Source organism: Lissotriton helveticus, chromosome 11 (assembly GCF_964261635.1).
Source record: "Lissotriton helveticus chromosome 11, aLisHel1.1, whole genome shotgun sequence".
Taxonomy (NCBI): domain Eukaryota; kingdom Metazoa; phylum Chordata; class Amphibia; order Caudata; family Salamandridae; genus Lissotriton; species Lissotriton helveticus.
Window position 1 is genome coordinate 1,188,817,846 of NC_136072.1, and position 144,179 is coordinate 1,188,962,024.

Consider the following 144,179-nt stretch of genomic DNA (forward strand, 5'->3'; position numbering starts at 1 on the left):
TAATTTCTTTTATAGTGTTACTCATCCCAAGTATGTAAGGCAGGGTGTCTGTGTGCGTTACATCACACACACATCATATAGAGACAATGACTCATATAAATGTGAAAGTCATTGTATAGGAAATATTACTTAAGATAATGGGTGCTACAAGGTGTAATCATTCTTTTATCTATCATTCAGTCTTTCGCCAATCATTCTGTCCTTCCATCTATGTGCCCATCTATATCTAAACATATTCAACCATCTGCAAACCTATCCACCATGTATCCTTTCATCCATCATTTCACTCATTCATCCCTCCATCCAACCTTTCACTCATCCACCCACTCTTCCACCCATCCATCTATTCACTGATCCATCCAGCCATTTACCCTTTTACCCATCCAGGCATCCTTTCACTTACTCATCCATCCACCCAGTCATTTATCCTTCCATTGATTCACCCATCCTCCCTCTCTCTCTCCATTCCCCTTTCACTTATCCATCCATCCTTCCACCCACCCATCTACTCATCCATCCATGAAACCATCCATTGCCCCTATTACTCATCCATCCTTTCACTCATCCATCCATCCGTTCTCTCATCCATCCAACCTTTCATTTCTTCACTCATCTATCCATCCTTTTGTCCATCTAACCCCCTTTCACTCACTCATCAATCCTTGCATCCACCCTTTCACTCATCCATCCATTCACCCTTTCACTTATCAATTCATCAATCCATCCATCCTTTCACTCATCCATCCACCAATACACTCATCCATCCACACTTTTACCTATCCATCTACCCCTCCACTCATACATCCACCTATATACCTTTCTCTCATCATCCTTCCACTCACTCACTCATCTATCCTTTCTTTTATCTATCAATTCACCCTTTCATTCATCCATTCATCCTTTCACTAATCCATCCAGCCATTCACACATTCCATCACTTATTTAGTCACCCACCTCTTCACATTATGAGCTGAGCCTTTGTCTGCAGAGTTGCAGATAGAAGAGGCCCATCAAGAACTTCACCTCGTTGTAGTTCCTAAAGCAAGGGGTGGGGGAGGGTTCACTATGCCCCTGCACATAGGCAATCTGAAAACTTAGAAGTCATGCATGATGCACTGTGCCAGGATGTGAGGTGATGGTGACATGGTGTTTTTTTCCAGGGCCTTAAGCGGGTTAAAAATACTGGGGGGTCTCTTCAAAGGGGGTCTTCGATGTAATTAAGGGCGTGGCTTAAAACACCTAGGCTAAAAATCTGTGCTTAGCATAGTGTTCTGCCCAACTGGTATTATGTTGTTTATGTCATTGCATCCAGATATTTAATACAGCAAGTATCATCACACCAACAACAAGCCAAGGACTATTGGCTTTGTCAATGGTTGTTAGTTGCTTAAAATAAAAAAGCAGCAACCATGGCTTTGTTGAATATAATATTGAAAATGTGTCAGTTCTAAAATGGTGAGACAGTGAAAGAACTATAACCCGTTCTTTTTAACTTGTTTCACAGGCTTCTTTATATAAACTGTTTTCTCACGTTGCAGCTTGGGCGCTTTACCTTTCATCCATCTAACAGAATGCCCTGCTGTACACTGAACAAGAGGGATAAGTAGCTGACCATCTAGATATGCTGTCTTCAGTTAAACAGACTCGACCAAAATCCTTATTAATTTGACCCAATCATTTAATCATTGAATTTTTATTTTTATTTTCGATTAGCTTCAATATATTTAGTACAAAAGAAGGACAACACTTAACAAATTACACAACTTCCTTCACAAATTACAAAAATTCACATGACCAAATTCACATTAAACGCAATAATACGATACAAAGTTCACACTGAGAGACAACTTGTTAAATTATAAACATCCAGACTGTAACACATATGTGCAAACTAAAATTGCTACCAGTCAGCAATAGTACATCGCAAAGGAAATCCTACAGAGCAAACTCAGGGTACCATCCAACAGGGATATTTTAGTTTTAGCAATAGAATATCATCAGATTTAGAATACATTTTGTCACTTGCTACTTAGATTAAAAACGTAATCCCCTCTTGGTTAAATTAGTGCCAACGCGTTCCAAAGCCCATCTGAATCAAAGGGCTTCTCTTCAGGGCTGTGAACGGGTTCTGTAATTGCATTCGGGAGGCTCATAAACTTTGTTGGGAGCCCAATTTTTGACGTGATTGCTTATTCCTTAGATTGATGGAAGCATTCAGGTGTTGCGAAAGTTGCTGTTTGGTAGCCAAATTCGCCCAATGGGCAACCTGCTTCGAGAGGTGGAAATAATTCAAACCTCCGCGTTCAAAGTTCTTCAAGCGTAGGGAGCGCGTACAACAAAGATAGTTCAAGAAGTGTACGGGGCGGTGAAATCGACTTCACATCAAAGGTCGGTCTCAAAGACGAATTACACTTGAAACGCCGAGTTCAAGAGTTCCTCAAACACTGTAGGGACGTTACAAACCTATTAGCAAGGTTAAACACGAGTTATTTTGTTCCGTGGTACACTGAGGCTGGAGGAGGCCACCACATGCTTTTACAGCCCGAGACTGCTCCATTGTCATCCTGTACGTGACAATCAGCGGCATACAGAATGACAATGGGCGGGCGGGGCTGCTCTTGTGCTCCAGGAGGAGTGCTAGGCGCCCCATCAGGGGGCAGAGGCCTCTCACAGGGGAACAGCTCTGCTCCCTGCATCTCCCAAAATTACGGACAAAAGGCATCTGTAAAAGGGATGGAGAACAGCGGTTACAACGCAACTTTTACCACGCAGTACCTTTACAACGCAACTTTTACAACGCAAGTTGTTACAATGACTTGCGCTGGGGGGCGCTGTAGGATAGGGAATAGTTTAATTTACTATCCAAAACCTTCCCTACTATCCACGGGGACTGGAGTTGGAATAGTAAATTAAACTATTCACTATCCAGCGCCCCCCAACGCAAGTCGTTGTAACGACTTGCGTTGTAAAACCTGCGTGGTAAAGGCATGCGTTTGTAAATGCATGCGTGGTAACGACAAACATCCAAAGGGATCCTCATGGACAACAAATGTGAGGTCCAAATTACGGACAGTCCGTGAACTTTACGGACGGTTGGTCACCCTACTCCGAGCTGCACCGAGGATCCGATCATTACTTGCTAGGAAGTGGTCCAGGCCATTAGGAAGATTGTCCCGCACAAGGCCCCTGGTCTAGAAAGAATTCCAGCTGACCTGTTCCTAGCTGAGTCTGATGTATGGGGTGCCATCTTTAATGCCGTAATGCGTGGCCTACCATTCTCCCACTCTTGGGCGGGGACAGAAATGAACCAAATATACAACAAGCATTGGCATAGCCAATAGGTCTCGTTTTTTGGACCCTATAAGTATTTAGTTATGCAGCACAATATCCTTGGTGCAACAACATCAACTGTTGCATGGCTAAACACTTATAAAATCCCAAAGGCGCGACCTATTGACTATGCCAATGCTTGTTTTTAATGTCCTCACTAGTAGTTTGCAAAGCAGACTGTTAAGCGGTTAAAAAGCCATGTTTTAATCATGTGAAATGCTCAATGCTGTCAGTCAGGGACTCTCCGTGACACGCACAATTTTGCCGAATGGCGGTAAAACGATTGTCTGGAGCGTTGAAAAAGTGCAACGAGGTACTGCGTCAAGACCTGTGGTAGTAGTAGATTCCATTCTTTTCTTTCAGAAAAACCTATAAAGCCTATTCTGGTGTGCCTAACGCCCAAGACATATTATTATGGGTCAAGGGTAACATGCCTGCACGTTTATTTTGTCTTCCAGCGAAACCCTTTAGCAGTCAGTTAACATCCATATGTATAAGATATTCAAAATGGTATGTATTACTCATTAACGCAAAGCGTTCACGGTTATGGCAGGGAACTACCTTGCAGTGTAATCTCAGCTTGCATTAATAACAGTGATTCCAATATATTAAAAGAACAAGCAGAGGCAAAGTAAAGTAAGTCTGACATTCACTGCAAGCCTTTTGGCTTTGCCAGTGCTTTTTTGGTTTTGGTATTTATTTTTGCAAAAATTTCGGGGAAGCTCTGTACGCACATTGATCTAAAAACAATAACAACACAATTAGCTAAAAGCCAAAAAATGCTTTTGCTCTCAGAAAAGCACAGATTGCTTTCGTAGTCCCTGGCACTGAAGGGAACTACTTTGTGAGTGGTTGTGGTCTTTGTGAAAGGGGAGAAGACTGTGACCCGCAGCGAAGTCAGCCAATGGCTGAAGTGGGTGACCCATTGCGCTATGCCCCTATTACCATATGCCCATTGCAATATGCTGTAAATGCAAAGGCCACAATAAGATTAATGGATGAAAAAGGCTAATGCTGTACCTAAAAAAATGAGCTCATGTTTACAAAATATAACATTTTGGGCCATATGTATCAAGCTAATTAGCATTCGCAAAGGCCGAAATTCACAGAATTTTGGCCTTTGCGAATGCTAATTTGATAAATGGTATGTATGTAACATTTTTGCTGCAAAATAAGGAATCGCAAAAATTACTATTCCTTATTTTGCGATTGCCCTTAAGGAATCGCAAATTTTGCGATTCCTTAAATGCAATGTATCAAAGATAAAATAATAAAAAAATGCCCATAAGGACTCGCAAATTACCACCAACTTCTAGTTGGTGGTAAGTTGCGAATTCTTATAAAAAAACAATTCCCAACAAAACCGAACGTGCCATATGACGCTCATACATGCCCTTAGGGCATGTATGTGCGCCTTATGCCCCCACATGTCATTTTCAGGGGTGCAGTAGGGTGTTCGTGAGACACCCTGCACCCTTGAAAATATTCCTAATTTGCGATTAGCAAATTGCTAATCGCAAATTTCCCCTTCATTCCTATGGGCTTCCTGGCCCATAGAAATGAATGGGTAATTTGCGATTAGCAATTTGCTAATCGCAAATTAGGAATGGTAAGGAATCGCTAAAAAGAAGCGATTTTTTACATACATACCGTTTTGCGAATTCTAAATAGCGATTCCTTAAAAATCGCTATTTAGAATTCGCAAAACGGAACTATGATACATATGGCCTTTTGTGCCATTTAGAATGCTCCTTTAAAATAGGAAAATATATACATACGAATGGATGCAAGATTGGAGATTTCATTTTGAAAGCAAAATATGTCCCTGAAAATATTTGTAAACTCAAAAAAAAAAAATTTAAAGACAGGTTTGCCAAACCATTGCACTATTTGTTCGCTCTCAAAATAAAAGGTACCCAAGAATATTTGCACCATGAAAGAAAGGCTGTTTTACTAAATTATAGAGCATTTTTAAGGACAACTTGAAATATAATTTATCTAAAACGTTACTTAATTCAACCAATTTAATACATACCACTATTTAAGAAAAAAAACGGTGAATCATGGTCAAATCAATATTCGTACTTTTAATTCAATAATGGCCCTATTCTTAAAAATAAGTCACAAAAACTGCACCCACAGGTATATGACGTCGTGTCACTGTAGCTTGACAACTTTAAGTAATTCGCAGGAATTTTAAAAAGTGGGCCTGGAAAGTGAAAATACGATCTAGAAAGATCAACGTAGTCAGGTTGATTACATAACACTGGCATTATGAACCTTACATTAGTACTATGAGTTCCACAGTAGATGTTTAGTGGCTAGCGTCCAGCACTGAGCAACCTGCCATTGTCCGAACTGTTTACTAGTACAGTGTTGCAGACATACATCTGAATCATAGTCACATTTGGGCTCAGAAGTATCACCACTGCTCGCGGAGCTCGAGTCTGAGGTGCCTTTCCTATAACCATAGGTCAGAGATCAATGGGACCCACCTTAGGTTGAACATCCCTGTGTATAGACATAAAGCACAGGGACAGGTCCTGAGCAACGATCAGATGAGCCAGCGCCCCCAACAGATGCTTCTGATTACTTTTATTTTAATTTTATTTATTTTAAAACTTTTATATAGCGCTAGCTTGACCCGTAGGTATCAGAGCGCTTTACAAACACGCAGTAAACAGCAGAAGGATATTGCATTACAAAGTAGGAAGTAAGGAAGCAAACCACAGAACAAAAATACAGCATGGTAGATAAATATGCAGTGGAGAGAAGGGGGAGAGAGCAATAAAAGAAAAAGGTAAGAGTGACATAGTCCGGACACCACTATTCTTGAATGTCCAGAAAGAGAGGAGACAACTCAGATAAGGAGGACTATGTTAGTTGACGTTGGTCATGAAAGTATTTGTTAAGGAGAGGGAGTTTCAGGTCCCTTTTGAGGTTCCGTGGTTCACGGGACCGGACTCCATTTTGTTTGCGTTTCTCGAGACGCCATTTTATGTTGCCCTCACGTAGGCCTAGGTGGTAAACGAACGAACGAAGTGGATGTATGACGTTACAACGCATACTTTTACATCGCATGCCTTTACAACGCGGTTTTTACATCGCATACCTTTACAACGCATAGCGCTTTGGGGTGCTGGATAGTGAATAGTTTAATTTACTATTCCAACTCCAGTCCTCGTGGACACTAGGGAAGGTGTTGTACAGTAAATTAAACTTATTCCCTATCCTAGAGCGCCCCCCAGCACAATGCGTTGTAATGGTTTGCGTTGTAAAAGTTGCGTCGTAAAGGCACTGCGTGGTAAAAGTTGCGTTGTAAAGGATGTTTCCCGAAAGAAGTTGTATGGGCCTCGTTGTCCATGTACATATTAACAGGCCCCTTTTCGATTTGCGAGTGAGCTGCAAAGATGCTGACCCCGTCACCTGAAACTGACCCTTTACGAAGCCAGTTTTCTCTAGCTGATCGTTGTCTGAGTTTCCAATCAATGTTCAGGATATCGTTAGTTTTTAGTGTTCTTGCACATATCTTATCCTACTCAACATCTGAATTCCTTCTTTCTATTACGACTTTTCATTACATGGGTAGTGCTTTCAATTATGGGTTTGTCCGGCTTGTGGTAATCGAATTTGGCACAGTCCTAATAATTAACTTGTGGGTTGGTACGATGTAAAGTGAGCTTTTTGGAATGTAATAATGTATGTGAAATGTATTCTATTGGTTAGACTTTGCCGCAGTGGGTGTGCATTTGTAATTAACTGAAAACAGCATAAAAAGTGATGTCTTGCTCTACAAAAATTGAGCAGTTTCCTGAGTCGTACACTGTGTTGTATTGCTTGGTTCACTGTTACTAGCTGCAGCTAATAAATTGATCTCTGACGCCAACCAGAAGTTTTCCGTGTCTCTGTAGTCTAAGACAGGTGAATCCGAAGACTTCGGGTGTGTCCCTGGCACCGCTGGGTTCTAAGAAAACCCGGTTCTTCACTTTTGAAACAGGAGAAGGAGGGGTTGCATCTGAGGACTCCAGGCAGAGCATTCCAAATCCTGGGAATAAATAAATAAATAAAATAAATCAGGAAGAACTGAGGAAAGAGAGGGAACGAGGGGTTGACGGACAATTAGCGAAAGCCTACCATAGGAAAGTATAGACAGACAGGCGGGGCGGAGGGTCAAACCTCACTGCAGTAAGCAGATGGAGAAAGTGATATGGATAACAGCCACAGTAAAATCAAATTCCAGGCTACTTTAGCTAAGACGGTGTCGCTGTAGTAACCACTTACGATTATACGTTTAAAACACAGCAGATAAGTGTCGCTGTGTCTTCCTTAATGCACTCTCCGAGCACCAATGCCTACATCTACCATGCGCCCTGTGGTCTCCAACATGTTTATATGCCCACAAGTATACAGACTGTGTCATGGGTTAGTGGGGCGCTCAGAAATGCCAAATATAGGTGTTCACTGTAAAGGTGACCATCTCCCTCAATCTCCTGACCCACAATCCCGGATGTAAAAAAACGAGTGGGGCTGTTAGGTTGCCCGCGAGATGGCGCCTGTGCTCGAAAGACAGATGGCGGCTGTGCGCAAGCTCGCGCGAGTAACTTCAATCTTGTCACCACACAGCTGTGGTAGCACTTTGAAATCTCCACTCCTAAATGTCTCGCCAGAGCAGCGCATGCGCTGGCTCAGGCAAGACCTAAAAAGGGTGGTGCCAGTAAACTATAGGTCTATCAACCTAATTGATAGTACACCAAAACTCTTTAACATAACACTTGTATTTGTAAAGCAAACTTATTACCCAGGGGTCTCAAGGCGCTGAATAACATATGTCTATTGTTACCCAACACAATGATACTCATTTCATCGACCTCAAATGGATGAAAGGCTGAGTGGACCCACCAGGATTTGAACCTGTGACCATGAGGTCAAACACAGGCCCCTGCAGTGGTTGCATTAGTCCACTAAGCCACCAGACCCTGAGGTTCTGTAATTCTCGAGTCTGACTCCATTTTGTTCTGTGCCACCATTTTGTGTTGCCCTCACGTAGGTTTGTAAAGGTAACCTGGCGTACAAAGGGGCCTGGCCTTCTTAGTTCATGTATACATTAACTAAGTTTCTTTTTGACTCTGAAATGAACTGTAAGAAACTGACGTCTTCACCTGAAACTGACCTCGCAAAGCCAATTTCCCTGATCGATCTTTGTCTGAGATTGCCAATCAATTTTCAGGACATCGTTAACTTTTTAGTTTCCTTGCACATGCCTTATCTTGTTCAGCATCTCTTACTGTTCCTTTTTTATGTTTCTTCATTACATGGGTTATGCTTTCAATTATAGGTTTGTCCGGCTTGTGGAGATTGCATTTGGGACATTCCTAATAATTAACTTTTGGGTTGGGATAGTGTAAATTGAGTTTTTGCTATGTGATACTTTGTATCTTATTGGCTAGAATCTTGTGCAATGGGTGTACATTTATAATGTGAATATTGGGTATAAAAGGAGACGTCTCGCCTCAGTAAAATGAGCAGCCGCCTGAGAATTTACACCGTGATGTATTTCTAGGATCACTGTTACTAGCTGCAGCTAATAAACTGGTCTCTGACGCCATGCAGAAGTATTCCGTGTCTTTGAATACCAAGACAGGTGAACTCGAAGATCTTAGGCGTGCCCCTGGGTTAAACCCCGGTTCTTCAACTGGCGCCCAACGTGGGGCGACTTCAGCGGTACTGGTCCAAGCCCGAAGATTGTGAAGAGCCCCGTGAGGAAATTCTGGAGGACGGCCGCCACTTCATTGACCCCTGCATGTCGACGTGGACCGAAGGTTTTTTTCTGCGAGGCTTTCCCTTTCCGACGGCTGTGAAGGACTGCTGCCCTGACTGTTGCCCTGTCTTGGACCCTCTTGTGATGATTTGTAAGGCGAGACGTTAGACGGTCTTCTGGTGGCGTGACAGACATTTTGGTTAAGTATAAGTGGGTTGCTCCCACGACTTTGTTTTGTTTCTTGGTTTTCATTCGACCATTGCAATAGTCGAAGCCGAGGGGATCGTATATTTACGAGTGTATCATTTTTGATAACCCCTTGAAGTTTGAAGCAAGACTAGTGAGCTAAAGATGCCTGGTCTTGGCAAAATTAGGAAATGGTTTTGTTGTAGTTGTAATAAGGATTCCCGATTGGAGGACTCGTGTCCGATACCTCCGGTTGGAACTCCAACTTATGAGCTCTATTCAAAACATGGTGTGGGTCCCATTACCTTTAATGAAGTATGGGTCCGTTATACAAGGAAAGATGGTGTTTTACGATGGCCCCAACATGGTAGTTTTGAATCAGATGTTTTAGATAACCTAGAAGTTGCGCTATTTAAGAAGAAAGCCCGGCCGGGGATGTTTGACTCTTTCCGCCTTTGGCGTAAGGAAGCCAAACAGCGAGAAATTAAGCAAGCTAAGAGAGATAGGAAGGAAAGGAATATGTCGGTAATGCAAGCTGCTAGGCAGTTTAAGGAAGATGAAGAAGATCGTGCGATTGAAGTGTCAGATAGACAACATTGTATGGCCATTGACAAATGTTACCCGGCTTTGCCACCTCCCCTTTCAAATGTGACTGAAGACCCTGAAAAGGATCCTTTGATGTCACATTTACTGAGATTACCACCCCCTTATGTGCAGGGTGCTACTGGTCAGAACACAGTGTCTTACCCCTTTTTTAATATACCTAACCTAGGAGCAGTATTAAATTTGTTGAGGCCCACTAGCACGGTATTTTTATTTCACTCACACCCAATCCACTACACTTTGCACCACACATAGTCCTTCACTAAACAAGTGCTCCTACGTAATTTGCAAGTCGCAGCACGCCCCTTTTCGTAGAGAACTGGGATGGCCCCAATGATGAAGCATGTCACCGTGGGGCAACCCCAGTGAGTGAGGGGACTCTAGAAAGAATCTTTTCTTTCTTCTTTGGCTCTACCTGACCATATTGGTCATTAGGCCACAACACAAGCTAGGTCCCGGAACCCAATATCTTGGGTCCCTTTTATTTGCAGTAAATTTATCAACATGGAATGCAAGTGGTTGTGACAGTGGGCTAAGGGAAGGCGTTTCATCGAAACCTATTGATGTAATGGTTAAGCCAGACAGGAGAGCCCTCAGAACCAAGTGTTTAGATAAGGCGCTACGAGTAGCTCCTGTATCAACCAGAAACTGATCAGTAGAACCCAAAACATGTGCTGTAACATAGGGACCCTTCTGCTCTACTGGAACTTCAACTGATTCCTTACCCCATCCTAGGCAATCCTATGCATTAGCAGAATCTTTAAAATCAGAGGGCACATAGTCGGTCATTTGATATTGGTTCCGTCTATCAAAAGTGCTAAACCCATCCTGTCCACATGTATTAGAATCAAACCTAGCATGATCATCCGTGCTTCCTCTAGGCCCTGAATATCCTGAGCGATTTCTCATTTGTCCCCATCCACGTGGATACTGCTGAGCACGCAATGCCGGACAATCGGCAGCCCAATGTCCAAATTTCTTGCTGTAAGCACACTGATCAACAGACAAATTCGAACGAGTATAAGAAGAAAAAGACAAACCATAAGATCCACGTCCACCTCTATCAGCACCTCTATCATTACCTCTAGAAGGCGGACCATAAGCCTGAGCCAACATAACCTTCGTTTTTAACTCCTTAGTCTTCTTATCCTCATTACCCTTCGCTTCTAATTCCTGCCATTCATAATACTGAGCCATAGTCAAAAGAGAAACCGGAAAAGAGGTAGTCCATAAACTCTCACTGGCCTTCAGGCTACTAGCTATTCCTGGTAACAGGTTTGCGACATATTTATCAACGAACACATGCCTGCCTGTGTCATCCGTTAATGACTTTCCCCTAAAATCTTGGAATGCCTCCTCAAAACGCGTAAAGAAATCTGACACTGACTCATCTGCCTTTTGCTTACAAGACGCTAATAGAGTCCAATCTATCTTTTTAGGGGGAATAATTGTTTTTAACTTAACTAATATGGCTGCGTGAAGATCTAAAATTAACTGACATGGTTTCTGTGCAGGTTCCCTCTCTACATCCAGTCATTCTAAATCTTTCCATAATGCCCCAAAAGTCGCATGATCATCAACCTTACGTACAGTTCTCCACATATCAGGGGGTAATATCAATCCGAAAAACAGGTCAATATCAGGCAGAGTCATAGTACAAGAACTAATGGCACCCTCAACTTCCTCATAAAAAGCTGCTGGATTTTTCCGCGGATCAGGCAATGCAGTTTTAAGAGCCATAACATCCACTCTATTCCAAGGAGAGTAAACCCAATTATAAATAAAATAACCCTTTGCATCAGAGGAAGCCTTATCATCACTCGTACCCGCTCCTTTAGGAGGAACATACAAAGGTGCGGCTTCCCGCATAGGTTTCGCATGAACTATCATAGTCTTATCTGTTCCGAAAATAGAAGCTTGTGACACGCCGGTCTGAGGTGTTTGTGCAGCTGCGTCTGCTGCCTTTTTCTCCTCTCGCAAATGGACTGTCTCAACACGTAATTTAACAAAACATCTGATCATGCCAGCCACCTGAGAAAAGACAAAAAGACCATCACACATTTGCTTACAAGCATTTGCTATATCAACAGCTCCAATTCCTCAGAATGTTTCCTAAACTGTTCAACAACTTCTGCAGCAAACACCTCTGTAAAGTATACTTGCTCCCTTTCCTGCCAATCCTTCATGTCATCTAAAAGTTCAGAAGCAGAAGCAGTATTACGGGCGGCTTTGCGAGCAGCAGACCTAAGCTTAGCAGAACGTGCAGTGGTCCACATAGAATGAGTAGCTCGTGCTTTATCCTGATGTGTAGGAGAATCCTCATCTGAATCATAAGGAGCAGAAGAAAAAATATACTGAGGCGGAGAACGATCTAATAACTAAAAATCATCTTGAGGTTTATTTAGAATAGGATAGAGAGGGTCGCCGAACAGCGTATTGGCCAGTTACCTGTAAATGGCACTCCCTATCTTCTCTCTCTTTTAATTCTTTTATTTCTTTATTTTTCATTTCTAATGCTTTCGCATGGATGTTCTTTCGCTGTTCTTTTTCAAGCAAGGCTTGTTCACGCTTCATTCGTTCACGCACTTCTTTCTCCCACATTCGTACACAGTCAAACATATCTTGCCTTGTCTTTTGCTCAAACATATATTGTTCCACATACTGAATCTTTCGTAAATCAAATGACCCATGCATAGGTCAACGCAACTCAGGATCCTTACGAGTATATTTATTCCTTAACGTGCTGTTATAGAAGAAATACCATATTTAATATACATATCCCTATTAGGCGTCCCCTCCGGGGGGGCGGTTGTGCTTCATCAAGTCTCAAACTGGTACCACTACAAAAGCAACACATCCTACGAAGTGTGCTAGAAACACGCATGCCAAAAATAGTGCAGAATATGCAGTATTATAACCAAAGTAGCACTTAAGGTACCTTTAGTACAATGTGCCGTTCAAATCAATTCAAAATAGAGAAAATTCTCCTCATTACCTGCCTATATAAATTGCAATTCATATATTAATCCCATACAAATCCAAGTTGGCCAACACAAATTCCAAAATTCCAAAGCCACAGTAAGCGCTACCAAACTGTCAGGTTTACCTCCACGGGATCCAGTCGTTGCAATAATGGTTCCACCTCCAAATGTCACCAACACCCTGAAAGGTATACACAGGGTGTTCGAGCCATTAGGCGAGGGAGAAAAATAACAAAGTAAAATAAAAAACAAGGGGAGGGAAAAGGAAAGGGTCTGCAGGGAAAGGATGCCTGTAATAGAAAACAAGACACGTTCAAATGTATGCTGCTTTCTACACAATTCTACACTCATAAAGTCTCGCTAAATATGCACATATATACCTGCAGATAAATGAAGAAAAGACCTTTGATAATGAACCAATATAGCCACTCTAACACAGCCTTTTGGAACTTCCACAAGCTGCTCAGAGGACACGATGTATTTGGGGTCCATGAGGTCAAATGAAAACAAATCAGTTCCATATAAGGTACATAGGACACGGAAGTGTGTAGGAGGCAATAACCACAACACTCCGCCCCTCCAATCTTCAGAGTATTGATAACCATAAACAAAAGAAAAGGCCTTACAACAGAAAAACGTAGTTGCGACCACCACTGAGTTCTGTTTCATTCCATACACAGAATCCAACTGAAATTCACGGTAACGCGTAGTTATTCCCACTACCGTGCTCCGCTAAATAGTTCAAGTTTATACCTGCCAGAGATGTACGGTAACACGTGGTTTCGACCGCCACCGTGTTCCGCACATCAATACCCAAAAACAAGGAGCCTTAGAATAGCAAAGGATTGTACGATACAGATACGGACAATGCTAGTCAACCGACATGAGTTAAGTGCACCACACACCTGTTGCCGCGAGACGCGGCTGAAATGTCTTAGTCAAGCATTACCTGCAGAGGAAGCAAACTGACTGCATAGGGAGAAAAGGAGTCAGAGCGAAGGGCAAAGGAGACTCTCCGGACCGCGCGGCGATCCAAGACTCACCAATACCGCACGAAGAAGCTGGAACCTGGAACTGGCGTGCAGAGCAGCCGCTCTCACGCCGGGGACGGGAAAATTCTGAATAACACGCACCCAGAAGCGTCTCTCGCCCACAGATGTACTTCCTGGCCGGAAGAGTGGAGGATCATGGGGAATGTAGTTTCTGCATCTTGGCAGGCGCATAACGGCAGAACCTGACAGTACATCCTCCCCCCCTAGCGCCTCCTAGGCCCAGGCCGCAAGGGGCATCTACGATGGAAGGCACGGATCGCAGCTGGTGCATGCACATTCCCCACAGGCTCCCAAGAATCGTCCTCAACCGAGTAGCCTTTCCAGGACACCAGGTACCACAAAACACCCCTACACCACTTCGAGTCCTTGATGCACCTGACCTCATATTCGACCCCAACATCCCCGATCACCGGAGGTGGGGCCCGCCTTCTTGCAGAGTGAGCCGGTTTCAAAAGGTTGCAGTGGAACACCGGATGTATTTGCAAGGAACCAGGCAGTTTTAGTTTATACGCCACCGAATTGATCCTTTTCACGATAGCGTAGGGCCCAATGTACCGGGGATGGAACACACTGCGCAGCTTGAACCTGATATTGCGAGTGGATAACCACACCTTATCACCCACCTGGTAAGAGGGACCCTCCGTACGGTGTTAATCTTCCCATTTCTTGTAGTCTGCCTTAGCCCTCACCAAATGCACCCGTATCTTCTTGTGTATGGCCCGGATCTTTCGCATCTGTCCCATAACCATAGGCTGCCGAGACACCTCCTCCGGGATGTGCACCGGAAGGATACGTGCATCGAAACCATATGTAGCAAGAAACGGAGAGACCCCCACTGAGCTATGCCAGGCGTTGTTGTACGCTACTTCAGCCATCCACAACAGTGAAACCCATGACTCCTGAGCGTCAGCTGCGAAGCAACGAAGATATTTTTTCAGCGTTTGATTCAGCTGCTCTGTTTGTCCGTCGGCCTGCGGGTGAAAACTGGTGGATAGCGAGGATTGAATGTGCAACGCCTGACACCATGCCTTTCAGAACCTTGCAATGAATTGAGGGCCCCTATCAGACACTATGACCTCTGGTACACCATGTAATCGGATGACATTGGTTAGCAGTATTTGAGCCGTTTGGCCAGCAGTAGGGAGGTTCACGCATGGAATGAAATGTCCCAACTTAGTTAGACTGTCTATGACCACTAGTATGGCCGATTTACCCTGGTCAAGAGGTAGTCCCGTGACAAAATCTAGGCTGGCGTTCTGCCACGGTCTTCTGGGCGAAGGCAAAGGCATCAGTAGGCCTTTCTTTTTTCCAGTTATGGTTTTAGCCCGAGCACAGGTCTCACACTGTCTTATCCAGATGGGTATATCTGTCTTTTCAGTCTCCCACCAAAAATGCCGTTTCATGAGTAGTACAGTCTTTTGTACACCCTGATGACCAGCCAATGGAGAATCATGACACCAGATAAAAGCCTTCTTTCGCAATTCTGGAGTGGGGAGGTACAACCTATTGTCCTGAAAGGGTAGACCATTCTTTAGTGTTCGATTGGCACCCTTTGTGGCCCAAAGAACCCATGCATTTTGATCCTTGGTTTTACGGAAATCATCCAAAAAGGTATTAGCCTGGATTGCACAGATCACCTTATCAGGACTCACAATTGCCATCTTTATGTCTTTACTCCCGTTTTCCTCCACCTGGTCTCGACGGGAGAGGGAGTCTGCTTTCAGGTTCTCTGCCCCAGGTCTGACAGTGATGGTGAAATCGTACTCCGCGAAAAACAACATCCATTGCATCTGTCTTTGCGTGAGATGTTTGGCTGTCTTCATGTACTGAAGATTTCTGTGATCTGTAAAGACGGTGACAGGGTATTTGGCCCCCCAAAGGTACTGTCGCCATTCTTGAAATGCTCTTTTTATCGCTAGCAATTCTTTCTCAGCGATGGTGTAGTTCTGTTCGGGTAGGCTCAATTTTTTGGATAGATATGCCACAGGGTGGAGTTGTCCTGTATCCTTATCTCTCTGAGACAGTACCGCTCCTATCGCCTCATCAGAAGCATCGGCTTCTACGACGTAGGGATATTCCGGCTTAGGATGAGCTAGAATCGGGGCAGTTGTGAACCCTTTCTTTAAGTAAGCGAAAGCCTCCGCGGCTTCAGTGGACCACATGAACTTGACTCCTTTCCTAAGCAGTTTTGTCAAAGGAACAGCCACCTTAGAGAACCGCAGAATAAACCGACGGTAGTAATTCGCAAAGCCTAAAAAGCTTTGCACTTCTTTCACGCATGTGGGTGTTGACCATTCCTGTACTGCCTGTATCTTCCTTTCTGACATTTGTAGTCCCTCATGACTTAACATGACACCTAAGAACTCTACCGTGCCCACACCGAATTCGCATTTGCTAATTTTGCAAAACAGCCTATGTTCTCGTAACTTTTGTAGTACTTCCACCACATGACGTGTATGTGCAGTGGTGTCTTCTGAGTAAATCAGGATATCATCTATGTACACCACGGCACTGATGTCCACCACCTCTTTCAAAACGTCATTAAGGAAATATTGAAACGCCTCAGGGGCGTTACACAGTCCAAACGGCATTACAGTATATTCATACAGACCGTATCTCGTTTTGAATGCGGTCTTCCATTCGTCCCCCTCTCGGATGCAGACCAAGTGGTACGCCCCCCTGAGATCTAGTCTAGTGAACACCTTGGCGTATCGTACCTGGTCCAGCAAAACAGGAATAAGAGGCAGTGGATACCGGTTTCTGATGGTGTTCTTATTTAGCATCCGGTAATCGACACATGCCCTCAAATCCCCATTAGCTTTCTTGATGAAAAACAGGGGGGATGCTGCAGGAGATCTGGAAGGTCGGATAAAACCTATATCAACGTAATGATCCAAATACTCCTTCAAGTGTGTCGTTTCAGGGTCTGACAGTGCGTAAACCCTACAGGACGGAATCGTGGCTCCCTCCACCAGATCTATTCTACAATCGTACAGTCTATGCGGGGGAAGTTGCTCAGCCTTACTTTCACTGAAGACGTCCCTGTAACTCTGATATTCCAATGGCAAACACACTGCCTTTTCAGCTGCCGTAGCCACCAACAGGGGAATAAGAGTAGGTGAAAAACAAGCAATATTATGCCCTTCCATATGTGTCTTACATTCCTCGGATGTGAACTGTACCGATTTCTCCTTCCAGTTGATGAAGGGATTATGATGGCTGAGCCAGGGCATCCCTAGGATCACCTCATACTGAGGGGCTTCAATGATGTTAAGAATCAGCTCCTCCCTGTGCCTGCCTTCTTTCACTTCTACAGACAGAGTTACTCTCTCTGTTTGTTCAGTTATGAGGCCTGATATTAAAGGTTTCCCATCTACCGCTAGGACTTCTTCAGGTGTGTCTCGGGGTACTCTGTCCAACGACAGGGATGTTACTAGACCGCTGTTGATAAAGTTCCCAGTAGCCCCCGAGTCGATCATAACCATTACCGAGTGTACCTGCAATTGACACTCCAACCTCATGGGCAACAAGATATGGGATTCTGATTCAAGCAGTGCTAGCACCGTTAATGATGGTACTTTCCAGGGTTGAGGCTCCCTTTTGTTTCCTTCCGCCATCCCACTTGGCTCCTCCTGAGCGCTTACTGCTGTGATGGCTACTCTCTTGTTTCTGTTCCATCCCCTGATGTTTTGGGTTTGGAGGGACATTCCCTTACATATTTGGCCTTTCTTGCCACAGTATAGGCATAGGCCGGATACCCTACGACTTTCTTTTTCCTCTCTGGTTAATGGGGCCCGAACTGCCCCGATTTCCATAGGTTCGGGGTTAGAATCAGTAGAAGGCAAAACCCTGTGGGGAGTCCATTCTGATCTGGGAGGGCCCCTATCCCATCTTCTCCTGTCCCTTCCTCTATCGGTCATTCTACCATCTAGTCTCAGGGTTAAGTTCACCATGTCAACACATGTGACAGGTTGGGGATCTATTTGGGCAATTACATCCTTAAGTCCATCCCTTAACCCTTGATAGTATAAGGACATTCTTTTTTCCTCAGGCCACGAGGTTTCAGCCACCAGCCTGTTGAACCTGGTTAGATATGTTATTAGATCCGATCTACCTTGTCTCAATTCCAAAAGTTCCCTATCCGCACTTAGAGTGGTGGCCCTTCTATCGAACACCTTCTCGAACTCTGTGCGGAAAGCCGACCAATCTGAGAGAATAGGGTCATTATTCCTTACCAAGGGCACAGCCCAGTTTGCTGCATCACCTATCAAATAAGATATAGCAAATGCCACTCTTGAATGGTTGTTCGGAAAGGATGCAGGCTTGCACGAAAAATGGAGCATAATCTGTGTTAAGAATACCTGGGTTTTTGCCGGATCCCCCGAATACCTCTCCGGACTGGCCAGAGGGATAGGGGGGGGAACCGTCACCTGTACCTGAGGTGCAGAAGCATCAAAGGGATTCCTAGACAACCTGTCTACCTTTTCCCTTAAGGCAGTGGCTTCCGTTTTTGAGGAGGCAAGCTCCTGTTGAACCAAAAGCAGAGCCTGCATAACGTCATCCATGGTAGCCATTATGCAACAACTGGACCAGGCAGAGTAACTTTCGTGGACGTGTTATTCTGTCAGGTTTACCTCCACGGGATCCAGTCATTGCAATAATGGTTCCACCTCCAAATGTCACCAACACCCTGAAAGGTATACACAGGGTGTTCGAGCCATTAGGCGAGGGAGAAAAATAACAAACTAAAATAAAAAACAAGGGGAGGGAAAAAGGAAAGGGTCTGTGGAAAAGTGAATTTTGCCTTGTCATGTGTGCCTACGTGTTCCCCATCCTATGTTATATGTGCATGATCGATATGCATATATCCCCCTATGATCGATTAAAGATGCAATTATAGATGTGTCCAACTCTAGTATGCTAGTATCCAGTTCTCGTGAAAGCAACGAGTATTAGGCCTATGTTGCCACGTTTTACAGTGTGCACGTTAATTCACCGCATTGTCCCCGTTTCTAGGCCTCAAAGGGCCCGGACACCAGATTCATGCTCCAGTCTCCTGAACCCACTCCGAGGAGCGATGCAGCCCCCACCTGCATCCCTGACCCTTCACTTACTTCCTGCCGCGCAGCGCGGTGCCCGGCCTGGCTCTGCCTGCCTGTCTGCCAAGAATATGTTATGCTTCTAGTTATCAGTCCAGCTTTCCTTCTTCGCATTCCTAAGCTACTGAACCGCATAAACAGTTTCAGCTATAGTCTAGTCTTTCTGTCTCCATGTAAGAAAGTTACTGTATTAATATTCATAGAAGATTCATAGCACACGCAATACATGTAGAATATATGCATGCACCAGCCTTAGTGTCAAGTAGCCTTTGCCCTGATAACTTTTGGATTCTAACAGCATGTACTCCAAACACCAGATACCAGATATGCTACAGGTACATGTCGTCCTGACACCGCAGACTTTAGTCTCCTCTTCTAGTGTAGAAGTCATAGCCCCCAGTTCTCCCCGGCAACACGTCATTGCCCGTTTGCGCGCACCACTAGGTTAAAGGTCCCAGCTGCTCAGGTAGCCCCCTCCATGTTTCCGCCCATTCATGACACTTCTGTGACGTTTCTCATCACATGTCTACGTGCACGCCCTGTGCACGCCTTCTTTTCACGCCCATGTGTTCTTATCTTACGCTTGTCACTAGTTACGCCTACTGTATGCAATGTAATGGAAATGTTTTACTATATATATGTATCTTGTATTGTTGATGTAGCGAGCGCTGCAGCTGCCTCTCCATTTTATTTCAGGCTGTCCCGATTCTGTCCCTTCCCTTTTGCCTGAATAAAACCCTTTCGACTCGGATACATCGGATCCTGCCTCTTATTTATTGAGCTATCTGTTATTGTTAATGCATTCAAAAATAGTACCGGTATTTAATTATTTATTTACCACATAATGGCGCCCGAATAGGGACGAGCCCCTTCCTCAGGCCCCCTGACCCTCTGCAGCCGTGACGGAACAATACCGTGCACGTGCAGATATTTCTGCTTCAAGTCTCCCTCAGGCCCACGGAGGAGACGGAGACTGCAGTCCGACATCCAGACGAAGCGGTGTGGAATGCGGTTCGTCCCGACCAGAGCCCAAGCCGAGAGTGCAAGGTCCGAGGTATCTGGAGGCCCACCTGTTTCTGAAGTCCGAAGTTCGTAGTCCGACGTCGTAGCAGTCCAGTCCAGTCCGAGGCCTTCCAGTTTCTGCTTCCCGGTGAGTACAGTTGCGGGGGAAGTATCTAGACAGGATCATTAGTTTGTTCCTGGTCCGTTGGGTTTGGGTACGCAGATCCATTACGAAGTATTCACCTAGGTGGATACGGTAGGACGTGTCTCTTTATGGGACCGGTATGTTCTGTACTGTTTTAGCAGTGCATCCAGTAATTCTAGTAAGTCTGTTCTCGAGAAATTCATGTGTTCTGTTTTCAGTGTATCAGGTAGTATTCTGTTCGAACTGTTATTTATGTATTTTTATGTCGTGGTATGAGTGATTTGTTTGCCATTTTATTACTGTGATTATTGTGTATTGTATTCGCAAGTAAATTTCCGAAATGCCTCTGTTCTCGAAATTACGTCAGATAAAGACCAGAAAAGGGTTACTCGAAGAAGCAGTTCCTGTCCCCCCTAGGGACAGTCCTGGACATTTTATGTATCACAAGCATGGCTTAGATGCCATATTATATCTAGACTTATGGGCGGACTATACCAAAGACCTTGAAGAGAAATATAGATGGCCAGTATCAGGTACATGGGATGCCGAGTGCATCATGCGAGTAGAAGAAGCATTATGGAAAAAGAAAGCCAGACAGTCCCAGAAAGATGCCATCGAGTTATGGCGCAAAGAATCTCATAAAAGAACAGAAAAAGAATTCAGAAGAACAGAATTAAGTAGGGAATCCTCAGAGAAAGCCCAAGAAAAGGAATTAATCGAAGAAGGTGAACGAGTTAGAGCAGAACAGTCAGACAGACAGAGAAATGCCCTTATTAAAGGTATGTATCCTCTTCTTGCCGAGGGCTTGCCAAAGGCAACCCCGGAAGCACCCTGTCATTTACCGCCGCCATTGGTCCCGATTAAGCTACGTCATAAACCGACCGCAGCTGAAATTTTTCTTTCGTCCTATTTGGACGACACAGTCCCAGAATATGCAAATCCTATTCCGCCTGCTCACCCACAGCCTCCCGTTAATAATGTAATTCCTGTTCCTCCAGCCACTGGTCCCGTGGGTCCAGTTAATGTTACAGTACCCCCGGACCAGCCCACAGTAAATGTACCCGTGTTGCCAGTTACGTTACCAGCACGTACAGTATTCACCGACGATTCTAGTTTAGGAGCAGCGGGGGGAAATGCTCCCAGCACCCCGCCCCAAGCAAGACGACTGACGCTGCATGATGTAGCGTTACAGCGTACGCCAAAAGTGCCTACATACACAGATCTCAAGCGACTTCTTACTGACTGTATATATGATCCAGTCCCAGGCGAAGATCACATGATCTTATATTCAGTACGTTTAAGACGGGTTGCCAGCTTTTTGATCACCCTGCCCGATATGAAGGAACATCTAAACAGAATATATCGTTTTATCCGTACAGGAGAGAATCCAGGAAGTATTCACGAAGCTATGTCACAGAGGAAAGCCGAGGTTCAACTTATGATTTTAAAGTTCTTGATTAATTGTTTAATAAGAGAGCAAGATTATCCAGATAAAGATCAAGACGAGATGAAAGCCCTGACCAGGTGGAGTGACAATATAGCCGAGGGAAAACACAAGACACAAGGTAGTGTAGAGAGTATGTACAAGAAAATTCGTAAGGAAATAATACGTATACACCAGAAGGAGGAAGAAAAACGAGCAACCAAGAAAGAGAATGACTCTTCAAGTGAAGAGGTAGACAGCGAGGATCCCTCCAGAATAGCGTATGTAGGTAGAACTAGACTTTCCGACCGACATTCACGCCTAGATTACAAGAAAGTTTTTCCTCCTCCAGCACCAGAACAGTGTGTGGTGTTGGGTTCAAATCAGGCCTACATACTCTGCTAAGCTCTCGAACACCTTAGTATAGAAGTTGGCACGGACACTGGAAAAGGTAAAAGACAAGTTTATTAAGACCCCATGGGGTGGTGATACATTCCTACCGCACCCTTCGGCAATGTAAGAAGTAGCACACCGAACATTGGTGCGCGACCTCTTTTATACAGTTTAATAGCAATAAAAAGATAGGCGGTCACAAGTTACACATTTTAGGTACATATAAGGTCATTTTTGGAACACAGCCAGCATGTGGGAGGAGTTAAATAGCACTGGTCAGTTAGTACCAACATTCCTAAAGAGTGACCAGTAAATGCATGATGCGCATGTGCGCTTGACCAGTACTAAAAATAGCCTGTTGCCGAGCAGAATAAGGGACCATGGGTATCAAGAAAGGACAAAAGGGCACACTGACCACGAGGCAGCGTGTTCATAGAAAACGGAAGTCAGAGGGATTCAAAATGGCCCCCGTTCGTTTTGGTCAAGTTAACAGAAAAGACCGTGTAGCTGTGCTAAACGCTAACTCAGGAGCTGCCAAAACACGACAGACGGCCCTTTTAGCGTTTAGCAAAAGCTACCTCATACTGAACATAATCAGAATGTTCATCATCAATGTTAATAGCCATTATTTTCAATACTTCGTCGTTGATCAGTTTCTCTTGCTTAACAACAGCTCGTTTGGACGGAATACAGGCTGTGATACATACAGAACATAATGTAGGGCCACATTAAGTACATAGACAAAGGGTAAATAGTACTCCAAGAAAAACACAGAGAATCGTTAATAATTTCCAACCCCAAGTAGTAAGCAGAGTCCAGAACCACCCAGAAAAAGTCCATGCTCCATTTTCTGGATGGATCTCAGCAGCTATCTTATGTAATTTCGTAATTGAATCATACACAGAAGGTGAGTTATCTGGCACATACACACAACAACTACTCCCGATGACGCGGCATGCTCCACCCCTATCAGCTAGTATCACATCTAAAACCATTCGATTCTGGAGCGCTACAATTCTGGTAATTTGCAATTCCTCAGTAATATTCCCTAAAGCAGAGGCAGTTTCATTGGCGACAGCTTCCACCACACGTGTAAGCCGCCTTATCTTCCTGCTATTCAGTGCAGCTCCTACAAATGAAAATAACCCCAAGTTGAAATCTACATATTGTTGTAAAGTGGTATCAGTCTGATCAATTTCATCAAGATCTAATGTTCGTTTAACTCTGTTCAGCACGAAATCATGGTACAGAACGTAATCATTGTGATACATGGGAGGAGCAATAAACACAGGTGGTAATACAAAAGCTATATAACATGTTCCCAACCATCCCAATGGTAGACGATGGTATCCCTTATTTCCACAAATGAAATATGTGTTACGTGAAGCTACAAATGCAATTCCAATCGGTGTATCAAAGGTAAGTGTAATATTACATTCACTGCGACCTACAGGGATTGCACCTTTATTTCTAATACAGAAATCTGCTTTTGTATCAATGACTGTTATCATATGCAAATTCGTCACATTTATAAATCTTTGATTCGTATATACACGAGGTGTAGAAACATTGTCCGGACGATACTCTTCCCATTCAAATTTAGTTCCTTCAGCGTGTGGATAGCCATCTTTATCGTTATAGCATATTTTATTCAGTCGAAAAAGTAGTCCACCTTTCGTTGGCCATCTCAAGGTGAAGAGAGGAGTGTACCAAGCATGACAAGAACCATTATGAGAAAACGGGAGAGGAATGAGTGGTGTTCCTCCCTTCTTCTGATGTCCGGGCAACATTCCACATACCCAACAATTGGACATGTTGGTCATGTTGTGAGTATGATGCAAAATCTGAATAAAGCTGTTATTCAAGTAAGTCTGCCTATGTCTTTCCTCGTGAAAAGGCAAAGTAAAATGAAAATGTTCAGATGGACTCGGAGTGGTGGGCAGCAAATGTTCTCGTACAGGAAACAATAGTTCTATAGTCCAAGCTAATACTGCAATCACCACTACGGTCAAGACAAAAAAAACAGCACCAAGAATTCTCCCTTTTCGTGTCGAAGGAGATGCCATAGTTCACAAAACAATATTCTTCAAAAGCAACACTAAGCGGAAAAATAAAAACGATGGTTCTGGACCGAGGCTGCCGTTGATTTGTTCTCCGGGATTCAAGACGGGTGTCGCTACACTGGGTAGAACTGATCCCCCCCCCTTGATATTCCCGGCTTCCGTTTCACAAACCTCAGAGCGGTTACCAACCAGTTTCAAAAACACAAAAGGGAATCTTATTTCCTGGGACGTAGATTGTACTTCACTTTATCAGAAGCAACGTGGTCCGGGAAGGCTCCCTCCAATTCATCAGGCGTGACAGCTGGGCTCTTTTCTGTATCCAAAATCTTTCTGTAGTCGGATAGCACCACAGGGCTCACCAGATCCGGAGAGACACGTCGGCAGTGCGTTGAATGTATCCACCGCTTCTTGTTGGTGACTCTCACAGCAGTTCGCGTAGCCAGCAGCACTTGTTCAGGGCCATGCCATCTCGGTTCCAAACTGCTGGATCGCTCAAATACTTTGACCATCACGTGGTCCCCAGGGCGGAGATCGTGAGCCTCACCAGTGGAGTTATCAGGGAGCGCCTCTCGAACCTGTTGATGAATAGAAAGTAAATCATTTGTTAATCGTGCCAAATAATCGTTCAACATTATACAAGGCACATCATGTATTAAACGAGGTTTTGGAACTCCCCAAATATTCATCGGCCTTCCAAACACCACTTCATAGGGTGTGAGGCCAGATCGAGAATGTGGGACTGATCGAATGGACAGCAATGCCAGAGGCAAAGCATCCGGCCATTTCAGAGATGTGGATGCCACTATCTTTGCTAGCTTCAGTTTCAGAGTTGCATTGTATCTCTCGACCAAACCTGCTGATTGTGGGTGAAAAACTGCGTGGAATCGTTGTCTGATTCCCAATCCTTTCAGGATGTACTCCATTACTTTCCCAATGAAATGAGGACCATTATCACTCCACATAAATTTACAAACACCATAGCGCGGGAAGTACTCTTTGAGTAACACCTTAGCTGTTGTCAATGCTGTATTGTCTTTCGTAGGGTAAGCCTCAATCCATTTGCTGAAGGCACACACCACCACTAGGACATACCTGAGATTATTACAGCGCTCCAGCTGGATGTAATCCATTTGCAGTACTTCGAATGGTGCAGTAGGTGGAACAAACCCTCCTTTGGGAGTAAGAGTCCCTTGTCCAGGATTGTGCTGTAAACATATCAGACAGGTCTGCACTACTCTCTTAGCCGTGCTTGCAATATCAGCATTTTCCCAAACTCGTGTAAGCAATTTAGTAATTGCGAGAGCTCCAATGTGTGCCAGCCCGTGTGTCATTTGCACCATTGTTTGTAAATAGGCCATGGGTAGTTTCCATCTCTCCATATCTTTACTACGCCAGCAACCCTCATCATCCAATACTCCTTCAGTGGCCCATTTCATAAGTTCTGCCTCAGATGCAGACTTCTGTATATCTAATATTTCTTCTCTAGCATCATGCCACCGCTCGGCTTGTGACTTCACCACATACATGGGGAAATTATTTTGCAGCATAGCGGTCTCTCTCGCAATGCGATCTGCGAAAGCATTGCCTTGTCCTATTTTGTCCGTCACCTTTTTGTGTGCACTGCATTTCACTATTGCTACTTTCTTTGGACATAACAGTGCATTCAGGAGATCGCGTACCAATTCTCCATGCATGATGTGTACTCCGTGTGAAGTCAAAAATCCTCGTTCCTTCCAGAGTAGGCCAAAATCATGCACTACTCCTAAAGCGTAACGACTATCCGTGTAAATGTTCACACATAGTCCAGCACTTAACTCACATGCTTTCGTTAAGGCTATCAGTTCAGCTGCTTGAGCCGATTTCTGGGGTATTCGTGCTGCTTCTACAACTGTCTTAAGTGTCGTGATCGCGTAGGCTGCAGAAGTCGTACCATCTGGTAACCTCACGCACGATCCATCAACCCACAGTTCCCCATCTACATCTGGAAATGGTGTATCCTGTAAATCGATACGACCCTTTGTCTGTTCCTCAGTCAGAAAAACACAATCATGTTGTTCTTCCTTCTGAGTTTCAGCAACAGGATCCGGCAGTAAAGTAGCAGGATTCAGTGTCATACATCGTTTTAGTGTGATTTGCGGCGCCAACAATGTTAGCTCATATCCTGTCAAACGGGCGCTGGTTAGATGCTGTGTTTTCGTTTGATTCAGTAACGCATCTACCGCATGGGGAACTAACACCAACAATTTGTGTGACAAAACTATTCCCTCACTTTGTCGTATCGCAACTGCTGTTGCTGCAACTGCTCGAAAACATCCAGGCAATCCTCGAGCCACAGGGTCGAGTACCGCCGAGAAGTATGCACAAGGCCTCTGTTTGTCTCCGTGTGTCTGCACTAACACTGACAATGCGCACCCATCCTTCTCGTGTACATACAATGTGAAAATCTTCGTGTAATCAGGTGTACCTAACACTGGTGCAGAACAAAGAACTTGTCTTAATTGTTCAAAAGCATTCTGACATTCATCCGTACATTCAATGGGGATCGGTGTATCTTTAGACAACAATACCAACAATGGTTTACCGATATGTGAAAAACCTAATATCCATTGCCTACAAAAAGACGTCAAACCTATAAAGGCACGAACATCCTTCTGGGTGCGAGGAACTGGAGTGTCTAGGATTGCTTGAATTCGATCTGGTGTCAATGCACGGCCCTCCTTAGACAAAAGATGACCGAGGTAGGTCACCTTTGGTCTACAATATTGCAGCTTTTTCTTCGAAACTTTATGATTATGTTTGGCCAGGAAGGAAAGCAAGGAAAAGGTACTCTTCTCACATTGTTCTGGCATGTCTGCAGCAAGTAAGATATCATCTACATATTGAATAAGAGCCACTCCATCTTGTAATTCAAAGGAATCAAGCTGTCTTTTTAATGCCTGACTATAAATGCTAGGACTTTCAGTATAGCCTTGAGGAACTCGACAGAATCTGTACGATTTATTGTTTAATGTAAAGCCGAATAGATATCGACTATCAGAATGTACAGGGATCGAAAAGAAAGCATTCTTCAGATCGATGACTGTAAAAGTAGTTGCCGTCGATGGAACCAACGTAAGCAACGTGGTGATGTCAGACACCACCGGGTATTGAGGCACTACTATCTTGTTTATTTCCCTCAAATCAATAATGAAACGGTAAACCTTAGCATCTGTATCTCTTTTAAGGATCGGTAAAATGGGGCTATTGCAAACATTGTAGGGGACTTCCTCAACTACTCCTGCCGAAATCAAATCATTTACAATGTGTATCAAAGCAAGTTCACCCTCTCGGGAAATCTTATATTGTGGGACACGTGGTAGAGATACTCCCTCCTTTACAGTAATACGTACTGGAGGAATTATCATCTGCCCTACATCCGTATCGGAAGTGGCCCACAACGTTTTCGGTAAGGAGGCCAGTACTTCAGATTCATGGAGAAAACACACTCGCTCTAATTCTGGGTAATTCTCATTCAACACAACTCGCACTCCTTCTGGGGCACAGCGAATAGTGGCTCGAAAGTGTTTTAACATATCGAGTCCCATAATATTATCTGGTGTATTTGGAGACAACAAAAAGGGACAAGGGGCAGCAAATTTATCAACATGAAATGCAACTGGTTGAGACAGTGGGCTAGAAGTAGGTGTTCCATCGAACCCTATAGCTGTAATTACCTCGCCAGACAGGGGAGCGCTTGGAACCAAGTATTTGGACAAGGCGCTACGAGTAGCTCCTGTATCGACCAGAAATTGATCAGTAGAACCCAGAACATGTGCTTCTATATATGGACCCCTTTGATCAACTGGTACCTCAACCGATTCCACACCCCATCCTACGCAATCCTATGCATAGTGCTCATCCCGTGGCTCAGCAGAACCACCCTCATTTATCTGATATTGATTACGATTATCAAACGTATTATAATCTGTCTGACCACGACCCCTTGCTCCATATCCTCCGCGATCATTCGTGCCATAACCTCCTCGATCATTCGTTCCATAGCCTCCTCTTGACCCCCCATAATTATTTCTAGACCTCCCACTTCCTCGTCCCCTCAAATTACGCTGCTCTCGAAACACCGGACAGTCTGCAATCCAATGCCCAAACTGTTTGCAGTATGCACATTGATTCACAGAAATGTCAGAACGAGGGGGAGGAGCATTACTGTACGATCCTCGCCCTCCTCTATTGTTTCCTCTCGTAGCCTGAACCTGAGCTAACATTACCTTCGTCTTCAAATCCTTCGCCTTCTTTTCACTACTTTCTTTTGCCTCCAATTCCTGTCGTTCATAATATTGAGCCATAGTCAATAAAGAAGCAGGGGTTGCTGTGGTCCATGAACTTTCACTCGCTTTTAATCGTTTCGCAATCTCCGTTAGGAGATTAGCCACATACTTATCAACGAATAAGTGCCTGCCTGTATCTTCTGTCAATGATTGACCACTGTAATCATGGAACGCTTCCTCGAAGCGAGAGAAAAAATCAGAAACCGATTCATCCATTTTTTGTGTACAAGACGCTAACATAGTCCAATCAATCTTTTTAGCGGGAGCAAGAGTCTTTAATTTTGTTAGTATGGCCTGTGGAAGGTCTAATATTAATTGACACGGCTTACATGCTGGTTCTCTATCTAAATCAGCCTGAACAAGATCTTTCCAAGTGGACCCGAGAGTCGTGAGGTCATCAAACTTACGAATCGCTCTCCACATATCAGGAGGCAATATCAACCCGAAAAACAGGTCAATATCAACTAACGTCATAATACACGAAGAAATCGCGCTTTCAACATTTTCATAAAAAGCCGCAGGATTTTTACGGGGATCAGGTAAAGCATTCTTAAGTGCCATAACATCTGCTCTATTCCAAGGCGTATAAACCCAGTTATATACAAAATACCCTTTCGCATCTTTGGATCTTTTATCATCATCTGTGCCATCCCCTTTATGAGGGACATATAAAGGCGCAGCTTCTCGCATAGGTCTAACATTAATCGCAGCGATCTTATCTGTTTCAAAGATAGGGCATTCTTTGGATATCCCCGTCGCTCCGGACGCAGACGAATTCTTCGACTTTTCCAACTCCCGTAGTCGTGTCGCCTCATTTCGCAGTTGAATCAAACGCTTGAAGAAGTCGTCCGCATCTGAAAGAACAAAAAGACCTTTACGAAAATTCTCACGACCCTCGGATATCTCCTTTGGTTCTAACTCGAGAGAATATTTTCTGTACCGCTCAACAACCTCATCTCCAAAATGATCTAAAAAATACAGTCGCTCCTGATCAGACCACTGTTCCATTTTCGCAGTAATGTCAGAAACAGTAACAGTATTAATATTTAGCTTTCGTGCAAACGAACGTAATTCCGCAGTTCGCTCTGCATGTAACCTGGTACGCTGTGTTCGATCACTATCCTCGTCTGATTCCTTGTTCGGAGCCGTAGGTGTGACGTACGGAGGCGGACAACGATCTAGTAATGAAAAATCATCTGTTTCATTAGTAAGGACTGGATAAAGAGGACGCCTGATAGGGAATTGACCATTAACCTGTAAATTGCGTTCTCTTCTCTCCCTCTCTTTCTTTTCCTGTAATTCCTTCTCCTGTAGCTGTAAAGCTTTGTCATGTGCAGCCTTCCGCTGCACTTTCTCCGCCAAGGCTTCCTCACGCTTCGCTCGTTCACGCACCTCTTTCTCCCACATACGCACACAATCAAACATATCTTGTCTAGACCTTCGCTGAAACAAATACTGCTCTACATATTGTACCTTTCGAAGGTCAAACGATCCATATAGTGGCCACTGTAATTCACGATCAGTCTTAGTATACTTATGCCATAATGTACTATACATTATTGGTGGAATACCGAATTTGACATACATTTCACGATTTGGAGTCCCCTCTGGGGGAGCCGGCTGTTTTTTACTTAATCGATAATTGGTACCATTTTCAGAACAGCACATCCTGCGGAGTGTGCTAAAAACAGGCATGTTTCAAAAAGTACCACGAGAACGCGATACTACAAAAATGACACCTAACGCGGTGTACCGTTCAAATCAAATAAATCAGAGAAATATCCCTACATGCCTGCCTATGTGAGGTGCACTTCACATATTCAAATTCAAATGCAAAGATTCAAACGTTAGCTAACTTCAAACAAATTCAAATTCAAATTCAAAATTCAAAAAGCCACAGTAAGTGTCAGTAGACTACCTCACCAATCAAAAGCTTACCAAATATTTTCAAACGTCCAAAGTCCAACTGCCAAGTTCTGTGGTCAAATCAGCCAAAACGGCACATCACGACAATCCAAGATCAGAATCTCAGTCGGAGACCGGCGCCACCTGGAAGGTCAGATCGGAAGGAAGGAAAAACACACCGTGGGTGCCAAGACTCGGGTCACTCAGTGGCAGCGTACGCGTCCATGGCGAGTTTCCTAACCTTCGTCACGACCTCTCCTTCGGGCATCCGAGTCGCCGATGAGTCCCTTCGTGGTCGCCAATTGTGGTGTTGGGTTCAAATCAGGCCTACATACTCTGCTAAGCTCTCGAACACCTTAGTATAGAAGTTGGCACGGACACTGGAAAAGGTAAAAGACAAGTTTATTAAGACCCCATGGGGTGGTGATACATTCCTACCGCACCCTTCGGCAATGTAAGAAGTAGCACACCGAACATTGGTGCGCGACCTCTTTTATACAGTTTAATAGCAATAAAAAGATAGGCGGTCACAAGTTACACATTTTAGGTACATATAAGGTCATTTTTGGAACACAGCCAGCATGTGGGAGGAGTTAAATAGCACTGGTCAGTTAGTACCAACATTCCTAAAGAGTGACCAGTAAATGCATGATGCGCATGTGCGCTTGACCAGTACTAAAAATAGCCTGTTGCCGAGCAGAATAAGGGACCATGGGTATCAAGAAAGGACAAAAGGGCACACTGACCACGAGGCAGCGTGTTCATAGAAAACGGAAGTCAGAGGGATTCAAAATGGCCCCCGTTCGTTTTGGTCAAGTTAACAGAAAAGACCGTGTAGCTGTGCTAAACGCTAACTCAGGAGCTGCCAAAACACGACAAGTGTTCTCTTGAGCAAGTATTCCAGGCCACCGATCAAATCCTGAAATCACGAATAGGTTATAACGAGCTTAGTACCATGCATGAACAAGAACTAGCCCGATCAGCAGTCCGATGGACTAGGGATTCTACCACGTTTCCAGATGAAATAGTGGCCCAAACATTTCTGAAACTGCCCCAGCCGAGCAACGTCTGGTGGGTACGTATATGATCCAGCACCTCATTACACTGTATGAGGAACAGCATTCTGATCCAGGTCCTCTACATGATGTATTAAACGAGTTACTCCAAAACAGATGGAAAGGTCTAGGTACCGATTTAATTAGTGTCATATTAGAACAGCGCCACAAGTACCGAACATTTCTGAATCCACATTATGTTTCCGTCTCACCCCCAGAAAGAAAATCATTCTACATAGACAGACAGAATCCGTTACGAGAAGTGCATCCAGTTAAGGGAGAAGATGGTGGTCTAGAACGAGTGTTTGTTTACACCCCTATCACGAAGATAGAACTCTTGGAAATGAAAAAGTTAATTCCCTGTCACGATAAAGATCCAGCAGGGTTTCACCGTGAATTAAAGGACATGCTCCGTATGGGAGAATACACGTATCCTGATATCATTAAAATGTTAAAAGTCTTGTTGCCTGCGGGCATATATGAAAAACTCAAAGAAAAAGAATGGGAGGTGGGAGAGAAAAAGATAGATTGGACCGCATTAGAAACTGAAGATAATACACGAGTACCAGGTACCGGTCTTGGGGATAAAGCTAAAGCTTTGCCCGAATTGTTAATACAAGTTTTGCCAAGATTACTAGCCACGAAAAAGGAAGATTGGGATGCCATTTCAGCCTGTAAACAGAAACAAGACGAAGATACTAGTGATTTTTATTCTAGATTTGAGAAATGTTTCATTATTAATAGTGGTCTGAAAACAAGTAGTGAATCGTATCCCCATCTTTTTGTTACCAAACTAGTCGAGAATTCAAGTCCACAAGTTAAAAATCGAGTACTGAAAGTCGAAAGTACCTGGCAAGCTAACACTCCGTCACAGATGCTCCAGATGCTCCAGTATCACCAGAACAGAATCAGGGAAGAGCAGGAACACGAAAGGAGACGTATGAAAGACACGAAAATGAAAGTACTAGTTGCACAGTCTGTTCCTCAAGACAGTCAGAAGAGGGGTCCGAATCAAGCCAGTCATCCTGCAGCTCCCGTTAAAGGGACATGCAATTACTGTAAACAACCAGGTCATTATATAAACGAATGTGCAGTTCTGAAACACAACATAGCTACTGGTAAAACTAAAGAAAGGCCACGTCCGCCTAGACAAGAACAAGTTTCACAGAATTCCCAGCCACCACAGAATGCACAACAGACAGTTACAGTACCGCAGCCTATAGCTGCCACGCAACACGTTACACAGCAGATGTACCAGTATGCACAGTCAGAGTATCCAGATTATCAGCCGTATTCATGAAACAGCCTAGAGAGGGAGGTAGGCTTGCCTCTCATCGAGATTCCTGTAGATCAAGAGGGTCCCTATGTACACAGTCAAGTATTAGGGAAAGACAGAAAGTTTCTGATTGATACAGGGGCAAGTAGGACTACCATCAGTCATGACGAGGTTCCAGGGGCTCCACTCTCAGGCTCTAGAAATGTTTCCCTTGGATTTTCAGGAAAGCCTATTGTTAATGAAATATCGAAACCAGTTACTCTAGAAGATGGTCCATTGTCCCGAACTACAGACTTGTTACTCACGAAATCATGTCCAGAAAATTTATTAGGCATTAAAACTCTGAAAGAATTAGGAGCAGTAATATGCTGCTCCCCAGAAGGGGTACGACTGTTCCTGCGAGATTTTAAAGGTCATTATGTATTACGTGATTTTGATCCAAGATTATTGAATGTACCACAGCATTTATGGGCGCAAGGTCCAACTGATGTAGGTTGTATGCATATCACACCCCATCGTGTCACTCTGAAGCAAGGTGTTGTATTACCACGAATCCGACAGTACAAATTGCCACCTGAGGCTGTAGCAGCCTTATCCAAAATTATTGACGAGCTTATTGTTCAAGGAGTGGTTGTAGAAACTGACTCCAATGTATGTAATTCTCCTATCATTCCGATTCTGAAACACACTGATCCAAATGCACCTCCAGTTTATCGATTAGTGATTGATCTTCGAGAACTTAATAAATGTATTATACCACAGTACCCAGTGGTCCCAGATATTTCTTCTCTATTGACAGCCATTGATTCCGAAGCCACATTCTTTACAGTTATCGATCTCAAGAACGCATTCTTTAGTGCCCCATTCATCCAGACAGCCAGTTCCTTTTCGGATTCTGTTTAAATGGAAGAAGCTATAAATTCACACGAGCTCCTCAAGGTTTCACAGAAAGTCCTAGTATTTACAGTCAAGCACTGAAGAGACAACTAGACAATATTCACATGCCAACTGACACTGCCCTGCTCCAGTATGTCGATGATCTATTGATCACAGCCCGTTCTGAATGTGACTGCGAACGTGCGTCACTTACAGTCTTGTATTTCCTGGCCGAGATGGGGCACAAGGTGTCCCCTTCCAAATTGCAATTCTGTGTCCAGCAAGTGGTCTACTTAGGACACTTACTGTCCAAGAGGGGTAGGCAGTTGACACCTGACCGTATCCAGTTAATAGCACATCTTCCACAGCCCAAGACACAGAAGGAGGTACGAGCTTTTATCGGCCTCACTTCCTACTGCAGACAATGGATTCCTCAGTACGCATTTCTAGCCAAGCCACTGATACAGTTAACGACACAGGAGGCAGCCGTATCGACTGTCCTCCCTTGGACCCAGGAACATACACTTGTTTTTAATGAGTTAAAGAAAGCTTTATGCCAAGCACCTGTTCTAGCAACACCGAACTACAGTAAGCCTTTTACACTGCTTGTTACAGAACGTGATGGTACTGCATTATCTGTTCTTACACAAGATCAAGCAGGACAATACAAGCCCTGTGCTTATTTTTCTAGCACATTAGATCCAGTGGCCCAGGCTCTGCCTGCGTGCCTCAAGTCAGTTGCAGCCACAGCTCTAGCTATCAGACAAAGTGATTCCATAGTGTTAGGACACTCCCTGACAGTACAAGTTCCACACTCCGTGGAAGTTCTTTTAAACCGAACCTAGACTCAGCACTTGACGATTGCACGTTTAACAGGTTATGAACTGACACTGTTTCAGCCACACATAGAAATCAGACGCTGCAACATTTTAAATCCAGCTACACTGTTACCGTCAGTTACTTCAAATCCTGCCACACATGACTGTGTGGAAGTTGTTAACACCATGACAAAGCCAAGACAAGACTTGACAGACATTGCATTACCTGATCCCGACCTGACACTTTATGTGGATGGTTCATGTATGAGAACAAGTACAGGAGAACTAGTAGCCGCGTATGCAGTGACTACTGAAACTGAAGTTATAGACACACATCGTATTGACACCCTGTCTGCTCAAGCAGCAGAGCTTGTCGCTCTGACCCAAGCCTGCATACGTGCCAAGAACCTGAAAGTAAACATATACACAGATTCACGTTATGCATTCGGAGTCATACACGACTTTGGAGTGCTCTGGCAAGAAAGAGGTTTTATGACTTCTCATGGAACCAAGATTCAGCATGGCCCCCTCATTCAAGCTCTGTTAGATGCAATACATTTACCGACAGCTATTGCCATCATGAAGTGCAAGGCACATACGAAAGCCACTGATATCATTTCCCAGGGTAACGATCTAGCAGATCGAACAGCCAAGCTCACAGCTCAGACTCCAGACATTCCAGTTAACACAACACAGACACTCACTCCAGATCAGACTACTTGTATGACAGTTAAGGACCCTACACAAGATGTAATAGATATACAGTTACATGCTACTCCCGATGAAATAAAGAAATGGTCCGAACAAGGAGGGGACCAGACAGATCAAGGATGGTGAACGAAGGGAAAAGCCACATGGTTTCTCCCCGACTCTATGGTTCAAGTTATTTTTAACACCGCACATAGTCCAGCACACTTAGGAGAAAAAGCCATGTTAGACAGTATTCAGAACCTCTGGTTCAACAAGCATTTACGAGGAGCAGCCAAGCAGAAACTGCGTACCTGCATGATCTGTTGTCAGTTCAATCCAGGTAAAAGTGTCCCGGTGGAACAAGGTGGATTCCATCCTCCTGACCACCCTTTTGAGGTCCTCCAGATGGATTATATTCAGATGGAGCGATGTCAAGGTTTCAAGTATGTCCTCGTAGTCGTATGCGCTTTGTCCAGGTGGACAGAAGCATATCCAGTTCCAGATTACACAGCTGCGACCACTGCCAGGCAGTTGGTTCGTGAGTATTTTCCCCGCTATGGATTACCTAGGGTCGTGTATTCAGATAACGGCCAGCCATTCTCATCCGAGCTCATGAAACAAGTTTCCCTTCTGTTAGGGTACCAGTGGAAGTTCCATTGTGTACGCCATCCTGAAGCAGCCGGTCTCGTAGAGAGACATAACCAGACTCTGAAAATCCGAATCGCAAAAGTATGCGCAGAGAAAGGCGTAGATTGGATGGTAGCACTGCCAGTCGCCCTTTTTTATATGAGAATGGTTGCTCATTCCCGTTCAGGTCTATCCCCGTATGAGGTAGTGTTTGGTCGTCCCCCAAATATGTGGGGTCCACCTAGACCACGTACCATTACAGATGTTGACAGTAATATGCTGACAGATTACCTTGCCTCCTTGATGTCTGCACTACAATCTTGTCGTTCACAGGTTGCCGCTGCTTTTCCAGACAACACTGAAGTGAAACCGCATGAAGTCGTTCCAGGAGATTTTGTTTTGGTTCGCAATTTTGATCGTTCAAATCCGCTGGAGCCCCGCTGGAAGGAGCCCCGCCTTGTTCTCCTCACCACCCGGACAGCAGTGAAAGTAGAAAACAGAAAAGGATGGCTACACTCCAGCCATGTGAAGAAGTTTCATGGACTCAAACCAAAGACTTTTCTTAAAGACTGCCCCGTTCTCAAGGACTGCCCAGACACTGAATCTAAACTTCCCCTGTTAGAGAAAACTCCGCAGCAGGAGTATAAATCCAAGTTGAGGTCTAGTAAGTCAGCCAGTTTAATTGTCTCGGGTGAAACGGTTAGACAGGTTCCTGACATGTATGAGACAGACCCACACAGTGAGAGAGTTAGTCAAAACTCTAAGAGATGTATCATTACTCTGTTTTTTCTATTGTTTCTGAGCCTTATGGTTACTTGCATAAGTTATGCCTTACATTTATGTCTTCCTATTTCACATGTACATATGTTTTCTAATGTTACAGTAGAGCACACTTTTAGTGACCTGCCTCCTCACGAGTTATCCTATCGTCTTGCTATGCGTAATAATACTTTTATCCGAATGCTGCACTATTCACACCAGACCAGCAATGCCACTAATTGTTGGGTGTGTGGTCGACTCCCCCCTTTCCAGACACCGAAGGGAGTTCTGCCACTCTTTCCCTATCCGTTTTCACATAATGGTTCGTGTGGAGCATGGTCCACGTTAACGTCATCCTCAACTGATATGTCCCTTCTGAACAGAACATGTTTCCCAGACAAGGAAGGACTTTCCCATAGAACAGGATTAGATCTAGAAAATGAAGTGTATGATTTAGGTAATTATTCCTCGAATTTCATGGTTTTGAATGTTCAGTCCGAGACTACTCCAGATTGGCCTGCTATTTCAGTTCTACCAGTTAAAGGCGAATTATGTGTCAGAAAGAATGGTTCCGCACATGTAGGTCATAGTGATTGTACCACTGTGGTCGAGTATAGTGACAGTGGGAAATCTATTTTCAAAGCCTCACGTCATTCTTATTTTGTGTGTGGTCAGACCGCATATGTTCGTCTGCCCCTCGATTGGGATGGAACATGTTATATTGCCTTCCTACTGCCACCAGTTTTTCTAGCCCCTTCTGATTATCACAGGAACACACATCTAGTACACGTTAGACTTAGAAGGGAGACTGAGTCCCCAATTGTCGATCAAACTGAAACTGCCCTAGAACAATATCAAGACTTCAATAAAGGTTTCTTTTTCTTTATAGGTCCTGTCCAGAATAGTAAGTTAATACGTAGGCTAACCAGAACCCTTGAAGCAGTAGTGAATGAGACTACTTCCGCTCTAGGTAACTTAACCGAAGAGCAATCTGCTATGAGATTTGTTGTGCTCCAAAATCGTCTCGTTCTTGACGTCATACTGGCCGATAGAGGAGGAGCTTGTAGAGTCATCGGATCTAGTTGCTGCATTTTCATTCCTAATAATGCGCCGTCTGTTTATTCAGCTATAACCAGACTTCATAAAATTGCCCATCAGTTACACCAGAATCCAGGCACCTGGACATGGTCCGGTTGGCTCTGGAGTATCATATCTGCCTGGGGATGGAAAGTATTGTCATTCCTAGGTATAGCAGTAATGATCATATTCAGTTGCTGCCTCTGTTTACAATGTGGCCCTGCGATTTGCGGCTTGTGTGCTACCTCTTGTATTCCTAGTCCTAAGTCCCGTTCCAAGACAATTTGAGACGAGCAAATTATGCTATATGAACAGAGAGATGGTATCATGAATATTGATGTTTCCTGAAGGAAACGTAGGGCACAAGGAGGGAATGTGGAAAAGTGAATTTTGCCTTGTCATGTGTGCCTACGTGTTCCCCATCCTATGTTATATGTGCATGATCGATATGCATATATCCCCCTATGATCGATTAAAGACGCAATTATAGATGTGTCCAACTCTAGTATGCTAGTATCCATTTCTCGTGAAAGCAACGAGTATTAGGCCTATGTTGCCACGTTTTACAGTGTGCAAGTTAATTCACCGCATTGTCCCCGTTTCTAGGCCTCAAAGGGCCCGGACACCAGATTCATGCTCCAGTCTCCTGAACCCACTCCGAGGAGGGATGCAGCCCCCACCTGCATCCCTGACCCTTCACTTACTTCCTGCCGCGCAGCGCGGTGCCCGGCCTGGCTCTGCCTGCCTGTCTGCCAAGAATATGTTATGCTTCTAGTTATCAGTCCAGCTTTCCTTCTTTGCATTCCTAAGCTACTGAACCGCATAAACAGTTTCAGCTATAGTCTAGTCTTTCTGTCTCCATGTAAGAAAGTTACTGTATTAATATTCATAGAAGATTCATAGCACACGCAATACATGTAGAATATATGCATGCACCAGCCTTAGTGTCAAGTAGCCTTTGCCCTGATAACTTTTGGATTCTAACAACATGTACTCCAAACACCAGATACCAGATATGCTACAGGTACATGTCGTCCTGACACCGCAGACTTTAGTCTCCTCTTCTAGTGTATAAGTCATAGCCCCCAGTTCTCCCCGGTAACACGTCATTGCCCGTTTGCGCGCACCACTAGGTTAAAGGTCCCAGCTGCTCAGGTAGCCCCCTCCATGTTTCCGCCCATTCATGACACTTCTGTGACGTTTCTCATCACATGTCTACGTGCACGCCCTGTGCACGCCTTCTTTTCACGCCCATGTGTTCTTATCTTACGCTTGTCACTAGTTACGCCTACTGTATGCAATGTAATGGAAATGTTTTACTATATATATGTATCTTGTATTGTTGATGTAGCGAGCGCTGCAGCTGCCTCTCCATTTTATTTCAGGCTGTCCCAATTCTGTCCCTTCCCTTTTGCCTGAATAAAACCCTTTCGACTCGGATACATCGGATCCTGCCTCTTATTTATTGAGCTATCTGTTATTGTTAATGCATTCAAAAATAGTACCGGTATTTAATTATTTATTTACCACAGGTCTGCAGGGAAAGGATGCCTGTAATAGAAAACAAGATAGAGGACCAGCTAGTGATTTTATTCTGTTATTATTTACCAGCGTAAAAGGACTCTGTTATAAGAAATCAGAATACCTAAGACTGTTATTAATCAGTAGCTGTAATGCATTAATAAATTCAGAAAATTAGTCACATTGGATCTAGTAAATACAATGTTACCACACTAACACAGTAAATAATACGAAGAAACCAGGGTTTTATGTTGTCTGAGGATTATTATTTTTTCAAGACAAACAAATTTTGATATACAAAATCAAACTTTTACTAAATAGGGTACATACAGTAATTGTAATTAGATATACAAGGTACAAGTTATTTTCACCTTTAATATATCTAAAGAAAAGTCCAGACTGCTAAACACAAAATAACACTATGATTTCAACTCAAAACAGAAGAAAATCAAAAGATGATACGATGGATTACATGCAGACTTGGACTGAATAGTCGACGTTTCGGTCTTGTAAGGAATTGATCATAAGACCATCATCAGGACAAAGAATTTCTACATACAGTAGATGACCCTCTGTTGAAAAAACAAAATTATATTAACATATATTTATACCTGGTTAAAACGATTTTTATAAAATTTCATTCCCAAAACTGAACATTAGGTTTTCAGAAGGAACATTATATTGCACTTTTATGTAGTCGGTGTGGCGGCTACACAAAGCATATTCTTTAAATTTTAATCAAAACATGTGTCATTCAATGTCGACAACCGTAGATAACTCACTTTTACATGAATAGAGATAAATCCTTTCTCTATGAACACAGCTAACCGCAATTCCAATTGTTTTGGCGTTGTGGGACACAGAAATTGATTCTTTTGTATCCAAATTACTGCAAAAATAGAGAGGGTGCTGCTAGTTACATTTTTATACAAACGGCGTAACCATTATTCACCTCCAAGGAAGTGCCCAATTATATTTACCTCGTGTTATACACTGTAGGTATTTCTGTTATTCAACCAGTTGCCTTATAGTTGTTAGTTGATGAGGGAATACCCGTTCAGTTCTATTTAAAAGAATTAAAAGAAAGCCATCATATCCAATCATTGTATTAGGTTTTAGTTAAACATGCAGATTTTATGAAAGTCATTGTGTTATCAACTCCATTTCTAATGGGTTGGAACGCATATTTGTAGGTATTTAAACATGGCTTACAAAATGCATACCCAGAGAGTGATCTAATCTCGTAACTTTATAATTGGGAGGAAGCATGTCTACCCATTGTAAGGAAGATATTTAACAAACCTCAGGCACTTTTTGTTTTGACATGTACAAGCTAATTCAAGGATTTAGATGTATCCAAATTTTAAAAATACTTCATGTAATTAAAAGATTGTAATCACCCTGGTCATGTGTCAAGTTTACTCTATGTACTGAGTCTACTTAGCATCACTTGCAAGCATATATTTGGGACTTGGTGGAAAAGTGGGTTCTTGTTACATTATTCTATGTTCCACAATTAATAAAGCAAAACAGGGAAGAGGTTTCTTTTTAAGAGGCTTCCCTATCAAAATCCATCTAGCCTACTACTTACTTTCCAAAAGGTGAGAGGAACGGCAGCAATCTCGTTCTAGCGCTCGTCGGACCACAACGTAGCAAAGGTTCCGGCTTGCAACAATGTTACTGCGCTCGAGTTGGGTTTAAATAGGGTAATTATCCGCCACGTTATCACGTGATGTAGCGCGATTACGTGTTTGTTGTTTAGAGATATCGCGGTATGTTTATGAGTCGCGTTGTCGGCTTATACCATCCCACGGGCACGCCGCAAAGACGGCGGCCATCTTTGACCATGTAGCTTATGAATTAACAGTGATCCCGTTTTCAAAGGGCGATTAAACTACCAGACTTGCCCGAGCTTGTTCGCAAGTTAATACGATTTCTAAACATGGACAAATAATTGCACAATTCAACGAATCTATTTTCTACTAAAAATCAGATTATGTCATAATTCGGCATTTTGATGTTAATTCTCATGGTTAAATATGTATTTCAAGGCGTGATACATTAAGGAACCTGTATTGATTTTAAAAGTTAAAGTATTGGCAGCGATCTATACATAGTCTCCACTGTAACCCCTTAACACAGTACCTGTCACCAAAGCTAAGGCGCTCACAGTCTAAGTCGTACATATACAAAACTATGCAAAACATGATGTATTTAATACATAGAAACCAAAAACACACAAAACACACTTAACCATCATGGCAGTGTACAAGTTCATTGGCTAATATAAACCACTTGGAGGAATATGCATATTGATATTTAGCATTTCGAATACGTCAATGTCATAGTTTTTTAGAAAGACTCAAAACCTCAGAGATCAACCAGACATAGAGCCTAGGGGACCAAGTTAGAAAGATATTATGTTAGACATGCTAGTGTGTGCCATTCTGTGCAGGAGTTCATTCCATTTTTTACACTATCTGCAGTTTCCATCCAGCGGTTTTCTTTGATAGTTAGAATTCTGTCGCCATTTTTATGTCTGATGGAGGGTTTTACAACATCAATGACCCACCAGATCATATCTCTGTCAGAATGTTGGGCAAGAGAGTAATGCTCAACCAATGGGGCATTTTCGACCCTACGACGAATGCGAGATTGATGTTGAAGAATTCTCTGCTTGATCATTTGAGTGGTTTTGCCAGTGTAAAATTGTCCACATGGACATTTTATACAGTAGATTACATTGCTCGTTCTGCAATTCGAAAAGTGTTTGATGGTAATAGTCCGGCCATTAATCTCAAAACTTTTCATGTTTATTGTGGTGTTGCACGCGATACAATTGTTGCACTTGTAGTGACCTTGTACTGGCGACAGTTGTTTCATATTGTCCACCATATTTACATCTGGTCGCTCATACGCATGCACCAAACGGTCTCTCAAATTGGGGCCTCGTTTGAATGCAAACATTGGTCTTTCTATGAGTTCAGGTAATTCTTTTAAAAGAGGCCAGCTCTTTGTTACAATTCTTTTGACTTGTTGGCTATATGTTCCAAAGGTCGTTACACATACCAATGGTACCTGGTTATTCCTTGGTTTTGTTTGGAGTAATGCTTCTCGGTTATTATACCATGCACGTTTCATGGAGTTCTTGAGGAGCTTATTGGGGTATCCTCTGTCTCGTAACTTTACTTGTAGGATTTTAGCTTCATGAAAATAATCCGTACGTTTGAAACAGTTTCTGCGCAGTCTCAGAAACTGTCCAAAAGGTAACCCGTCACGTAAAGATTTTGGATGGTGACTGTTGTATTTCAACAACGTATTGCGTGTGGTTGGTTTCGTGTACAGGGTTGTGTAAATAGTATTGTCATCAGATATATAGATGACATTTTCCTCATATGGAAGGGAAATAAAGATCTATTGATACAATTTCACAAATGGTTGAACAATAGAAATCCGCATCTACAATTCACCCTTGAATACAATGCACATGAAATTAATTTTTTAGATCTAACCATTAAAGCCAATGATGACAATACTATTTACACAACCCTGTACACGAAACCAACCACACGCAATACGTTGTTGAAATACAACAGTCACCATCCAAAATCTTTACGTGACGGGTTACCTTTTGGACAGTTTCTGAGACTGCGCAGAAACTGTTTCAAACGTACGGATTATTTTCATGAAGCTAAAATCCTACAAGTAAAGTTACGAGACAGAGGATACCCCAATAAGCTCCTCAAGAACTCCATGAAACGTGCATGGTATAATAACCGAGAAGCATTACTCCAAACAAAACCAAGGAATAACCAGGTACCATTGGTATGTGTAACGACCTTTGGAACATATAGCCAACAAGTCAAAAGAATTGTAACAAAGAGCTGGCCTCTTTTAAAAGAATTACCTGAACTCATAGAAAGACCAATGTTTGCATTCAAACGAGGCCCCAATTTGAGAGACCGTTTGGTGCATGCGTATGAGCGACCAGATGTAAATATGGTGGACAATATGAAACAACTGTCGCCAGTACAAGGTCACTACAAGTGCAACAATTGTATCGCGTGCAACACCACAATAAACATGAAAAGTTTTGAGATTAATGGCCGGACTATTACCATCAAACACTTTTCGAATTGCAGAACGAGCAATGTAATCTACTGTATAAAATGTCCATGTGGACAATTTTACATTGGCAAAACCACTCAAATGATCAAGCAGAGAATTCTTCAACATCAATCTCGCATTCGTCGTAGGGTCGAAAATGCCCCATTGGTTGAGCATTACTCTCTTGCCCAACATTCTGACAGAGATATGATCTGGTGGGTCATTGATGTTGTAAAACCCTCCATCAGACATAAAAATGGCGACAGAATTCTAACTATCAAAGAAAACCGCTGGATGGAAACTGCAGATAGTGTCAAAAATGGAATGAACTCCTGCACAGAATGGCACACACTAGCATGTCTAACATAATATCTTTCTAACTTGGTCCCCTAGGCTCTATGTCTGGTTGATCTCTGAGGTTTTGAGTCTTTCTAAAAAACGATGACATTGACGTATTCGAAATGCTAAATATCAATATGCATATTCCTCCAAGTGGTTTATATTAGCCAATGAACTTGTACACTGCCATGATGGTTAAGTGTGTTTTGTGTGTTTTTGGTTTCTATGTATTAAATACATCATGTTTTGCATATTTTTGTATATGTACGACTTAGACTGTGAGCGCCTTAGCTTTGGTGACAGGTACTGTGTTAAGGGGTTACAGTGGAGACTATGTATAGATCGCTGCCAATACTTTAACTTTTAAAATCAATACAGGTTCCTTAATGTATCACGCCTTGAAATACATATTTAACCATGAGAATTAACATCAAAATGCCGAATTATGACATAATCTGATTTTTAGTAGAAAATAGATTCGTTGAATTGTGCAATTATTTGTCCATGTTTAGAAATCGTATTAACTTGCGAACAAGCTCGGGCAAGTCTGGTAGTTTAATCGCCCTTTGAAAACGGGATCACTGTTAATTCATAAGCTACATGGTCAAAGATGGCCGCCGTCTTTGCGGCGTGCCCGTGGGATGGTATAAGCCGACAACGCGACTCATAAACATACCGCGATATCTCTAAACAACAAACACGTAATCGCGCTACATCACGTGATAACGTGGCGGATAATTACCCTATTTAAACCCAACTCGAGCGCAGTAACATTGTTGCAAGCCGGAACCTTTGCTACGTTGTGGTCCGACGAGCGCTAGAACGAGATTGCTGCCGTTCCTCTCACCTTTTGGAAAGTAAGTAGTAGGCTAGATGGATTTTGATAGGGAAGCCTCTTAAAAAGAAACCTCTTCCCTGTTTTGCTTTATTAATTGTGGAACATAGAATAATGTAACAAGAACCCACTTTTCCACCAAGTCCCAAATATATGCTTGCAAGTGATGCTAAGTAGACTCAGTACATAGAGTAAACTTGACACATGACCAGGGTGATTACAATCTTTTAATTACATGAAGTATTTTTAAAATTTGGATACATCTAAATCCTTGAATTAGCTTGTACATGTCAAAACAAAAAGTGCCTGAGGTTTGTTAAATATCTTCCTTACAATGGGTAGACATGCTTCCTCCCAATTATAAAGTTACGAGATTAGATCACTCTCTGGGTATGCATTTTGTAAGCCATGTTTAAATACCTACAAATATGCGTTCCAACCCATTAGAAATGGAGTTGATAACACAATGACTTTCATAAAATCTGCATGTTTAACTAAAACCTAATACAATGATTGGATATGATGGCTTTCTTTTAATTCTTTTAAATAGAACTGAACGGGTATTCCCTCATCAACTAACAACTATAAGGCAACTGGTTGAATAACAGAAATACCTACAGTGTATAACACGAGGTAAATATAATTGGGCACTTCCTTGGAGGTGAATAATGGTTACGCCGTTTGTATAAAAATGTAACTAGCAGCACCCTCTCTATTTTTGCAGTAATTTGGATACAAAAGAATCAATTTCTGTGTCCCACAACGCCAAAACAATTGGAATTGCGGTTAGCTGTGTTCATAGAGAAAGGATTTATCTCTATTCATGTAAAAGTGAGTTATCTACGGTTGTCGACATTGAATGACACATGTTTTGATTAAAATTTAAAGAATATGCTTTGTGTAGCCGCCACACCGACTACATAAAAGTGCAATATAATTTTCCTTCTGAAAACCTAATGTTCAGTTTTGGGAATGAAATTTTATAAAAATCGTTTTAACCAGGTATAAATATATGTTAATATAATTTTGTTTTTTCAACAGAGGGTCATCTACTGTATGTAGAAATTCTTTGTCCTGATGATGGTCTTATGATCAATTCCTTACAAGACCGAAACGTCGACTATTCAGTCCAAGTCTGCATGTAATCCATCGTATCATCTTTTGATTTTCTTCTGTTTTGAGTTGAAATCATAGTGTTATTTTGTGTTTAGCAGTCTGGACTTTTCTTTAGATATATTAAAGGTGAAAATAACTTGTACCTTGTATATCTAATTACAATTACTGTATGTACCCTATTTAGTAAAAGTTTGATTTTGTATATAAAAATTTGTTTGTCTTGAAAAAATAATAATCCTCAGACAAAATAAAACCCTGGTTTCTTCGTATTATTTACTGTGTTAGTGTGGTAACATTGTATTTACTAGATCCTATGTGACTAATTTTCTGAATTTATTAATGCATTACAGCTACTGATTAATAACAGTCTTAGGTATTCTGATTTCTTATAACAGAGTCATTTTACGCTGGTAAATAATAACAGAATAAAATCCCTAGCTGGTCCTCTATCTTGTATAACAAGTATTGCCCGAGCCCGCAAGGGTATATTGGGTCGCTCACCATAATACTTTGTAATAGAAAACAAGACACGTTCAAATGTATGCTGCTTTCTACACAATTCTACACTCATAAAGTCTTGCTAAATATGCACATATATACCTGCAGATAAATGAAGAAAAGACCTTTGATAATGAACCAATATAGCCACTCCAACACAGCCTTTTGGAACTTCCACAAGCTGCTCAGAGGACACGATGTATTTGGGGTCCATGAGGTCAAATGAAAACAAATCAGTTCCATACAAGGTAAATAGGACACGGAAGTGTGTAGGAGGCAATAACCACAACACTCCGCCCCTCCACTCTTCAGAGTATTGATAACCATAAACAAAAGAAAAGGCCTTACAACAGAAAAACGTAGTTGCGACCACCACTGAGTTCTGTTTCATTCCATACACAGAATCCAACTGAAATTCACGGTAACGCGTAGTTATTCCCACTACCGCGCTCCGCTAAATAGTTCAAGTTTATACCTGCCAGAGATGTACAGTAACACGTGGTTTCGACCGCCACCGTATTCCGCACATCAATACCTAAAAACAAGGAGCCTTAGAATAGCAAAGGATTGTACGATACGGATACGGACAATGCTAGTCAACCGACATGAGTTAAGTGCACCACACACCTGTTGCCGCGAGACGCTGCTGAAATGTCTTAGTCAAGCATTACCTGCAGAGGAAGCAAACTGACTGCATAGGGAGAAAAGGAGTCAGAGCGAAGGGCAAAGGAGACTCTCCGGACAGCGCGGCGATCCAAGACTCACCAATACCGCACGAAGAAGCTGGAACCTGGAACTGGCGTGCAGAGCAGCCGCTCTCACGCCGGGGACGGGAAAATTCTGAATAACACGCACCCGGAAGCGTCTCTCGCCCACAGATGTACTTCCTGGCCGGAAGAGTGGAGGAGCATGGGGAATGTAGTTTCTGCATCTTGGCAGGCGCATAACGGCGGAACCTGACATAAACTACCTTACCAGTCCCAGGCTTCAAAAACCAACAGCAAGTGCCTCATAGCGACTCTTACCAATCACTTGGTGTCCAGGTTCCAACTGCCAAGTTCTCAAAATCAGCCAAATGGTCACTGCACGGCGAATCAACAGAAGAGATCTCAGTCGAGGACCGGCACCACCTGGAACCTGGATGGTCAGATCAGAAAGAGAGGAAAAACGCTGTGGTTGCCAAGACGCGGGTCTCCTCGGGCAGTGATCGTCCAAGCGAGATTCCAATCCTCCGTTTCGACCACTCCTTCGGGCAGCCGAGTCGTCGATGAGCCCTACATTGGGCGCCAATTTGTAGTGGTGGGTCTCAGCAAGACCTACCAGTGCTAGAGGTTCGCCCTTCTCTGCACAAGTACTCAGACCAATAGAATAGGAGTTGGCACAGAAACTGGAATAGAAAACAAAGTGTTTATTAACCTCATGAGGTGGAACTACACTCACACAACACCCTTCGGTAGTGTATGAAGTAGCACACTGAATGGAAGGAGCTTGGTCCTTTTATACCCACACAGGGGATCAAAAGAAGGCGGTACAAATACAACAAGAAGGTTTTAGTTACATATAAGGTCATACAGAAAATGCAAAGTCAACAAGTGGGAGGAGCTAACAGTTGCTAATTCTGGTGAACACCTCCTGACAGTTACAGACTGACAGCAGCTGCATGGACAGCTGCAAGCTCAACTGAGCATGTGCGAAGCAGAAGAAGCTAAATATAACCTGTCTCTAGGCAGATTCCAAGAGCAGACAACAGCAAGGTAGGACAGAGCACATGGCACGCACGTGGTAGCACATGGCAGACAAGATGGCTGCCAGAAATACAAAATAGATTCCACAAAACGGATAAGATAACTTCTAAATACAGGATGGCTTCTGCTAATGCTAACCCAATCGCTGCCAATTTACAACAGACTGAACCCTTGGCCTCAGCGTCCCCACCTGGAATATGGGTCACTGGCACTGCATGCACTCCTCCTCACACAACCCATCTGGTTGATCAGCAGAAAAGGTTTGGGGTCTCAAAGTCCACTACTTTTCCAAACACAAAATTTAATTTCGCGTCTGAGTCTTTGAAGTTGTGTGTTTCGGTTCTGTTTCTTTGAAATAGACACCTTTCCCCTCTCTTCCTTCTCCTGAAGGATGTCTGTCACAGCAGGCAAGACTCTGCAGCTGATTAACCCACAACAAGATTCACGGGAGTGACGAGAGTGCGCACCTGGATGCCAGCCACAGTGCATCAAAAGGTTAATCCTGGGCTCCCTGCACTACTGTTTATGATTCTCTGTTCAGCTCCATCTCTCTTCCCGAGAGGTGTCCAGGCCCCATCCTCGTGATCTATCATTGAATCAAAGATCATCCTTTTGAAATTCAGAGAGAGAGCCTGCCTCTCACATCCTCCAGTGCATGTCGTCGCAGCATGCAGAAATGCAGCAAAACACAAATCTGTCTGGAGTGGGGGGGGGGGGTTCCTCTACTCCTCATGTTTCCACAGGCAGGCCTGGGCTTCCCAAAATGGAACCCAAAGTACTCCACATAATGTACCACTACAGGCACTCTTGCACTCAGTGTTCACCCACAGCACACTTACCACACAGCACTGTTATCATCATGTGTTATGCCGCCACAAGCATAACTACATGCAGCACATGCATGCAGTCTGTGCACACTGTTCAGTGCTGCAGCCCTTCTGTGTTGTACCAGTGTGTTATTTTAAAAACACACACTGTCAGCATACACACAGTTACCATGCGTACTCCGTACCACACTTCACCCCTTGTGTAGTGTCCTTCTTGGGAGCACCCATGCACTCAGGACGTTTCCGTCACCCACGCCCTTGCACATCCACCTGATGTAGGCCAGGAGTGAGTTCAGCAAACAGCTGCAGAACTTTCAAACAGTGAGCGAGCCTGCAGGCCTCACTCCAGTGACACGGGTTCAAAGGGCCCTGTTCACTACCACTGGTCACTACACTGTGCGCTGCCACCAGCGCGCTTGTGCTGTTCAACTCCTGGTGAAGGCGGTAGCCTTCTACCACTATGAGGCAGCTCGTTAGTCCCGCTCCTGGTCTGACAAGACCGCAATCCGTGAGACAGGCTTATGTCAATGCACACACGTGTGATCCGTGTTCGCCTATAACAAAAAATAAGCATGAGGGACCCAGACCGCAGTACGTTTGGGCACTCAGGGCAGGACTACACGTCCATTACCATGCAGAGGACTTTTCCATCTCACAATTTGGTACTTTGTTGTAATCATTACATTATTTTGCTAATATATGATTATACATTTTTCCCATTTTATTTACTTATCTACACTTTTCGAGAGTCCATACATCAATGTGCCAAAGCTCCAGAACTACGCTGACATCTATACAAAATTGATAAATTTTCACCTGCACTTTCAAAAATATTTTGAAAAGAGTGAGCGCTCACAAACGTGTCATGCATTTCACTAACACGTATATAACAGTGTCTCATACAGGGTTGTAGTTACTTTTCACATCAGGCTTTGTGTACTTAATGCAGGGGCGGCTTCACTGCTCACCTGGTAATTTTGACATTGCAGTGCAGGCCTTTAACAATGCCAGAAACCGGTCCCAGGATGCTTGTTTCCGGTCCAGGGAAGACATGGTTTGGCAGTTCGGGCTGGACTGTTCCCATGAGGCACAGGGTCAGACTGATTTGCATATAGCTGTGTCTGAACTGGGGTGGCTGAGTGGGCTAAAGAATGGTGATGGATTAAACCCAGATCAGTTGGCTGGGGGTGAGTGTTTGATTTGCCCAAACGCTCCGTCCATCATCCCCTTTTGTATCGCTTTGTTCGCCCTAAGTGTGGCAGGGTATGCTCAGACGTGAGTCCCTTGCTCACTTGGCCACTGGATTCAAGATAGCCTGGCTGATGAGGATTATGAATCCGAAACCAGTCCTCGGAAGCTTGTTTCCGGTCCATGGAAGACATGGCTTGGCAGTTCGGGCTGGACTGGTCCCATGAGGCACAGGGTCAGACTGATTTGCATATGGCCATGTCTGAACTGGGGTGGCAGAGTGGGCTAAAGAATGGTGATGGATTAAACCCAGATCAGTTGGCTGGGGGTGAGTGTTTGTATTGTCAACGCTCCGTCCATCATTTCCTTTGGCCGTTAACATTAGCCAGGGCCACTGTAATAATGCAATTTTGTGGCAATTTGTGCTTAAGTATAGGTTTACTCATCTGCTGCATCATCTGTTATTTTAACAAAAATACATTTTAGCTTCGATCTCAAACGGATCAAGAGTTACTAAAAGACAGCAACACATGTTGAAGTCCAGTGGAAGACCCTTCACAGAAGCTGACTGGTCACTTTTCATTTGCTTATTCCTGGATTTGAATTTTAAACTGGTACTAGTGGGTGAATCCTCTGCTTGGACAGTAGTAACATGCAAAAACTGCAAATATTGTAATAAGTAATTCTATCACAAAATGTGCCACAATATTCTACATAATTTACTTTTTTCTTGCACCATATTTTTGTGAACCCTGCTGCGTAACGTGACCCTCTCCTGCTGCATAATTCCAGTGACTCTAACATGAGCTTGCATGATGAACATATTAAGAGGTCAAGATAGTGTTAAAATGAGCAACTATTTTGTGTATAAAAAAATAAAACCTCTAGTCTGCTGCCAGTTGAATTTAGTGGAGTCAAGAATTATTGGGGGGGTCCCTGGCACTGTCAGGCCACCCCTCTGGTCACTAAGGTCTTAAGACTCCAAAGCACCTCTAAAGACCCAGCCTTGTCCATTTTCAGTTTCCACTACAAAGACCACATTACTCCTGACACCACATAGGCTCCAACCAAGCACATCAGGCCTGATTCACAAAAGTAATCTGAGACAAAATCCTAACTTCACGACTTTTTGGTATTCACAACTTTACTACTCCTAAATGACCTTTGTGAATACCGAAAGTCGTAAAGTTAGGATTTTGTCTCAGATTACTTTTGTGAATCGGGTCCATTTACAGTGCAGGAAAGTGCACTGTTCACAAGCCTCTGCACAACTGCTCCCCTTGTGTGCACTGTTCACAAGCCCTTGCACGATGGATCGCCTTGTGCACTGTTGACAAGCCCCTGCACAACTGTCCCCCGGGTATCTCGCCAAGTTATTCAGACCATACAAACTCCGCTGCCTTCGATAGATGAACCTTATCCTCCTCTCGGTCTGGCCACTCAGAAAGAAGTGGCTGAAGATGGTGACTTCATGTAAAAGGCTCCGCGCTCTGGAACACACCCCTTCCTCGGCAAGAAGGCGCCCGTAAAACACTTGTATACTGAAAAGCAGTAGCGGCTCGTAGTGGGTGTGTTGCGGGTGGTGGGGTAGGGCGGGGAGGGGCAGGGTGGAGGGTAGTAAACTCTGGCATAGGGCCGACCAGAGGTAAGTACATAAATAAATAAAACAAATTACATTGCACGTGCTGCAACGCAAATGGCGTTGCAGCGCGCGCAATGTAATTCATTGTATTTCTTTATTTATGTACATACCTCCAGTCCGCCGTATGCCAGAGTTTACTACCCTGCCCCTACCCACCGCCCGCAACACTCCCACTACGAGCTGCTACTGCTGAAAAGTGCCTAGACTCACAGTCCAGCTCTGTTTCTAAAGTGCCGTGAAGCGCTTCACTACATCATGTTATGTTATGTTAAAACAACTTATAAAGCGCTCAAATACCCATAGGTGTCATCAGCGCAATACCCTGCTTCAGCGGCTTCTCCGACCCGCCTGGCCAGGACAGCGCTGAGAGGCCACCCTCTGCCGTAGGAGCTGAAGGGACACACTATGATGGTGAACCCCCCACTGCGCGCCCCACAGACAAGGCTCCCCATCACCATCACGAGGGCCACGCCAGGCCTCTTTCAGTAATTGGACCAATGACCAGCAGGAGAAGCCACAGCAGCCCCCCTGCCAAACCCCCCTCACCAAGCGCTTTGAACACAACTGCAAGCGAGCGGCAGATAGCGCTTTATGAAAACCTCAAAGCGAGCACCAGAAATGAAATGGCGCCTTAAGGCCTTGTTTACTTCAGAGCGCCGTGAACTCTCCGTGGGTGGAAGTCTGGGGCCTCGGGAGCAGCGCGTGCACCAGTCTGGTAATGCATTGCCCCCCCCCCCTCCCCCTCTCTATTCTCGGTCGTTTTCCCCTCCAGGCGCTTTAATTCATCTAAGTGCGGCGCACCTGGGCCGGGATGGTGAGTCACGGCAGGGCCCCTCGCAGCCTTTATTGTGAGGTTTTGGGCCCCGGGGCTGGTGACGGTGTCTGCCGAGCCTTTGTCTGGTGGGTGCGGCGCACAGACCCACAGCTCCGGTCTGTGGAGAGCAGACATGAGGAGAGAGCACAGCTTAGCGCCCCTGCCAGCCGGGGCCTGGGGTCCGTGCATCCTGACGCACCGAGAGCACTTTCGAATGGTGCCCCTCGGTGCCAGGCTGTGCCCCCCTCGGTGCCAGGCTGTGCCCCCTGGTACCAGACTGTGCCCCCTGGTGCCAGGCTGTGCCCCTCGGTGCCAGGCTGTGCCCCCCTCGGTGCCAGGCTGTGCCCCCTGGTACCAGACTGTGCCCCCTGGTGCCAGGCTTTGCACCTCGGTGCCAGGCTGTGCCCCCTGGTACCAGACTGTGCCCCCTGATGCCAGGCTGTGCCCCTCGGTGCCAAGCTGTGCCCCCTGGTACCAGACTGTGCCCCTTGGTGCCAGGCTGTGCCCCCTGGTGCAAGGCTGTGCCACCCCCCGGTGCCAGGCTGCCCCCTTGGTCCCAGGCTGTGCTCCCTGGTGCCAGGCTGTGCCCCTTGATGCCAGGCTGTGCCCCCTGGTGCCAGGCTGTGCCCCTCGGTGCCAGGCTGTGCCTCTCGGTGCCAGGGTGTGCCCCCTGGTGTCAGGCTGTGCCCCTCGGTGCCAGGCTGTGCCCCTCGGTGCCAGGCTGTGCCTCTCGGTGTCAGGGTGTGCCCCCTGGTGTCAGGCTGTGCCCCTTGGTGCCAGGCTGTGACCCCTGGTGCCAGGCTGTGACCCCTGGTGCCAGGCTGCCCCCTCTGTGCTAGGCTGTGCCCCCTGGTGCCAGGCTGTGCCCCTCGGTGCCAGGCTGTCTGAACATTCATGTAGTGAATCATAAGTTACCTTCCAGAAACGGGGTGTCTTCAGATCTGTGTGTGTCTGGCAGTGCCCTGCCCTGTATTGTATCTGTTTTCGAGTTAGGTAGCATTCCAGATACAAAGTATCTTTACATCTACCTTCCACCCTCCCATCCTCATCAGCGCGGCCTTTGCTGAATCTGTTGTCTTGTTATATTGTATTCCAGTTAGAAAATATCTTTACAACTACCTTCCCTTCCCCCACCCCCAGTGTGTCAGTGTGGCCTTTAGTGTATCTGTGGTCAAGTTGTCTTCCAGATACAAAGGGGCATATTTACACGCCCCTTGCGCCACTTTTGCGTCTCTTTCCCCGTGTTAAAAGTGACGCAAAAGTGGTACAAGGGCCTTGTAAATCTGCCCCAAAGTATTTTTACATCTTGCCGCCCCCCATCACTGCAGCCATTCAAGTCGTCTTCCAGCTACAAATTATCTTTGCACCTAGCTCACCCCCTCTCTGTCAGTGATACCATTAATGTATTTATGTCCAGTTGTCTTACAGATAAAAAGTATGTTTACATCTTGCACTCCACCCCAGTGTGGCCATTAAATGTATCTGTTGTCTAGCTGTCTTCCAGACACACGGGCAGATTCACAGAACTAACTTAAGACAAAATCCTAAACTCACTACTTTTGGTATTCACAGAAGTTAGGATTTTGTCTTAAGTTTGTCTTAAAACAGACTGAAGAAAGACTTAAGACAATATCCTAACTTCTGTGAATGCCAAAAGTAGTAAGTTTAGGATTTTGTCTTAAGTTAGTTCTGTGAATCGGCCCCCACATATCGTTAAATCTAGCTCTCCCGGTCAGTGTGGCCATTATTCTATCTGTTGCCTAGTTGTATTACAGCTTCAAGATATTTTTATTTCTAGCTCTCCCATCAGCCCCCCTTTCCCCTGTCAACCAATATGGCCATTAATATGTCTGTTGTCTAGTTGTCTTCCAGATACAAAGTATATTTACATCAAGATTCTCCTCGTCCCTTGTGCCATTAATATATTGGTTGTTTTGTTGTCTTCCAGCTACAAAGTATCTGTGAATCTAGCTCTCCCCCTCGCCGTCGCTGTTGACATTAATGTATCTGTTGTCGAGCTGTCTTCCAGATGCAAAGTATCTCTACATCTAGCTTCCATCTGTCCCATCTAGATTCCCTCTGTCATGAATGTATCTGTTCTCTAGTTGTCTTCCATATTCAAAGTATAATTTGTACATCATGTGCCCCATCTGTGTGGCCTTTAATCTGTTGTCTTCCAGATACAAAGTTTCTCTACATCGAGTTCTTCCTCTTGCCGTCATTGTTGCCATTAATGTATCTGTTGTCTTCTCAATACAAAGTATTTTTTTTATATCTTACTCCCGTCAGTGTGGCCATACATTTTTCTGTTTTGAAGTTGTCTTCCAGATACAAAGTATCTCTATATCTAGATCTCCCCTTCAGTGTGCCCATTCATATATCTATTGTTTAGTTGTACTACAGATACAAAGTATCTTTATATCTAGTTCTACGATCAGCCCCCTCCCCCTCGCCTACAGTGATGACTTTAACGTATCTGTTGTCTAGTTGTCTTCTCGATTTAAAGCATTTTTACATCTTGCCACTTCACCATCAGTGTGGCCATTAATGTATCTGTTGTATCGTTGTGTTCCAGACACAAAGTATTTGACATCTTTCTCCCCCCCACCCCCCGTGAGCCTGGCATTAATATATCTGCCGCCTATTTCTCTTCCAGATAAGAAGTATTTTTGCATTGTGCCCCCCTTCACTGCAGCCATTAATGTATCTGTTGTCGAAATGTCTTCCAGATACAAACTATCTTTGCATCTTGCCCCCCCCCTCCCATTGTCAGTATATCTGTTGTCTAGTTGTCTTCTAGATACAAAGTATAGTTACATCTATTTCTCCCATCAGGCCCCTCCCTCATCTCCCCTTCAGTGTGGCCATTAATGTATATGTTGTCTAGTTGTATTTCTAAACCATAAGTACCCCCCATGTGCACCCCCCACCCCCTGGAGTCCCTGGGGGCCCGCAACGGGCCCCCGCTGGGGGACTCCTCATGCCTTTCCGGCATTTACAAATACCTATCCTAATATGGCTGGCGGTGTCTAATAGACACCGCCACCATATAAACCCTTTTCCGCCCCGGCCGCAAGGCGACTGGGGCGGAAAAGCGGTGGACGGTCTTTCCGTTCCCCGCAGTACCCCCCGCCATGCTAATATGGCGGGGGGTCATTCAGGGTAGGATGGCGGGCGGGGGCGATCCGCCCGCCATCCTAATAGGCCCCAAAGTATTTTTACACCTTGCCCCCATCAGTCTAGCCATTTGTGTATCTGTTGTTTAGTTGTCTTGCAGATACAAACTATCTTTACATTTTGCTCTCCCTGCCCCGTCAGTGTTGCCATTAATGTATCTCGTGTCTGGTTGTCCTCCAGATACAAAGTCATTTTAAATCTTGCCCACCCCTGTCATTGTGGCCACTAATGTATCTGTTGTCTAGTTGACTTCCAGATACAAAGTATCTGTAAATCTAGGTCTCCCACTTGCTTTCAGTTTTGACCTTAATGTATATGTTGTGCAGTTGTCTTCTGATACAAAGTATTTTCAAATATTGCTCCCTCCCACATCGGTGTGGCCATTATGCGTCTGTTGTATAGTTGTCTCCCAGAGAGAAAGTATCTTTATATCTAGCCCTGCACCCCCATCTGTGTGGTCATTAAGATATCTGTTGCCTAGTTGTCTTCTTGATACAAAGTGTCTTTACATGTTGCACCCCCATCAGTGTGGCCATTAATGTATCTGTTGCCTAGTTGTCTACTTGATACTTAGGGGGTCATTAGGATGGCGGGCTGACGGGGATTCGGACCGCCCGCCATAAGGGCGGGGGTCCCGTGGGTGGTATTAGGATGCGACCGCCACAGTGGGGCCACATCCTGCATTTATAACATTGTGGCGGGCGGTGCTCTCTGCACCGCCCGCCACAATGCCATAAATGCATGTATGCATTTGCATACACAATGCGGCAGGCACCGCGCAGTGTCTACCGCATTATATATGCAAATGCAGGAGGGTACCACAGGTACCCCCCGTGTGCATCCCCCAACCCTCCTTCACTTTGGGGGCCCACAGGGGGCCCCCAAAGTGAAGACCGCATGCCTTTACGTTGTAAAATGCCCATCATAATATGGCTGGCGGTGTCTGATAGACACCGCCACCATATTATTCACTTTTCGCCCCGGCCGCAAGGCGACCGGGGCGGAAAAGCGGCGGACGGTCTTCCCGTCCGCCGAGGTCCCCCCGCCATACTAATATGGCGGGGGGGGGGGGAAACGAGTGAGGATGTCGGGCGGATTGCCCCCGCCCGACATCCTAATGGGCCCCAAAGTGTCTTTACATCTTGCACCCCCGTCAGTATGGCCATTAATGTATCTGTAGTCTAGTAGTCTTACAGATACAAAGTATCTCTACATCTAGCTCCCCTCCTCCCACTCACTATGTCCATTAGTGTATCTGTTGTCTTCCAGAGACAAGGTGTTTTTACAACTTATCCACCATGTAAATTATTTTCCAGATACTCGGAGGCCTGTTCAAAAATATAAATTTGCATATGTAGCTTCACTCATGTGTAAACGTACAACTTGTAGTAGCTTTACACTTTTTTGTTATTTACCATTTTTGAGTGTAAATGTACCACTAGGTTTAAACGTACATGTATTCACCACCTCAAAACAGGGGGTGGAGCCTTTTAGAAATGGGTTTACGAGTGTAAAGTTACTACTAGTAACGTTTTAAACATGGGCAGAGGTCTCTGGCACTGAAGCAGAGATATAGCGAACAATACTAAAGTTTAATAATTAATAAAAACGCATATTGCACATATTTTAGAGTAAAATAAAAATCAATTTAAAATAATGACTATTAACCTAGACCAAAAAAAATTGTTATCACACACCAAATGGAAACTAGATGAATTAAATGTATGATTATTTTTTACATTTCTTTTAAAATATTTTCACCCTCGGCTATCATTTTTGTATTCAATGATTATTTATGCATTTTATGAATTTATATTTGTTCAATCATTTTTAATTTTTAATGGCTTACACTTTTTATTTCATTATGTTTAAAGGAAAAGTTAAATATTTATTTAATATCAATATATTTTGCATTGAGTATAACTTTTAACACTTGCCTCCATATTTTTATGGGAGGGCAGCCACTCCCCCAGGTACCTCCCACATTCACTACTAAACGCATACCTATGCGTGTGGACACCTCCGACACTGGGCCAGAGTCTCCACCTGGAAGAGACAGGAGTGAGGGAGCCATAGACGTCCACACTTAGGTTAGTGATTCGTGTTTTGTAGGAGGATGGCAGTACTATTGTAGTACTACTTATCGTACTACAAAGTGCAGTTTGGGAATAACCCCCAAAGTATCTGTACATCTACCCCCTTAATGACAGTGGGGCCAATAATGTATCTGTTGTCTTTTAACCCCTTCGCCGCACTCAGGACGGCTCCCGGCCATCATAAATCACAGTGGGCGTGTGCTCATGACGGCCGGGAGCCTTCCGAACTCCGCCCACTGATTAATTCTTCCGCACAGGCGGGGAATTAACACCACCTGGGCGGAGCGGCAATGTTCGGACGGCTCCCGGCCGCCATGAGCACACGCCTACTGTGACTCTTGACGGCCGGGAGCTGTCATGAGCACGGAAGGAGTTAATATTCTATTCCCTGCTTCATTTAAAAGCATGAGTGCCAGTGCCCAAGGTGCTGCTTAGAAACCCGCGGACGGCGCAATTAAATCTCCCCTTGATCAACACCAAGGCTGCATAGTTCTGAATCCTCCTCAGGCCTCTTTAATCCACTACCAGACACTCCCTGGCCCTTTATTTCACTCTTGGAGGTTCTTGCTTCCTCCGTTTGTGACTCAGGTACCATCTTTCACTTCCTCCTTCTTTCCCCTTTGTGTGCTTTTCTCTCTCTTGATGATGTAAAATGTCTGATGAGGAAAATAAATGTGGGCCCCAAAAATCGGTGCCGGTGGTTCTGCCACCAGCCACTGGCTTCAAATTAAGCACTGATTCTAATCCAGAAACAACATATCTATAAATGTATGCATCAATGGCTGTCTTCTCATTAACATATCTGTACAGATTTATAGCTGGAACCTAGCCAGAAGGCAGCGGAGCACTGCACCTGGTCAAAAACAAGCTTAAAGTTGGCCAGTAATAGGTGAGGAAGCTGAGGTGAGGATGGTTAATACATCCTGATATAGTGTTCTTTAAAGAGGTTCAGCCTCAACTCTTTCCTAAGTTGGAGCAGCGTTGGGGCAGTCTTGAGGGATGTTGCTCCAGATCCTGGGCTCAGAGATGGAAAAGGCCTGCTGCCTTCTTTCTTCTGTTTTTTGCACTTCTCACACTGTAGTCTGATGGTGTCCTGGGTGTGGGTGTGTCCTTAACCACAAGAGCTGCTGAGCTGCATTACTCACATACCTAGCATAGTTGACAAGTTCTTGAATAGTTTGCTGAGGTTCAAAACTTACACTTTCCTATCAGTTTAAAGGCCCAATGTGCACTCACATTTTCTGTGTTGCACCTTCACTGCACTTTAGTTTCAGTTTTGTCACAAGATGTCTAATGGAGCCCTATGTGTGAAAACATGCAGACTTTCTTTCTGTACTTGTCAGTCAAGTGACTGACAGTTTACTGAAACAGCACTATTGGTGGCTAGGGTTAATTAAACAAATGAAGAATTTTGTCCTCAATTGCGACATCTGCCAGCAGACGAAGGGTTCCACTGTGGCGCGTACAGCACAGACACCATTTCTTGAATCAGACAGACCACTTGCTTGTGTCTATTTGGACCACTGAGGCTCCCTACAATCAGATGGGGCTTACAAGTACATCTTGGTGGCAGTGAATTCATGCTTCAGATTCCTATGGGTATGGCCTCAGCGCTCGGCTGACGCTCGAACTGTTATAAAAAATGTGTGAGTCTTTATAGACACATACGTAGTAGGCACATTACATTCTGACCTTGGTCCCGCATTTAGTTTTAGGGCTTACAAGGAAGCCGTGGGAAGTTTGGGTGAAGCATTTCGGTACTCCTCTTTGTACCATTCCAAGGGAAATTCAATCATGGAGAGGAAAAACCGAGACTTAAAGCACTCTTTAACAGTGAGAGTATTAGTTTCGGGTGGTAGTTGGGTTAATCATTTATACGGGGTCCAACGAGCCCTCAATAATATGCCAAGAAGTTCCCTATGAGGTGTCATTCCATACGAAGTCCTATTTGGGACAAGAATGTGGGTACCTGATCTCGATTATGAAAGCACAATGGCGGATGAAAAACCATTTGACATCAATACATTTTTGGTTGTTTTACAGGATCTGAATGAATCCCGGGCACTACTAAGCCATTATCTATCAGGCCTCTATTCAAGGGTCCTTTCAGCCTATGGTTCTTAAAACATGTGAAGCCATGGGATTTAAGCTCCAGCTATCTAACCATCAGTCCATTAAAGGTTGTCTTCTCTACAGTCCTCCGGGGGCAAGGGCCCGGTTCCTCGAAGAGATGAGTAACATCCTTGAGGAAGCCCTGTGTGCAAACTCTTTTATAGCCCTGGGTGATTTTAATTTCTACCTAGAGGACAGTAATGACCCTGACACGCTCACACTATCTGAGGCAATGCACGGGGCAGGACTTACTCAGTTGGTTAAGGGAGTGACACACCTGGCGGGACACACGCTAGATGGAATCTTTGCGAACAATCCTGACCTAAGATCTGTAAAGGTCGAACCCATGGCCTGGACAGACCATGCTGCGGTGCTGTTTAACGTCTTCAGCCCTCCCGTGCGTAAGCTTACACATGGTGGGAACACCGCAATGACTTGTAGGCCCTGGAAAAAACTGGAGGGCACTGCTCTTGAGGAGCTTCTGGTGTCTTCTAGGACAGTGTTGCCAATAGATGTGAACAAAGCGGCTGCCAGGTACACGGAATGGATCAATCAGGCCTGTCGTACCTTAGCCCCGCCGAAAGTATGCCGCTCGACGAGATCGGCCCCGTCAGCCCCATGGTTTACAGATGAGCTTAGAGATGGCAAAATTGTCTGTAAGAAGCTGGAGCGCATTTGGCACTCCAACTATAATGACACAGACAAGGTCAGATTGAAAGCTTCACTAAGGATGTATAAGGATCTTATAAGGCAGGCTAAGACTTCCTATTTTACAGATCAGATTGAGAGGGCAAAGAATTCATCTAGAGAACTCTTTGATACCGTTGCTGGCCTGGCCACTCCCAAGCCAGTGACCGTTCCTCCTAGCCTAGAACTCTGTGAGTCTCTAGCTGAATTCTTTCTTAACAAAGTGCAGGCCATCTTCACCACTCTTGAGCCACAGGTTGCCTTGAGTGTATTAGAGGACTTTCACAGGTCTCCCGCGAGTATTCCTCAGGAAGAGAAATTTCTGGTGTTTGAACCAGTACATACCACAGACATCCTCAGACTACTGCAAGCTACTAACTCGGGTTCCCCTCTTGACCCCTGTCCACTGTCAGTAGCAAAGCTGGCAGCCCTCCCAATTGCAGATACTCTAGCTGGGCTGTTTAATCAATCCAAATCTTTATTTCGATCACAAGATCATAAAAGATATACAAAATAGCTGCATTTGGTTAAAATCAAATTACAAGTAATCATTAATGTTAAAAGCATTAGGATTTGGCAATAAGTCAAAGAGTGGCGGTTATCAAAGTTCTCCAGCCATCTTGATCAGTCGATTTCGAGTGTACCACATCGCAGTTAAAAATATTGCCACGGCAAAAACAATTGGCGGAGATAAGTCTGTCTTTAAGATTCTGTACGCTGGTAAAAGTGTTCTAAAACCCAGGTTTTTGAGAAGGGGAACCAGACAGAATGTCCTGCTTCTCTGGTAGGCTCGGCAAAAGAAAATCAAATGGGCCTCATTCTCCTTTGTATGGTCGCATGCCGGGCACTTTTCCGTGGACGGCCGACGCGACCATGCTTTGGTGAAGGACATTAAAGGAAGGGTCCCGTATCTCCATTGCAGGAATAATTTCCTCGTTAGGGCAGGGGTCATGCCATCCAAGACACTTTCCAGGTTGTAGGAGTCTTTAATTTTGATGAAACAGAGTGACAAAGAACCCTCGCGCGCACCGTCGAGAGCTCGAGAAAGCCTTTTATCATAATATACCCTGGACAGCGCTTTAATTTAATTTAATTTAAAAAAGAACTTATAAAGCGCACGTACACTGAGTCAGTTTCATGGCGCTGGTGAGGTCCCTAAAGAAAAAAAAATAAAGAAAAATAAAAGAGCTAGAGATGATAGGATAGCTAAGTGCCAAAAGCCTGCTGGAATAAAAATGTTTTTAGTGACCTCCGGAACTCCATGTAGGAGGAAGAGAGTCTTAAGGACAGTGGGAGGCCATTCCAGAAGGTGGGAGCGAGCACAGCAAACTTCTGCCCTCCTGCCCGCTTCTTTTTGAACCGGGGCGTTGTTAGTAAGGCTAAGCTAGAGGAGCGGAGGTCTCTAGAAGGAACATAGAGAGAAATAGCCGAATTAATGAAGGCTGGGGCTGTACCCGCTCGTGCTTGAAAAGTCAAACACCCCAACTTAAACCTGGCTCGTTCTTTTATAGGGAGCCAATGTAAGCTCTTGAGTAGGGGAGTCGAGTGATGGGACTTAGACAGGCCAAAAACCAGGCGGGCCGCCTGGTTTTGTATTAACTGTAGGCGCTGCAAGGCATATGCAGGGGCTCCATTGTAAATGATGTTTCCATAGTCAATCTTTGACAGGACCATGGCCATCAGAATTAGCTTTAGAGCAGAAGTGGAAAAAAACCTGGCAATTTTCCGGATGAGTCGAAGTGTAAAGAAACAAGAAGAAACCACCGAATTAATGTGTGAATGAAGGGTTAATTGGTTGTTGAGAATGATCCCAAGGGTTTTAACTGAACAAGAAGGGGAAGGAGGGGGTCCAAGTGAGGAGGGCCAGAAAGAAGAGGACCAGGGATTGGCAGCGCCGCCCGTCGCCACAAGTTCCGTTTTATCCGGATTAAGTTTTAACTGGTTGGTGTTCATCCAGTCTCGGATAAATAGCATGACGGACTGGAAACTGCCAACCCCTGAGGGGGAGGAAAGGTCAAAAATAAGTTGGAGATCATCTGCATAGTTATATACAGTGACCTCCATATTCTGTAAAGCAAAAACCAGGGGGAAAATGTAAAGATTAAAAAGTAAAGGGGAGAGAGCAGAACCCTGAGGAACACCACAGGTGACAGTACGTGGAGAGCGCTTTCCTTGGAATCCTGATGGATGTACTTCCCGAGTCTAACCATAGGTCCGGTAGTCCGAGGATCTCACAGGTTATCTTAATGTATTTTAGCCAAGGAATCTTAGTTGCGTTGGGTAGGGATGGAAATTCCTGCAGCTCCGATCTATAGTGGAGAAGATCTTGACTACTCCAAATGCGACGCCAAAATGTTAGTGGCCTGAGCCCTAGTTCCTCCGTAAAGGGCCTCACGCCCAGGTCCAGTCTCAAGGGCAGCAGTGGGGTACTTGGTGGAAGAGCAGTCAGCTGCCTCAAAAATGTGTTCTCTGTGATTAACAGAGAGGATGATGGAATGTGGCCCCACATCTCTCCCCCGTGGGTGACCCCCCCCGTGCCTGTGCTTTGTAGATTTGAATAGCGGGGCTGAGAGGGCGATGTGGTGACTTGGTCGCAATTCTCATGATACCACCTGCCTTCTGGGCCAATTTTATGTTTGCCTTTGTCTGATGTTCCGCCCACGTGAGATTCTGGTTAAGTGTTATTCCCAAATACTCTATAGTGTTAACCCTTTCCAAGCGCACTGTGCCGAGCAGGGGGTTTGGGCACTTGAAGGGCATGGGGTTTAGGATCATGAATTTGGTTTTCTGCGGGTTGATTTCAAGTCCTCTTTCCGTGCAGAATTCCAAGAAGCCGTCTAACACCCGCTGTATACCCATCGGGGATTTGGACAGCAGCAGGGTGTCATCCGCAAACATAATTGCGGGCACCCTGCTGCCTGTCAATTTTGGGGCGTCGGTGTTTGCAATTCCCGCCAGGTGCGCAATTACCCCGTTCACAAAGAGGCAAAACAGGGTCGGTGCAAGCACACAGCCCTGTCTCACCCCTCTGCGAACGGGGAATCTTTCAGTTAGATTGCCACTTCTCCCGCACCTGACGCGTGCAAAGTTGTTGTGATGTAGTCTCATCAAGATTGCAAGAATGTCATTGGGAACACCTAGCTCTTCCATTACCCTCCACAGTTTTGTTCTTGGAACCAGATCGAAGGCGGCACGAAGGTCCACGAAAACCGTGTACAGGGTGCCGCCCTCGATCAATGCAGTCTTCCAGTACATGAGGTTTAATCTGAACAATTGATCAATTGTAGAGACCCCACTCCTGAAACCTGCCTGATATAGGCTCAGGGTGTCCGTTTCCTCAAGCCAATTCTGCAATCGGTCCAAAATCAGCCTACCGAACAACTTCTGAGACACGTCGATAAGGCTTATTGGACGATAGTTGGCTGGGAGGAAAGGGGAACCCTTTTTATATATTGGGACCACCTCTGCGCCCAGCCAAGTATCCAGGACGTCCATTCCCCTAAGGATTGCGTTGAATATTAGCAGGAGATAGGGAGCCCATATCCCTGGCTCCTGCTTATAGAGGTCTCTAGGCACTCCGTCGAGCCCCGGTGCTTTACCTGCTGCCAGGCCCGCAATTGCTGCCCGGACTTCCTTTCCTGTAAAGGGTTCGCCCTCCTCGCCACTAACTAGAGTGCGGTAGGGTGTAGACACAGCCGCGTCCTCTATTGCGTATAGGGACTGGAATTTATTTTGCCAAACGCTCGGAGCGATGTTGGATTCAATAGCCGACAACAGGTCTTCTGACCCGTTGTTGACTAACTGCCAAAATTTACAAGAATCTTTGGTGGCTAATGCTCCAGAGAGTTCCTCCCAGTATTGTTGGTCCCACTCGGCCTTGGCATTTACCAGTAGTGTATTATATGCTCGTCTTCTGGCTTGTATCTCCTCCCTGCAACTACGCGCCTTGATAGCGAGTAGTAGTGTACGTTTCGAGTCCCGGCATGTGGCATTATACCAGGACTTTTTATGCGTCCCACTGGATCTAACAGTACCCTTTAGAAAGAGATCAAACTCCATGGTGCTAATTAATTCTCCATGTGTTCGCCATAGCTGGTCTCTATTTTCCACATTCCCCAGATCTGCACCGAGATCAAAAACTTTTTCCAGCACAGGGGTAATTCTAGCGTAAAGCCTGCGTAACTTATCGCCACTTGTAACCAGTTTCCCCCACCTGACTCTTCTCCTGTTGTTCTCCAGGAGTAACCCTGTCTTTGGACTTTCTTTGTCCTGACCCAAGTCCTCGATACCTGGTGTGGCGTATTCGAGTTTGAGGGCGTTGTGATCGCTATCCCCTCTGTCCAGTACCCTGAAATCGATGATTCGTTGCCAGCAGGACAATTGGACTAGAACGTAATCTAATCTAGATTCCCTGCCTATCTTGTTGTAGGTGCATTTACTTGGGGTATCTGATTTAGCACACCCATTACAAGCCCTTAGACCATGGTTAAGGGTGAGTGCGGTGATCTGCAATGCGAGAGAGGTCCAGGCTCTTGGGGGGGGGGGTGCCACCGTAGCAGGTATCAGCCATCTTAAATCCTCCTCTAGGGAGGGTCCATCAAGAAGGCCGGGCAATGGCTCATAGTGCGAGTTCAAATCTCCTCCAACCACATATGGGAGGTCTCTTGGAATTTCACTCAGGAAGGCCGAGAGTTCCTCAATGGTATTAGATTCGCGTTGCGAAACTACAGGTCGCGAATAGACATTTATTGTCATCAACTTGGTAGAATTTGGCCATTCTAGAAGAACCGGTAGTATGTCATCTGAGTCAACTGGTAATTTTCTAGCCTGGCAACCTAGATGAGAGGCCACCCAAGTAGCCAACCCTCCTGATGGATGTCCCCTACCCCCCCATTTAGCAGGTTTTGAAAACACTGCAAACCCCGGGTGTGTATGTTCCTCTCTTGCCCAAGTTTCCTGAAAGAGGCAAATGCCTTTTAAATTGACAAAAGAAGCCCACTCCGGACTATTCGTTTTTTTTCCCAGCCCGGCTATATTCCATGAAATCAAGTTAAGGAATGGAGGTCTTGGGGGTGGTAAAACTTTTGTGGCGAGGTTTGCCGTTGGATCTTGAGGCAAATCCTCGTGACCGGGCCCTGATTTCCTACCATTCCCCAGTATCTCATTTGTGGGGAGACCAGGATCTCGAGACAGCGTAAGGTCATTAGAAGCAGTTATCCCCTCTCGTGAAACTTGGGGTTGTTCACAGAGGGTGATTCCAACCTCGAAGTCGTCTGGTTGATGCAGGTCCCTAACTGTCGGCTTAAGCAGTCAATCAAACATTTCGAGGCTGCTATACCTATTTGAGGTCTAGAGGTAAGCTGGCTGGTGGATTCTGTAGGGTCCCGGGACTCCTCTGGCTCTTCCCCCCCTTCCACCCCTCCTCCTGGTGCTAATCTCCCATCCCTCTTCGTCGCCATATTGAGGTAAATATTCGGGGGCCGTGTTCCAATGGGAGTAGGTATCCCTCTTCCCATCACGATCTCTCTCCCACTCTTCTAATAATTCTTGGTGGTATCCCCATCTTTGATCTTCTGAGTGGTACATGTTCGATGGGTAGAAGAATGAGAGAGGGAGAGACTGGATTTGGCTCACTTGGTCTTCAAGGGCCCAGCTACAGATGTAAGAGGCTGTCCTGTGTTCTCTAAAACTAACCACCACACAGTCACCTCTAATTGTTTTCCTCGTGTTTCCAACCCAGGTGGTTCGTCTCACCATAAGAACATCGCTAGTTGTACCTTGCGGAAGAGGTCTATATATGGACAACCAGTTAATGACTTTGTTCCTAAGGGAGTTGATCGTCTCTATGGCAGTGGATTTTAGCTCGGGTACTCCCACCAAGATGACTGTGTAGGGGGAGGCTTCTGGTGGTAGGTTCATGGGTTTAATTTTACGAGGATTGTTTGGAATGTTATCTCTGGGTTTAGGGTCACTATGCGGTTTATCTGATGAGGGAGCAGCAATAACTTTGGGATCTGTGGTTGTAATTGGGAGGGAATGCGATGATGGCTGGGTTAGTGTAGGCGAGGTTGTTTTCTTTGTTGTAGCCTGGGGTTGCGGGGTCATGGTTTTATTGGATTTGTGTTGTGTATTTTGGGAATTAACTGTGTCTTTTTTCGTAGTGCCCTAGTTGTGGTTTGGTTCCAACCCCCTTTTAGCTCCCTTGGTTTCTATTTTCAGACTATCTGCCAGCTGGACTGTAGATTTTTCGATGTTGACTAGCCTGGCTTCGATCTTAATCAGCCGAGCTTCAAGGGGGGCTAGAAGGGACCTAAAAAGTGCACCTATGTCTGTGAGTGTTATGTCCTCACTAGAAGAGTCCAATCAAATAATAATGGGGTGAGAGGAAGTACCCTTTGGTGCAATGAGTACTGGGGGAGCCTCCGCACTAGTCTTGGAGAGTTGGCCAAGGGTGTTACTACCAGAAGTGACAACATCATTTACGGGGGTAGCCTTAGGTGTTTTTGCCCTAAAGCCCCTTTGTTTGCCCTCCTTTCCTCTTTTTTTGAATTGCCCCTTCCCTTACCACCCTTGCAGGATCCGAAACATTCTCTCTCATAGTGGCTGTGGCAGAGTCAGAGCCAGAGCTGGGGATTAGAAGTGGGATAGGTGGTATTTGGCCCACCGGTAGGGCCATTAGACTCATGTCCTCAAGGTCATTTAAGGCCTCCCTGGTAAGGTTTGGGCTAGTGGTTGATAGATTCGCCTCCAGCCCCTCGAGGTTAGTAATGATAGCCTCTGGCCTTCCTTCAGGGGTCTTGGCCAGGGCCAGTGGGCCCATTGATGATCTCCTCACCCACTCAATTTCCTGGGAAATGCGTCTTTCAAGCACGGAAATTTCATCTATCAGAAGTGATCCCGCCTTGACAAAGTAATTATCGATGGTACATTTAACGGCTCCTGCCGCAGCCAGCGTCGATTTGCTCCTTGTTTCCCAGGTGCACATCACGACCTCAGTGTGGAGAAGACCAGGTGGCGACTGGGATAGTTGAAGATTACAACCCGGTCTCTGCCGTCCTCGAACGGCCTCAAACGGCCCGCCCTTTGCCCGCGCTTAGCCCCGGCCTTAGTCCCGCGTGCGTCCCGCGTTTGCGTGTTGTGGCGTGCTGATATAGTGATGAAAGTGGGCGGGAAGAGACACCAGGTGCGCTGGATTGTTGATGCGCGTTGATTCCTGGGTCTCGCAGTCCCGGCCCCTGCAAGCGTGCTGGTGAGGATCCCTGGTTTCAGCTCCCAGTGGGTTTAGCAGGTATCAGTCTCTCTGCCCCAACGAAAGGAAAGGAAAACGGCTGCGAGCTGCAGATGTTTGATGTGGGTGACTTTCCTACATGTTGGAAACGGGCCTCCATTTCTCCTTTGCTAAAGAAGCCCACACTGGATATTACTGATCCAAACAGCTATAGGCCCATTGCCAGACTGCCGCTTCCTGCCAAACTAATCGAGAAGGCCATGAACCTCCAACTATCTGACTTCCTGCGCTCAACACAGGGCTTGGACCTAGCCCAACATGGGTTCAGGGAAGGCCACAGTGTAGGAAGGTGGATATCTGACTATGGTTACCCCCAACTTTTTGCCTGAGAGTTTTGCTGGTTTTCGACTTAGTTGGCCTGGGATCCTGCTATTCAGGACCCCAGGCTCTCTGCTCTCTCTGTTAAAATGGACTCCATGTACCCTAGGTACATATCTAATTGGATACTGAGTCACCTTATCAGTCCCTGTACAGTATACCTTAGGTATCCAGGGCATAGGTGTACCCAGGGCCTACCAGTGGCTGAAGCATGTATTATGCCACCCCTGGCTGGCCATCCACAACTGACACAACTGGCTGCACGACAGCTGGGGCAAGGTGGTGTAATCACCCTTTGCTGTAGATATAGTATACCTATATCTAAACCTAAAATGGACACATATATTCCTATCAGTCACTCCTATGGAAGGCCTTATCAATCCTGAAGGCAGAGTGTTTGGAATTATGTGAGATGGTGCTCTGGCATGAGCTGAGCCCGTTTGCAGCTTGCGGAACCAAGTCCTAATAGCTGTTCCATGATAACGCTATACCATATACTCTTAAGTGCATTATGAACCTCGCTGTCAAATGCTAACTTTGGCATAGCATTATCAAAACATGTCGAGTAAGGTGTCATACGAATTGGAATACTACCCCCTTGCCAATTCTGGCAACGGGGGTAGCATTCCACCCTTTAGAGGGACACGACATGTATGTAACTGTGAACCCCGGTTAAAAGTTAAACACAGCCTCAACTCCACAAAATGGATGCTGCCACCGAGACACAAGTCTGCCCTCCTGCTGCTGGGAGTCCTTCCAGCGAGGGAGGCCTGGACAAAGGGTTTCCTGTCAGGGGCGGTGCCAGCACCATCCCAGACAGGATTTTGTGTATCCCAGGTAGGCAGGGCTGAAAGGAAGGTGACTGCAAGTGGCACCCCGGTGCTCACTGTGCATATGCCGGCTCAAACCAGTTCCAGAGGCACACCAGCCCCTGGGCTGGGGAGAGACCGGACAAAGGAGAGGGGTGTAACCACCCCCCTCCTGGTCCCACCCATGGGCAGGTCCTAGTCGCGTGCCAGCCCCTTTTTTTAGAATAAAGGTAGGAGCAGGCCCCCTTCCCAAATTAGATTAATCTTGACAACTTCCACGAAGAAACTCTTGACCTTCGACCTCCTGAACATCAGAAGACTGAAGAATCTCCCCTATGGTCAGGGAGTGACCATCCTGCTTCGCAGGCACCATCAAGCTCCTGTGCGGTTTGCTGCAAAGTCCTTCCATCCCGGAATCCGATGATCCAGCTCGACAAGACCCAGACCTCCAGACCTCTCTGACCTCTACCCACATCCACAGCACCGCTGGGACCCGTGGGTGCGACGAGCAACGTGGAGACGGCCATCTTGAAGAAACCTGCACAGCGCTTCCAGCACGACCCCCGAGGGTTCCTCGAGTGAGTGCATTGGGGACTGAGAAGCCCCACACCGACGTAGCTTCTGCACCAAAGACCAGCCCCCCAGCATCCCCGTGATCTGCGTGGGGACCTTTTGCTTGGTGGCTGCCCTTCCTGTTGTCTGGTCCCTTGCCGGCTGGCTAGTGACCTCTGAAACGACGACCCGAAGATTTCGACACTACTAGTCTGGTTCCCCAGACTGGCCCTTGCTTCCTTGTGAAAGAGAAGCACCCCGGACCCTCCTGGTCCACACCAGACACCATCTTTGTTTCACCGCGTGGCTTGCATTAGCCAAGGCCTGTTGTCCAAATCGACAATCTGACACCGCCGACAGCAGCAGACTACGTGGGACAGCTCATGCCTCCAGCCTGGTCGTAAAGAGCAGCTCCTGGTCCGCGCAGCTACAGAGAGAAGCGACCCTTCCTTCACCTGACTGCGGCGACAGCATCTGGTTCCCTCCTGGTTCCAGCACCGTCACTGGCTAGCGACCCAGACTCTGTCCCCTTCCCTTTCAGGACTTCTTCCTTCCAGTTCCATCCTTGGAACCACCGGACTCCTCCATCTGGCTGCCGGCCAGCAACTCCTTGTTTCAGGCATCACCGGGATCAACGCAGCAAACCCGACGCAACTTCAGCCCTATGCACCCGCAGCCTGTGGGTTAGGTAACTAAAGCTCCTAGGTGCTGAAGTCTGTGTGCACTATCCTAGTGTCCAGGTCCACTGTTGTTTTCCCTCCATCCAGCCGGGTTCGTCCGGAATCCGTAACTTTCTAAACTGTAGCATCCATAGACGTTGGTACGCATCCCGCGTGAGAGTTCCCACTCTGCACGTGAGTCCCGTGGACCTCCGGCTCCTTACTTACCTAGTTCGTAGCGTAGTCCCAGCGATCCTCCAGCCTCTGGATCTCCTTACAGTATTTTCCTTCCTCGCATTCCATTGTTTTGAGTATATGGTTTGTCGTGCCCCTCAGGCACACTTGTAGATATTGTGCGAACTCGTATTTCTTTTGTAGTATTGTCATGTGCTTAGCCCTCTGACCTCATAAAGAGTTCAGAGGTGTTGTTATTAATAAATATATCGTTTATTTTCATAACAACCTGTGTGGTGTCCTTTCAGTTGGTATTCAAGGGGTTATATTGTGGTAAAACAGCTGGCTTCACATGCCAAAAGAGTTTAGCCTAAGACTGCTTTGTCCATGCTACCCCTAGGATAGCTGGTCTATAAGGTTGACTTACAACCAATCACCATAAGGGTTGTTTGGACTGATACAAGGTGGTCACTAGAACTAGTGAACATCATATATCAGGCCAACTTCTCACACACAGTACTGAGACCGCCCTGATTAAATCCACGGAGGAGGTCAGGAAGGCTCTAGATGCAGGAGGCCAAGCTGTGTTGGTCCTTCTCGACTTATCCGCAGCCTTCGACACGGTCCACCACAATGTGTTGGTGGACTGTTTAGAGGACTGCGGGATTCTGGAAAGCCTTTTTGAGGAACAGGGTTCAGGTGGTGGCAATGGGAGATTTCGAGTCGAAACCTTTCGAACTTCCTGGGGGGGTCCCTCAGGGATCCTCCCTAAACCCCACCCTATTTAACCTTTATGTTTCCTCTCTTGCCCCGGTGATACAATCCTACGGGTTCGAGTTAACATCGTATGCTGATGATACCCAGATTGTGGTATCATTGCTCCCGGGAAAAAATCTAGGCGTGGCCGCCAGGTTTCAAGGTTGTATGAAAGCAGTCAGCATCTGGATGGAAAAAAGCTGCTTAAAATTAAACTCCTCTAAAACTGAGGTGCTACTTTTTGGGCAGAATACCAATCTTTGGGGCCCTGAATGGTGGCCGGAAGATATGGGATCCCCTCCCTCCCCCGCTACAAAGGTGAAGAATTTAGGAGTAATCATTGACGACCAACTCTCCTATAAACCCCAAGTAAATGCGCTCTCATCATCCATCCATTGGACCTTGAAAATTATCAGGAAAATCCTTCCCTTTTTACCAGTAGGGAGCAGAAAGACGGTGGTGTCAGCCCTTGTGCTTTCCCGCCTCGATTACTGTAACAGTCTACTACTTGAGGCTCAACAGGGGCTGCTTAATAAGCTGCAGGTACTACAAAATGCGGCCGCCCGTCTTATTCTTGGCCTGCCGAAATTCGCTTCCGTTTCCAGGGAGCTGGATAAGCTGCACTGGCTCCCGGTGCGGAAACGGATCAGGTTCAAGTCCCTATGCATTGTTTACAAAGCGCTCCATGGAATAGGTCCAAAATTCCTCCAGCAGCTCTTCCAATGGTATACGCCGGAAAGACAATTAAGGTCAGCTAATTTGGGGCTGATCAAGACCTCCCGCATTAGGAAGGTGCGTTGGGGGGGCCAAAGCTTTGTGAGAGGGGCAGCGATGGCTTGGAATGCTCTTCCTTTAGCTTTAAAGCAAAGTGCCAATCTTTTGGCATTTCGAAAAACACTGAAAACGTGGCTGTTCTCGAGCTAACACCCTCTATCTGTGGGAGCGCATTAGTGAGTGACAGGGGGATCTATATACCCGGTCCTGACGAAGAGGCATGTCGCCCCGAAACATGTTGACCCACACAGGAGAGCAAGACTAGTAACCCGTTCTTGCCCTCCGCCTCACCCCTTTTAACGATACCAGCCAGTGCCTATTAAATAATTTTTTCTAAACACCAGGCCAGGTATCTTTTAATTTCACTGTTTATCACTCCTGACCCCACTGACACTCACTCCATCATCACTCACATAGTACTCACAAAAAAAGGTGCTCCGGCGTAGCCGCTTGTCGCAGCACTGCCCTGTCCCGCAGCGGGGGCGGGAAGACCCCGATGATGAAGCATGACACCAAGGGCCCTTTTGGTGTGTGAGGGGTATTTTAACACACTGAGTGTATTCCAACACCATCGGAATATGTACTGAATATTTGTTTCAGGTGGTCTCTGTTGATTATTCATGTTCTCGAGCTAGATCAGAGATTATAAACCCAGGGAGCTACCACTTTAGCGCCAGGACACCGGTTGGTAATAGTGCGCTCTATAAATGGTATAAATAAATAAATAAATAAGCAACGTGCAAATAAAACGCACCGCCAATGGGGAAGTCAAATCAGTCATGGCAAGACCTGTATGGATCCTAAAAGTTGGGGATCTCGTTAGGGAAAGGATGAGGACAAGAAATAATTTGGGCCATCACACAGAAAGCCTGTACCTGTCCTGGCAGTCGAAGGAAAAAGAACATGACTTCTTCCACCTCTTGCCGGCAAAAAAGAAAATAGATTTGTCTCCATTGATCTGATTTAACCACACCATATGGCCGATACTGAATATTACTAAGCCTCGTGGGGTCCTGGGTAGCCAACGCTCTCCTCTTGCTTCCATACAGGAAGTACAGACAGAAAGACTCATGACATTTGAAGAGTCACCAATGCAAAATGATGGAATTTCCAAAAATGAAATGGAACTCATTCCTCTTGAACCAGAATTACAAAACACAATTGAAAGACAAAAATCAATTCGGCCTAACACCAATGTCTACATTAATATGCCTCTACAAGAGACGTCTGCCAGTTCAACAAAACCTGCTGAGCTACCAGATAGATCCAACTGCATCTGGCTACTTCGTAGATTTTGCTACCTTCTCTCTTAAACCTGAGACAACACCAGCTCCAGTTTCCTGTAAGCAACAAATTTGTGATTTCTGCACTTTTCAGAAAAAGACTTACTTAGAATCACTTTGCCTCCAGCTCCGGATAATAGCTGGAATATTGTTTTTTTACTTACCTGGATTGTTTTTTGCTTACTCATGAATGGAAAATATCTCCCATAATGCTCTGCACTTTCCAACGTGAACCTGATCCTGAAACCTCAAACATCATCTCATTGTGAATGAAGAGAGCTGTCCTTCATGAACATTACAGCTGTTTCAATTCCTGATGGTATAGTTTGGGACAAAGTTGATCACGATGTATTTGGTCCCACTGAACTTTTGAAAATACCTCATTTATTTGACATTTCTCTAAATGATATCATTACCTTCAGTACATTTTCTGATGATTGGGATTTTAAAACTGTAAATAATATGTTGTCTGATTTAGAACAATCCGCTGCATTTTCAAGCAATGAAATGTTAGAAGACACATCAGACTATAACACTACGTACTGTTACCATCATTATGGTCATCACTTTTTACACAAATCCACTATCTCACAAATTGTTTTCCTTACCACCAAAGGGAATATTGCCCGACACCACCAACAGGTAGTTCAAAAACGTTTGCACAGAAACATTCTTATTTGTCCGGGTTTAACACTTCTGAGCCGACCTCATATTACTACAATGTTGCACCTACACCTGCACAGAAAAATATCCTAACTAATACCAAACAGATTTATTCTGCATCCTTTATTTCCTAACTGTCTGAACCGGGTTTCGACTTATGGAAGGACACTATAGACATAAAATCAGCCTGGGGTTCTATAGAATGGCAAGTTCAGGGAACAGAAGCACTATTTAGAGTGTGTCACATTCCACAGCAGATACTATTTCTGATTAACACTCTGCAACAGGCATCCTGTCTTGGACTAGCCAAGAACAGGGATTTGAATGAGCCTCAGATTCCCACACCTTCACACATCAATTTCACATCACATGGAGGGGATACAATAGACATCATGCAGTACAATACTTCAGACCCCAATTGGAAATGTTAGTTTGGCCCACAGACACCAACAGATGTCAATCAAGATTCGAGGGTACCACCAAAGGGTTTAGCATCCATAGTCCAGACCAACGCTATGTACAAAGTGAACATCCAGGGGTGGTGACATCATACAGTGTTGGGAAGTTGTGCCTCCATTGGCTAAAAACCTTGACATTGTCCCAGGTGAAACAACACTTATCCTTACTCTCAGATGATGTGGATGTAAGGGATTTTTTATTAGGACCCCGAAAGCCACATCAGAAACGTTTCTTATACGCTGGCTATTATGAAATCTGGAAGATCTCTCAAACGTGATGCTGCGGAGAGACTTCGTGAAATAGATAGAAATAACCTAGAAAAGGCGTCAGCTGTAGTTGACAATGGTATGACTACATTAACATCCAGGGTTTATTCACTGGGCAACATTGTAACTTCTGCTATATATATATACTAGAACAGGACTTGTCCATACTAAAACACGGACAATCTCAACTACGTTCTATTATGTTATTAAGCTGGATGCTGCAATCATTGTACACTGGTTATGTGCCCTGGCAATTTATCAACAGTACCACCCTATTTTCTGCATACAATCTAACTGAAAAGCAGATAACGATGGCACAAAGGGGAGCAAAATATACAATACGGCATATTGAAAAACTAGACAATACCTTTTACTGTGGCATAGTCACCATCCACAGAAGGGTTAATTCATGGCCATATAACACTACAGTATTGCCTTGAACAACAGGCAGGCGATATGAAGCAATGGGTAGGGAATTCATCAAGGAATCTTGGGAATTACCATACAGACTTTGATGCAGGAGTGGGGATATGGAAGTGTTTCTAAGTGGTACAAACTGCAAGAACTCTTTAAGTGGATCTCTCATATGCCAGGATATCATGCTTCACAGGGCCTGTAATGGTTCAGTTGCAAACCTATCCTTTCATTTGAAAGGGTCCCTGGCTGCCGTGATTAATCCAGCGTTAAGGTTACTCTTGAATGGGAGTTACTTAATGCTGAATGATCTAGGTTGCTGTGGGATGCTTCCGATTCAAAAAGGGGGTGGTGATGGACAGAGTAACTGAATTAAGCAGAACACTCCTACCCAGTCAACAGATCAGGGCTTGATCCATCACCGTTTTTTAGCTCACTGCACCATCCCAGTTCAGAACCTGGCTACATGCAAATTAGTCTGTCCCTGGCCCAGTGCATCATGGGAACAGGGCAGACCAAACTACCAAGCCAATTCTTTACTGGAAAGGAAACAAGCTTCCGGGGACCGGTTTCTGGCATTACAGCCGTCTTCGGCCCGGCTTGCTTGAATACTGATGGTGCAATGAGCAAGGGACTCACATCTGAGCATATGGCCTTCGTTGAATGTTTCCTTTATACAGTTTGATACTATGAGCCGAATGCAAGCCATGCTTTTACAGAAAACCGTGCCCTTAACCTCCGCCGAGAGACTTTTGATCTCCAGGTTGCAAGGTCCTCGGCTGAGATACAGGCACTAGTACAAACAATCTGCCCTTTCCGTTTCACAGAAATGGTACAACGTATCTTTAACATGTCTGATACGACGGTTATAATACACCTATTTAAGACCATAGGTTCTGCACTGTTAAGCACCTTTCAGACAATCCTCAGAGTTATTCCCAACTTCATACACTCCGTATTCTAAAGCATTTTTGGAGGGCTTCAGCTGACCCTGTTCCTAATAGCAGGTATCCTGTTTGTCATATTTCTGCTACTCAATGGACGTCCCAGTCACCAAGGAGATGGAAAAAACGCGTTTGGAGTGCTGATACAGTGATCGCAAGGTACTACATCTGAGGCACACCTCGCCTTCACGAACTAAATGAATCTTCGTTCCTATTATTTCGACCATGGTGGATTGACTGTATTCTGCCTGTCCTCTGATGTCTGTTCTGCAGACAAGCATGCGTGTTGGACCTATGTCTAACTCTTCCATCAGTTGCACCACCGGACATTTATGCTTTACTGGACCAGATAACAACCCATCTTCTGCAGTGTCTTCAGAGTATTCCAATGTTGATGTCTGCATTCTTAGAGCCACCACAGGATGCTCCAGCTCCTGTCGGAATGGATACCGGCTCCTCAACAAGTACTCAGGCCTTGGTTGTCACACAGACATCCCCAGCAGCCGCTGTGGAGAATAAGGAAGCCCTGATCTGTTGACTGGGTAGGAGTGTTCTGATTAACTCAGATACTCTGTCCATCACCACCCCCTTTTTGTAATTATTTTCGCCACCATGAGTGTGGAAGGGTATGCTCAGACATGAGTCCCTTGCTCATTGCACCATCAGGATTCAAGCAAGCCGGGCCGAAGACGGCTGTAATGCCAGAAACCGGTCCCCGGAAGCTTGTTTCCTTTCCAGTGAAGAATTGGCTTGGTAGTTTGGTCTGCCCTGTTCCCATGATGCACTGGGCCAGGGACAGACTAATTTGCATATAGCCAGGTTCTGAACTGGGATGGTGCAGTGAGCTAAAAAACGGTGATGGATCAAGCCCTGATCTGTTGACTGGGTAGGAGTGTTCTGATTAACTCAGATACTCTGTCCATCACCACCCCCCTTTTTGTAATTATGTGGAGAATAAGGAAGAGCATCTATGCTCGATTGACCTGATCTGTGAGGTGTTGCAGGGACCGTCGTCTGCGATTGCAGGCAACAGTGATATTGCCTCTCCCAGCCAGGGCACATAAACATTTGGCACATCGTGTGCTAGGAAAAATGCAGCTTTTTCTAAAACATCCAAATTTGGAATTTTTAACAAACAGAAATTTCTGCTAAAACTGCATGGCTTTAAGTCACCCATAGTTGTTCAACTATATATACGAACATATTTTAGTAAAACTTCTCCCACTTAAAAAACGATTTTAGCATTTAAAAATAAATAAATATTTAAACACACTAATGTTTGCTAGTTGTTTGCATACAAATGCCTAGAAGCACATTAACATTTTAGTATGTCATCCAGTTGGATGAGGAGTGGGTGTTATGTTTCATATAGGTTCCCCAATATAGGCTCAGGTAATCACCTAACCTTTCACCTATATTCTCCCTTAACATTCACTACTTAACTGTTCTTGGGACTGACCTTTTACCTACTTACAATACTGTTTATGAAATTAAATGAATTTGTACTTGCATAGTGCACTTATACCCTGAGGCGTCTTGGCGCTGTACGCATACCGCTGTGGAACCCTTCCTGGCTTTTCGCTGTGAAATGCCCACTCCTGGGCACCCCCAAGGTGAAGCCAGGCATCCCAGCGCTGTTGGGGCCGTTGTGGAGATTAGGCAAGCTATAGCCCAGTTGCAGAGTGGGACCCATGATTAGAATAGGCACTGAGGCGAGAATTATCAGGTCCGAAGAAATTGAGCCCAAGACCGGCCGAGGCGGGAATTGAACCCTGGTCCCGGGCCAGACCTCTGCATCAGGGTCTGCCGCTCTAACCATTGAGCCACACTTCCCCACAGTTTACAAGACATAGATTTTTCCCTGAAAGCTAACCTCATTCATTATGCATGAAAATTCTTGGAAAATCAGCAGGACTACCATCTCCTGCATAATAACTATGTATAATGGTCATTCCTTCCATCATCCTACATCCGACATGACACAGCAAGGTAGAACCTCTGAGGGTAACACTTTGGGTATATAAACACCATATCTTGCTGAGGTAGTTAGAGGAGAAAAGGACTTCCATGCTGACACCGTGCCGCAAGACGCTGAGGTTCCAGCACGCAGACACTACAGCCCTCAGTGCTTTGACATCCCTTGTGGGGTGTCCATTTCAAAACCAAGACGGGGTCCCACAGTCTCTCACTTCAGGTTTTGGGGTGGATTTTATCCTAGAGGGATTCTTGGCTCTACACCGACATACATGCTAGGTACACTTAGGTACATCTAGTTAGGGTTGCATTGTAGGAGTTTGCATTTATTACTTTTATGTATTTTAGATACTTGCCTGTATTCATTGTTTTAGCACGATGGTAGAAATCTACCATCATTTTACTCTGGTTGTGCTTCTAATCATTTATATCTGTTTCAGTCTAATGGTTGTTTCAGCACACCTATTTTACACTAGTATGACGCTGGTACAATAAATGCTTATTGGATATCGTCCCCATCATTTATTCTGTGTATCTTTCTGAGACAAAGTGAGCACGAGTGACTGAGCGAAAAGTATGACACTGTTTCCACGATCTTGAGGGATCAGGGTTGTCATGTTTGATAGTTGCCAAGAACTATTCCCTCCTTGGTAGGAAGAGTTTCTAGTGGCACTGTGAGCTAGCTGGTATACATGCCAACATACCCGGTGGGGGTGTCTAGAATCAGTTCAGACACCAAACTTACAGTGTATGTTACCTAAACGTGCAGGTCCTATATAGGTTTACAGTAACTACATGCCAGGTTGAGTCATCTGTGTGGAGTCCAACGTGCCCTAAATAATCTCCCTAGAAGATCTCTGGGTGGGTGGACCCCATACGCAACGCTCTTTGGCATTAACATGTTTGTGCCAGACCTTGATTGTCTAGAGGTTGTGGCGGCTGCCACACCTTTGACATTGATAATCATTGTGCTATGTTACAGGATCTACAAAAAGCTTGTGATTCACAAGCAAGTGACCAGTTGTCCTCTTCGGTGGATCCAGCGGTGCTGATTCCTGTTTCTGGCTGGCTTACTAAAGTTGGAGATCTTGTCTGAGAAAAGGTACAGAAATGAAAAGAATTCATACCGTACACCAGTCAGAGTCATTGGTTTGAAAGGCACCCGTACCGTGATCCTACCTCCTTTACCTGGTCATCTGGAGAATCATTACATTTCATTCTAAGATGTCAAGGTACACCATATGGCTGTTAATGAATAGTATGCCTTCAAGCATTCCATGTCGAGATCTTTTACTGAATCAGATGGGTTCTGTTTCTTCAGCTGCTCCCCGGCAATCAAAAGGGGAGATGTAAACTTCAATTGATTTATTGCCTGTTTTTCCTTCGATATCCACATCTGTGGATATTGAGTATGCTTCTCCTCCAGTTGAAGTCGTAATTAACATTCCTGAGAGTACTATACCTGAAACATCCGAGGCAGTACATCCCCTGTTCTGTCAGCTGGGGTCCAGTGGTTATTATATGGATCGTAATAGCTTTTCCTCTGACGCATCTTCCTTGTCATCTTCTGTGCCGGAGACCCCCTACCCCTACCCGTACCAGGGTTTTCATCTCCTAGTTCAAAAAGACTTACTTGGTCCCGCCATGGACATATATCTGGATGATGCTTACGATGATATTGCTCTTCATGTGGGTCGGATTTGTGACTGTATTTTTCCTACACATTAATGGCCATTATTTACATGAACGCTCTGCTGTGAACTTCGTTGATGCAATTCTGGCCCCTCACATATCGTCCTATATAATGAAAAGAGGCAAAGTCCTTGTCAATATATCAGCGTTTCCTGTTGTCGATGCCATTGTCTAGGATAAAGTATCATACGATATCCATGACCCAACCAAAATTCTGAACATTTCATACATCTTCCGTTTTTCCTTGGGAGATGTGGTTTTGCCCGACATACATTCAGATGACTGGGATGTTCAGGCCGTTCATTCATTGTTTTCTGATTTAAAATATTATGCTGCATTTGACACTGAGATTTGTATTTGAATTCGGCTAATCATGCAGATTTATTCTGTTGTCAACAATATGGCCATCATTATTTACATAAGACAAAACACAGAGACCATTTTTTAATCATACCCAATGGGAGCATTGCCCAACACCGTTACAGGGAAGTTTGATGGTCCAAAAAGTAAGTTTGTGTATTTTTCTGTTTACAATCTGTCTGTCATAGTCCTATTTCTATAAATTGAAGATGGCGCCCCAAACTGAATTTATGTTAACACATACTAAATTGGTTTACTCCATGACTTTCAGGAACGATTTGTCCATGAAGGGTTATGACCATTGAAAGGACACAATTGATTTAAAATCCATTTGGGGTACGAAAGATTGGCAAGTGGAGGGCACTGAAAGTACAATTAAAGACACGTCCAGACCGGAATGTTTCAGTCTGGGACCTGGTGAACAAAGGAGGTACAGAAGGATGAGGTACGATCTTGGGACCGGGAGCACATTATCTTGCATTCAAGTTTACTCTGCCTGCCCGTACCATTCTGAGCTGTGGGAGCAGGCCTATCTAGACAGAAAGGTATGCAGTAATATAGGCAGTTTATTCATAGTTTATTTATAGCACAGCAAAATCATCATTGAAGAAATACACTTACAGATGGCACATTGGCAGCTGCTTTTCGATGTGGCAGACACGATATGAGAAAGTCGTTAGTTTCGAATATTACCGAAAGTGGCGGCTAATACAAAATGGTGCTGGAAATGCTAACTTAAATCATACAATGCTAGGAGGAGTCGACCAACCTAATTTTTAGTCCAACATCTGACTTTGTCCCAAATCTTATTTTTAAATGGCACAGTACAACAGACTACTTGTTAGGGTTTGGCCACGGCCAAGGATCTGAATATTTCCTCCATTCCATTATTGGCTCCTTATAATACATGGCAAGCACACACAAACTACACAATTGAAGACTTAGCTGTCTTATTTCAAAATGGCATACTTAACTCTTCCAATATTGACCCCTTGGGATGGTTAGTGTGGCCTAATCATAACAACGAAAGAAACATAGGATCACCCATCATTAGCTACAGGCAAAGATGTTTTTGAGTCACTGTTACTACCAAAAAGGATTAGCGGAATGACAATTCATGATATATTCAATATCCATGCAGGATTATAAGTGTATTATCACTACCAGTCCTTCTGGCTCTTCATTAACTCCACATTTTGATCACACATTGGTTTCTAACATTGACCATCACACACAGGATATTAGCGAGTCTATCAAGACAACACAAACCTGCACCACACCTACCAATCAGAACTAAGAAAAGGGTGCAGCATGAAAACTGCTATGGTCAATATATCAGATGACATTCTTAGAACTTTAGATGTAGGTGACTCTTACGTCCTAATCCTAATAGACCTATCGGCAGCATTTGCTACAGTCAGCCACTAAGTTTTACTGGAGTCCCTCAAAACTCGCACGGGTATCAATTGCACGGTCCTGAGATGTTTTACGACCTATCTACAACATTGTGCGCCACAACAGAAATCTCATCAAAACAAAAAATACCAGTACTGCAGTATTAGTTCTCGAATGATCCCACCAATGTAGTGACTTCAAACACTATATAGACCAGACTACTTTTTCTGTCTGAAATTAATCTTTTTATGTCAACATTTTTATAATACCAAAACACTTTTTACATTTTTTTATGCACTTGAACACAAAAGACACAGATTACAATGTTGATTCAGTACATTACAAATACAAATTAACTCACTATACAGCTCTCACCTTTCCCACTCATACCATTCAACAATCACACTCATACTCCTATTTACACAATATACATAGAATCATCATTAAAGTGTAAATGAATCAAAGTTCGTAACAGAATTCAAAGGAAAGCGACCTTGGTGTGAGTTTCACTTGACTCTTTGTTTATAATTTCTTCAAAAAAACCTAAGGTCGCGTAGAAGGGTCTACGCGTTTCAAACACCCATACTCAGGGGTGTTTTCATCAGGACCACATATCTTAGCCAATTAGTGGCATGGGGTGAGAGAGAAGAGGTTTGTGGAATATATGCAACTTGTATGTATTGTTGTCTTATCAGATTTAATTTTTCGTTATACCTGAATTTGTACGGCGGACTCTGACTCAATGGCGTCCATCTCTGACTGACACAGGACAACCACGGATTGAATCGGCGGAGGGAAAGTGCATAATTCACGTGCACGAACAATAAACAGACGGCTGGACGCCCTTCTACGCGACCTTAGGTTTTTTTGAAGAAATTATAAACAAAGAGTCAAGTGAAACTCACACCAAGGTCGCTTTCCTTTGAATTCTGTTACGAACTTTGATTCATTTACACTTTAATGATGATTCTATGTATATTGTGTAAATAGGAGTATGAGTGTGATTGTTGAATGGTATGAGTGGGAAAGGTGAGAGCTGTATAGTGAGTTAATTTGTATTTGTAATGTACTGAATCAACATTGTAATCTGTGTCTTTTGTGTTCAAGTGCATAAAAAAATGTAAAAAGTGTTTTGGTATTATAAAAATGTTGACATAAAAAGATTAATTTCAGACAGAAAAAGTAGTCTGGTCTATATAGTGTTTGAAGTCACTACATTGGTGGGATCATTCGAGAACTAATACTGCAGTACTGGTATTTTTTGTTTTGATGAGAATTCTAGTGAGGCTTGACCTTACTGCTTCAGAGCCCGAACCCTTTGTCGGTTTTTAACAACAGAAATCAGCAGCTGTCTCTCACAGCCTACACCAGTTCACAAGGCTCCATCCTCGCCCCAGCCCTTTTCACCATCTTCATGGAACCCCTCAACACTATCCTGAACCAAGCAGGGGTGAAATATCAACTTTATGCTGACGACATGCAACTTTACTACAAAATATCATCCCACAGCGACATCTGCCGTCTGAATACCACAATAAGCAAGATATAAAACTGGCTAAGCGTTGTCACCTAAAACTGAACCCCAATAAAACTGAACTGTTACTCTTTTTCCCAAATAACAAGCCTTTGCTAATCCAAAAATGGCTCACAAGCATGGATGCTCTTAACTGTTCTCTCACACTCTCTAACTCCATGAAGTCTCTTGGGATAATCTTAGACAAAAACATGTAAATGAAAGAATACCTCAGCAAATCAGCAAATCTGCCACAGGTGTGCTCTACACCCTAAAACACCTCAAGAAAATCAAATCGTTAATCACACTTAAAGACCTAAAGACTGTGGCACAATCACTTATCCTCTCGAAACTTGATTATGACCCCAAAAAGCCACCTAGCAACTCTTAGAACAACTTTGAATGCAGTCCCTAGACTCCTCACAGGTGCCAAAAGATTACACCACATCTCACCTGCTCTCAAGAGCCTCAACTTGCTCCCAATAGAAGGGAGGTGTATCTTCAAGACAACTTGTATCACCCGCAAAGCCCTGCACACCGCAAAACCTAAATATCTGGAAAACAAACTATTGAGACTGGGCAAAACTCAGGCTTTAAAAAGCTCTGACTCACTTCTTCTTATTGCTCCCAAATTGAACAAAAAATAATTTCAGAAACATTCTTTCTCAGGTAACGCTCCATTGATTTGGAACTCACTTCCTAAAGACCTTCGCTATACCTGCTTTGAACAGAATTCCAAAACTCTACTGAACACATTTTATTTATTTATTTTATAACGTTTTATATAGCACCTCTGAAGAAAATGAGTTTTCACTAGGTTCTAATGATTTCCTTACATTCCTCCATTCCTTGCCACCACGTGACAAACCCCTGCCTACAGCCTCCATTTCTGCTGATGCTCAAAACCATCACATACCCAAGTCCCCCGTTCTTTGCAGTTGGCCAATTCATCAACAGAAAGCCATGAGACACCTACGCCCTGGGTAAACAAGCTTGTTTTTCATCTTCTGCTTCTTGCTTGGTAAAACTCCTTGACATCGTGATCAGGTTATCTGGACAATGGTCTGACTGACCAAGCCTTGATCAAGCTGATTGAACAATGGTCTGAATGCCGAGCCTTGATCATGTCATCAACTGCAAACACCGCCTTGATCAGGTCATCAACTACAAACATCGCCTTGATCAGGTCATCAACTACAAACATCGCCTTGATCAGGTTATAAACTGCAAACACAGGCCTTATTGAACAATGGCTGAATGCCAAAAGAGTGGAGTAAAAATGTATATAGGGCTTGTTCGCTGCGGAGTAAAGCAGCAGCCTCCTGGGTTTTGTCTCTGACTAGCTTGGGACTCTGTTCGATAGCCCGGGCTATTGTAATAAAGGTGGTCCTTCTGCAGACGAAGGTTTCCGGGTCCACTTTATTATATAAGGAGGGTAAGAGTAGACTCGGATAATTCCAGCACCGCCAAGCCCACACTCCTTCTTGGGGTGGGCTTTTCTTGGTTCAACACCTCAACCAGCCCTCCTGAGTTTGCTGCACCAACAAGACCCTTCAATACAATCTATTATCACAAGAAAGAGAGGTGGAGGAAGTTACACCGGTACGTCCCTCCCACAAGAAACTTGTACATCACATGAAAGTGTGGTGCTTGCAAATAAATAGAAGAAACGTGAGACAAACATCAAGGAGCGTGAATGCTTAGGTCCCTGAGCGCGGAGGACCCTTTGATGAAAGTGTAAATACAAAGGACACCACCCACTCCCTGACAGTTTACCCTGAGGTTCTGTGGTTTTCCGGACCGGACTCCATTTTGTTTGTGTTGCTGAAGACGCCATTTTGTGTTGCCCTCACGTAGGCCGTGGAGGAAAACGAACGAACAAAGTTGCATGGGCTTCGTTGTTCATGTACATATTAACAAGGCCTTTTCGACTTGCGAGTGACTGCAAGATGCTGACCCCGTCACCTGAAACTGACCCTTTCACGAAGCCAATTTCTCTAGTAGATTGTTGTCTCAAATTGGCAATAAATGTTCAGGATATCGTTTACTGTTAGTTTCTTGCACATATCTTATCCTACTCTACATCTGAATTGCTCCTTTTCTTATGTCTTTTCATTACATGGGTAGTGCTTTCAATTATGGGTTTGTCCGGCTTCTGGTAATCGAATTTGGGACAGTCCTAATAATTAACTTGTGGGTTGGTAAGATGTAAAGTGAGCTTCTTGGAATGTAATAATGTGTGTAAAATGTACTTGATTCGTCAGAATTTGCCGCAGTGGGTGTGCATTCGTAATGGGCTGAAATTGTGAATATAAGGTGATGTCTTGCTCTACGAAAATTGAGCAGTTTCCTGAGTTGTACACCGTGTTGTATTGCTTGGTTTATTGTTACTAGCTGCAGCTAATAAATTTGATCTCTGACGCCACCTAGAAGTATTCCGTGTCTCTGTTTGCCAAGACAGGTGAACTCAAAGTCTTCGGTTGTGTCCCTGGCACCGCTGGGTTCTAAGAAAACCCGGTCTTCAGTTGGCGCCCAACATGGGGCGACATCAAGCGGTACCGGTCCAAGCTCGAGGATCGTGAGGAGCAACGTGAGAAAATTCTGGAGGAAGGACGCCCCTTCATCGACCCCTGTATGTCGACGTGGACCGAAGGTTTTTGCTGCGAGGCTTCCCGCTTTCCGACGGCTATGAAGGACTGCTGCCCTGACTGTCGGCCTGTCTTGGACCCTTGATTGATTCTTTGTAGAGCGAGACGATAGACGGTCTTCTGGTGGCGTGACAGATATTTTGGTTAAGTATAAGTGGGTCGCCCCCACGACTTTGTTTGGTTCTTGGTTTGGTTTGATTCGGTTACTGCAGCAATCGAAGCCGAGGGGCTCGTATATTTGCGAGTGTATCGATAGTTGATAACCCCTTGAAGTTGGAAGCTAGATTAGTGAGCTATAAGATGCCTGGTCTTAGCAAAATTCGGAAATGGTTTAGTTGTGGTTGCAACAGGGATTCCCGACTAGAGGATTTGTGTCGGATACCTCCGGTTGGAACTCCAACTTATGAGCTCTATTCAAAACACGGAGTGGGTCCTATTACTTATAATGAAGTGTGGGTCTGCTATACTAGGAAGGATGGTGTTTTACGATGGCCCCAACATGGTAGTTTCGAATTAAATATTTTAGATAATTTGGAAGTTGCACTATTTAAGAATATGTTTGACTCTTTACGCCTTTGGCAAAAGGAATCCAAACAGCGCGAAATTAAGCAAGCAAAAAGAGATAGGAAAGATAAGAATATGTCAGTATTACAAGATGCTAGGCAGTTTAAGGAAGATGGAGAAGAGCATGCGAGTAAAGTCTCAGATAGACAACGTTGCATGGCCATAGATAAATGTTATCCGGCCTTGCCGTCTTCTCCTCTGAAAGTGATTGAAGACCTTGAAAAAGATCCTTTGATCTCTCATTTACTGAGATTGCCGCCTCCTTATGTGCAGGGTGCTACTGCGCCTCCATTACCCCCGGTTGTTCCACCCTTTGTTGTTCAACCTCCTGCTGTTGTTCAGCCACCCATTGTTCCTCAGATGGTTTTGCCTCTTACTGTGCAACCCACTCTAGGGTCGCCAGCTTTGCTACCAGCTTTGCCTCAAGATCTTGTACCTTACGTCCCTCTATCTCTTACTATTCCTGCTCCTTCTATCGCTACGCCTTTGTCACCTCCGAATATTCATTCTCCTGTTTTTATGTCTGCTTCTTCTCCTTCTGCCCGAAAACGAATGACTGAAACTGTTGTTAATTTGTTGTCTCCATTGTTTGGGTCACTGAATATGACCTCTGTTTCGGAACGTAAGCAGAGTCGTGGTCAGCTTCCTAGTTCCGAGGAACGGACAGTGTTGGATTTGTTGGCTCGTAGGTGGATTTTAAATGCTCCAAGGTATGATTTGCCAGCGGTTATGGATGTTTTCTTTCAGTGGGAACCGCCTAAGCAAAGGTATGTTTTTGATATAATGTGTACTTTTCTGCGTCAGGAATGGGAAGATAATGAGTTGGGTCCGATTCCGCAGGATGTGCTCGATGTTCAGTCAGAGTTTGCTAAAGGGGCAATAGTGGAATCTGATGTTACAGATGCCGTAGAGACGATACTTGCTTTCAGATCTAGGCTTCCGCCTCAGGCATTGCATGAACCTGATTCCTCTGTTAGGAGAAAGGTGAAGCAGTATCCCATGAGAGAAGTTCCTCCTGTTTGGAGAAACGCAGTTCAGGCTGATGCCGCTCATAATATTGATGCTGTTCCGGCTAATTTTCAGCGAGTATGGGTACATGTTCCTTGGAAGAGAGCAGAGGTCTTGGCTCTTAAGCAGACCTTACCTGACCCTCGTAAGAATCCTGCTGGTTATGACAAAGAGTTGTCTCAGACAGTAGATGCGTGCATTATGAATTTAGCCGACATTGATATGTTGATGGGTAATGTAGTCCCTCAACCTTTGTGGGCGAAGATTCGTCATGAGAATCATGCAGCAGAGTTAGGAGATACGTGGGCGAATATTGTTGCTGCAGATGGTCGACAGGTTGGAGGCGCTAAACCTGAACCTTTAGTTGCAGAATTACCAGGTAGAATGATTAATTTGATGAAAACGATGATGCCTGTTTTACGAGTGAATTGGGATAAGTTAGCAGCATGTAAGCAGAAGAAAGACGAAAGTGTATCTGATTTCTTCACTAGGTTTGAAGAGACGTTTATCGATCATAGTGGTCAGGATATGAGCACAGAAGGTGGTCAAAGATTATTTGTGGATAAATTTGTCTTTAATTTGCTTCCCTAACTTTCTAATAAGTTGAAGGACTCTGAGAGTTCATGGGCTGTTTCTTCGTCGGCCCAGATATTGGCTACTGCACAATATTACGAGAATAGGGATAAAGATGAGAAGGATAAAGCGGAGAAGAAAACTAAAGATCTAAAGACGAAAGTTCTTTTACAGCAAGCTTATCCGCCTCGTACGAATCAGCCTCAGTTTCAGCAACCTCCACAGTTTCAGACATTGTTACAGAAGCCTGAGCCCTATGCTCCGCGGTTCTTTCCTGGTCCTAATCAGCGTGCTTATTGCAGAGAGGAAGGTCATTTCAAGAAAAATTGCACGGCTTTGTTATAGCGTGCGAATGGTGTGTCTGGTCAGAGAGGTCGTGGAGGTTTTCAGCAAGCTCCTAGGGGTAGGGGACGTGGTGTGTTTCCTCAAAATGAGCGTTCCTCTCCCCCTAAGAATTCTGCGAATTATTTTGATAGACAGAATGTTCCGAGTGGTCAGTCTGCCCAGTACTATGTTGAGGATTACTGTGTTGAAGGTGAGAGTGTTGGTTATAATGATAACTAGGATAGCAAAGGACAAAGAGAGGGAGTAGTGTCAGTTCCAGTAGACCAGAGTGGACCTTATGTCAAAGTGATTACATCATGTGTGGTAGAACCTTTTCTTTTGGATACTGGTGCGATGAAGAGTTCTATTATGCACTCTAAACTTCCTGGCGCACCTTTGTCTGGCTTGACCAATGTTTCAGTAGGATTTTCAGGCGCCCCAGTTAGTAATCCGGTTTCTAGTCCTTTGTGCCTTTCCATTGGTCCTTTTGAATTGGAAGCTCCACTTATTCTAATGACTGGTTGTGGTGAGAGTCTGTTGGGTTTGGACTTGCTGAAAAGACTGTATGCGACATTACATTGTTCTCCTTCGGGAGTACACCTTACCTTAGGTAAGAGAGTGATTTCTCCAATGTATTTGTCTAAAGATTGTCTCCACTGGAATTGCGTTCACTTCCTGATACGCTTTGTGCTACAGGTCCAAATGAGGTTGGCCTTTTGCAAATTCCACCGTCTGTTGTTACTCTCAAGTCGAATGCTAGGCTACCTCGTATTCCGCAATATAAGATATCGAGCGTGGCGAGAGAGTTCTTTTGGCGATTGTCTATGATCTGGTTGAGAAGGGTGTAGTTTGAGAAACGAGAGGAAATGTGTGCAATAGTCCTGTTTTGCCTGTCCTTAAGCGTACTGATGCTTCTAAGCCACCTGTGTATCGGTTTGTGATCGACCTTCGAGAGGTTAACAAGATCGTTGTGCCACAATTTCCTGTTGTTCCTGATATCACTGCTTTGTTGACTCTGATTCCTGCTTCGGCTGCTTGGTTTTCTGTCATCGATTTGAAGAATGCTTTCTTCAGCATTCCGATTGCCGAGGAGAGTAGAGATATTTTTGGATTCTCTTTAGCAGGACAAAGCTTCCGGTTTAAGAGAGCTCCCCAAGGTTATTGTGAAAGTCCCTCAATTTATAGTCAGGCATTGAAAACTCAGCTTGATGGTTTTGTGTTGCCTTCTGGTGCGACACTTATCCAGTATGTTGACGATCTTCTGGTTGCTGCTGATGATGAAGAGATTTGTAAAGAGGCTACTCTTTCTTTGTTGCGATATTTGTCTGACCTTCATCATAAAGTGTCACCTTCGAAGCTACAGTATTGCCGCCAAGAAGTGACCTACTTAGGTAATCTCTTGTTGAAGGAGGGACGTCGATTGACCCCAGAACGAATTCAAGCGATTGCGCAAATGAGTGTGCCATCTACACAGAGAGAAGTTTGTGCTTTCTTAGGTATTACTTCGTATTGTAGACAATGGATTCCAAATGTTTCACTACTAGCGAAACCTCTGTTGGCATTGACTCTTAAAGATACTCCGCATCCTCTTCCTTGATCTGACGAATGTCAGAAAAGTTTTTCTGAATTACGTGATGCATTGTGTTCGGCTCCGGTGTTGGGTACTCCAGACTACAGCAAGCCTTTCACGTTGTATGTACACAAGAGAGTAGGTTGTGCATTGTCAGTATTGACACAGTGTTTTGGAGACAAGCAACGTCCATGTGCGTATTTTTCAGCGATGTTAGATCCGGTAGCTAAAGCGGCGCTGAGTTGTCTGAGAGCTACAGCGGCAGCTGCTGTTTCTATCCGACAGTCTGCTGGTTTGGTATTGGATAATACGTTGATTGTGATGGTCCCACATGCAGTGGATACGTTATTGAATAGGACCAAAACACATCACCTTACTAGTGCACGTCTGTCAGGTTATGAGTTGACACTGTTGGCTAGCCATGTGCACATTAATAGTTGTAATGTGTTGAATCCGGCTATGTTGTTGCCGATTTCTGTAGAGACAGATGCTCAAGAACAGCATGATTGTTTCCTTCGTACAGAGGAAGAAACGAAGGCTAGAGTTGACTTAAAAGATACTCCTCTTACGAATGTTGATGGCACCCTATGGGTAGATGGTTCATGCTTTAAGCTTCCGAATGGTGAAACGACTGTAGCGTATGCGGTCACAACTTTGCATACAGTTGTTGAAACAGCACGTATAGCACAGAATTCTGCGCAAGCAGCAGAGTTGATTGCACTGACTAGAGCGTGTATATTGTCGGAAGGAAAGCGAGTGAATGTTTATACTGATAGCCAGTATGCGTTTGGTGTTGCCCATAGTTTTGGGCGTTTGTGGAGAGAACGAGGGTTCCTTACTTCCCATGGCACGAAAATACAGCATGGGCAGTTAGTGAATGAACTTCTGGAATCACTTACCCTCCCAAAGCATATTGCAATTGTGAAGTGTAATGCACATAAGAAAGTTGTGGATGATGTAGGTCGAGGAAATGCGTTTGTGGATGAAGTTGCGAAGGAAACAGCGAAAGACATGATGAGCCGTGTGTATGTTGCAGGCCCCGCAAGATGGGTCATGGCAGGAGGAATGTGTGAAGACACAATAGAAAGTGTGAAGATGATTCAGTCTGAAGCAACTGAGAAGGAAGTGAGTACGTGGAGAGAAAGTACGGGTATGTTGGATTCGACAGGTTGTTGGGTTGAGATGTCAGAGCACCAGCGATGGTTGTTGCCAGATGCGTATGTGCTCCCAGTGGTTACTATGGCTCATGGAATGGCTCACATTAGTTCAAAGGGAATATGCAAGTTGTTGGCTCCAGTATGGCAGTATGCTGGAATTCCAAAATGTGCTGAGAATGTGGTGAAGCATTGTATGATTTGTCTGAAATACAATCCTGGAAAGGGAACTCGAACTAAAGCTGGTCATTTTGCTCCTCCGACGTATCCGTTTGAGGTGATACAGTTATATTACATTCACATGGAGAGATGCAATAACTTAAAGTATGTCCTTGTGGTTGTTTGCGCCTTTTCCAGATGGATAGAGGCTTACCCCCTAAAGGATAATACTGCCTTGTCTACAGCCAAGGTTTTGCTCAAAGAGTATTTCCCCGGATTTGGTTTGCCGAGAATTGTATGGTCGGACAATGGGAGTGAATTTGTGGGTCAGATCATGAAGAAAGTGTGGTCTGGTTTGGGAATAAGTCAGAAATTCCATGCTGCGAATCACCCCCAGTCAGCTGGACTTGTTGAGTGCTATAATGGCACATTGAAACTGAAATTAGCTAAGATTCAAGCGAGCACTGGTCTTACATGGCCGGATGCCTTGCCGTTGGCTCTTTTGTCAACAAGGACGACTGTGCATTCTCGTGTGGGACTTAGCCCGTATGAAATTGTGTTTGGTCATCCGGCGAATGTTTGGAATGTGCCTCGTCCCAAGAAATATAGTGACATTGAGTACCCTATGTTGGTGGGTTATTTACATGACTTGACTGCTAAATTGTGTGTTCTCCACCAACAGGTCTATGACAGTTTGCCGACAGCTACTGCAGATCCAGGCCATACGATTCAACCTGGAAATTACGTCCTGACCAAGAATTTTCAACGGACCAAGAATTTGGAGCCGAGGTGGACCGGCCCGTACTTAGTTTTATTAGTTACTCGGACTGCTGTTAGAGTAGCTGGCAAAAAGAACTGGGTGCATGCCACCCATTGTAAAAGAGTTCCTTTGCCCTTACCGTATGATCAGTGGGTGAGGGAGGGAATAGCTGATTCCAATTGAGAAAGAGTTCCTAGATTCGTACCTTTTAGTGATGCTCATTTGATTTGGACTCAGTCAGAAAGTGCAGATGACGACGTTCTTCAAGCTGCTGTGCCGCCACACATGAGAATCGACACAATGAATCCAGAACTCCTTTTTCGAGATGAGACTGTGCCTGGTAAAGAACGCTACAATCTAAGAATGTGAAAGACTGTATAATGGACTAATAAAGTTTAAATTGGATTTTATTTTTATAAAGTGAATTACACCTTGTCAGATCAAGAAACTTTTTTGCTTTTTCTTTTTTTCAAGTCACCATCCGGACTCAGCTGCATGGTCGCGGTACAGCCTTAAGGGGTGAACTGCGTATTGACACAAGGTCTGTGGTTCAGGGTCGTTAGTACGATCTTGGCACACACTTAAGTGAAGAAGGTAATAGCCCTGAGTAGCACGTTAGAGGATGGAGTTTTTGGAGTCTGATAAGAGTGTTGAGAAAGTTAATTCTAAAGTGAAAATATGTATTTTGATTCGTAGCAAATGTTTTTTAATATTGTGTTTTTTAATGCTTTTGAATATTACGTTAGCATGTGTGGGTTGGATTTTCCATGTCACACAACAGACGCTTGCATCTACGTCCCAACCTACTCTTTCTTTTCCTACTGTTTCCTCACATGAGTTTCATACGTTGCCTGAACATAAACAGACACGAAGATCAGAATTTGTGAACAACTCGTTTATACAGATGTTGCATCAGCATCAGTTAGTCATGAATTCCATGAATTGTTGGGTTTGTGGTCTTATGCCACATACAACAGATAAGGGTATGCCATATTTGGTTTTGCCTTTTTCGCCAAATGGGTCAGTATGGGCACTTCAAGCAATGTTTATCTATGCGAATGAAGCATCTCCTATACGTTCCGTCAAAGATAATGTAATAATGCTTTGATACGGGGAAAGTCGATATGATTAGAGATATCGATGCGTATAATGCTATCCTTAAAGATGAGGTACGAGCATATGTTGGTTGGAACAAGACGAGATATAGTATTAGTCTGACTGAAAAAGAGAGACAGAAAAGGTCTCCTCCTATTTGGATCGTACCCCATCGAGGTCATTTTTGTCTGCAAGGTAATGGTCAGAATCCGAGAGCTCAGCTTGGTAAGAGTGAGTGTGTTCACACCTATGTCTATACATCCCAGAAATCTCCACCGTTCGTGCCAGCCAAAGGCACGTTTTTTGTTTGTTACGACAGAGCATATACATGGTTGCCATCTGATTTTTCAGGCACATGTTATGTGGCATTTTTGCTTCCCCCTACATACACAGCTGCTTTCGATTACCATAAGACAAGATTTGGTAGAGGTATTATCGATGCAAAAGATACTGTTGCACAAGAAGTTGGAGACTTCTTTAAGGGTTTCCTACCCTTTTGGGGTCCTATGGCTAATAGTAGGAATATTCGTCAGCTTACGAGAGTGGTTATGACCACTATAAATGAGACTGCAGGTGCCCTTAGCAATATTACAGTTGAGCTTCAAGCGGATCGCCTTATGACATTACAGAACCGTTTTGTTTTAGATAATATACTTGCAGATAGAGGTGGAATATGCAAATTGATCGGATCTAGTTGCTGCGTTTTCATACCAGATAACGCCCCGACAGTGTGCCAAGCCATCTTGAAGTTTCATAAGTCTGCTGAGTCTATACATGTAGACAAAGGGAACTGGTCATTGATAGGATGGTTTTGGGAACTGCTGTCCAAATGGGGATGGAAGATTCTGATGTTTTTTGGTATGGCTTTAGCGATCCTTTTCTCGTGTTGCTTATGCATCCAGTGTGGTCCCGCCATTTGTGGCCTTTGTGCTATGATCTGTGTGAAGAGACCCGTTCAGAGAGAAGTGAAAGATAATAAGATGATGTTACAGCAACACCTTGATGATCTGATGGGAATAGATATAGACCTGGATTCAGATTGACGTGAGTTTCTATTATTGCCTACGTAATGGCAAAAGGAGGGGCTGAGGTTCTGTGGTTTTCGGGACCGGACTCCATTTTGTTTGCGTTGCTCAAGACGCCATTTTGTCTTGCCCTCACGTAGGCCGTGGAGGTAAACGAACGAATAAAGCTGCATGGGCTTTGTTGTTCATGTACATATTAACATGGACTTTTCGACTTGCGAGTGAACTGCAAGATGCTGACCCCGTCACCTGAAACTGACCCTTTCACAAAGCCAATTTCTCTAGTAGATTGTTGTCTCAAATTGGCAATAAATGTTCAAGATATCGTTAACTTTCAGTTTTTTGCACATATCTTATCCTACTCTACATCTGAATTGCTCCTTTTCTTATGTATTTTCATTACATGTGTAGTGCTTTCAATAATGGGTTTGTTCGGCTTCTGGTAATCGAATTTGGGACAGTCCTAATAATTAACTTGTGGGTTGGTACGATGTAAAGTGAGCTTCTTGAAATGTAATAATGTGTGTAAAATGTACTTGATTCGTCAGAATTTGCCTCAGTGGGTGTGCATTCGTAATGGGCTGAAATTGTGAATATAAGGTGATGTCTTGCTCTATGAAAATTGAGCAGTTTCCTGAGTTGTACACCGTGTTGTATTGCTTGGTTTACTGTTACTAGCTGCAGCTAATAAATTTGATCTCTGACGCCACCTAGAAGTATTCCGTGTCTCTGTTTGCCAAGACCGGTGAACTCGAAGCCTTCGGGTGTGTCCCTGGCACCGCTGGGTTCTAAGAAAACCCGGTTCTTCAACCCGTATCCCCTAAAGCCTATGGTTGTTTGCTTAAGTCGGTTCTAAGAAAACTCAGTTAGGAATCACCTGGGTGTTTGTATTGGTGATGTACTAGCATTACCAGATAGGATAGATTGAGCCTACTGTCTAGTTGTAAGGATCCTACAGCCCTGATGAGTACCCTGGACCGGAAAGGTTAGTTATTGAGGCCAGAAGCATATTGATGATAAGAAGATAGCTCTGAGGAATTGTGATCTCCCAGAAAAGTGCTTTTAGACAAGTCCTAACTATTAAAGGTAATAACCGAGGAACCTGTGGTATTTTTAGATTACCTGGATCCCGCTTAGTCCCTCCTACCACCAAGTCTTCACGGAGGTTGAGTCCGCCCTGGTAGTGCCATCTTTTCAGGGGGGGAGAGGATGCTGATGATGAAGCGTGACGCTTTTATCTGTGTGAGACATCCTCCTCCATCAAGGATGGCCTTCCCATTTTAACTAGAATCATGCTTGATATAGCAAAAAAAGGCTGACCTCTCCTAAAGTCTAGGTTTGAGTCTGTCTCACGATTCTTCTATTTATTTTGCAAGCACCGTATTTTCATGTGATATTCCATTCAATATAGCCGCCTGAGCCAATTCAGTGTCTATACCTCGGATGTGTAATGCTGGATTATCCTTTATTCTTTGAGATATGAATTTTAAGTTACACTTTTTTATGTCCCCTTTTGTTATACTATGTCACCTGTGAATGCTTCTATCAATGCTAAGTCTTGTAAAGTACTCTGATACCCTTGGGTCTAGCTAGCACTATAGCAAAACATGGAAGCACCTGCGGCTTCACCCACACATTTCCCAATGGGGGCAAGTTGTCTTTCTATGATCACCAGATAGTTACTCAATGGAGTGAAACCTTTGATTGTTAGTATGTGGCTTATCTAACTTCTAACTACTTATTTATGACAAATTTGTTTGTTGACCAAACACTGCTGTGCCACGCAAATGACTCGGGTAGCCCCTATCTCAACAACAGCACATTAATGTGTTGTATGTAGGTGCATCTCAAACTCAGATGCAACTGGTGAAGGCCATAGTATGAAAACACTAAACTGAAATCCTTACAAAATGTATCCACTGCAGGACATATCCTGGTTTTTATGGTTAGAAACATTAATGTGATCACCTCCTTGGCTGTATCTAGTTATTTAGCGACTCCAGTGCCTGTCTCTATGCTGCTCAAGATGCCATATGGACCACACAATCCCTGGACTTCCAGAAGCATCACCCAGGACACGGAGCAAGGTTCAAGATCTCCATCCAGCCAGAGTGTCACTGATACCCTATAAGCAGTGCCACTGGAATTATACAGCAGGAGAGGGCCAAATTATGTGGCAGGGTTGTGTAAATTATGCGGCAAGGAACGACAAATTATTCAGAATTGTGCAGAACATTGTAATAGCATTATTCCTACATTTGTAAACTTGGTAAGACTGTATGGGCATTGGTTGCACCTTATTAATACCCAAAATATAACAATAAGCAACAGAAAGGTGACCTGTCCAGCCTTGCAAAGGGCCTTCCACTGTGCGGCAATAGGTGTTGCTACATTTTCAGTAACATTTGAACTGTTTAAGCTAGAAACAATTTTTTGGGTTAAAATCTATAGATTATGCTGCAGATGATGAATTTTGAGGCAAATTCTAGAAATCTATAATCATTCGAAAATCATGGCACAGTCACATAAATTCAGATGCCCGGCCTATAAGCACAAAACATGCAAAGATGACCAGAACGGAGACCTTGAGAAAATGATGAGGAATGAATCCAGCCACTGAGCGCCCGCCGACATGACCTCATGTCCCTGCCAAGGACTGTGGTTGTACGCAGCGGCGGCTACTCATCAATGGCGGAGGATTGTCACCCCACTGGCTGAGAGCCAGAAACTAAAAAAGAAAACAGTCTTTTGTTATTGTGTTATTTCTCAGATGCTGGATGAGCCACCGTGTGCAGGGAAGGGCATATCCGGGCCATGGGAGTGGGGAGGAATAGTGGTAGGTGCACTTTTATGTGAATATGTCAGTTTAGCTGACTGTCAAAGGCCGCCCAACCTGACATGCGCACTTAGGCTTTCTCCACCCAGCTGTATTGCACCGCTGGGTGGAGAAACGACCAGACTTCCTGTGCCTGAGCGATCGTCAGACCAGCCTGCTCAGGCCTATCCCCACGCTGCTCTTGAGATCAGCGCAGGGATTAGATGGGGAGTCCGTGATGCTGTGCCAGGGGCGGCTGGGACCAGGAACTGGCAGTAGAGGAGTGAGAGGAGGCTGGGAACACCAGGTAAGTGTTTTTGTCCTCAATTTCTTTTATTATTAGCCCTCCCGCCGCACACTCCCCGCGCGCTTCCACCCCTCTGCACCCCATCCACCCACCCGTATATATGTGTGTTGGCCGCCACTGGTTGTACGTGGTAGAATGTGGACAGCCCTGCGCAGCTCACTGAAGATGCATCATTCAGTGAGACCAGCACATGGTCAGAAGCCAGCTTAAGCCGTCTCCATCTGTGGAGAATCAGTGTTGAGGGGGCCAAGGGAGGTTTGCACCCGCAACCCTCACACCAGGATTATTAACACGAGACCCAGACCGAGCATCTGACGTAAGGAGTCAGGCACACACATGCGTGCACCCGTGCTGCCGGCACGGCTGCATGGGATAATGAAAGGAGGACGCATGCGCAGCACTGGCAGACCCCATGGGATGGGTCAAGAACATGTGCGGGTGCGCAGTGCGCACTTGTACCGCTGGCACAGCTGGGCAGCAGAGGGAGGCGACCACCGCTCACTGTTTCCGAGCTGTGCTGCCTGCAGCTCATGCGCTCGCCTGAAGGAACTCCCAGTTAAATGAGTGGCTTTAGACAGTACAAGTGCATAAAAGGAGTGACTGGCCGTGCATAAAAGGAGTGACTGGCCGTGAATGAAGGGGGTGACTGGCCGTGCATAAAGGGGGTGACTGGCCGTGCATAAAGGGGGTGACTGGCCGTGCATAAAAGGAGTGACTGGCCGTGCATAAAGGGAGTGACAGGCCGTGCATAAAAGGAGTGACTGGCCGTGCATAAAGGGGGTGACTGGCCGTGCATAAAAGGAGTGACTGGCCGTGCATAAAGGGGGTGACTGGCCGTGCATAAAGGGGGTGACTGGCCGTGCATAAAGGGGGTGACTGGCCGTGCATAAAAGGAGTGATTGGCCGTGCATAAAAGGGGTGACTGGCCGTGCATAAAGGGGGTGACTGGCCGTGCATAAAGGGAGTGACTGGCCGTGCATACAAGGAGTGATTGGCCGTGCATAAAGGGAGTGACTGGCCGTGCATAAAGGGAGTGACTGGCCGTGCATACAAGGAGTGATTGGCCGTGCATAAAGGGAGTGACTGGCCGTGCATACAAGGAGTGATTGGCCGTGCATAAAGGGAGTGACTGGCCGTGCATAAAAGGAGTGACTGGCCGTGCATAAAAGGAGTGACTGGTCGTGCATAATGCAGGCCGCCCGACACGGAGCCGCAGGTGACCCTCATAAGAGGGCGGGCACCGTAGTGCCACAGGAAAGCCGGCGCACCAGCCCTCAGGGGTCCAGTGGCCGGAGGCCGCTGCCTGGGCCATGACGTCATCGCTATTTATTTGGGGGCGTGGGGGGACAAGGTATTTATGTCTCCTCCACGCCCCTGAGCAGTCTCTTTTGTTTGCTGCCCTCGATGTTGGTCCGCTGTCCCCTCACCCTGACGCCGTTGGGGTGCCCTCTGTTTGCTCCGTCCGGAGGGCCAGCGTCGATGTGTTGTTTTCTCGCCGTTTGCCGACTTGGTTTTCTCTTGCGGTGAGTCGGGTTGTCTGCAGTTACTTTTCGTAGGGGTGTGATCTTTTGCCGCCTTCAGGTGAGGGGACAGCGAGGGTGCAGGGGCCAGTCGCAGGCGCCTTTCCCCTGCCCTGCACCCTGGGAGGTCCTCCTGTGCAGGGCATCGGGAATGCCCGGTGGCATGTGGGGTCGCTTGTGTGGGTCCGCGTTATTGTTTGGAGTGGGCAAGGGTGCTGGATTCCATGGAGGGGTCATGGATGGTGAGGTACGGCTTGCCGCAATTCTTTGAGCGCAGTGATGGTGATTCGTTTTTTGTCCGATGGAGCCCAGACAGTGCGGTGGTGCTTTGGTGAACAGAAGTTTAAATTGTGTTTTAATTTGGGAAGTAAGGAGGCATTGGGACGTTGACCGGGCGGAGTGGGGCGCTGCGCGCGGTGGTGTGCGGTCCCCACAATCACCGCTGGAAACTTTGGCACGTCGGGCCGTTGTGTACGTGCTAACGCGGGATTACTGGTTACTAATTATCTTACCAAATCCCAAACTATGTCGACTGAATCGTTGGTACCTGTCTTGGAGTAAAAGGTAATCTCGCAATAAGTCAATCAATTTAAGAACTTACACCACTCTAAATGACCACTGACCAAATTTAAGTTTTAAAGATTTAATATAAAGTCAAAGATAACTGAAGATACAAACTTCTCAAAATGAGATTCAGAAGGTAAATTGGTATCACTATAAACATGAACTTTTTGAATAGTCTGAGTCTGAAAAACAGAATAATAAGTACAAGCTCGAAAACCATCAGGGTTGCCAAAATGGATACAAGTTGCAACCTCAAAGTCATTACAGAAAAGAAAATTAAGGTTAGTCTGTCCCTACACTACACTAAGTGACATCCCTACTTAGCAAGATCTTTACCCCTCTAGGTGTCAGCCGTGGTGACTTCCTAAGAAGATCACGCACTTCTCTTTGTCTCTTCTCTCTGATAATGGGTCTCTCCTGATCAGCCTATCTGCCTACCCATCCGTTTCCTTAGGCTCCCAAAATCATCTGCTCTGCTCTCCTCCCGGGTCTCTTTCCCTAATACCAAATCACATTTTCAATAGAAACGCCCCTTGGGACGCCCCTCACGTGGTACATCTTTGCGCGGCAAACTCCATGATGGTACTCTTGAAGACCCTCGTTATAGTTGACCTTGGTTCCCAGGCTTCTTCTTCAGTGCGCTGATACCCCCTGAAATTCCTGGAAACTCCTACAGGCCTGCGCAAGGCGCCACTGAACAAAGTCCCTTTCATTCGAGCTGATTAGGACCCTCGCACCTGCATACAGCTCGTCCTGCAGTGGGCCTCAAATTCCAGACTCCACCATATCTTTAGTCATAAAACACTCTCAAAGCTCGGTGCTGGACACCTCGCGACCTCTTCTCTAACGAGCACATGACGATTTACACGACATGACATTATCTCCTCTGGCCTACTTGATTTACATGCAGCAGGTCCCTGCACTCTTAAAACGTTAACTTGATTTAAACAGCAAACATTCTTAACTAGCATACGTTTCTAAAATAACACATCTATAAAGCATATACTTTTAACCCTAAGTTCAATAGTACATTTGGAAGAACCATGTCAACCTTATCTCACATTAATTTAGCAGCACGTTCAGGTTTGCTGTGAATTGCCCTAAGGCCTACACATAATACTGGATTTTCAAAGTTACATTTAATTCGGACATGATTCTTTTAACATGAGAACATGAGGTTTTCACATATATTCCAACATTTCTACATTACTCTCACACCGTTATAATTATAGTTACTCTACTTAACATTCTATACATTTCACTACTGAATATAAACCACTCGTGTGCAAAACATGTTTAAACTAACTACGTGCTTGTAAATATGGCGTACTTATACATTTTTTTCAAACTTGTGCTCTCTCAGTCCCCCCTTTGATGACCTTCAGGGGTCATCATCACCATGACACTAAAAATGTAGAACCTTTTAAAGTGAAGACAGGGCAGTTCCACCTCTTTTCATACTCTCTAATGCTTTCAGACTCTTATATTGAGTGTCCTGCATCGCTGTCAACTCTTCTTCCTGTTTCTTCATAGCTCTCTGTAACCTATTTGCTCTATAACATTGATACAAATGCACCAATCCCCACAAAGTGATTACACAAATCACAATTATGATGATGGGTTTCAATATGTACCAAACGATACCCTTTCCTAAGTTGGCAAACCAACTTCCAACTTTACCCATTCCATGGCCTACTTTTTCCCACACATTTACCTTTGCTAGGTCCTCAATTTCGTAGTGTATGGCAGTGATGTTTTGTATATACTTCTCTAGAGGCTTTGAATTGTCTGGAATGTAAGTACAGCATTCCTGGACCTTCAAGGCCTTACAGACTCCTCCCTCTTTTGCTAACAGAACATCTAAAGCAAGTCGGTTCTGAAGAACCATCGCCCTAATCGATTGCATCTCACCTTCTATCAGCATCAATGATCTTGCAGAACTAGCAGATAGCCTATCTACGACTGTAGCTAACCTCCTGATCTTAATGTCATTCATTATCAATCCTAAGAAAGGGAATGCAGCACCTAGTACATCTCCAACTACCTCTGCTGCACCCAGCCCTCGCTTCCATCTAGTTGATATTTCTTTCTTAGGCGTGTCTAAATTCTCAACATGATATATTTTAGGGAAGACAACAGCCAGATAGCATGATCCGTACCAATTATCTGGTAACTTCACATAGGCATATCTTCCACATACAAAATATACATTTGGTATTGCTTGCATCCCTTTCATAAAGTTCTTAGAGTAATACTCCAATTGAAAGGCATGTTCACAATGGACTTGACCTACATAAAAGTTTTCATAATATGAGTAACTCCTGTGAATGCACAGTTTTCCCCGTTTATCCTTATCCAAAGCAATTGGACCAATACTGCCTTTTCTTTGATGTGCCCTCTCCTCCTTGGTCCAATCTGTTTCCCATTGTCCTGATGCTTTCAAAATCTTCTGCCTCCTGTATCTAGTATCTACCTGTGCTATAAACTTTTTCTCAACTTCTGATATTTGACAAGTCAGATTGTTCCTTCGAGCATGTGAAGTATCTAACGTTTTCCATGGAATAAACCATTTGTGTAATCTGTCTTCGCTTTTGTAGTAGTCCCATTTGTTCAAATGCTTGAAATTCGGAACCTCTGGCAATGTCGAGTCGAAATTCGAGAAATAATACTCGAATCCTTCTCGTCCATAAAACATGCTCAACAATAAACTGCACGTTATTCCATATGTCAACGGAAGATGATGGTATCTAATACCCTCCTCCACTGAAGCTGGTAATTGCATACAAACGTAACAATCCTTTACTTCTATGGCATCAACATATTCATAAAGCAATTTAGCATAAGCATTTGACTTGTAATTTCCCTGTGACTCGTCGGTGTGAAGCCTTTTTATTTCTGCATCTAACAATGCTTTGTCTTTCTCATTGATGTTTCCCTTCTCTTTAATAATGGTAGTTTTCGGTGTTGATACTCCCTTATCCTCCTTAACTGCGGTTTCATCCCCTTCGTGTCCCGCTAGGAATGAAACAGTTACCACTAAAATTATAAGAGAAACCACTACTCCTAAAAGTATAACAGCTATACATTTTGCCCTGCGGTTCGAGTTGCCAGCCTCCATGTTCTCAAACAGTGTAGTTTTTTTTTTTTCTTTCTTCTAGCATTCACTTCTTCCCCGTTTTCAAACAAAGTCTTTCTCTCTTGTAATGTCTCTCTTTTGAACACTTGGAAGCTTGACAATTTGTTTCCGCAAAACAGTTCAAAGTCCAGTAGAAAATAGACAACCCTAGCCCTTCTCCATCCACTAAAATGAAACCCCTATCACTTTTCTTCTTCCACTCGGCGCTAGGTTATCTTGCAACAAGTTTACAATTTCTTTTCAAAAGTCTTGTTTTCATCTAAAGTTATGTATGGCTCAAGGAGTGACACTACGTCTTCATAAATGTCCATCCGAAGTATCATTCCCTCAGGTTCTGGACAGTTCGTACCACAACATGGAAAGTCAACTTTTTCTAGGATTATTCTCCTTATTTCGCTTAAGACAAGTGGACGGACAAAATTGAGAGTTAGCGTTTTTTCAATTTCCACTCCTGGTACTATCAGTTCTACATCCACAATTACAAAGGGGTCCGTTCTAATCAAGATCACTTTCTTCACCTTTCCAGTTCTGCGCCCCTTTGAAGACATTCACAATATGGTATTAATCCACAACAATAAGCGCTCCTAGCATTTCTACTACTCGCTCAAGCATTTCCAAACGAAGAAGAGTTCCCTCCAATATTGGATATCGTGAACAGCAAACTGGAAACTCAACTGTCTCTAAAATCAATTTTCTTATTCCACTCAGGAGAGCAGGATGAACGATGTTGAGTGTCAGCAACCTTTCGGTCTCCGCTCCTGGCAGTAGAAACCTTATTTGCACTGTGATGATCGGGTCAGTTCTGATCAGTTCCACTTCCCTGATCCTCCCTGTTCTGTGTCTCCCAGACATCTGCAACGAGGTAGGTCCAGTCGGGAGTAGAGTATCTTCTACTAGGCACTCGCACCCTCCTTGATCTTCTAAGACCCTCCTCGGCTTGATCCTGGATATCTTCTTCTGGATCTGAGTCTTCGGATATAGGAGTAAGCGTTTCTTCCTGGGCCGACCTCAAACTTAGCCTTCTTCTCCTTGTTGGCCAAGTGGCAGCTCCAAGCCTTATTCTCCTATTTCTTGTCCTCCCACTTGGTTCTTGGTCGCTCCGATACGGATCTGAGTCTGAGTCGTATTCACTTCTGCTCTCTCCTTCAGTTGCGTCTTCTGTCTCACTGCCGTCCTGCCTTCGCTCTTCTTCTGAATCCGATGCGTTCCCAACTTCTTCCGACACCCCCTCAGCTGCCTCAATCCCTTCTTGCGACTCTTCTTCCACTTCCGGGCTTTCGTCTGGGATGGGAGCTGTTCCTTCTAGAGGTGCTGGAACTCTGCGAGTATGGGAAGCATGGATCCAATTTGGCAGCCCCCCGCACTTCACCGCGGTGTTCGTGATCAGGATTACCTGAAAGGGCCCACGCCAGCGAACATCTAGGCAGTTCTTCCGGACGTGTTTTTTAACTAAGACCCAGTCCCCTGGGTTCAGGTCATGACACAGGTTCCTCGCTGCTGGAACTTCAGCCGCATGCACCTGAAGGGACACAGAATGGATGGCATCAGACAGTCCTTTACAATAATCCAAGATCAGATCATCTGTAATATTCAATAGAGCAGTAGTTGGAACTGTAGGAAGTCTCATGGCCCTCCCCATCAGGATCTCGTGAGGAGAGAGACCTGTCCTCCTATCAGGTGTGCTGCGCATGCTCATGAGCACTAAAGGAAGAGCATCTGGCCAACTCAAGGATGTGGATGCCACTACTTTAGCCAATCTATTCTTCAAAGTGCCATTCACTTGTTCCACAATTCCTGAAGCTTCTGGTCGATAACTACAATGCAGCTTTTGATCGATATTCAGTGTGGAGCACAACATCTTCACTATTTCGCTGTTAAAATGTTTTCCTCTGTCAGATTCCAAAGAGGCAGGCACCCCGAAGCGCGGTATCAACTCCCTGAGCAACAATTTAGCCACTATGAGTGTATCGCACCTACGTGTAGGGTACGCTTCAACCCATCTGGAAAATACGCATACAATCACCAACACATACCGAAGGCGATTGACTCTTGGCATTTCGATGAAATCTAGTTGCATTCTATTGAAAGGCCCCCCCGACCTCCCAATGTGACTCAGTGTGACTGGTGTTCGTTTGCCTACGTTCAGCTGTTGGCAAGTAACACATCGCTTACATACTGATTCTGCTGCTATTCTGAATTTCGGGCAATACCAAGTCTGCCTAAAAACTCTCATCATAGCATCCCTTCCTAGATGTACTGGACCATGTATTTCTCTCGCCATGGGATTAGCTAATTCTTCAGGTAACACAGCTCTCCCATCTGCTGAAACCCAAAAACCTATTTCACTTCGCACACAACCTGCTATTTCCCATGCCTTTTTCTCTGTTTCAGGTGCGTTCTCCTGCATTATTCTTAAATCCTCCCAAGTGTCTACAGTTTCTAACATCATACTTAATTCAGTCTTTTCTTCTGCACCTTCTATTTCCACCTTTGAGAAAGAATAACTTTGTTCCGCACAATAGCGTGCGACTTCATCAGCATATCTATTACCTTGCGACACAAAATCTGTATTCTTAGTATGAGCTACACACTTCACTACCGCGATGTCAACAGGACCTTGTAATGCCTCTATCAGCAATCGCACAAATTCTCCATTTCGAATGGGCGAACCAGAGGAGGTCATGTAACCCCTCTGAGACCACAACTGCCCGAAATCATGAACCACACCGAAACCATATTGGCTGTCCGTGTAGATGGTGACTCTCTTTCCATTTCCTGCTATGCAGGCACGAGTTAGGGCAATAATCTCTGCTACCTGTGCGGAATGTACTCCTTCCAGGCAAGCGGCTTCCACAACTCCAGTAATGGTACAAACAGCATAAGCTGCTCTCAACCGACCAGTATCGTCTCTTAAACATGAGCCATCAACAAAATAAATTTCATCGGGGTCTGACAATGGCTCATCCACAATATCTGGTCTGGGTTTCGTGCATAGTTCAGTCACATCAAGGCAATCGTGGTCTTCACATCCTTCGCCTTCTATTACAGTAGGTAATGGCATCAAAGTAGCAGGATTCAAGACAGAGCATCTCCTGAGAGTCACGTTTTCTGCGGCAAGTATAACTTGCTCGTAGCGCGTGAGCCTGCTATTGGTCAGATGCTGCGTCTTCGTCCTGGTCATTAGCAATTCAACTGAATGTGGTACATACACCACTACTGGATGTCCCATCACAATACTCTCGCTCCTTTCAATGCTGACACCCGTTGCAGCAACGGATTTGAGACATCCGGGCAACGCTGCGGCTACTGGATCTAATGTAGCCGAAAAGTATGCAACTGGTCTACGGGCATTACCGTGGGTCTGTGCCAAGACTGACAAAGCACATCCCTCTCTCTCACAGCAATACAGTGAAAATGACTTCTCGTAATCGGGCATTCCCAAAGCTGGAGCACGACATAAATCGTCTCTCAGCTGTAAAAACGCCACCAGACATTCTTCATCCCATGGTACCGGATCACTCACCTCCTTGTGCGTCAGTTTCTGTAAGGGCTTTGCTTTCAGTGAGAAGTTAACTATCCACTGTCGGCAGTAACCCACCATTCCTAGGAACATTCTAACTTCTCTCTGTGTTGTAGGCGCATTCATTTTCATTATCGCCTCTATCCTCTCTGGGGACACCTTACGTTTCCCTTTCTCTAACCTGTGCCCTAGATACTGTACTGCTGTCAAACAATACTGCAACTTGCTCGGAGATACCTTATGTCCATTTTCAGCTAAATGGTTCAGTAAGGCAATTGAATCTGCTTTACAAGCTTCCTCTGTCTCTGACGCAACAAGTAGGTCATCTATGTACTGTACCAGAACCGAATTCTGTGGCAGTACTAGATTCTCAAGATTCTTCTTCAACAACTGATTAAAGATGGATGGGCTGTCTGTGAATCCTTGTGGGATTCGACACCATGTTAAAACGCGATCTTCCATTTTAAAAGCAAAAAGATACCTGCTCTCTTCATCCAATGGGATTGAAAAGAAAGCCTGACAAAGATCTATCACTGTGAACCATTCTGCTTGACATGGTATTTGAAACAATATCACTGATGGATTCGGTACCACGGGACAACATGAAACAACTATGTTGTTAATTTTTCGTAAATCCTGAACTATCCTAAACTTCCCGCTAGGTTTCTGCAAACCCATAATCGGGGAGTTACAAGGACTGCCCACGATTTCTTTCAGTATTCCCTGTTGTATCATTGACTCGATCACAGGCTTTATTCCCGCAATCGTTTCCTGGGACAATTTGTATTGAGGCGTTCTTGGAAACTCGACATTTGGTTTTACCAGAATTTTTACCGGTTCTACCCCTTTAATCAATCCTATATCTTCTCCTGTGAAATCCCACACCTCTGACACCACTGCATCTCTTAAATCTTGGGGAAGATCTTCTACAGTCAGAGTAGGATATAGTTCTACACAGAATTTTGAATTGGCCACCTTAAAGGTAGCATCATCGTCGGTAGTCTGTACCTCCACTCCTTGTGGGGTGCAGTATATGGTGCAATTCAATTTGCACAACAAATCCCTTCCTAACAGACATACCGGACTCGAGTCACAAACCACAAACTGATGTTCGTTCATGTGGTTTCCAATTTTCACAGACACTGGTTCTGTCAAGGGACTAGTCATTCTTTTATTTGCGACTCCTACCACTTGAATTGTTTCCCCTGACATTGGCAAGTCTGGAACTACCGCTGATCTCAGAGTCGAACGAGTAGCCCCAGTGTCCACTAAGAACGTAGTGGGACACCCTGCCACTTCTGCCTCAACAAATGGCCCTCTCTGATCCACTTCTAGAACTGCCCCGAGGGTACAGTCCTCTTCACTGCTCACCCGTTGTCCTGTCAATGGATCAATGTAATAAATTTTTCTTCCTCGATAAACAGAGGCATTTGTTTAAAGACCTTTCCTCCAGCTGCTATCTTCGGTGGCTGTGGGAATTGGGCCCGTGGAGCCGAAGTCCCCCCTTTGGCCACCTTACTACTTGGGACTGTCACCTTTTGCACTGGGTCTTCTTGGACCTGTTCTTCTACTTCTAGCTCTCCATTTTCAGGGTTAAAGGGACACTCGCGTCGCCAATGCCCCACCTGGTGACACTGATGACACTTTGTCGTTTTCTTTAAAGTGGCAAAGTCTATCCTAGGTCTCTGCCCTTCTTCATTATCTTTGCTCTGACCATTTGGTTTTCGTCCCATCCCCTGCTTCTGCTGGCCACCCTTCCCAGCGGACTGCATTTGCACCACCATCAATTTCTCCTTTAGATTCTTGGCTTTAGAATCTATCTCGTCACTGCAGTACCTCGCATAACGTAAAATCTCATCTAGTGGTTTATTCTGCCAACAGATTAAATGTTGCTGTATCATCAAACAAATATCAGGTCTCAACCCCAAGACAAACTTTGACACAAACTGCCCTATATCTTTGGGATCCATTACATCCAGTCCACTGTATTGCTTGAATGTTTTCAATAACCTTTCATAAAACTCGTGAACTGTCTCCTTGGGTTCCTGCCTTGTTCGGTCTATTTTTACCCAATCTATGTCCTGTGGTGGTACCTTATCTTTCAGCCATGCTATTACCCTTTCATACTTTCGCATGACAATCTCAGACGGTCCATTAGTCCGAGCATCCCTCAATGGTTCAGCATTTGGCCATTCGACACTAGTCTTACAAGGGGTCCACAGATCAGATGGGACCACGATGTCAAACAACGTGTTCAAATCAATCCACAATACTTTCGAGATTTTGACAAACCTCTCTACCTGTTTATACCATTCGACTGGATTGTCCCGCAACTTCGGAAATGAGTTGGTAAATGCAGCTAAATCTCCTCTACTCCAGGGCACATGTACATAATTTCCGTTTGATATTTCTCGCAAAGGGAATGCCTCCATCTGCATTACCCTTCCCTCAGGGGTCATCACATTTGTACTTTGCCTAACTGTGCCCTTTTTCGACCACCTTTCTTCCCATTTATCCAGTTCCCTCCACACTCTTATCCCTGTTACCAGCTCTCTTATGTGTGTTTTTAATCCAGTAGTTCTCTTCTCATCTAGATCTTGGTCTGCGTACTGTAATCTGTGGTTACTCTGTAATGCCCTTGTCCTAGACAAATCCACGGCATATCTATCTGCCAAATCAGTCAGTTTCTCATGATACGCTCTAGCTTTCCTAGTAATATCCTTTGCCATGAACAATAACTCATCCTGTTCATACAATTCTATCCTTTCCAAAGGCAATGTTCCATCTATTATCTCATCAACATCTGATTTTAAACTGGTAACATCAAGCCTTTTTGCCTTAATTTCAGCTTTCAAGACACTCAATTTAGCTCCTCCATCCGCATCTCTCCCATCCCAGCTCCGAGATCTACGTTTAGGTATTGGTGAATTATAGGGAGTCCTCCCCTGTTCCCATCTCTCTAGATCCCATGCCTTTCCGTCTTCTCGGGGTGGGTGGTGAAACACTCCTTCATGCCTCATAGCCCCTCTCTCCCCATCCGGGCTAGTTTCACGGGATGCAGGGTAAGATGTTCCATTACTCCCTCTTTCTTCCCTACTTCCCTGTGATTCCTGATTATTCGAGGCGTGGCGGGACCTATCGCTGTTCTCCTTTCTCCAATGTTGAACGTCTTCCCCAAGTGTATGATGAAGGCACCTAAACCTATTCTGAAAAGCCCGTACCGCCTCATCTCCTCCTTTCCCCCAGAGACGGGACATTTCCTCACATTCTACAATCCTAGTATTTTGTTCCGGTTGTTCTCTCTGATTTGTAGGACATGCATCCCCTCTATTCTCTTGACTTTGGCCTTCCCGGCCCTGACTGCTTTCGCTGGCCCCACAATGAGATACAGTCCCGTTACCCCTGCTTTCCCACCCTGGTTCTTTTCTTGTCCGGTTACTTGGAGATACTATGGACCCGTCCCATTCCCTCAAATCAGCTCTTAACTCTGAAAAAGATCTTGGCCGTGGTCCCCTTAGATCCATTGGTCCTCTCGGACCTCCCTGTTCTGAATTGGGACCGACAGTTGTCTCTAATGGGGTGTTCCATGTTACCGAACCTGGTAATTGTTTCCATGCATTCGTCACATTATTCCTCCTTTCCATCTCAATCCTTTCCCTATCCAATTGCCTTTGTTGTTCCCCTCTATCTCTCTCAGAATTATAGATCGAAACTATGGGTCCTATGGTAACAGGCACTTGAAGAGCGTCTGGCAATCCCACAGACTCAACCCTTTCTGTGGTTGGCGTTTTCTGCACCACAAACCTTCCCACTACACTCTGTACAGTGTTGTTTGGAGGTGTTTCTCCGCCTTTGATAGGTGTCCATTCCGATATAGGGAGTGGTGTATATCCCTCTATGTCATTCTCATCCTCCCTTGCGAGCCCTCTATCTTCTATCAACTCCACTCTCGGAGGTGGTCTATCCATTAACAATCTGTTTATCAGATTGTCCTCCGACTCGCTTTCCTCGTCTTCTTCCATGAGGTTTCCTCCTCCTGACACCTCCCTCATCGGATACATTTTCTCCACCTCAATAGTCTGTACCCTCCAACGCTTTTCCTCCTCATCCCATTTGGAATCTCGCACTGCCCTTACCGATCGCGTCAGCCTTTGTTGACGCCTGTTCAAATTTCGGTCGTGTGCAGCCTTAATCCATGCATTAAGAGCCTCAAACTGTGTTGGTCTGGGCGAGGGTTTCAATGAGGACATGGTTGCTTTTAGCCGATGTAACACCTCTAATTTAAACGTCCCGTACCTCGGGAACTGCATTTTCTCATTCCCTTCCGTAAGCTTATTCCAAGCCCCAATCCACAATATCGTATGCAGCCCAACATTCGTTGCCATATAATGAGCTGGCGTACCCTCTGGGGGAGCCTCTTCCCCGTAATAATGTTCACTTCGTTTACGTTTAAAAATCCCTTTCAAACACTTAAAACACTTCATGATTTCTCTTTTCTCCGCGTTTGTTTACTTCCTGATGACACTCCACCAATCTCAGCGCCGTTCTCACTAACTGGCCTATCCGTACGCGACTTTCCTCCGACGTCACGCTAGCCGCCCAACCAGAGCGCGGCTCTAGCTAACGTCACACCAACCGCTCAATCAGAGCGCGGCTCTAGCCGACGTCACCCGTCCCCCTTCGCAGCAGTTCCCCTCCTTTCTCAGCTCGTCTCCTCGGTCATGCACGCATCCCATTCATACTCTGAAAAATGATTACTTCCGTCCAAGCGATCACCTTTCTTGACTGTACGCCCACAGTCTTTCTGTAGTTGTCACCTTAACTTGGCGAAATGTCTTTCCGTTTACTTCCAGACAATCGCCTTCTCCGATAGGTTACTCACACGCAGTAACTTTCGACCAGCGTCCGTTACTCATACACTCACTCTTACACTCCCCCTATCTTGGATCCACGGCGGTCAATGGTACCTCGTGACCTCCGTACTATGGTCGACAACTACCCTGGATGTTCGATACACCCAAAACCACTTAAGCTCTGGCCTGAACTTAAGATTTCACCAGTTCACCCGTTTACCAGGTTACCAGCTTACCAGGTTGCGCGCGCTCACAACCTTCTCTCATTCACACTACAGGCATTCAACTCCGCAAGACATTACAATACAAATACAACACAAAACACCGCAATCTGTTCACGCATGACCCTTTTTATACTCACTCTCCGATACTGCTGCTTTTCTCGCACCGTCTGCACCTTTCGGCACACGATTCTTCCGCTGCTCGTCTCTCGGCGTCTCGGGCCTTGGGGTAAACTAACCTCTCTAGATTACCTTCCTCAAGAAGATAACCATCCTCACTCTGCTACCAACTGCTAACGCGGGATTACTGGTTACTAATTATCTTACCAAATCCCAAACTATGTCGACTGAATCGTTGGTACCTGTCTTGGAGTAAAAGGTAATCTCGCAATAAGTCAATCAATTTAAGAACTTACACCACTCTAAATGACCACTGACCAAATTTAAGTTTTAAAGATTAAATATAAAGTCAAAGATAACTGAAGATACAAACTTCTCAAAATGAGATTCAGAAGGTAAATTGGTATCACTATAAACATGAACTTTTTGAATAGTCTGAGTCTGAAAAACAGAATAATAAGTACAAGCTCGAAAACCATCAGGGTTGCCAAAATGGATACAAGTTGCAACCTCAAAGTCATTACAGAAAAGAAAATTAAGGTTAGTCTGTCCCTACACTACACTAAGTGACATCCCTACTTAGCAAGATCTTTACCCCTCTAGGTGTCAGCCGTGGTGACTTCCTAAGAAGATCACGCACTTCTCTTTGTCTCTTCTCTCTGATAATGGGTCTCTCCTGATCAGCCTATCTGCCTACCCATCCGTTTCCTTAGGCTCCCAAAATCATCTGCCCTGCTCTCCTCCCGGGTCTCTTTCCCTAATACCAAATCACATTTTCAATAGAAACGCCCCTTGGGACGCCCCTCACGTGGTACATCTTTGCGCGGCAAACTCCATGATGGTACTCTTGAAGACCCTCGTTATAGTTGACCTTGGTTCCCAGGCTTCTTCTTCAGTGCGCTGATACCCCCTGAAATTCCTGGAAACTCCTACAGGCCTGCGCAAGGCGCCACTGAACAAAGTCCCTTTCATTCGAGCTGATTAGGACCCTCGCACCTGCATACAGCTCGTCCTGCAGTGGGCCTCAAATTCCAGACTCCACCATATCTTTAGTCATAAAACACTCTCAAAGCTCGGTGCTGGACACCTCGCGACCTCTTCTCTAACGAGCACATGACGATTTACACAACATGACATTATCTCCTCTGGCCTACTTGATTTACATGCAGCAGGTCCCTGCACTCTTAAAACGTTAACTTGATTTAAACAGCAAACATTCTTAACTAGCATACGTTTCTAAAATAACACATCTATAAAGCATATACTTTTAACCCTAAGTTCAATAGTACATTTGGAAGAACCATGTCAACCTTATCTCACATTAATTTAGCAGCACGTTCAGGTTTGCTGTGAATTGCCCTAAGGCCTACACATAATACTGGATTTTCAAAGTTACATTTAATTCGGACATGATTCTTTTAACATGAGAACATGAGGTTTTCACATATATTCCAACATTTCTACATTACTCTCACACCGTTATAATTATAGTTACTCTACTTAACATTCTATACATTTCACTACTGAATATAAACCACTCGTGTGCAAAACATGTTTAAACTAACTACGTGCTTGTAAATATGGCGTACTTATACATTTTTTTCAAACTTGTGCTCTCTCATACGCATTGTTTCGGTGGTTGATAGAGTGGAGTTCGGGCCCTTGCGGCCATCTCCAGTCGCGATTAATAGGTGAAGTGTTAACGCGCAGGCTGCAGAATGCCGTGTAAACAGTGTGCTTCTGAAATGTTCAGTGCGCCATTTATCCTCGGCAGATGCGGAACCACAGGCTGTAGAGGTGATGTCTAGCAATGAGTGCGGACCCACGATTTACATTTAGTAATTAGTTGCAGGGGTATCGGTAACGTAGAATTTTGCTTGCCTTTCTATGCTTCAGATAGAACAGTCGCTTATGTTTGCCTTAAGTTACCGAAAAGAGAGTTCCAGTCCACACTCCTATCTTGTGTGATCCTGGACAGTTACGGGCTTGATTTGTTTGAGTCGGGTATCGGAGCCGAAATGTGCGTAGGTCGAGGGTCCGGTCATGCGAGTATTGTGCATCTTCACACTAGCACAGCCGGCTAGTGCCACAGTTGGAGGGGCTTCGTTAGGGCGGCAACTAGCAGGGCTTTAAGTGGGCCGGGGCTCAAGGTCTCTACCCTTACGATCAGGGAACGGACGTCTGGTGCACTGCATGCATTTCGGGAAAGTCGTGGGTGAGGTAATACATTGGGCTGCGGTTAAAATGGCGGATGTCAGCTTATGCGGCCAATGTGCTTTACCGCGACTTGTGGCGCTAGTGGTAGTTTTTTATCGTTGCGGGTACGGCCCATTTAATAAATGTGCAGGGAGGCGTAATGAATTCGCTGTTTCTATTTCTGTTTTCAGGAGGTTGTTGGTGCGACCGTACCCAGTTGCTGGTTTTGCGGGAGGTTTTGGGATCTTGGTCGACCCGCCCCCCTCCCCCCTCTGTTTATATACAGCAGGCAGGGAGGGTCTGTTACCGTATTTTCTGGGCCAGTTATGCACCTTTTGCATCCCAGTCGCCCCGGTCTGATTGTTCGGTCGGGTCGCTAGATCAGGCATCCCATTGCTGGGATTTGCGTTTATTAGTCTGGCAGCCTGTGAATATCAGTATACTATGGTATAGGCTTTCCGTGGGTGTGCGCTAGCTGCGCTGGTGCGGTAGATGTATTATTGCTTGCTATGCGGGTTTACTTTCTACCGTGATGGTTATTTTCATCACGGTAATTGCCTGTAATTGCCTTTAATATTGCAGAGTCCAATTCCATTGTGCCCTGATACCTACACTTTCTTCCAGGTGCAAGTTATGCAGCCGACTGTATTTACAGAGGTGCTCATATGTAAGAGGCTTGTATGTTATCCCAAGGAATGTCCAATGATGGGTTATCGTTTCGCATATGGCAGGCGGTCCACTCGTTTCGGGGTGCGTCCATGCTTCCCCCGCTCCGATCCTCCGGTTATGGCCAATTTTGTATCCGAGTAGTCGCCTGCCTTTTCTTCCTCGGGGACCTTGTGCCCCTCATGTTCTTGCTAGGGATGTTTGCTCTGGGTACGCCTGGTCGTACATCGGCAGACAGTGGCCTTCTTGTGGGGCCGCCATTACCGGCCACGAGGGTCATCTGCCCGAGCGGCCATCTTTTAGGGTCTCGGCCTGCTCGGCCTAGGGGGAGGGGAGGGGCGGGGGGGGAGCGGCCATCTTGGACACCTCCACCCCTGGCTCTGCTCCGGGTTTTTGCGTTTAGGCTTAACATGCGACGGAAGGTACCTCGCATCTGACGTTGTAGGCGTACCATTTTAAGGAGTGGTATGTGGACTTGTAGCGGGTTATGGATCTCTGTGGTCGCGCCAGTTTTAGGCTGGCAAGAGTATCTTTTCAGACCGACGTTCGGAGCGGTCATCGATGGTGACACAGTCACATGCTACTGTCATGTTGTACTTTTAAGGCTGTCTCGATGTTATAGCAGTGTTGGTGTCATTATCTTAAATATACTTGGAAATGTTTCTTTTGATTGCTCTGATCCCTCCACATGCCTGCCATTTTCGTACTTAGGCGGGGATATGTAGGCGACCGATTCGGTACCGTTATCACAGTCAAAGCAGTCCCATGTTATACATGTTTACAAGTCCTTGTTTGCACGGCTCCAATGTCTTAGGAAGTAACAAGGGGGGGCACTTAAGCCTGCGCTTAAGTAAAGTTATGTTTGCACGCTTCACAGCTGGTTGCATTTCACTTAATTGTTTCACGCAGGTAGTAGCACAAGTGGTTACAGTATGGCGCCATGACAGTGGTAGTAATCCTTCGTAGATATCGCAAGTGGCTTTTATAGGGGCATGAGGAGAACGCTAGGATGGCCTAACACGTAGCGGTGTGCACTCCCTTTTCTACCTTTTCCTTATATTGTACAGTGTTGTTTTTTGCACTGGGAGGAGTAAGCCCCTTTCCTCGAGGGGGTTGCGGTATCACCAAGTGGCACTTCCCCATGGCTTGCGAACGTGTCATCCGCTTCCCATGCTGGAGCTTAGTGATCCTAGTGGAGCTAACCGCAGCAGGAGACTACGGGGTCAGGCGTGATCTGTGTAGCGCCCCCTAGGTGCAGCGGCACTAAGTGCACCCCTCCCTTCCCCCCCCCCCCATGTGCAGGCACATCATTTGGATGTACTGGAGCAATTTTCTTCAGAACTTGTGCCCGCTTGCCAATGGCCACTCGCGTGTCATTTGCATGTTCTCTCTCATGCAGTCTTTATTTTACTGGTTTTCCAGGCACTAGATAGTGCAGAACAGGTAGAGTACCAGGATATGGCAGGCGGGTCAGGTGCATGTGTAGGAGATCGGCGCAGTGGATTGGTTGGTGGGTGCTTTCCCTGAAAGTTGGGATACTCTGTACAAACCTCAGCTTGGCCCGTTGTGGTGCCTAGGAGGGCATGTGTCGTAAACTAAGTGGTTCCGATCTATTGCATTGTGTGAAGACTTCGCTGGTTTCTAGTTGCATTAGAATTATGTGGCCTGCTGACGAAGCCGTCCCTAGCTACTTGGGCACGGAACAAACTGAATTGCACGCGTGCATGTGTCAGGGCTGTAATTAGCAGTTGGGCATCAGTAGATTTGGATTGTGCCCGACCTTGTTCTGATTAATGGCTGTGACTCCCGATTTTATTTGGAGGCTATAGTCTTGCTTGCGGTAACTGGAATAAGGCGTGTTGGTCACATACTGTATGCGATCTCTGAGGAGGATCTCGGTGATTTTGTTCTGGTCCAAAGCCGAAGCGAGCTGCTGGCGCAGGGCCAGACTCATTAGGTGACTGCAGCGCGACAAAGGTCTTCTAAGGGCACAGCTACAATATGGTGCAAGAAAAGGAGTCCATGAGGACCACCCCTCGCAAGGAGGGCTAGCAGGGGTCACTCAGGGTACCTAGCTATTAGCTTCCAGTGTTTTGAGCCTTTAACCAGCAGGCAAAGTGGGAGGGAAGCTGCTGAGTTGCCTGAGAGTGTTGCTCGTCACGGTGCTAGGATGGTGACGCTTAAGGGTAAGGTTCTAATTATTAGTGGCGTTTGGATACGTTGACAGGTTGCCCTTATCTTGTGTAACACAGCGATAAAGTTGCGAGTTGTGGAGTGTTGAACTTGATTGTTCGTGGAACAGCAGGAATGTGGCCCGATTGACCTAGTGAGTTTTGTCTTCCAGAGTAGTCCTTTATCCTAGTTTGGAGTCCCTCTAGGGTGCGGAGCCACTATACACATTTCGGTTCCTTGTAACATGCTATTTTGTTCCAGCTCCCTGGAAAGCAAAATACTGTATTGCTTTCGACAGGATGCACCAAGAAGCCTAGAAATGTGGCAGGGTAAAATCTTTCACCGTTAGTCTATGGGGCTTGCCTTTATAACATGTAGGAAAGGTAGGTACATGTATTATTGGGACAAATTGTCTCATGCACATGTTTCTAGCAGGCAACGTGCATGCCTCCTCTTGATAGGGATAGTAGGAGTGCTTATCGTAATTTGTTACGGTTATATCGGTAATATCGGTTTGTTTAATTTCCCATCCACAGATTAGTTTGACACTTTTTGGCACGCGTCACCCAGTTGGGTTGTGTCTTAGCAGGTAGGCCTGCAATGGTTTTGGCTAGGTTTTACTTGTAGGGCCCAGAGGGGACAGGTATAACAGTCTTCATGCAAACTGCAGGGAAGAACCAATGTCCCTCTTTGTGCTCTGTACCTTGGACAGGTCACACATAGCGGTTGATCCCGGGTAGCCTGATTAAGGGTGGCTAGTTCGTGCGGGACCATGCAAGGAAGTTCAATTCTGGCCTCTATTCTTGTGCAACCAAGCAGCATTGACTGGCACTTTGACTCCCAAAGTAGCGGATATACGGCATTGTTTCACACAGGCATACGTCTTGCACGGGAATTTCTTACATATGCAGCCTTATCCTTGACATTTTAGAGTCTTTTGTTAGTCATTTGGTGGATTTACTGATTTGGGTCGGACTCAGCTGCATGTTCCATGGCTGGCACGGAAGTGTTATTCTTGTCCTTTGATGTCACTCTTAGTACACGGTATTGATGGAAAGGTCACACATAGCAGTTGACACCTAGATAGCTATGGAGGGGGGCGACTTTTCTTGTTCTGCTGCAAGAAAGCTGTTACTGTGGCTTAGTTTGACTCTACTATGAGACGGCCGGGTTTGTATGTTAGCGCTCCATTTCCACGTAAGGATAGGGAGGCGTTGTCTTAGCGGCCTATCACCAAGCACTTCTCAGCACTTTTTGCCCGAACAAGCTGGGTAGCCCAGGTAGGCGATTGCTTTAGCTGTCCGTTGGTGAAGGGTCGGCAAGGGACAATAATTTCCCCAGTCTAAGTCCCTCATCAGGGGTTGACTCGCAGGGAGGGCCCTTGGCTAGGTGCTTGGGTAAGCTTTTAAACCAGACAGCATCAATTTAGTGGTTATTCTGGTAAGATAGTCGGGCTTCCGTTGGCAGTGTTCACTTACCAGGTAATTAGAGGAGGAAGTTTTAGTTCCCTGATTTCCACAGGATGCATATACGGTTGTATAGGCTGCTTGTTAAGCTTCATAGAGTACAACTTAGGCCAGGCACAGGGGGGCGCCATGGCATGCGTCTACCACGAAGGGATTCCCTACACAGTGTTATAAGGGATGTGGCCTGCGCGAATGTCTCACTGGCCTCATACGCTTGATGGAGAGGCTTGCGTCCAGCGGTGGGCTGCTCAACTAAGGTATTAGGTGAGGGGGCAGGCGGGGACAAAGAATTGATCCTCGGGATCTGTCTTGTCAGTCTTTTTGACTCAATGGCGTTCCCACTGCCGAAGTCAGGGTCAGGTTGCATTCTGGTAGTTCCCCCTCCTACCGGGCTTGTACTCTGGGACACCCGTGCTCATGTCACTCTTCCCATGGCACGACAGTCACTACTAGGTGTGAACGGCCAGTTACAGGCCTTAACAGGACCGGACCAGCCACTCTCTTTTCTGGTCACCTTCAAGTAATGCGGGTAACATACTCTGACTGGGGGTGCGGGGCCCTATGCCATTAACATAAGCTGCGAGGGGGCATCGGGCTGGCAAATGTCCTCATGGGACGGAGAGGGGCATTAGGGGCCTAGTGCAGGACGCAGTATTTGCAGGGACATATGGGTCCCGGCGGAGCCCCCAAAGGGATCTCAGTGAAGCAGGTGACACAAAACATGATAGCCCGACACCGTTCTGGTGTATGCATCTAGACTCACGCGGGTGGTTAACAGGGAACGGGATTCTGGGTCCGGTCATAGGGTCAGCTAGCAGGGTAGACTGCACTAGTTGGCCCTTCATGGAGGTTTTCAGTACCTATCCACACGCAACACACCCTCTTTCCCTCCACCAGGCTGTGTCGCCGGGGAGCTTCGGATAAGTATTGTTAATTTGTCTGGGCTCTGGGGCTAGCATGCACGTTAGAGGAAGAAGACAAGGGGAATTGGCCACGCGTTGGTGTCGGATGAGCTCTGTGGTCTGATTCTTATCCCGAGCTCCAGTGGCATGATGACCTGTCTGGGACAGTGAGGCAGCTGGCTCGCACGAGGTTTGCTGCGCCATGGGTAAATATTTTGGGCAGAGATCGGGCCTTCTGCAGGTGGGCCACAAGCCAAACTCCCTTGGTGTTGCTGGGTGGTTAGCAGGCACCGGGTCTACTGTGTCCGGTCACTGGGTCAGCAAGCAGGGTGCCTGCATTTGTTGGCCCTGCATGGAGGTTGTCAGGACTCTTTCCCCTCCACCTTGTTGTGACACCAGGCTGTGTCGCCGTGCAGCTTTGGAGAAGTATTTGTAATTTGTCTGAGCTCTGGGGCTAGCAGCCACTTTAGAAGAAGAACACTAGGGGAATTGCCCACACGTTAGTGACAGATGAGCTCTGTGGTCTGATTTCTTATCCCGAGCTCCAGTGGCATTTTGCCCTGATGGACCAGTAAGGCAGCTGGCTCGCAGGAGGTTTGCTGCGCCATGCGTGAATATCTTGGGCTGAGATTTGATTTGGTGTGTGTTTAATAAATAGTTACATACAAAACTTCTCTTTATGTACCAGGAACAACGGTCTGGGTGCTGGGACACGAGGGGGTTTCCAGGTTGGCCCAGAGGGCAGAAAAGAGAAAGTGGAAGCATGGGTTTAGCAGAACTCGGTTTCTTTGGCATGGAGTCACTGGCTTACGCTGGAGCGGGGTGCTTGGTTTGCTAACACGTGAATTACAAGGGAACGCTCAGCCCCCAGACGTGCTCATCCTGCACGTGGAAGGGAACGACCTACCTTGCCTAGGGAAAAGATTTCTCTTAAGGGACATGAAAGTAAACATCATCAAAATCAGCAACTTATTGGGTCCTTGCGATCTTTGGTGGTCGGAAATCACACCACGCCGGTGTTGGTTAGGTGCTCGCTCTGTGCAAGCAGTGGAAGGGGCGCGAAGAAAAGTAAACTGCGCTATGCGGAAATTCGCTGAGCTGATGGGCTTTGGTTTTATTAGACACGGGGAACTCCATGCCAAAGCCCCTGGTTGCCTAGACGAAGAAGGCGTCCACCTGTCCGACGTAGGCATGGACTTATTTCTTCTGGACATTCAGGAGGCACTAAGCTCTTCAGGCTGCATATAGGAGGTAGATATGGTGGGGGGCCCTGCCTGTGACGGTCGCCACATCCAGGGCTGTGGAGGAGTTACATGATGATCCAGAGGCGAAAGGTACTTGGGAGTACCCTATGCAGAAGCACAAAGGGTGCTGAGGCCTATTATCCCTGGGAGATCCGTGCGGTGGACCCTGGGGGTGCGACGGCGCCCCGTTATCCTACGGGCGGTTGGTTACCTGGACAACCGGGGGTTGCTTGAACGCTCCGCCCCTCGTAGGGGGGGGGGCGTGGGCTAGAGGGTGGACCAATGGTTCACCGGACAGGTGAGGGGCTACCCTCTCACCATCAACCGCTAAGCACCGCATGGCCAAGGCCGCGGGCTACTTGGCCTATCAGGTGGCAAGCTGCGAGGGGCGGCTTGCCTTGGATCATCTGTAAGTTAACCCACCATGTCTTAGCAATGATATGCTAATAAACCTGCGACTACGTTTTCCCAACAACAAGTTGTCTTGTCCAATTATTTTGATGGGGTTCATGTATTTGGAGGGATGGTGGGCGCGCCGATATTGGCACTATGCAGGCCGCCCGACACGGAGCCGCAGGTGACCCTCATAAGAGGGCGGGCACCGTAGTGCCACAGGAAAGCCGGCGCACCAGCCCTCAGGGGTCCAGTGGCCGGAGGCCGCTGCCTGGGCCATGACGTCATCGCTATTTATTTGGGGGCGTGGGGGGACAAGGTATTTATGTCTCCTCCACGCCCCTGAGCAGTCTCTTTTGTTTGCTGCCCTCGATGTTGCCCTCCCTGCCGCTTACCCTACATCTCAGGTGGCAAGGGGGGGTTAGGATTTAATGAATTGTTATTTGTGTTGCAGGAGGAGTTACATGATGATCCAGAGGCGAAAGGTACTTGGGAGTACCCTATGCAGAAGCACTAAGGGTGCTGAGGCCTATTATCCCTGGGAGATCCGTGCGGTGGACCCTGGGGGTGCGACGGCGCCCCGTTATCCTACGGGCGGTTGGTTACCTGGACAACCGGGGGTTGCTTGAACGCTCCGCCCCTCGTAGGGGGGGGGGCGTGGGCTAGAGGGTGGACCAATGGTTCACCGGACAGGTGAGGGGCTACCCTCTCACCATCAACCGCTAAGCACCGCATGGCCAAGGCCGCGGGCTACTTGGCCTATCAGGTGGCAAGCTGCGAGGGGCGGCTTGCCTTGGATCATCTGTAAGTTAACCCACCATGTCTTAGCAATGATATGCTAATAAACCTGCGACTACGTTTTCCCAACAACAAGTTGTCTTGTCCAATTATTTTGATGGGGTTCATGTATTTGGAGGGATGGTGGGCGCGCCGATATTGGCACTAAGGGAGTGACAGGCCGTGCATAAAAGGAGTGACTGGCCGTGCATAAAAGGAGTGACTGGCCGTGCCATGCAGGAGTGCACGTGTTCGTGACGCGGCCCGCGCGCGGCTCACCCATGGTGCCCCCGTCCTGCCCAGGCTGGCAGAATACATTATTCATTGGGAGATTGCGCAGGGTAGTGAAACATCATATTTTATTCATTTTTCTAAAAAGTTTATTTCCCCTATAAATATTCAAGCCTGTTTTACGTCGATCTTTCAAAAACGGGAGAAATCATTTAGACCCAGAGAAGATGAAAGTTTGAGTCTCAAGGCGCGTCACGCATCTCACGCCTTTCACAGCAGGAGGCTCCGCCCTCTCGGCTCTTTTCAGAGCATTACTTTCATTTCTGACTCTGCCCCTGGACAGGGAGGCGGACGCCGGTCACGTGAGAGGGGGGGGAGAGAGAGAGAGAGAGGGAGAGAGAGACAGAGACAGAGACAGAGACAGAGACAGAGAGAGAGAGAGAGAGAGAGTACATACACATGGAGGGGAGGAGAGCCCTCGCATATATTGCCCCCAGATGCTGTCACACACGTGCCCTCCACCCTCTGTGAAATGCTGACCTGGCACAGCTGGGCACAGGGCGAAGGTCAGGTGTGGCCGGTACACATGGCTCCTTCCTACACATTTACTTTGTCAAAAAGAATGCCCACTCCTTGTTTTCTATCATTTGCTTTGATAAACAAGCGAATGTTCCCAGAGAGGGCCCGCCCCCCAGCATGCAACACGCCTCCTGAGGTGTGAGAAGGGCTCCATCATGTCAACATTACCCAGTACGAGATGCTCCCTAAGATGTGATGATATCTCTCAGGGCATGACTCCCAGCATGGGACACGCCTGCTTGAATGTGAGAAGGCCTCCCTCATGTCAACATTACCCAAGAAGCCATGCTAAACAAGATGTGATTATATCTCCATGGGCATGCCTCCCAGCACGGGACACGCCTCCTTAGATGTGAGAAGGCCCCCATCATGTCAACATTACCCAAGAAGCGATGCTCCCCAAGATGTGATTGCCTCTTGCAGGGTACGCCTTCTGGCACAGGACACACCTCCAAAGATGTAAGATGGCCTCCATCACGTCGACCGTCCACCCAAGAAACCGTGCTAACCAGGGTGTGATTATATCTCGCAGGGCGTGACTTCCAGCACGGCACACGCCTCCGAAGATGTGAGATGGCCCCCATCATGTCAACCTTCCACCCAATAAGCGATGCTCCCTAAGATGTGATTATCTCTCCCAGGGCACGCGTCCCAGCATGGGACACGCCTCCTTAGATGTGAAAAGGCCCCCATCATGTCAACCTTACCCAATAAGCCGTGCTAACCAAGACGAGGTTATATCTTCCGGGATCTGGCTCCCAGCATGGGACACATCTCCGAAGATGTGAGGAGGCCCCCATCATGTCAACCTTGCATCCAACAAGCGATGCTGCATAAGATATGCATAGGCATGACTCATAGCATGGGACACACCGCCTAAAATGTGACTAAGGGGGGGCATAACAGACAGCTCACCTTATGGGTGTGACTGACCTGGTAGTGCGCCACACCTCCCTGCGTAACTAATTTCCCACCTGTCCTGAAGCCAAATGGGCCAGAGCAGGGTGTTGGCATTTCTCCTGAATGGAGAAGCTGTGATCACATATCAAAGGCGGCAGAGGCCTTTGAAACCTCCTGCCTTTATATGCGGAATACTTAGCCATCCTACTTGGAGGAGTTGACAACACCTCTGGCCAGAGCAGGCTTTATTTCTGCCCTCAAAGAGCGTAAGCTCTCACCTGCAGGGGCCAGAAACCTATACGTGGTGACCTGCTGGTCAACACCAGTCAGCCAGCACACTGGAGGCTGGTAGGTTTTCAGGGGCACTTCTAAGGTGCCCTTTGGGTGCATGTAATAATAAACCCACTACTGGAATCAGCGTGGGTTTATCAATGCAAGGTGTTTGATACCAAACAGCATAGATTTCAGTGAAGCCATCGTGTATCTGGGGAACTTGCTTTTACCAATGTCCCGCACATGTACTTAAAATAAGTTCCCTGATCACATATCTACGAATTTACTTAGATATCACAAGGAAACACTTGCTCATGCAGATATGCCCACACATGTAGTATAATGTACCCTGTCTTAGGGCTGTAAGGCCCGCTGCTGGGGTTACTTAACTATACTGCATGCAGTGTCTGCAGGCACGGCACACAGGGATGTGTATCATGTCGTGTTTTCACTTTTATCTGCACCAAAATACTCAGCCTGCAATGGAAGCCTTGCATGAGTTAGTTGAGGGGTCCCTTAGGGTGGCACAATACATGCTACAGCCTTAGGGACCCTCTTTGATGCCCATGCCCTGGGTACTCAAGGTACCATTTACTAGGGACGTACAGGGGTGCTAAAGGTTTGGCCAATTGAGGGAACAATTTTACAGTTTTTGGGGAAAGAGATCTGGCACTGGGGTCCTTAATAGCAGGAACTCAGTGCGCTTCTGTCAAAAGAGTATCAGGCACTAGGCAAAAAGTGCGGGTGACCATGTCAGAAAGGGCACTTTCCTACACATCCTCAAGAAATGTCTCCATGTCCAACTATGTAACCACATAGATCGATTCTAATCTGGCTTCCGTCAAAGACACAGCAATGAAATGGCCCTTACACACATAGCTGACAATGCACAAAGAATGCTGGATCAGAACTAATCTTGCCTTATACTGCTTCTCGACCACTCGTCCGCTTTTGATACTGTCAAACATGAGAACCTCCTAGACCCACAGGAACGCAGGATGGGACTATCTGGGTCTGTGTTGAACTGGTTTGCCTTGTTTCGTAACAACAGAACACAAAGAATCAAGGTAAATCCGTTCCTGTCCAATTCCACTCCGATCGCACTAGGAGTCCACAGGGATCCACGCTCTCACCCAATCTCTTCAACTTGTTGAAGGAGCCTTTAACTGAAATTCTGAGAACGTCTAGCATCCACTGTCACACGTATTCTAACAACACCCAATTGTTATTGAAAATCTCTTCCCCTGAGGATGTAAGATCTCTCAACACAACTCTACATAAAACCCAAAATTGGCTGACCTCCAACCACCTCAAACGAAACTCTCTCAAACGGAATTCCTCCTAATCTCCCCACCCAAGCAGTCTTCCGTTATTGAAGAGTTTATGCAACAACTCACAGCTCTCAACTGCGTACCACACATTATAGATTCCAAGAGATCACAGGGACTAAAGCTAGATAAGATCCTGAACATGCAGGAGCACATCCGCTGAGCCACCGAGGGAGCGAACTTCCAAATGAGCATCGGAAGAAAAATAAAACTCTTCCCTTCCCCGATGACGTCAAGTCCGCTGTTCAAGCCTTCTTCATTTCTAGGTTGGATTGTGGAAGTGCAGCCCTCTGTGGTCCACCTGGACACAAGTTGGCTCCTCTAAGGACCTCTCTTAGCTCAGCTACAAGGCTCATCACAGGATCCCAAAGAAATAACCACATCTCCACTGATTCAAAATCTCTAAATTGACTCCCATACGAGGCAAGGATCCAATAAAAATTGCCTTCATGACCCACAAAGCCCTACACTCCAACACCCACTGTACCTTACACAAAAACTGGAATTATCTGGCGGCTGCAGTGCTGCAGAAGCACCAGCACTTTATTACTGAAAGCATAAAAATGTCATAGGAAGAACACTTACACCCGTGTCTTTTCACGTATCGCTCTGCAAATTTGGAACTCCCTGCCCCCTGAAGTAAGACCGAATCCCTCAACTTCGCCTTTCAAAAACAAAGTTAGTCCTACTAATGAATACTTTTCTGAAATAGAATTCACAAACTCCTCCCTCTGGACAATGTTATGGTTCATCCTCATCACCCAAGTTTATTACTTCCTATCTTCGCTCCTCTGTGTTGACTCGGCCTGGCGCTGTAGGGGACTCTCTCCCATCACCTTGTCGCTCTCGAATATGCTGTTGCTTTGCTCTACCTCTTTCTTTTCCCTGACCATACATGATACCCATTGGGTCATGGTTGCTCTATATAAACTCACTCTAAATAAATTAGTATATAAATTCCAACCTGTGACATAATAACCTGGATAAAACCTGAACCTGTCCATACCTGACCAGCCCCCGGTTTTCTTTTGGCTTCTTGGAGATGCTCTTCAACAGTGCTCCCCAATTTTTTTACATCTATAGCCCAATTTTTAGCATGAAAAGGTTGCGACCCAACTAGCTCTAATACACATGTTGCTGTGATTTTTTAATGTAACTAAGGCATTGTGTGGTAACGCACTGTCATTTCCTAACAGCACATTTTTCATCGAAATGGCCGCTAAGTTTTACTGATAAAACTATGTTGCACATAAATGCTAATGTGTTGCAATCAGGTTTCAGTGAATATTCATTATTTGCGCATTACTAAGAAATGTATTTGTTTTGATCCTATTAAAAATTTTGCATCAATCACACTTCAGAATTATAAAAAAAATGACTTCCTTTTTATTACTTTCTGGGCTGCTGAATGTATACAATTCCTCTCCAGGTGTTTACATGTTGCTTTTTATGTTACAAACAACCATTGATAAAGCCAATAGGACTGGCATGTGCAATGCCTATTGGCTTTGTCGAGTTTTTTCTCCATGTTTCAGAGCAGCACATTGAGGTGCGCCGTGGATGAGAGTGTATTAAAAAAGTGCTATGATGCGGTCGACGCTAGCTGAGTCATAGTGCTTTTTTAAAAAACTTTCAGCCATGCTGCACAGCAGCCACGCTGCTGTAGAACATGGCTAAAAAACATTGACAAAGCCAATAGATCAGGAATATGCGAGACCTATTGATTTTGCCAAGGCTTATTTGTTCTGGTGGGAGGAGCAGGGGGGTAAGGTGTAAGCAATCATAGGAGAGGGTGCTGGGGTAAGCAATGACAGTGGGTGGTGCTATGGGGCAGCGGGCAGTGGACAGAAAATGGGCTCAAAGGAATCACAGACCTTTTTTCTGGCAGGAGGGGGAAAGCAACAAAGGGGGTGGGTGTAGAAGAGCAGGATCTGCTTACTGTGGTTACCCCCACTTTTTGCTGGTGTTTCACTGTTTCTTGACTTTAGTCTCGCTGGGGCCCTGCTATCCAGGACCCCAGTCTAGCTGATTCCTCTCTAAATTGATTGCACGTACACTAGGTACACTCCAGATTGGTTACTGAGTTACCCTCGTGAGTCCCTAGTATATGGTACCTTAGGTACTAAGGGCATAGGTACCCCAGAGGCCTACCAGGGGCTAAAGCATGTATTATGCCACCCCTGGGAGGCCTTCCAAAATAACACCACAGGACTGCTACTGCAGCCTGGGTAAGGTGGTGTATGCACCCCTTACTAAGATATAGGTTACCTATATCTACCTTATATCACTGACACATATAAACTTATAAGTCGCTCCTATGGCAGGCCTTATGAATCCTGAAAGCAGAGTGCTTGGTTTCGTGTGAGAGGGTGCCCACGCATGAGCTGGGCCCCTCTGCAGCTTTCGGAGCCTATTCTCGGAGGCTGTTCTGTGATGCAGCCAGACCATATACTCTTAAGTGCATTAGAACCTTGCGGTTAATGCTAACTTTGGAATGGCTGCATGGAAACATGTCATGTTTGGTGTCAAACACTTTGGAATCCAGGGGTAGAAATCCACCCTTCTAGAGGGAGAGAAATGTACACACTGACCTAAACGGTAATAGTTTAAAAGAACCCTAGCATCACAAATGGATACTGAAGCCACAGACACGGGTCTGACTGCCTGCTGTTGGGCGAAACTCCAGCAGGGGAGGCCTGGACAATAGGTTTCCTGTTACAGGGAGGTGTAACCACCTCCCAGACAGGCTTTAGTGTATTGGGGCTGGGTGGGTGCATTCAGAGAATGCTTTTCAGACAGTGCTGGGGGCACACTTGGTGTCCCTGTGCATATCCCAGTTCAAACCAGTTGCAGAGCACTCAGCCCCTGCTCTGGCTCAAAACTAGACAAAGGGAAAGGGTTATAACCACCCCTCTCCCCTGACCCTCCCATAGGTGGGTCCCGAGAGTATGTCCAACCCCTTTTACTAGTATAAGTATGGGATCCCTGGCAACAGGACTTTAGATTACACCTGGACAAACTTCTGCAACATATATACCGGAACTTTGACATTCTACACGACTAGACGATGGAAGAATCTCCCTTGGGGTCAAGAAGTAACTCCCCTGTTCAAACAGGCACCGAAGAAGCATATTTTTATTTATATTTTATTTTATTTTATCAACTTATATGGCGCAACAGCTACCCAAAAAGGGTTTCCCGGCGCCTAACACACAGCCTAGTAGAAAGTGTAGCCAGCATAAGTGATCAAATTACTGGTTAAACAACCAGGTTTTTATCTCCTTTCGAAACCTGAGAGGGTTTTGCTCTTTGCGTATTTGAATTGGGAGTGTATTCCAAATGACGGGACCCAGGTAGGCAAAAGATTTGCCTCCCATCCTGGCCAGCTTAAATCTGGGGACACAGAATTTTTCAGCTGCTTTTGATCGTAAATTCCTATTTGGGATGTAGGGGGAAGCGAGTGCCTGCAAATATTTAGGAGCGGTACCTGTTTTGATTTTAAACATGTAGTTTAGTGCTTTATACCTAATGCGATTCTCCACCCTCAACCAGTGCAGTTCACGCAGGTAAGGGGACACGCTGCTGTTTTTAGGTATGCCACAAAGAAGACGAGCAGCCGCATTTTGTACAAGCTGCAGTCTTTTTGTGACTGCTTTATTTGCACCGAGATACAGGATGTTCCCGTAGTCAAGCCGAGATGTAATTAAGGCGTTGACCACCGTTTTCTGCATAGGGCTAGGCAGCATCCACAGGATCTTCCTGAGCCATCTCAAGATGGTAAAGCAGATGCTCACTACTTTGTTGACTTGCTGTTTCATGGACAGGGAGTTGTCCAGGATTATCCCCAGATTTCTAGCCTGCGGCACTGGTGTCGGGAGATTTCCCATCTGGGCAGGCCAATGTAATGAGTTCCAAAGCTCTGGTTGCCTGCCCAGAAGGAGAATCTCCGTCTTATCTCCATTTAATTTCAACTGGTTAGTTGACATCCAGTTGAAAATGGATAGCAGGCCAGCTTTAAGGAGAGATGGAGAAGAAGTTTGAGGTTCAGATAGTGAGAACACAATCTGAGAATCGTCGGCATACGACATGAAGGTTAGACCTGCTTTTTCCACTAGATCCGCTAGGGGTCTAAGATATAAATTGAAAAAGAGCGGGCTAAGGATGGAGCCCTGCGGTACTCCATGAGGGGAATTAAAAGTTTCCGAACATGCCGCTGACGACGATATTTGAAAGGTCCGATGACCAGCATCTTGCTGGTTTGCATTTTCGAAGCTCCCGCCGAACTCCAAAGTATTTGTGACTCAGGACAGGGACTTCCAGACTTCTCAGAGGCCAACACGAGATCCCTGCAAAGCTGAGACCTGCAACCCTCACGAGTGATGTGGGACCGGAACTCCTGGACACCGTGCATATTTGCTAGTGCATCAACTTCCCGAGCTTTCTCGAAGTTGTGCATTTGGCTACTCATAGCCCAAGCCCCGAGCACCATTTGCACCAAAGATTGTGGGTCTACACTCCATGAGTGTTCCGTGAGCCCGCTTCTAGCATTTCAGCTCAAGGCCGCTTCGTGATCCCTGGTCCGTCAACTGGTGGGTCCCCACAAAGGTAACTATTCATTTCCTTGTGCTTCCCTGGTTGCTCCAGATGTGCCCTGACTCCCTACCAAGAGGTGAGACCATCAGACCTTGCTGGTCTGCACCGAAGCTAATCTCTGCTTTTTGCATGGGTTGCTGTTGCCAAGGCTTGTTGGGTCAATCCGGAAACCGACACCGCAGCACTCGACACCCTTTGTGGGACAGCTTGAATCCAGTGCCTGGTCATCATCAACACCTCCTGGTCCTTGTGGCTGAAGAGTCAAGCTTCACCTTTTTCACCTGCAAGCACCCGACATCGGATGGCATCCGCTCATCGCATTCCTAGTCACTAGCAAGTGACCCAGAATCTGTCTCCTCTGCTTTCAGGTTCGTCAAATCTCCGATCCACTCTTGGATCCACCTGGACACTTCGCACTTGGTCGCCTGCAGCATTTTTCAGCAGCTCGCCATAGAAATCGACGACGGATATCGACACGAAAAGACACTTATGCACCCGGCTTCCCTGGGTGAGGTAACTCGAGTGCTCCGGTGCTCCCGTGGGTATTGACTCTAGAACTGCCTACTTCTAAAGGGGTTTGCTCCAAGTCCTCTTCTAATTGTCCTTAATCTTTAAAATTCTACTCACAACATACTCTATAGAAGTCAATGGTGATTCGCGGCTGTGTTTAGACACTGCACACGTCCCCCATGGGTCCCCTGTGTCACTACCTTGGGTGGTTCCTGGTGGCCCCAGCGGTTCTACAGGCTCTTGACTTGGTCTATATGTCAGTTGTAGTTCTTATACCACTTTCTTAATATATGGTTTGGTACGCCCCTAGGGTTCAACGTATATTGTACTAATTTACTGTATGCTAAATAAGTTTATTAAAGGTACTTTTGCCTCTAGCCTCATAAAGAGAATAGAGGGATGTGTTTAGAATAAATACATTTATTTTATATATATACCTGGTGTGGTTCTCATTTCATTTGGTCATTCACAAGATTATAGACTGGTAAAACAAGCTGCTTTACATTCCTCAAGACTTAGCCTGAAGGCTGCTCTCCACAGCTACCACTAGGATAGCTTTCTATAAAGGTTGTCTTAAACCTACCATCAATAAGGGTTGTTTGGACTGCTGCAAGGTGCCCACTAGAATAGAGGACAGCATATGCCAGGCCAGCTTCTCACAGTGGGGTCGAGAGAATGGGGCAAATTAGTTAACGCCCATCCAGTCCTGCCCCTTGACCTTGGGGGTATCAAGAACAACACCATATGACTCTTTCTATTCAGAAGTTTAATTCAGAGGAGTATAAACTGCCAAATGAACAAATGAAAATGTGTCCTGATTTCTGCGCGTATGGTTTATAAATTTAATTATGATCAGATGACTAAAAGGGTGTTTGTGAGGTTAAAAGAGAGGACTTTGCTGAGCTTGTGATATTTTGGTTTAGTGCTCGATTACATTAACTAAATGCTTTCTTCTACATCCTTTAGATTGGCTCATTTTGTTTCTTTGATCTCGTTTTATGGAGGTTTTAACAATTCCTTGCTGAGAGGACACATCTAGGCCATTTTTGATGCTGATGTAAGTTCTTGCAACTTTAATACTTAGGAAGTGATGGTGCTGAGAAGCAGCGAAACAAAAGTAACTAAAGTGTTTACACCAGTGCTTAATTTGTAAAATAATGAGAGCCAGGACCCTCGTCAGGAGGTCGCTGCAGCTTCCACTACCCATTGCCACCGCTAGCGCTGCCAGTGACAGAACCAACACAACTGAAAACTAAAAACAACTACACTCCTACGTGTGTGACAATTCAGACTGTTCGAGGCCCCCAAAGCTATAATAATGGGTTGGGCGGCTGGTATTTGTTGATTTTTAGTGTCTAATAAATTAACAAACAACTATTGTTCTGCTCATCTCTAAATTACACAAACAGCGCCACCAGGTGGCAGCTGTCATACCTGCCGGTGTTGACAATTAAGTGCTGGTGCCAAGCACCGGAAACCACCGGCTAAAATTAAGCTCTGGTTTATGCATTCTGGCAGTCTCCCAGCTTTAGAATCTCAAGTTTGTGACCGCCGCCTTCTCCCTAGTTAGGCGCTGTAACTAGCAGACTGGACAATTCAACCCGGCCCGTGCGTGTCACACGATATCGGAATACTTCAGATAGTCGCACACAGAAGAGGCTTTATCATGTGTGTAACTAAGGTGAGCTGGAAAACTGTACACATGTAGGTTCCCCGTTCGAAGAGCAGGTGGTGGCTTATGTAGGGCTTGGAAGCTGTAGGGCTTTCTGTGGTGTACCCACCAAGGTCATTGAAGCTACAAATAGTCCATTTAGTGCAACTCTATCAAGACTCAGGAGTTTATAGGAGCCCTCTGCATACAACAATCGTGGACGTCATTTAGGGAGCACCAGAGGTCACAGCTCAGAACCCTGGCTCGTCCCTTGTGACCCCTGGTAATGTATTTTCGAACCCTGCCCTCAGAGGTGACAAAATCACTGCCAGGAACACAGGGGCAGCTTGTCCATATGAATATCAGTTGGACTCCAATTTCCTTGGTTTTTATCATTTTTGGCAGCAGAGGTGAGTAAAACATGTTTGCAAATGTATGCTGGGTGCATGTGTGCAGGTAAGAGTGTGCTTATCTAAGAGAAAGTGTGTGTATGTGTGATTTTATGTGCATGTGTAAGCATGTATGTCAGTGAACCTAAAGGTCAAATGGCATGTGATGTCACTTTCACTACCCCTGCTCTTTTGGTGAATTGACGTTCATGAACACAATGCCTTTATTTTGGTACTCACCTGATGATGGGCCCTTTCTTTACTTGCGTTAAGAGCCCATGGTACCCTTTCTGGGCCACTGTCATCCTCCCCAGCCCCAAATACCACTGCCCCTGGCAGGAATGTATCTTGTGGATTCCTGCAGGGATGAGGGGTCACTTCGTGTTAGTCCAACAGTTTCAGGTGTCAAGCAAGTTCAGCAAGTAGTGCCAGCTGCTCCGCTTAGGCCTTCTACAGCTGCGCCGCCTAGGCCTTCTACAGCTGCGCAGCAAGTAGTGCCAGCTGCAACGTTTAGGCCTTTGTACAGCTGCGCAGCAAGTAGTGCCAGCTGCACCATTTAGGCCTTTTTACAGCTGGGCAGCAAGTAGTGCCAGCTGCACCGTTTAGGTCTTTTTCAGCTGCGCAACAAGTAGTGCCAGCTGCACCGTTTAGGCCTTTGTACAGCTGCGCAGCAAGTAGTGCCAGCTGCACCGTTTAGGTCTTTTTACAGCTGCGCAACAAGTAGTGCCAGCTGCATCGTTTAGGCCACTAACAGCTGTGCAGCAAGTAGTGCCTGCTGCACCGTTTAGGCCACTAACAGCTGTGCAGCAAGTAGTGCCTGCTGCACCGTTTAGACCTTTTACAGCTGCGCAGCAAACACTGCCAGCTGCACCGTTTAGACCTTTTACAACTGTGCAGCAAACACTGCCAGCTGCACCGTTTAGACCTTTTACATCTGCGCAGCAAACACTGCCAGCTGCACCGTTCGGGCCCGTTACAGCTGTGCTGCAAGTAGCGCCAGCTGCACTGTTTATGACACCTTTTTACTTAGGGTCATTTCTGACTGAGGCAGAACTCTCGCTGGATTGGCAGCTACCTTGACATTATGGTTTATGATTAGAGTCCATTAGTGGTCCGCTGAGACTATGGGCGTACAATGCGGTTGGAGCCGAATGTGCTTGTGTTTCAGACTGATGCTTTGTACTGTGATTACCAATAGTCACTGGGCGTTCATTTTTGATCTGCTTTACCTCGACTAATTGTGCATTGTGATGGTTTTGACAGTGACCCAGTTGGTTCTATCATATGTATTCTTGTCCCTTGTAAATATTATCTTGTGCCAGTGATTTTCATATACACCTAGATGAAGGGCCCATCAAACACCCACCTCTCTTCCCGAACTACACATTAGTCCAGTTTTCCACTCCCAACGCCTGGATTATGTGTCCCCTGTTAATCCCTATACTTCTCATCTGCACTGCTCTCCTAGGTACACCGTCTCATACCCTCCTAGCACTCTCTCTCACGTCCCCAACATGGCCACCTCTCGAGTTAAGGATGGAATTAACTGTTACAAAATCATCTATCCTCCTGGCCAAACCAAAGCTTCAGGTAAACGATTGAAGCATGAGACTATTGAACGTTTCCCTGATTCCCTTTTTGTTGACCTTTTTCACAATAGTCGTTTTGGGAGGCTCAAAAATGATTTCATTTTCTTCACTCACGACACCCCTTCTTGGTCCTCCAGCTTATCTAATTCCCTTAACGTCACCTCCTCCTCCTCTATCCCTCATGGGAAACAACTAAAGATTTCCCCTTCTGCGCATTTCAACGGCTTCCTCACCATCTCCATCTATAACAATGGTACTGTCTTGATCCAAGGCAAAGACACCTCTCTCTCTCTCTTTGACCACCTCTTCCCCTCCCTACTCCCCTCCCCTGCGACCAGGTTTTCCCCCCGACTCTCCATCCAACTCCACCCTTTACTCCCTTTCTCCTCCCCTGACCCCCCTACACTCTAATAGTCTGCACCCTCGGGAGGCTCAGGTCGGCCCTCTTCCCTCCCCCTCCTTTGTGCCCTCCTCTCCCTTTCCTCCCACTCCACAAAATGCCCCACCCTTCATCACGTCAGCCTTACCACTAGGCAATACGCTCCTCGTCCAGTCGGCACCGTCTCGGTACCCCAATCTCTTCTCGTCCCCCCTATTCCTTTCTGCGACTCCCTTTTTTAGTCCACCCCTCCGCCAACCTCCCCACCCAGCTAACTTTCCTTATGCTCCCCTCATCCCTCCCTCTCCCCCTCTTCTCTACCCCCTCCTCTCCTCACCTCTTTCCCCGACTTCTTCACAATCCCATGGCTTCTCTTTCTTTCCCCCCACTCCGCTAGCAATGCTGTGCTGCCCCCCCCTTTAACCCCCCTGGTACCCCTTTCCATCCCCCCCTTCAGGCACAGCAGAACCATTTCCTGTCGTCAACTTCCCCTTCTCCCAACCCCCCCCATTCTACCAGATACCAGCTCCCTCACAGCCATCGCTCCTAGCCAACAGGACCTCTCCAACCACCTCCCCTTTTTTCCGCCCAAACCTCCTACACTCCTATGACTCCTCACAGTCCTCCCCTCTCCCTCCTCCCCACAGTCTTGTTCCGCACCCACCCCCCCTAAACATGTCCCTAATTCCCTAACTTCTTGCTGCGCCATCAAATACAACTCCCCCTTCTCCTCTGATACCCCAACCCCCGCTCTCAACCTACCCCTTTCCCCACCTAGGAACTCTATACCTCAACTCTCCTCCTGTCCTCCCACCTCTCCCTGCCTCCCACCACCTATACCACCCCATCCCTCTGCCATCAAGAGACCCAACCATCCGTGTTCTGCCCTACTCTCTCTCGAAAATAAGATATGCTCTCTCATCACCTCCATCTCCCAGCTTGTAGCTTCCATATCACTTTTAAGCTCTAAGATTTCAACTTTCCCATTCTCATCAACTCCTCTGGAAAACTCTCACCTTCCCACGAGATGCACCTCGTCCCCTCACCCCAACATAGCCAAGCATAACCTGTCGTCTGCAAACATCGCTCACCCACACAAGCCTTTGAACGCCACCCTTCCTCAACCAGCACCTCCGAGTAACCCAATTACCTACTCTATTCCAACCATCTCCTCTGTCAGAACCAAGCATCCACCTAGACACTCCCATGCACCCCCGTATAGGTATAATATCCCTATCACCCTTCTTTGCCCAAGTGCCCCCGTCACCAAAACAGTCTCGACAGAGCTGCGCTGCATGCTTCACAACTGCAGATCTGCAATAAAACACAAACTCGAAATCTCTGATACCATCACCCTTCACAATATTGACCTGTTCTTCTTAACAGAGACCTGGTTCAACGATACCTCTCATTCCATGTTTGATCTCCTCCTACCCACTGGCTACTCTATTCTCAGGAATGACAGACCTATCAAAGTTGGGGGAGGTGTTGCAGTTATCTTTAGAAACTCCCTTCAACTCAAGGCTTTTCCCATCAGCGCATTCCGCACTTTTGAATGTCTATCTCTTGAGCTTCAACTACACCACCGCTCACCCCTTAGATTCCATGTCATATACCGCCCACCTGGCAGTGGCCCTTCATTTATGGAGGAACTCACTGACTTCATCAGCGGCCAATACGCACAAAGTGACAATCAGACCTTCATGGGTGACTTCAATCTCCACTGGGGCTCCTTGCAAGACTCTTCCGCGAACGGGCTGGCCTCCTTCCTCTCTACAAACGATCTTACCCAACACTGCACAGAATCAACACACTCTAAGGGCTCTATCCTGGACCTTGTTATATCTAAAGCAGGCATGCTTTCTATCGCTACCCCTATTCACGTAGACTGGTCTGACCACCTCCTCATTCCATTCTCTCTTCTCCTAGCACACTCTATCACTCTTGGCCAACCTAAGAGGGCTACCTCCTGGTTCCGTGACGCTAAAAACATTGACACTGCTTCCCTCTGTGAATCAGCTTTGCTGTCACTTCCAAGGCTAGACCCGAACCTAGATGTTGATGATCTCACCTCACAATGCCTCTCAGTCCTTGCAGTCGAAATCAATAGCGTTGCTCCTCTCCAAAGCAAAAAGAAAAGGCCCATTCCCTCAGCACCCTGGTTCAGCAAATCCCTATATGAAGAAAGGAAGCACCTAAGACGCCTAGAGAAACATTGGAGGCAAGCACCCTCCACCGATAACTTGGCCACACTTCGTTCAGCAAGATCCGAGTACCACAAGCACATCTTCCTTGGGAAAGCATCACACTTCAGAACCCTCCTTGACTCAGCCAAAAACAGACCCAAAATCTCATCAAGACCTCTAACTACTCTCCCCCAACCTCCAAATTGGAGGATTCTACTAAGAAATCTGCTGATTTCGCTGTATTCTTTGACGAAAAAGTGAAATCACTTGTGGTTCAGGTCGCTCATCCTACCCCTCCAGAGGAGCGCAAATCACTAGCCATCTGGCAGAACTTCGACCCCATCTCTGAAGATGTCCTCCTCAAGTGCATCCTCGAAACAAAGCCCTCCAACCACTCGCTCGACCCCATCCCCAGTGCCATTGCCATTGACTTCTATACCCTTTCTCTTCCCTATTGGGCCACTCTGGTCAACCTCTCCCTCTGTCAAGGCTCCCTCCCTGTTCCCTTCAAATCTGGGCAGGTCACCCCTCTGCTTAAAAAACCCACTGCGGATGCGTCTGACCTCAACAACTTCCGCCCCATCACTAACCTACCCTTTCTTGCGAAGATCACAGAAAGATGTGTTGCGAAACAACTCTCACGTCATATCAAGGACAACGATCTTCTTGACAACTTTCAGTCCGGCTTCATCCAAAACTGCAGCACTGAAACTGCCCTGCTGCAAGTGATTGATGACGCGCTGAGAATACTAGACTCGGGGGGGGGTCTTGTCTTCTAATTCTCCTTGACCTTTCAGCAGCCTTTGACACTGTCAACCACAACACCCTCCTTAACACCCTTCAACAGAGAATGGGCATGGAGGGCACCGTGCTTAAATGGTTTGCTTCTTTCCTTTCTGATAGATACCAAATTATCAAAATAGCGGACAGTCTTTCACCTCCTTCGGCGGTGGGTCAAGGTGTTCCCCAAGGCTCTATTCTTGCACCCACATTGTTCAATCTCTATTTGGAACTTCTGGGAAATCTCCTAAGTAAATCTGGGGTCAACTATCACCTCTACGCTGACGACACTCAAATCTACCTAAAGGTTGCCTCCACTCGAGATCTCTCTGTCCTAAGCTCTACCCTCGACTCCATTCATAACTGGATGTCAACACATCAACTGATCCTGAACCCCTCCAAAACTGAGTTCCTCCTCCTCTCCTCCTCACTTTCTCCTCCCCCGGTGCAATCATGGATGGACCAGATGAATCTGATGAACACTAATCCCATCATTGTCGACAGCGCAAAATCCCTTGGTGTCATACTCGACACAAAACTCAACCTACTCTCCCACATTAATTCAATTGCAAAGTCTGCCCGATACCAACTGCGCCTTCTTTGGGGGATTCGTCGCTTCTTCCCGGTGCATGACCTCAAAACCCTGGTCCAATCGCTGGTCCTCTCCAGACTTGACTACTGCAATTCTCTTCTGACTGGCCTCCCCAAATCCCACCTATCCCCCCTTAAGTCTGTTCTACATTCAGCAGCTCGTTTCATTTACGGGCCAAAAGAAGCGACCACATTACTCCCATGTTATCCTCCCTCTGCTGGCTCCCCATCGAGGCTAGAGCTATCTACAAGACTGCCTGCATCACCCATAAAGCCTTGCACTCCTCCTCTCCGTGCTACCTGGCGAATAAATTGAAACTCTCTGGAGGCTCTAGACCATCACGAAACGCGGAAAATCTAATACTTGAACCTCCCACTTTCAAGAAGGAGAGATCGATGGCCCAATCCTTTTCAGGCAGCGCAGTGAGAATCTGGAACTCACTTCCGCCTCAGCTCCGGACCACCTCCTCCTCCCAAGCCTTCAAATCTGACCTCAAAGCTCTCCTTCTTCAAAGACATTTCCAAATGTAATTCATGCCCTCTCTGCTATCTGAAGGAAGCCCTTCAACTACTGAAAAATCTATTTTACTTGACTATGGAAGTGTCTTCCCAGTGTGTTCTTGTGGTTTGAGAGTCTTCCTCTTATGGCAGTATTGTCCTTCTTCCTGTGGCGGGGACTCGTGGGTGACTTGCATCCGTCACCTTCTCCTGTAACACACTGTTTACACTCCTACATTTGTTTGTGTCGACACCTGCACAAGTGCCACCAGTGCCTTCGTAACGTTTGTTCTTGTGCTGGAGTGTCCTCCATATATTGCAGTATTATACCTCTATATTTATTTTGTACGCTTTTTGTAACCTGCACACGTCACTTTTTTCCTCCTGCAATGCACCGTTTGCTACCTTTGTATTTTGTTGATTCACGATTGTCACTTTTGTAATGCACCGTTTGCTACCTCTTATATTTTGTTGGCGCACAATTGTCATTTTGTGTCATTTAATGTAACGTTTGCTTTTGTATTTTGTTCACTTGTAATGTTCTCATGTATCAGTTCTGTTCCTATTGTGAAGCGCTCTGACACCTTCGGGTAAAGTCCGCGCTATATAAAAATGCATAAAAATGCATAAATAAAGGTGTACTGCTGAGTACGCCGGCCCTGCGCAGGGCACTGCGTACAGCACGTCTCCTTTGTGCCCAGAATGAAAAGAACGCAGGATCTCAGGTTTCGCAACTTCAATAAACCTTAAAGTGGCTCACCCCAGAGACGCAATATCACAGAAGGATATACAAGTGCCTTTTATGTTATTGACCTGAAACACCAGGACACTTTATATTGATCGTAACTGGGAGGCTCGGCTGTTCCGATGCCTACAGCGCCGCGAGAAGATGGCGCTGCCAGGAATAGTCGCGGAAGGCCTCTCTTAAGAGACGCGGTGCATTAATGAGACGCCGCCTGCACTCGCGACCGCTGCCCAGCTGAGCTGTCCATTCATGCGTGCTGGCTTAAGATGGGAAAATGCAATGTTTGCAGCACACATTTTAAGCAGTAGAAAAAAACAAGCATTGACAAAGCCATTAGGTCTCACCTATGTGAGAGCTATTGGCTTTAACAATGTGTTTTAGCCATTATGTATACCCGTGCGGCTTCTGTTCAGCATGAATAACATTTAGTGGCATGGAGTGGGATGGGGGAGATTGGAGTGAGGTCGATTGAGGTTGAGTCGATTGGGGCAGATTGGGGTAGAGTCGAGTGTGGTAGATTGGCGTAGAGTGGAGTAGAATGGATTGGGATAAATTGGGATAGATTGGAGTGAGTTAGATGGGGTAGATTGGAGTGGGGAAAGTAGGTAGATTTGCATGGTAGATTGGAGTGGAGTAGATTGAATTAGGGTAGATTGGAGTGGACTCTGGTAGACTGGGGTGGAGTCGGGTATATTGGATTGGATTATAAAGGAGTAGGGGTAGGGTAGATTGGGGTAGATTGGAGTGAGATTTATTGAGGTAAATTGAAGTGGGGAAGAGTGGAGAGGGGTGGGTTGCGGTAGATTGGAGAGGGGTACACTGGAGTGGAGTCAGGTAGATTGGAGTGGATTAAAGTGGGGTAGATTGGAGTAGGGTATATTGGGTGGATTATTAGAGAGGTAGAAAGGAATGGAGTGGGGGTAGATAGGGGTGGTGGAGTGGGGTAGAGTGGAATGGAGTCAGGGTGGAGTAGATTGGAGTGGGTGGATTGGGGTGGGGTAGATTGGGGAGGTGGAGATTGGAGTAGGTTAGATTGGAGTGGGGTAGATTGGAGTGGGGTGGATTAAGGTGGAGTAGGTTAGATTGGAGTGGAGTGGTGTAGATTGGAGTGGGATAGAGTGGAGTGAGTTTAGTGGTGTTGAGTGGAGTAATATAAACTGAAGCGGAGTGGAGTGTTGGGTCATGGAGTGAGTGGCGTAGGTTCGAGTGGCACAGCTTGCCGTAGACTGGCGGGCGTAGAGTGTATTGGCATGTGGTAGAGTGGAGTGGAGTGTTGTAGAATGGAGTGGCATAGCATAGAGTGGGAGGGCGTAGAGGGGAGTGGAGCAGCATAATGCGAAGTACACATGGTGTGGTATCACACTGCCATTACAGACAACACATTTTCAATTGAAATGACTGTTACATTTGCACTGAAATACGGTTTTAGTGCACACAAACAACAGTGCATGCAAATGTTGTCACCTAGTGTACTGATCGTCTTCAAATATTTGTTTCCACCACACTTCGGAGATACATAAAGATGTGCTTATTTATTTATTTGTTTATTTAGTGTTTTCTATAGCATGAACATGACCCTACAAAGGGTTTCAGAGCGCTTTTTACAGGAGCAGTTCAACAATTCGAAACTTATGGAGTACAAGACATTACTGATTTACGAAAACATTTTCATTTTAGGAAAGCATATAAACATATATAACAGTCAACAGTTAGATTACCATAAGGCATCTTAAACCATAAGACCACATGAGAGCATATATACAAGCCCATAAATGATTAGCTAAAGGCTTGCGTGAACTTTGAAACAAACATGACATGTTTATAGCCAGACGATCAGCTATAAGGATTTATGGAAGAAACTTCCTCATATACAACGATTGTGCTTCCTTTTTGAATGCTGTGAATGATGGAATTCTTCTTATGACCGGGGTGAGGGCGTTCCAAATTCTCGGTGCTGCCCCGGAGAACGCTCGGTCATAAGTTCTTTTCTTGCAAAAACGAGCCGGCTTCAGTAGTAGGTCCGCTTTGCTCCTGGAGTACCGGTTCCCTCCCGAAAGCGTGAGTTTCTGTGCAAGGTAGACTGGCGTTTGGTTGTGAATTGCTTTATGAGTGATGCTTGCCAGCTTGAATTGAATTTGTGCTTCGAAAGGCAGCCAGTTCAGTGCTTTCAAGTGAGGGGAGATATGGTCGAATTTTTGGAATCCCACTATAAGTCTAGTGGCTTAATTAAGACAAGCTTTCAATAGATCTGTTGAGATCTTGTGGAGCCCCGCCAAAGTAGTGCAACCATATTCGATCCTTAATATGACAAGTGCCTGAACTGCTGTTTTAAGGTCTGTTTTATTTAGGAAAGGTTTTAGTTTTCGCAAGTAGCTTAAGTGGAACCTGGCGTTTTTTGCCATTGTGTTGATGTGTGCTGACATGTTCAGGTTTTTGTCCAGAGTAATACCCAGTGATTTAGTAGAGTCAACAATCTTCGGAGAACATCTTAGAGCAGTGATCAGGCTGGACCATTCTGCTATCATTAGTTTGCTTTTCTGGGGTGTAATCAGTAGGAATTCGGTTTTCAGAGGATTTAGCATCAAGTGATTCTTGGTTAGCCATTGGAGGGTTCTCGTTAGTGCTTGATTCATGGTCTTTATCTCTTCTGACGATGCTACCTTGATGTACAGCTGAGTGTCATCAGTGTACATGCGGAAAGCAATGTTCGCTTTTTTCAATATTTCCGTGAGAGGTTCCATGTACAGATTGAAAAGCGCCGGAGAAAGCGTTGACCCTTGCGGGACTCCAATAGCATTATTAGTTGGGCATGAAAGAGTTTGGTTGACAATGACTTTTTGTGATCTATTCTCAAGAAAGGAACTAAACCAATTAAGGACTGTACCCCCTAGTCCCATTCTGTTTTTCAGCCGATCTATAATTTTGGCATGGTTCACCGAGTTGAATGCTGATGACAGGTCCAACAGGATTAAGAGGCATGTTTCGTTGTGGTCAAGAGCCAGTAATGCGTCATCTACTATGTGCAGAATTGCAGTTTCTGTACTATGATTAGGAAGGAAACCTGATTTTCCAGAACTTTGGCTAACATGGGAATGTTAGTTACAGGTCTGAAATTGTTTGGATCTGAAGGGTTCTCTGTTGGTTTTATAAGGAGCTGAATGACTTGTCCTGTTTTTAGGCAGGCCGGTATTTGGCCTTGTGATAATGGGGCATTTATGACCTTAGTCCTCGACGGGATTAGCAGGTGGTTTATGGAAGACCAGCACTTTGCCGGTAGGGGACCGTTATAGTGATTGTTCGGTTTAGTGGTCGACATGATCTTTGAAATGTCTTATTCGCTGACCGGTTTAAATCCTGACCATCGGGCATTGTTTTTGGGTTTGTCTAATTGTTGTAGATCCAGCACTTCATCCAGCGTACCCTTCTCACTCTCAATGTCTTCAGCAGCTTTTTTGAGCTCTCCCTCCAAAGTGTTAGCTTTGTCTGTAAAGAAGACCGAGAAATCTTCACTATTTAGACTTGTTTTGGTGATGACTGGTGCTAATTTGGCTCATTTATTCGATTGTTCTTTTAGTAGATCGATTAATTTCCTAGGTTTATTTACTGCATTATACAATTCTTTCCTGAGAAAGTCTTTTTTTGATTTAATAATGCTTTTATTATAAGCTTTCCTGGATTGTCTCAGTAGGATTAGATGGTACGAGGAAGGGTTTTGACGCCATTTGTGTTTTGATAGTCTCAGTGACCATCTTTCTGCATTAAGAGCCCCATTGAACCACGGGTTTTTGTCTCTGTCAGAGATCCTTTTCCGTTTTAGAGGGGCTATGTCCTCAATAATGCTTGACATTGACTTGTTATCATGCAACGTGAGGTCACTGACGTCAATCACATTCTTGGGTGGCTGAAATTCTATTTCACAGCGCGCTGCTAAGATTTCCATATTGATTCCTCTAGTGTCCCTGGTCCATTTTTTGGGTTTAATCGCTTGTGAAGAGGATTTGTTTTTTCTGAGGGTAATTTCAAAAGTGATTATGTGGTGATCAGACCAATCGCAGGGTGTGTTTACAATATTTTCGATAGTTTTCTCTTTAGATATGAGCCAATCTAAGGTGGAGCCTTTGGAGTGGGTGGGAGATGACATCCTTGGATGAATGATTGCTCTTCCAGGAAGGTTTTAAAGAGGGTGATTTGACCGTCATCATGATCCTGCCAGTGAATATTGAAGAAGAAATCGTTAGACTGCAGACTGGAGTTGGTAGTAATGATTTGTATCAACTGGTCGATGAACTTGGTCTTTGTACCAGGGGGATGGTAGAGTGCATGGAGTTTGCAATTTTGGTTATCTGCTGATCTTAAAGACATGCCTAGATATTCACAAGACTCTAAATGGTTAGCCTGTATTTTTGTGATGGGAATGTTTGATCTGTGTATACAAGCGATGCCTCCACCCATTCTGTCAATTCTGTCCTGCCTCATAATCTGGTAGTTGGGGGGAATAACAGGTCTAAGCATGGAGAAGATGAGTCAGAAAGCCATGTTTCGGTTAGAATGGTTACGTCGATTTCATGGTTTAGTATGAGGTCGAAAAACATCCCACAGCCTCTCCTCAGCAGGATTGTCACATACATTTTCTCACTTTTAAGTCAGAGAACGAAAGGTAAACAAGAGAGAGCTTGACATTTGACCTCTGTGTTTGAATGCACAGCAAAAGTGACAAGATAAGAACAAGATTTAAAGGCCTGTTAACAGAAAGTGAGTTTGTGTAAGCACACAGTAAAGAAGGTTTGGGTAAAGGGAGGGACTAACTCCAACTGGACAGCCTAAAGCAAATAAAGCCAGTAAATAGAAAGTCAACACTGAGGGGAGCACAAATTGTTGATTTCATGTACCATGATGCAAAGTAGCAAACTTTTCTGGGATATAATGCAGTGTCCAGTCACACCCTATTCCCTGTCCAAAATGATTTTCATGACCTCCTTTACCATTTATCACACGTTCCTAATGTTCCTTTTTCTAAAATTTGCGTTCCAGCCCATTGATTACACTTCATCCGACCCGAGCTGAAGAATATGGCTTGAGCCGAAGAGTACGGCCCGGGTACGGGGAGTACGGCTTGAGCCGAAGATTCCGGCCCGGCTGCGTACGTAAAGATACGACTCGTGAATGACCACTGTGAATACCTAATGTCATAAAGTTAGACTTTTGTCTCAGATTGCCTTTGTGAATCGGATCCGTAGAGTGTATATTCAAACAAGGAGTTTTCTGTAATATTGTCCAAGACTAACTTGGGTTCATTTTCAAAATATGACTTATTGTCTTGGAATCGTTCTCTATATCTGGTTTCACCTTCCACTCACACTTTCAAAGAAAAAACAATTGCCAGTTTTTGTATTTATTTTATTTTTTCAGAAAATGGTCGATAAGATTGAGGCTGCAGCAACAAAGTATCTTGATTGCTTGGTTAGGATACTCTGGACTACAAGGAAACTCAAAACGAATATCCTCATTAGAATGTATAGGACTCCACTGCTTTTAGGCTACGTTTGTGCTACACAAATACCAATTGCATACATACATACATGCATGCATACATAAATACATATATACATGCATACATACACACATGAACACGCAGAGTACTCTCCCGAGAGATATGGATTTTCTAAGATAAAGAATTTACGTCTTTGGTTTCCACTGAATTTAGGCATTACAGTGCCCTGACAGAATGGATAATGATCATGTGGTTCTTTCCAAATACTTTGTTTCGACCAGCCCTGAAGAAGTCGCGTCTTAGCGACCTATCGACGAAACACGTGTTGTCTTGTTGTCTCTATGCTGTGTACCCAACTGCCTGTTGTGAACAATTGTATGGGATTTTCTGCTCATTGAGCATTTGAGATGATGTTAATTACTACAATAGTAATATGAAGTTTCGGACCACTATTGGGGTCTGAGCTGAAGATTTTGGATTAAAAAGGACTATGAACACGACATAACTGTATAATTGAATGATTTCTTGAGTGCTCAGATTTATTTACTGTAAAAAACTCTGCTCTACGAACTAGAGTGTGGTGCGCCCACGTTGAACCTTATCCCTGTCCAGAGACGTGAAGCCATCGGGCTGGTGGTGTCAGAGCTCTGAGTGCATCACCTGCTGTCCCTTTCCTAAACTTTGGGCCACTGGAAATTTACAATTGTACGGTTGCAGCATTTCTGGCATAATTATACATCTGCAATACTTACCACACAACCATCATCTGCTGCATAATCTACAGCTTTTAACTAAAAACAAGCATTGAAAATGCAATAGGTCTCGCAATAGAAGAGTTTAACATTTTCCGTTTTGCAAATGGATGAGTGGCGTTGCATGGATGAGTGGCGTTGCGTGGATGAGTGGCGTTGCGTGGGCGAGTGGCGTTGCGTGGGCGAGTGGCGTTGCGTGGGCGAGTGGCGTTGCGTGGGCGAGTGGCGTTGCGTGTGCGAGTGGCGTTGCGTGTGCAAGTGGCATTGCGTGTGCGAGTGGCGTTGCGTGTGCGAGTGGCGTTGCGTGTGCGAGTGGCGTTGCGTGTGTGAGTGGCGTTGCGTATGTGAGTGGCGTTGCGTGTGTGAGTGGTGTTGCGTGTGTGAGTGGCGTTGCGTGTGCGAGTGGCGTTGCGTGTGCGAGTGGCGTTGCGTGTGCGAGTGGCGTTGCGTGTGCGAGTAAATGAAGGGAAGCGAAAGAGAGAGAGAGAGTTAAGGGAGGGAGGGAGAGAGAGAGAGAGAGAA